This window comes from Lynx rufus, unplaced genomic scaffold, assembly GCF_022079265.1.
Source record: "Lynx rufus isolate CCGP_SWC_20201006 ecotype Redwood Valley unplaced genomic scaffold, mLynRuf1.p SCAF_7, whole genome shotgun sequence".
Lineage (NCBI taxonomy): Eukaryota > Metazoa > Chordata > Mammalia > Carnivora > Felidae > Lynx > Lynx rufus.
In genome coordinates, this window is record NW_025814889.1 from 34816736 (window position 1) to 34924841 (window position 108106).

The 108106-nt window shown below is 44.2% G+C and overlaps 2 protein-coding genes across 9 annotated transcripts; both read left to right on the top strand.

Moving 5' to 3' along the window:
* The first annotated feature begins 22042 nt into the window (after positions 1-22042).
* On the top strand, positions 22043-79238 carry ADA2 (adenosine deaminase 2). Of its 8 annotated transcripts, none has more exons than XR_006959725.1 (12): positions 22043-22118; positions 25376-25743; positions 28057-28282; positions 29672-29882; positions 39958-40085; positions 41795-41885; positions 43626-43734; positions 46603-46760; positions 47305-47507; positions 47748-47887; positions 50196-50434; positions 79186-79238. XR_006959725.1 is itself a non-coding variant. In XM_047065228.1 (11 exons), exons 2-10 carry the CDS (start codon positions 25422-25424, stop codon positions 47845-47847), a joined length of 1548 nt encoding a protein of 515 aa, XP_046921184.1. In that variant the 5' UTR covers positions 22043-22118; positions 25376-25421; the 3' UTR covers positions 47848-47887; positions 50196-50586. The 8 variants fall into 8 exon arrangements, 4 of the variants coding, with proteins under 4 accessions (XP_046921184.1, XP_046921185.1, XP_046921186.1 ...); XR_006959723.1 differs by lacking the exon at positions 79186-79238 and adding an exon at positions 56696-57649; XR_006959726.1 differs by lacking the exon at positions 79186-79238 and adding an exon at positions 55107-55123.
* Positions 72989-90948, top strand: HDHD5 (haloacid dehalogenase like hydrolase domain containing 5). The gene is made up of 8 exons (XM_047065232.1): positions 72989-73237; positions 79186-79389; positions 80449-80561; positions 82374-82467; positions 83800-83833; positions 86028-86202; positions 89676-89864; positions 90054-90948. Exons 1-8 carry the CDS (start codon positions 72989-72991, stop codon positions 90385-90387), a joined length of 1392 nt encoding a protein of 463 aa, XP_046921188.1. The 3' UTR covers positions 90388-90948.
* Positions 90949-108106: the final 17158 nt, after the last annotated feature.

The window sequence follows — 108106 nt, forward strand, 5'->3', positions numbered from 1 at the left end:
CTCCCCCACAGTCAGCTTGGAGCCTGACACAGGGCTTGATCTCATGACTACGAGACCATGACCTGAGCAAAACCAAGAGTCGATGCTTAACTTGACAGAGCCACCCAGGGACCCCAAGGCTCTTACTGTTCTGAGCAGCAAAATCTGTAGCATGAACAATGGCTCAGACTAATGAATGCTTCAGTCTGAGTAATTGAGCTGTTCTCGCTCCACTGCCCCATCAATCCTCCTTGTTCTGAAGCACTGCGTGATTGAGAACTCATATATTGCCTGGTGGTGTTCCTGTTGTATCATAGGAGTTCCTCCGGCCACCCCAGCAAGAATTACAAGCTTTTTCAAGACTGGGATCCAGCATGTGTGATACTACTTTAACCTCCACCACTCAATAAATCCTCCTTGATTTTATCAGACAATACCTGCATTGCAGTGGGGGCCTTGGCTTTCAGCTTTTATGGCTTTACCTTCACAATTCTTGGCACAGAGAGGCACTCAATTAATAGTTCCTAGATGCAGAGTGATTTTTTTTTCATTAACAAGGGACAAGAACGACCTTTCTGATATTTTGCAGGGGGTGCTTAAATCAAAACTTGTTCTGCTGATTCTAACACAGCCCTGCCTTCTCTTCATGGTTCCTTCAATTAGTAAGCTGGATTGAGATTAGGGATACCTGGGTGGCTCAATCGGTTGAGCATCCCACCTTTCCTCAGGTCATGATCTCACAGTTTATGAATTCCAGCCCCACATTGGGCTCGCTGCTGTCAGCCTGTCAGAGCAGAGCCCACTTCGGATCCTCTGTCCTCCACTCTCTGCTTGCGCTCTCCCAAAAATAAATAAATATTTTTTTTTAAAAAAAGGAAGAAAAAAGATGGGTTGATGTTATTTATTTCTTAGTAGTGTTCTGGGATGAACTGTGTCCCTTCAAAATTCATACGTTGATGAAAACAGGGTCCTTTAAAGAAGTTAAAATGAGGCTATAAGAGTGGGCCCTAGGGGCGCCTGGGTGGCGCAGTCGGTTAAGCGTCCGACTTCAGCCAGGTCACGATCTCACGGTCCGTGGGTTCGAGCCCCGCGTCGGGCTCTGGGCTGATGGCTCAGAGCCTGGAGCCTGTTTCTGATTCTGTGTCTCCCTCTCTCTGCCCCTCCCCCGTTCATGCTCTGTCTCTCTCTGTCCCAAAAATAAATAAACGTTGAAAAAAAAAATTAAAAAAAAAAAAAAAAAGAGTGGGCCCTAATCCAGTCTGACTGGTGTCCTTCTAAGAAGAGGAAATTTGGCCACACAGAGGGACACCAGGTGTGCACACACACAGAGGAAAGGCCATGTGAGGACACAGTGAGAAGGTGGCCACCTGCAAGCCAAGGAGAGAGGCCTCAGAAGGAGCCCAATTGGCTGACACTTTGATCTTGGACTTGTAGCCCCCAGAATTGTGAGTAAATAAATTTCTGTTGTTTAAGGCACACAGTCTGTGGTATTTTGTTATTTTGTCATGGCAATTATAACAAAGCAATACAGATAGAGATGTTGAGACCAACCCCCCCACCCCAGAAGGGAAGTATCTTCTGTCACAGATGAAGGGCTCAAGCTTTCTGGAAACCCCCCAAGTTATGTATCACACTTGGGGGAGTTCCCGCAGGGATACTACAGTCCAGCTGTGTGTCTCAGTGCAGCTGTGTCTAGGCTTACTCTTTCTGATGCTCCCTACAAACCAAACAAATAGGGTCCCTGTCTCCATCACCAATTCTTTTCCTGATCCTGGCCTGTCCAAGCTCTTCCCCCACTCTCACATTCTGCCCCACATCATGCAAGCACCCCTGTGACATGGGTCACCTTACATTGTAAGGAAGTAAGGGGCTCAAGCTGCCCGCAGTTGAGGTGACTCCTAAAAACATTCTTCCAGGGCTTGGTTCTCTTTGCACAGGTGACTGCACTAGGCAGTCCATCCACGACTGTGCAGTTTAAGCTGTTGCCACCAGCAGTGTAGGGGGAGGGACAGAGACAGGCTGAGCTAGGCACCAGAAGAAGCTGCATGTGGGGCTGGGCATATGGAAATGTGAGTCTGAACAATTCATTGGGAAAGACAGGCTAGACATAAATGGGCAGAAGACCAAAAGGCAACTAATGAGTGGAGTCCCAGTCAGGCCATTTGGACAATTGCCTGTTTGTTGAAGAGATCCAACAAGAGATCCACCCGTGGGCCTCAGGGGTGGTGGGTAGGCAGACTCTCCTCGCATGTTAGCCCCCAGAGTTCTTTCTTGTGCGCCTGTCAGACTACTCCGTCCCTTTCTCCTGCAGGCACCTAGAAAAGGCACTTTCTCACCTGAGTTCCTACCTCCCAGGTCTGCTGTGGAGCATCATTTGCCAACTTTTGCCCAACCACACAGGACGGGAACTAAGTGCACAAACTCCTTTCAGATTGTAAAAAAACATTTTGTAGTTAATAATTGCAAGCACTTCTTGGTTTATTTAGGCATGCCTTATTTATATTCTGGAATAGTGTTTTCTGGTATGTTTTTAACTGATATAAAACAGCACTTTTGAGAATATTACAGACTACATGGTGCCCACGGTTGCCCACCCACAGTGTGTTGTCGGGGCAGCCCCTGCTGGTATTGAGTCAGAGTTGACCCTCTGTGAAAGGGCGTCCTGCCACTTCCTGTTTGTCCCTGCCAAGTTTTCCTAACCTAGCTGTTTGTGCTTATCTAACACAGCAAACTTTCTGTTGTCAAGCCCTTGAGAATTAGTAGACACTTGGAGATGTGCTATGATGAATCTGGGAACCTCCCCACCTTCTGAAATGCCTCTAATCTCTCTCTCTATGAACTCTGCCACTCATCCCAGTCATTTACAGGAAGATGGCATTGTACAGGCTAGGACACATGACGGTTCTCAGACTTGAGCGAGCATCAGAATCACCTGGGGCACTTGTTAAAGCACAGAAACCTGGGCACCACCCCCAGGGGTTCTGGTCAGTAGATCCAGGAAAACTCTGAGGTTTTGCATTTCTAGCTAGTTTATAAGTGATGATGATGATTGTAGCCCAGGACCCAAACTTCAAGAACCCTAGGCTAGAATAATGGACTATGATATCTCTTTGTTTGTAACTAAGTATTTGATTTTCCCATGCTTTCTGGAACACTCTCTTGAGACTGTAAGGAAAGTCTGGATTAGAGTCCTGAACAGGAATTGACAAAATAGAACCAATGGTGAATCTTTGGACCTAGTGTGCCCTAAAATGTAGATGGGACTGAGCCTTTCATAAAGCTCTTTTTTTTTTTTTTTTGGTAAAAATACCTGTAAAGATACATTTATTTATTTATTTATTTATTTATTTTGAGAGAGAGAGCATAAGTGGGAGAGGGGCAGAGAGAGAGAGAGACAGAATCCCAAGCAGGCTCCAAGCTGTCATTACTGAGCCCAACGTGGGGCTTGATCTCTCGAACCATGAGATCATGACCTGAACCAAAATCAAGAGTCAGACTCTTAACCAACTGAGCCACCCAGGCACCCTTCTCAAGCCTCTTCTTGACTCATGCTCTAAATTTCATTCAAGGAGGAAAAATTACAAAGAAGGAAGAGATTTTCTGAGCACCAATGAAAAAACATTATTAAAAAAAATATTGAATAGACAATTTTTTACTGTTGTTGATGATGCAACAAATTACCACAAACATAGCAACCTAAGAAAGCACACATTATTTTCTCACAATTTCTGTGGGTCAGAAGTCCAGGTGGGCTCAGCAGAGTCCTCTGTTTAAAGTCTCCCAAGCCCCCAATCAAGGTGCTGGTGGGGCTGTGTTCCTCACTGGAGACTCAGGGGAATAGTTGGCTTCTAAACTTGTCCACACTAGGGCACCTGGCTGGGTCAGTGAGGCGAAGAGCTTACTTTAAAAAATAAATAACATTTTAAAAATTTAAAAATAAATTAATAGGGGTGCCTGCCTGGGTGGCTCAGTCGGTTAAGCGTCAACTCTTGATCTTGGCTTGGGCCATGATCTTTGGCTCATGAGTTCCAGGCTCACTTTGGGCTCTGCGCTGTGTGGAGCCTGCTTGGGATTCTGCCTCTTCCTTTCTCTGCCCCTCCCCCATGCATACGTGTGTGCTCTCTCTCTGAAAATAAATAAACTTAAAAAATAAATTAAAAATAAATACATAAATAAACAAACTCATTCACATTGTAATTTGGAGTCAGTTCCTTGAGGTTGCAGGACTGAAGTCCCTGTTTCCTTGCTGGATATCAGCCAGAGGACAGTTTCTGAGGGGTGACTGCTTTCTTTCCCAGGCTTTCCATGTAGCCCCCTGAGTCTTTCCCAAACTTCCAATCTCTCTGCCTCCTTCTGCTGAATCTCTCTGACTTCAACCAGAGAAAGCTCTCCACTTGTGAGGGCTTAGGTGATCAGATTGGGCCCACCCAGATAATCTCCCCATTTTAACATCCGTGACCTAAATGACCTAAAACGTAGCATATTCACATGACCTGAGGATTAGGGCATCTTTAGGAAGTTGTTCAGCCTACCACAAATAAGTGACATGGTTGAAAAAATCAGAATAACATAAACTGTTTACAGAAAAAAAATCTCACTCCCACATCCTGTTCTACTCCCTGATTCGTCACCCAAACTACCAGCTGGCCACACTGATCAGTTTCTTGTGTATTCTTCCAGAGTTGCTTTTTGCAAACACAGTAATGAATATATATTATTCTTTCTTCTCCTTGCTTATATTGAAGGCGGCACATTGTACACGCTTCACACTTTGGCACTGTGCTTTTTTTTTTTTTTTAACTTAAATGTAGTTTGGAGATATTTTTCTTGTAGTGCATAGTGAAAAAAGTTCTTCATCTTTTATTTATTTATTTATTTATTTATTTATTTATTTATTTATTGAGAGAGAGAGAAAGAGTGTGCTCAAGCAGAGGAGGGGCAGAGGGAAAGGGAGGAGAATCTTTTTTTTTTAAGTTTCTTTCTTTGTTTTGAGAGAGAGAGAGAGAGATTATAAGTGGGGGAGGGGCAAAGAGAGAGGGAGAGAGAGACTCCCAAGGAGGCTCCACGCTGTCAGCACAAAGTGCTACTTGGGGCTTAATCTCATGAACTGTCACATCATGACCTGAGCTGAAATCAAGAGTCAGATGCTTAACTGACTGAGTCACCCAGGTAACCCTTCATCTATCATTATAAAACATAATTCTCCATAAGTGGATACTATAATTTACTTAACCCGTCTCTTACTGATGGACTGTTGGTCTGTTTCCAAAATTCTGTTACAGTCAATAGCTGTCAGTGACTCCATATACATAAATGTCATTCTTGCATGGGACCACTGATTTCTTTTTATTTTATTTTATTTTTAAGGTTTATTATTATTTTTTAAGATTTTATTTTTTAAGTACTCGCTACACCCCACATGGGGCTTGAGCCACAATCCTGAGATCAGGAGTCATGTGCTCTAACTACCAAGCCAACCAGGTGCCCCTCTCTCCCTCTTTTTTTTTTTTTTTTTTTTTTTAGTGTTTAAACATTTCTAAGGCTAGTGACAAGTTGGTTTGGTCACAGTCTCATAGGTAGCCAGCTTGTCCGCAGGCAGTAGCCCAGGAAATGGAAGCTTTTGCTTAAATTTGTGAATCTGAATCCTTGCTAGGCCTGGAGATAGTCTCAGCTCCTCCAAAAGCATTTCCAGAATTTCTGTAGGGCCTCTGACCATACTGTCCCTCCACGGGCCTGCCATACTGCACACTGCCAAGGGGCGCCTTTAATCTCAAATTGACATTGATCTGAATGACATCCCCTGAGGTTGTGCCTCCAGAAAGTATACGGTGCCACCCTGTCCCCAACTCACTCTGTGCCAACCTGTCTAGAAAGAAATTCTGGAGCACCTGGCTGGCTCAGTCAGTGGAGCATGTGACTCTTGATCTCGGGGTCGTGAGTTCGAGCCCCACATTGGATGTAAAGATTACTTAAAAATAAAGTCATTGAAAAAAAGAAAAAAGAAGGAAATTCCATTTCAGGTTCTCAGTTATTACTCCCTTCTGACCTGGATGGTGTTCAAGCTCTGACTCAAAACAAAGCCTTTGGGAGTTCTCTGGCTTCCCTGGCAACTTCTGCTTCTTTCATGAGTTTTGTCCAGTTGTTTGGATTCATCTTCACCTGAAACAGTAAACCCAGTTCACAGCAGGGCTTGGGCACTCAGGGCACATACTATCTCTCTCCTACCTGCTCAATCCCCCATCGCCCTGAGCACAAGTCTGCTCCCTCCCATTAGGTCCTGTGGGGGCCTCAACTTCCAGCTTCAGTAAGAGATGGAAGTGACTGAAGTATCCGGAAGAGCTCCTCGGGGGGCCTGCTCTGCTCACCCCTTCACACTCACTCTGGTGACTCACCGGGCCAGGATGAATCCCCCACAACACTTTGCAAGTCACTGTCACCGCTATTACACTGCCAATCACTCCCAGGGGGAGGTTACTGCCCGTTCAGTATCTGACAGTCATCCATGCAGGAAAGGAGGGCTGCTCCCTAAGCCAGGTTCAGGTACTGTGGAAAAGCAGACCAAGAAACAAACGCAGGACCTGGACGCTGGGAAGACCAGAAAAGGACAAGCAGTGAGATGGATGCAAATCTGTTTTGAATCCATTGGAATGGATTTCCTTGTAATGGCTCAGTGCACCAGAAGGGGCAGGGCTTCTAGATGGAGGTGAATATACACTGTTTCCCCTCTGCATCACACCATTTTCTTTACTTACTTTCCTTTGCTGCCACTCAGCCTCCATCCTTCTTTCAGTCCCTTAAACTTTCTACCTCAGGACCTTTGCTCTTCTCTAGGCCTGGAACGCTTCTTCCTCTGGCTAACTTCTATCCATCCTTCAGATTTATCTGAGATGTCCTTTCCTGTGAGGAACTGTTTTGTACCCCCTGCTCTGGGTTGGGTCTCCCTTCTATGCAGTTCTTATCCTTTCATACCCTAAATGTAATTATTATCACGTGTAGAATTAGCTGATCATTTCTTCACGTTCTGTCTCTCTCAATTGCAATCTATTGCCTGCCATACGGCTGACCTCAGCAAATATTTGGTGAATGGATGAGAAGGAAAACAGAAGCAAATAATTAATCATTCCTTCGTCAGTGATCACTTAATGAATACCAGGCACTGGGAATATCAAAATAAAATTCAACGTAGTCCCACATTCAAGTAATCCACAGCTGAGCACGCTCCTGGAAAGAAGAGTTAGAGTTGAGCAGGAGGGGAGGGGGGAGAGGGGGGTGCTGCAGGAGAGGAAGTGTGGGCCACTAAGGCAGGGCGCTCTCCATTTGCTCTGAGTTCCTGCCTCTGGTTTCTGAGATAGCACCTTCCTGGCCTATTTTTTGCCCCAGATGACTACTCAGATTTCTGGTGGAAGTGAAAGTCTTGTCACCCTTAGTTACTGACCCCAGGAATCTGGTCCTCTTTCTACATGCTGGCTTGCCCCCAGAATTTCTTATCTAGTCTCCCAGGTTATTGCATCCCCTTTTTCTTCTCCGCCCTGGTGGGGTTTTTATTATGCACTGGAGCCCACCCAGGTGGCCCCTTCCCTCCAGCCTGAGTCAGCTCATCACCCTGACAAAAACTGCATTTAAACATACATTATTTCATTTGCATATAAAAGGTAATCCTTTTGGCCCCTGGGCAGTTTGTTTCTTATATTACACCTTTAAAAATATTTAAGGCCCTTGTATTTGCATTTTAACACAGACTCCCCAGGTTCCAGGTTTGGAGGTGGAGTCACCCCAAATCTCTCCATTTGCGTTGGGGGTAAGGAAATGTTGCCTAGGTGGTTGCTCTGACACACTTCTAGAATAATTCATGATGCAAATTGATATTCTTGGTTAGTTGGGGGTGGTGAGGGGAGGCACACAGGCACACACACCCTCCCACGCCCTGATCTTGAGCCCACAGGGACTGACCCTATCCTAGACATCAGCACGTCTGAAAAGTAGGTCATACTTGTGGAGGTATTCTTAGCCCTATTTGGGGAATGTTTTGAAGACAGAGGTGGCCCTGTTGTCCATGCTGACCCACCTCCTCCACCTGAACTGGTATCTGGGGTAATTTACCCTTAGCTTGGAACTTCTGGTGTATCACTGTCCACAGATTATTTCCTTCAGTGATGGGAGCACCTGAGTGGCTCAGCTGGTTAAGTGTCTGACTTCAGCTCAGGTCATGATCTCACAGTTTGTGAGTTCGAGCCCCATGTTGGGCTCTGTGCTGACATCTCAGAGCCTGGTGCCTGCTTCAGATTCTGTCTCTCCCCTCTCTGCCCCTCCCCCGCTCATGTTCTGTCTCTCTCTCTCTCTCTCTCTCAAAAATAAATAAATATATATATTTAATATTATTTCCTTCCAGTGGACCTCAGTTTCTCTCCATAAAACAGAGCTGCAAGCACATTTTCATCAGCATCTGGAGAGGGGAGTAAAGAGAGGGTGTGGCCTCAGGAGACAGATGCCCACACCTCATAGCTGGTTCCCTGGGCTCAGCCTGTGCCATCCGTGTGTCTCCTTAGGGGAAGCTGCAGACATGGAGACAGCTGGCGGCACTGCTTTGAGCTCTGGGAGCAAAGGAACCAGGCATTGCCTTCTGAGCTGCAGTGCCTCATTGGAAGCACTGTTTTGAAAGAGTCTCCATGGTTGGTGATGAGAGCACAGGAGTTCATCTCAGTGAGGAGTGGAGAGGACCTGATTCTGTCTGAGGGAGGAGGATGGAGTGATGGGGCAGAGGAGAGCAAGTATTTTTCTCCTGTTCTCTCTACTTTTCCTTTCTCTTCTCTCCAGTTCATCAACTATCAGGCACCGTTTAAATGTGCCTCAAAATAAACCTTCATACTTGGAACTCTTCTCAGCTTGCCTTTGCTGACCCCCATCCTGGGTAAAATGTCACTGAGGAGTGGAAGAGTCTGGATGGGCCCTGTGTAGCAGGAGGAGGAAAGCACAAGTTCCTGTCATTTCCTCCTCTGGTGTCTCCCTCCTCCTTCCTCTGGATGTTGCTCAAGGTCATGTCAAATCTCACCTCCTTTATGAGGCTGTCACCAACTCCCCTCCCTGACCCCCAAAGAATTTGGGTCTTTTCTGTGTGTAGATAATGCCATATATTGCAATTTAACTTTTCCATATGGACCCATCTCCTAAAATGCAGTGGTTTTTAGATCTGGTTGCACATGAGAATCACTAGGGAAGCTTTTAAAAAAAATACCAGTACCCAAGACCCAAGCCCAGGGACTATGATTTAATTGGTCTGGGGTGGGGCTTAGATGTGTGTGGCTTATAAAAGTTTCCCAGGTAATTCTAAAGTGTAGTCAAGGTTGAGAATGGAGAGCTGGGACCAACATTCTTATGTCTGCATGAATGGAAGAATTGACCATAGGATCCTATGGAAAGCAAGTGGCCTGAGAGCCAATACTGGCCCCTGGGTAGTCATGGGAAGGAAGGGCAAATAGAAGTGTCCAGTAAGAAGGTGGTGAGGGCTTGTGCAGGGGGCACTGTCAACTCATTCTCCAGAGGTGTGATGTACACATGGCCTCCTGGCCCCTCTTGGTGAAGGAGACTGAGGTACATATGGAGTCCTTACTCCAGAACCCCTCTTCCCTCTAGTGATCTTGTATGCTTTATTTTTCACACACTTTCTGTTTTCCTCCCCTAGAGGGCCTTAAGCACAAGGCAGGTGCAGTGGTCCTGGCTCAGTCCCTTACTATGTGACCTGGATGGAGTTTATTGACTTCCCTGGACTTCAGGTTCCTCACCTGCCCACTGGGGATAAACGGCTTATCTCCTGAGGTTACCATGAGCATTACATGGAACAATCCCTGTCCTGGGCTGAGCCCATGGTACAGGCTCAGTGGAGAGCTATTTTTACCTGGTCCCACCTCTTGGTAGCTGCAGAACTGATGAGACACGCTGGCTGTTGAAGCCTTGGGGCCCCAGTGGCCACACCTTGTACAATAGAAACAATAGTATGTCCTTCAGATTTGGGACGTAAAGGGCAGAGCAAAAAAGAGGCTGTCAGGAAGCATGGATTCCTCTGCTCCCTGTTCCTCTTTAATTCAGTTTCTTTCTCTCTGTGCCTCTGTCTCTATCTCCTTGCACAGACAGGTGCCTCCTGGGATCCCCCTGAATAGTCATACTGGAAGGCTCTGGATGGAGCCTTGGGGACTAAAGAAGAGGTGGAGAAATGTAGAACAGGGATAAGGAAGCGTACTTTGGGGGAAAAAGACCTGCTTAAATCAGAGTAACAGGGGTGCCTGGGTGGCGCTGTCGGTTAAGCGTCCGACTTCAGCCAGGTCACGATCTCGCGGTCCGGGAGTTCGAGCCCCGCGTCAGGCTCTGGGCTGATGGCTCAGAGCCTGGAGCCTGTTTCCGATTCTGTGTCTCCCTCTCTCTCTGCCCCTCCCCCGTTCATGCTCTGTCTCTCTCTGTCCCAAAAATAAATAAACGTTGAAAAAAAAATTAAAAAAAAAAAAAAGAAAAAAAGAAAAAAAAAATCAGAGTAACAGAGGCTGTCAGTGAACAGCTGAAAGACCCTGTTCCTGATGTTCCCTCAGTGACAAGAACTGAAGCCTGAAAGAGGTAAGGGAAACTATGTGGCTTCTTTCATTTACTTATCCACTGAACAAACATCTATGGAGTAGTTGTAAGATGCCGAGCACAGTGCTTGATGAGTGAGTCTCTGCCATCAGAGAAGGTGCATCTTCGAGGTAGAAACACACAGGTACCTGGCACATTTCAATGTGGTGTTAGTGTTAAGTTGAGGGCTGAGCATGCGAGGAACACCTGACCAGCATCTGACTTGGTTTTTGTCCTGGGAGAAGGAGCCAAGACTTCTGAGAGTAAAAACAGTACAGCTAAGATTGGAAAATAGGAGTTGGCCAAGCAAAGGGGAATGAAAAATCTTCCCATGTGACTATGTGCTGGGGCCTGAAGGCAACAGGAGCCTGGCTTGTTCAGGGAATGGTGAGGAATTCGGTATGACTAGCAGGAGATTGCGGGGTGAGCAATGAAGCTAGTGAAGTATTCTGGGAAACCTTTGGAGCATTTTTAGAAGAACGACATGCTGATTTGCTTTACTAATGTCTCTCCTTCAGAGAGGAGAAAATCGTGGAAGAGTTTGTGCTTCGCAGGCTAGATAAGCAGAATGGAATTCTTGGAGGAGGCAATACACAGCAAGTGAGGAGCGCCTGGCTGGCTCAGTTGTGCGCCTCTCGATCTTGGGTCACGAGTTCAAGCCCATGTTGGGTGTAGAGCTTACTTAAAAAAAAATACTCAGTTGGGTAGATATCTGGATTTCTGAGGTAGCTGGCCCTTTCCTACCATGCTCAAGAATCACACAGCAACCACCAGGCCAGGAGGTGCAGGTGGTCCTGCTGTTACCCTGTCCATGGATGGTGTTACCCCAAGAAAGCTAAGGTCCTCACATGTATAGCAGAGAAAATGCTGGCCAAAATGTGCACAGTCACACTAGAGGCCAATTCTTGTCTTTGGATTCAGAACCCACTTTCAAGGTGGCAAGACACATTTCTATGTGTGATTGAATCTCTGAACTTGCCAGAGCAAAGGACCAGAATACAGGCTCATCAGGTATGACAGGTGTAATAAAGAAAAAACTGCCACTCCGCTCTCCCCCCAAAATAGGAAAAGAAAAATAAGAATGGAACAATGAAAATTGTGGAGAGGGCAAAGGTAAATGTTGGTGCTTGCAAAGAGTATGTTTTGGAGACTAGCAACAAAACAATGGAAGATAAGGTTACTCCAAGACAAGGTCTGGTTCCTAGAGATACTTCAGTGTTTCACCAAAGATGGATAAAATGAAAAACAAACAAACAAGAACATCCAGCCCTTATCAATACGCCATTGGCATTTATCATCACCTCCCAGGCTGTCAGGTGTGATTGTGCAAGATGAGAACTACACAATTCTAGGGGGCACCATTTACATCACTGACATAGACTTATCTATTTATTATAATTTTCTGCAGATGGCACAGACACAGGCCATGTAGGTGAATGTCTGTGCTGACTCACCATCTTTTGCAAGACACTGATCTTATTTACTTCTTCTCCATTACACCAGGTTGAGAAAACTCAAATGTCTACTACCTGCAGCAAATACTCAGAATTTTCTTTTCCTCTATACTTTCTTTCACTCATTCATTTGTACATTCCTACCTGCCACTTGCTTGCCTGCAGCAGATGTTTGTGGGGTATCTACTCTGGGCTGGACACTGTGTGCTCCTTAAGGACACCACAGTAAACAACCGTTCAGAAAGCCCTCAAGCAATTTCCAATATGAAGAAGTATATTAAATAAACAATCATGGAAATACATAAATACAAAATTATAAATTGGACACATACTGCAGAAGAAGAAGAAAAGGGTATTATGAAGAGTGTAAGAGAGGAACTGTATTTAGATTGCAGAGTGTTCACTGAAGATTTCCCTGAGGAAAAGCATTTACACTGAGGCCTGAACAATGAACAGGAGTTGGCCTGATAGAGCAGGGGAGAGGTCATTGCAGGCAAAGGGAATCACACTTGAAAACTCTTAGAAGTGCAAGCGTTCACTACACGTGAAACGCTACAAGAAGGTTGGCCAGTGGGCAAAACGGAGCAAGTGGGGAGAGACAGTGGAGAGATAGTCCCAGGACCAGATAAAACATGGCCAAGTAGGTTGAGAAAAGGAGTTTGGATTTTACTCTTAGTGTAGTGGATTTTTAGCAGGAAGGGCCATGGGGGACATGCTGAGATTTTGTGCTTTTAGATCAGGACAATAAATAGAAAGGGACAAAAGTGGAAGCTATTAATGTAGAGCAGATCAGAGATGTTGGGGCCTCATGTTGGGTTTGCAATGGCAGAGGAAGATGTGGATGACAAGACCTATGCAGGGGGCCAGGCAGCGTCTGGTGAAGGTTGGTGTGGGAGGCATGGATTGCATCAGCCATTCCTGGTCTTCTACAGGGGGAGTCAGATTTCTGACAAAGGCAATTGAGTGGATGAAGGTGCCACTTAATGAAGAAGGGAAAATTGGAAGAGGATCAGGTGCTGTGAGGAAAGGAGGTAAAAAAGTATGAGCAAAGTTGAGTTTTAGATATTAGAGTTTCCTCAGTTACTGTGTGACATATTGAGACACATGAGCTGAAGGGCTTCTCTCTATAGGTTCCCTTTCTCTGTTTGCATCCCAACAAAAGGGACAATAAAAACAAATATTTAGGGGCGCCTGGGTGGCTCAGTCTGTTAAGCGTCCAGCTTTTGATTTTAGCTCAGGTCATCATCTCAGTTTGTGAGATTGAGCTCAGCGTCAGGCTCTGTACAGGCAGGCTTGGAGTTCTCTCTCTCTCTTCCTCTCTCTGCTGCTTCCTTGCTCACGCTGTCTCTGTCACTTTCAAAATAAAGAAATAAACTTAAAAAATTTAAAAAAAAACCAGAAATCTTTATTGAGAATAAATAAACTGTGTGCCAGCACAGTTTTTATAAATAAAATTTTATAAATTTATAAATAAATTTATTTATTTATAAATAAATAACTGTGTGCCAGCACTCTGCAAGTCATTGGGAATTCGGCAAGGAACAAGGGAACATGGAAGGAAGATGAGTAAGTCCTGGGGATCTAATGCACAGCATGGTGACTATAGTTAACAACACTGTAGCATATACTTGAAAGTTGCTAAGAGGTAAATCTTGGGTGTTGTCACCACACACACACACACAATGGTAATTATGTGAAGTGATGGATGTGTTTACTAAACTTATTATAGTGATTATTTCACAATACATATATATATCAAATCATCATGTTGTACAACTTAAACTTAAAAATATCATATGTCAGTTATAGCTCAACAGAGCTGGAAAAAAGAAGTACATTTAGAAAAAGATAACACAGAGGCAGTAGAACAGAATGGTGTTTTATGCCCTTGCCTGGCTTAAAAAACTGATTCTGGGCTGTACTTCTGAATGTGTAAAATGGGCAGATTCTCCACCTCACAGAGTTGTCCCGAAGACCACATGAGACAATGCTGGTAATGCATTTGAGCATAGTGTATGGGACACAGTAAACGCTAAATAAATATTAACGATTTTTGAACATGTATTTACTAAGTGTTGCAATCTGACGAAGCAGGTAGACCCTGAGCAAATAATTTCAAGGGTGATGAATTGTTGGATCCCTCAGTCTTACTTTTCAGAGTTTGCTTTTTAGAAACATGAAATGGCTCATCTGTAGGAATTCTCCAGTCTTTGGTTAGTGACCATCTGTTGAGCTCTGCTGGGGTGTAACGTTTGTGGTTTGTGTATGATACCACTCATCTCTCTACTCTGCAAGGTCACTTCACTGGCACACCCGGCAGCCTGAAAAACAGGAAGAAGGCAGTCTGACTGGGGCCATGCCGTGCACTCAGGCCCATTGTTTAAGAGTCAGAGGGTTCCACAAGACTGACCCCTACCCTACAGCCCCCTCACCCGCCATGCTGTTCTCCCGGAGGCTCTCCAAGCCTTTCAGCTGAAACGTGAAGCACCTCCCTCCATATCCCTAATAACTTTTTATACTGCTATTCTCAATTTATTTTGTTTTAGGCATTAGCTGCAGGCTTCCTGCTGTTGAAGATGTAGGTATCTCTCAGCTCTTCCCCCTACTTCTACCACCACACCCACGTTTTCCTATCTCTCCATCATCCCTATGTATTTATATGATTTTGTTAATTCTATATTCGGTGCTGTATTAATAATCATGTGTGGACACTGCTAAGCTATGTAGTTCACCATGATAACTTTTCCTTTTCAGCACAATCTGTATTTCATGGAATTCATAATTGTCTTTTGCTTGCTTATTTAGTTTCTATATCTTTCCCCTTTATTCATCCTCAAATTCTCTTTTCGGAAACCCTTAATGCAACCAAACATATTAGATATCCTACCAATTTCATCCTGACAAAATGCTTCCCCAGAGGCTCTTTTCCCAGCTCCAGCTGCTGGAGGACTGGCTGCCCCCAGGGATACAGCACTGCTCTGGGCTCTGGGCTCTGTCCCTTTCTTGTGTTAGCTGCTCTGTTTCCTGGATCCCCTGAATTCCTTTCTTCTGGTTCACCCTCTTGTTATAGATGGTTTGGAGTTTTTCACTTTGTCCCCAAAGTCCCCACAACTTCACTGTGATGGCCTTGGTGGGGCTCATTTTCATCTGTTTCGTGGGCTTCCCAAGGACCCTTTCTGTCTAGACTCACAGGTCTTTCTGTTCTAAGATGTTTTCTTGAATGGTTTCTTTGGTTTTTCTCCACTCTGCTTTCTCTTTCTGCAATGTGCAGTTTTCATACATTTGATTTTTTTCTTAAAAAAAAAAATCTTTTCCCTTCAATCTTCCTTTTGTTTTACCTTCTGGAAGATGTTAACTTTATCATTCAACTTTTCTCTAGTTTTTCATTTTTACTCTCCTTCATTTTTGCCAAGTTATTTTTTAAAATTTATTTTGAGAGAGAGAGAGAGGGAGAGAGCACCAGAGAGGGAGGGGCAGAGAGAGAGGGCAAAGAGGATCCCAAACAGGCTCTATGCTGACAGCAAGAGAGCCTGATGTGGGGCTCAGACTACAAACTGTGAGATCATGACCTAAGCCAAAGTCAGACACTTAACTCATTGAGCCACCTGGGCACCCCTGCTAAGTTATTTTTCACCCTTTGACTATCCCTTCTTTATAGCATCCTGTTCTTGTTTCATGGGTACAATACCTTCTTTTACCTTTCTGACACTAATAATGTTAGATGGAGTTTTCTTTGCTTTCCCCGTTCTCTTTCTTCCATGATACTTTTTGCTCTGTCATAAAATAGATTCCTCAAATGTAGTGGCTCCTGGATGTCTGCTTCTATTTAAGAATGGGGTAATGCTACAAGCCCTGTGTACATGGGGAGGGGTGATCTGGTAAATCCCTGTCAGTATCTTTAGGGCTATTCTTGGGGGCTGGTGAAAGCCCCAGGGAAGGCTTTTCCCTTTTCTTGGTTGAAGGCTTTTCCCTTTTCTTGGTATGAAGTTGGTTGCTGATGTCTGAGAGACTAGTAGGGAAGAAAGTCTTGTTTAGTATGCAATATTTCAATATTATCTTCATTTTTAGCATGATACACCATCCTTTTTTTCCTTTTTTTTAATGTTTATTTATTTTTGAAAGAGAGAGAGAGAGAGACAGTGCACGAGTGGGGAGGGGTAGAGAGAGAGGGAGACACAGAATCCAAAGCATGCTACAGGCTCTGAGCTGTCAGCACAGAGCCCAATGCGGGGCTCAAACTCACAGACTGTGAGATCATAACCTGAGCTGAAGTCAGCCGCTTAAACAACTGAGCCACCCAGGAGCCCTGTACATCATGCTTAACTAGGCCAGAAACTGTTTTAGTCTTCCCCAAAATAAATCTGCAGTGCTCTGCTGAAGAGTACAGGAAGAATGTCTCTGGCTCTAGGGGTCTGGTTTTGTCCTTGTGTTTAAATGTTCTAGTTTGGGGGCCTGGCTGGCTCAGTCAGTGGAACGCATAACTCTTGATCTTGGGGTCATGTGTTTGAGCCCCATGTTAGGTGTACACATTGCTTAAAAAAAAAAAAAAAAAAAAGCTCTAGTTTGCATGGCTTTTTTCCTAGGCATTCCTTTAAAAGGTTTCCAGGGGCCCCTGGTTGTCTCAGTTTGTTGGGCATCCAACTTTGGCTCAGTTCATGGTCTCACGGCTCATGAGTTCAAGCCCCATGTCAGGCTCTATGCTGACAGACAACTCAGAGCCTGGAGCCTGCTTCGGATTCTGTGTCTTCCTCTCTCTCGGCCCCTTCCCTGCTCACACTCTGCACTCTGTCTCTCTCTCTCTCTCAAAAATTAATAAACATTAAAAAATAAAGGTTTCCAGTCAGTCCTCTGTTCCTCCTGTTCCCAATCTGCCTTCACCCTACTTCCAGAAGTACCCAAGGTTGTTTCTTAGATGTACTCACTGCTGGTTTAAGATTCTACCTTTTTCTATTTAAAAAAAATTTTTTTTAATGTTTATTTATTTTTGAGAGAGACAGGACATGAGCAGGGGAGGGGCAGAGAGAGAGAGGGAGACACAGAATCTGAAGCAGGCTCCAGACTCTGAGCTGTCAGCACAGAGCCCCACAAGAGGCTTGAACCCATGAACTGTGACATTATGACCTGAGCTGAAGTTGGTGCTTAACCGACTGAGTCACCCAGGCTCCCATAAGATTCTACTTTTTTACATCTTCTAAGTTATTTGCACTTGTTTATCTACCTCCCAGCTTCCAAAAGTATTTTGTTATTTTCTCCATTCCTGTTTTTTTCATATTTATGGGAATATGCTTTTTGAAAAAAAATCTCTTTGGGGCACCTGTGTGGCTCAGTCAGTTAAGCAACCAACTCTTGATTTGGGTCATGATCTTAAGGTTTGCGAGATGGAGCCCCATGTTGGGCTCTGCACTGACAGTGTGGAGCCTGCCTGGGATTCTCTCTCTCCCTCTCTCTCTGTGCCCCTTTGCCACACTCTCTCTCAAAATAAATAGATAATATTTTAAATAAATATACAAACAAATAAATAATAAATCTCTTCACTGTCATTTTAGTGAGGCTTTAGAGGGGAATTAAGGTTAATTTACATGTTTGATCTCCCATCTGTAACTGAAAATCAGTCCATGCATTTATGAATATACTCTGACTCATAAGAAAGTTGGAGAAGGTCTCACTTAGGACCCACGTTCCTTGCAAGTTTAGTTATCTGGGTCTCAGTCCACAGTCAACAAGGAGTAACACATTACAGGGAAGATCGCTAGATAAGAGACCCACCAGAAGTAAATATTAACTGCATGGGGAGGAACAGAAAAATCATATAAAAAGTATATACTAGCCCTGCCATTTAGGACAGGATCAAACAGTGTCACAGTATTACTAAATATAGTGATAGTATGCAATACAAAGCATAATAATAAATGTTCATAATGATGATCTTGACTTATCAATGAAAGGTCAAATTATGTTCATCATGCTCTAAGAAGCCAGAAAAAAAAACAGTTTAAAAAGATTTGTAGGGGCGCCTGGGTGGCGCAGTCGGTTAAGCGTCCGACTTCAGCCAGGTCACGATCTCGCGGTCCGTGAGTTCGAGCCCCGCGTCAGGCTCTGGGCTGATGGCTCGGAGCCTGGAGCCTGTTTCCTATTCTGTGTCTCCCTCTCTCTCTGCCCCTCCCCCATTCATGCTCTGTCTCTCTCTGTCCCAAAAATAAATAAACGTTGAAAAAAAAAAATTAAAAAAAAAAAAAAAGATTTGTATAGGGAACATTACTTACATTGTATAGTTGCATAGTTACTTTGTAGTTTTAGAAATATTTTCATGTGCATTAATTTAACACACACCCTCACTTACTTGGTAAAAAAAACTTAGCAGGAGGAATATTGTTATTCTCCCCTTATTGCAGATAAAGGCATTAAGCTCATAGATGATAGATGTTAAGAATTTTTTTCAAAATCAATCAGCAATTCCTTGAAAGAGCTAATTTTTTTGCTTTGGCCATTAAAAGCACAAGCTCCAGGGCGCTTGGGTGGCTCAGCTGGTTGCTTGGGTGTCCAATTCTTGGTTTTGGCTCGGGTCATGGTCTCATGGTTCATGGATTTGAGCCCAAATCGGGGTAGACTCTGACAGTACAGAGCCTACTTGGGATTCTCTGTCTCCTTCTCTCTCTCAAAAATAAATGAATAAACATCATAAATAAATAAATAAATAAATAAATAAAAGCGCAAGCTCCCAGTATCTGGAAAAATCATCTTATGCCCGATAATACCTGTTCCTGTGTCCCACGTTTGCTAATTGGGCTCTCCTACCCGGATCTGCCCTTCTGTCTCAAGGGCCACTTTCCCACAGCAGTGGCTCCCTGCCACCTTGAAGACCTGTTTCCTTGCCAGCAGGTAAGGCAGTAGGTGGAAACTGCCTGAGTGCAAGTCCACACTCCACTCATTACCAGCTGTGTGACTTTGGGCAAGTGACCTACCTCTCTCCAAATACTTCAGTGTACTCTCTTGTCGAGGGGGCTAGCAATAGTCCCTACCTTATAAGACAACTAAAGGATTAAAATAGGCAATATATATAATTCTCAAGAAGTTTTAGCTGATATTATTTCCTTTTTTTTTTTTTAACTCTGGGGGTCAGAAAACCTTATTTATCTTGTATAAAAGTGGCATATCCAGGGGTGTCTGGGTGGCTCAATTGGTAAGCTTCTGACTTTGGCTCGGGTCATGTCTCAAGGTTTGTGAGTTGGAGCCCTGCATTGGCCTCTGTGCTGACAGTGCTTGCAGAGCCCACTTTGGATCCTCTGCCCCCCATCTCTTTCTGCCCCTCCCCTGCTCAAGGTCTCTCTCTCTCTCTCTCTCTCTCTCTCAAACATAAATTAAAAAAAAAAAAGTGGTGGATCCAGCACTTCACACCTTCAACCATAAGTAACTCTCCTATGCTTTGCCATATGTTACACGTCTCAATGGCATGTGATTCATGGTATTGACGGGAGAGGGAAATGTTTTAATGAAAATAGTTCTCAAATATTTATGTAGTCAAACACCATCTTCAATTCTGAAATCCTCTCCTGTCTCCAGTTTAGGGTCATAACCCACCTGTCCTTTCAGACTTCATTTCATTTAGGTTAAGCTTTGTAGTCACTAAAAGATGCTTTGGTTCCCTTTTTCTGCCCTGAAGATTTTCAGATTCTGAACACAAAGCCAGTTCTGTTTCTGATGGTTGTCTTCAATAAAACGTAAAAAGCAGAGCCCTGTTCCATATTTTATGGTCTCCTCATGTGGCAGAATATTCTTCCAGCATGTTCTCACCATTGTACACTGGGGCTTGCTGTCATCAGATGCCACACCTGCTCTGCTAAACAGTGCTTACAGCCACACCCCCAGGGTGTCTGATGGCCCCAGAAGGCAGAGAGGTGTGCAGATCCTGCTGGTCAGTCTCCCGGGTCTGACCCTGCTTGGGTTTGTTGTTTCTGATCCTGTGTCCGGGTATGCACTCGCCCCTCTCCACCCTGTTTCTGTCTCAAGATCTGGTTCCCCACTCCCCTGGCCCAACCAGCTTCAGCCTGATGCAATAACTCCAGCCTCAAGACCCACAGCCCTCCCTCCCCTGGCTTACTGCACTTCCTGGCCCAGTTGTGAGCTGGAGTCTCCAGAGCCTTTGGGATGTGAACATTAGCTCTTACTCTTAACCAAAGCTTTTGGAAAGAAAAGTTTCATCTTTTTAATTTTTTTTTTTTTTTTTTGAGAGAGAGAGAGATATCACAAGTGGGGGAAGGACAGAAAGGGGGGGGGACAGAGAATCTGAAGCAGGCTCTGTGCTGACACCTGAGAGCCCAACACAGGGCTCGAACCCATGAACTACAAGATCATGACTTGAGCTGAAGTTGGATGCTTAACGGATTGAGTTGCCCAGATGCACCAAGAAAAGCTTTATCTTTAATTCTGATCTGGTATCCTAAAAAAGATTCCAGTGATTTATGTTCACAATTTGGCAATTTGCCCTCTTACCCTTGTACTTTAGTCAATTTTGTCTGTCTTTACTACCTGTTTGTTTCTTTTGATTTCACTGACTTTTGAACAAGTTAATGTTGAACTTGTGATGAGGGAATTCTTAGTTCCTCTGTGTTTTCACTTGCGAATTTCTTGCTGTTTATGAAACAGATGACCTTTTTACTGTTTGGAGAAGATGATGTCAGGGGCCCCTGAAGTTCCAGTTGTTCAGAAGATGCAGAAGTGGAAGTGCTGGAGGATTTGTGGGTGTCTTTGGAGGCAGACGGCCCGAGACAGGGCTGGGAAGGAGAGGGGCACATGGCAGGCAAGTGCTGTAGAAGTCACTGGTACAGTCTCATATGTCTTATTTACCTTGACCTGGATGATCTATCACGATAGTTATTTCCGGTAATAGTAATGGCTACTGTTTCTTGAGAACTTACTATGCTCCAGGCACTTTGCACACATTCTTCATTTAATTCTCACAGTGCACCCATGTAGTCATTGCTTTTATGACTTCCACTTTCAGATCAGGAAACTGAAGCATAGAGAGTCTTTTTTTTTTTTGAGAGAGAGAGAGAGCGTACCAGCAGGAAGGGCAGATGGAGAATGACGGAGACAGAGGATCTGAAGAAGGTTCTGTGTTGAGTGCAGAGAGCCCTACGTGGGGCTCAAACTCACAAACCCAAGATCATGACCTGAGCCCAAGTTGGTTGCTCAGTGAGCCACCCAGGCACCCCTGAAGAGCTTAATAACAAGGAGAGCTCTTAATAACAAGGAGAGCTTAAATAACAAGGCCAAGGCCATACAGCTACGAATGGCCAGGCTCAGTTCTCTCAGCTCTCCCTCAAGAGCCATTATCCCTCTTGCCTCTGGCCGCTCCTCCTTACACCCTAGCTCCTGCCTCACCCCTCCTTATTTCCTCAACTGCTGTGGTTCCAGATCCCTGATTTTCCCCCTAAAACGTACCTTCTATTATATCTACTTTTTTACCCGCTGTTTAGTGGGTTGCCCCACAATTGACAGTCACATTTTAAGGAGGGGTATACTGCCCAAAGTTTATGAGCAGATTTTGGAGTACCTCTTTGTGGCGCTTGTTGTCTAAGCTATGTTCTGGACCCTACAATGACATCTCACGCACAAACACCCATATATCTTCCCCCAAAACATACATAAGCCCACACGTGCATATAAACTCACATAAACACATAGACACATACAAAGATGCATACAACTGCCCCCCCAAACATATACATAATCCCCACATGCATAAACCCACATGCACACACATGCACACACACAAAGATGTACACAAAAACCTGCCACAAAATGCACCTGAACACATATAAACACACACATAAATCACCCCACAAGTGCATAAATGCTCACACACGCACACAAACGTAAACCCATACACGCAGGCCTACTTGTTGCCTCAGCTCTGCCAGACTATCTTCCTTGCCTCTCTTTGGAGACCCGAGCAACATGAGGCTGAGAGGAAGTGAAACCTGCCCCAACAGGAAGTGAAAAGAGGATGGTGAGCTTTTCTGGTGCTTCTGACACAGCTGTCGGGGGACTCAGCAAACAGTCTGCAGTTTCTGGAGCTGCTCTGAGGTAACTGGGATCCCCTGGGGTGGGGGTCCAGCTCATGAGGTTCCAGTAGGTAGCTGGGAAGCTGGGTACTCGGGCTTTGTTTCCCTGGCAGCAGCCTCCCTGCCCCCTACCTTAGGTGAGTTTGTGACTTTCGGTGCGGAGGAAGTGCATAGCCTTTCTCTACAACAGGCTTTTGAAAATGGTTGTGGGCCCAAGGACATTCACTCAGAGTCACAGATGCACATGGTCCGTTTCCTCGTTCTTACTCTGGGAGCAAACTATTTTTATAGAGTTTTCATGCACTCTCTTTTAAAAGTAAAAGAAACTTTTCATGAGGAGAGAGATGAAGTAAGCATAGCAGTAATTATCACAGGGATTATTTCTCCTTATGCTTGAGCAGGCTGGTCCTGGACCAGTGTTAGATAAACTTTTATCTGTCAGGCCAGGAGAAGTTGCTAGATGTTGGGGCACACAGCTACTTCTGGTGTCCTTGGAGAGGACAGAGTTGGAGATTTAGGAACTTAGTGGCCTCTGTTATGTGTTAGTAAGGAGAGAGGGAAAGGGGCTGGGGCTGTTGATTGGAAGACACAGCATGAGATGGGTGGGATGGTGACACAAATGTCACTCTTCTCTTGTCCTAGAGGTTTCAGCTGTTGGCAAACACTGTAGCCTCAAGACAGAGTCAAAGACTTCATGAAATTGAGGGGGTTCCTCAAAAGTCCAACTCTCTGATTCGGGTAGCTACCCTACCATAGCTGTGGTACTAGAGTAAATAGTGTCCAGTTCCTTCTTAAAATCCCCTGTTGGTGTCTGATGTACCATTGAATAATTGAATGTTAGCCCTGGAAAGGACCTTGGAGACAATGTATTTCAATGATTAGCAAGCTTTCCATTTTCATCATATCCCTGCATTTCTATTTATTTCATATCTTTCTTTAAATTAACTTGTTTTTAAATTTTTTTATTCAACCTAAACAGTGATATCATGTATCACTAATGAAACATGTATCACACTTTGAGGACCACTGATCTAGTATAATTTGCCCTTTTCACAGATGAGAAAACTGAGACCCATAGACACTAAACAGTTTGTCCAAGGTCTCATGGTTAAAGACATCCTAATTTGGGACTGATCCTGAGGTCTTCCAATTTATAGTCTTGATTCTTTCCAGGATACCATATCCTACTATGAAGTATGAAGAAACAATTCCTTTTTTTAAAAAAAATATCTATTTATTTCAGTAATCTTTATACCCAACATGGGGCTCAAACTCATGACCCTGAGATCAGGAGTTTCATGCTCCTCTACCTGAGCCAGCCAGGTGCCCCACATTTCATAAATGTAATTCAAATAAATAAGCAGGTAAAGTGCTAACAGTGTCTAGAAGGAGGAGACCACTAAAGGTGAGTTTCTTTCCTTCCGCTGTTCAATCCTTGCTCACTGCCAACCTGGACTAGCAGCTTTTAGGAAGCTTTTAGAATCTTTGAATGCTAATGTTCTGAAATAGCAAGATGATATCTCATGGTGTGACTATTGAGTGATTGTTGTGCTGTGATAGGATCCCAGAGAGTCTCATCAATCCAGACATGCAGGTCTTACATTCTGGTCTAATTTCTTGTATTACTTATTTACTTTTTTCTCCAATCTATTTTTTTCTTTTTCTTTTTTTTTTTTCTTCTGATATGTCTGTTATTTGGGTGTTGGATTTCCTGAGCCAATAATCGTCTCATTTGTTTCTCTCTTATTTCATCTTAATTTCTAAAAGATGGTCTTCAATTCCATCTTATAATATTGCTAGTAAATTTTAAGATTTCAGCTCTTGTATTTTTAATTTCTAAAAGCTCTTCTCATTCTGTTTATTTAATTTATTTTATTTGAGAGAGAGAGAGAGTCAGGAAGAGGGGGAGAGGGGCAGAGGGAGAGAGAGAGAGAGAGAGAGACAGAATCTTAATGACACGGGGCTCCATCCAACAACCCTGGGATCATGACCTGAGCTGAAATCAACCAACTGAGCCACCCAGGTGCCCCTATTTTGAAATTTATTCTTATTTTTTTTTAAGTTTATTTATTTATTTTGAGAGAGAGGGGGATCAAGTGGGGGGAGGGGCAGAGAGAAAAGAGAGAGAGAGAGGGAGGGAGGGAGGGAGGGAGGGAGGTTCCCAAGCAGGCTCTGCACTGTCAGCACAAAGCCTGACTTGGGGCTCAAGTTCATGAACCGTCAGATCATGACCTGAACCAAAACCAAGAACTGGTCACTTAACCAACTGAGCCACCCAGGTGTCCCTTTTTTTTTTTTTTTCTTTTTTTTAAGGAATCTACACCTAGCATGGGGCTCAAACTCATGACTCTGAGACCAAGAGTTGCATGCTCCATCAACTGAGCCAGCCAGGTACCCCTCATGCTGCTTATTTTTTATAATTCCCTGTGGCTGGGGCACCTGGGTGTTTCTGTCTGTTGGGTCCAACTTGGGCTCAGGTCATGATCTCACAGTTCCTGAGTTCAGGCTCTGTATTGGGTTCTCTGCTGTGAGCACAGAGCCTGCCTTCTGATCCTTTGTCTCCCTCTCTCTCTGTCCCTCTCCCTCTCTCTCTGTCCCTCCCCCTTTCAAACACTCTCTCTCAAAATAAATAAATAAACATTAAAATAATAATAATAATTCTCGGTAACTGTTTTATGGGCACAATATCTTTTCATATCCTTCTTAGGATATTAAGTATGGTTCTTTTGAATTTTTCTTTTATTTCCTTCTCTTGTCTTCCTTCTCTGTACATGTGTGGTTTTGTTTGTTTATTTGTTTTGTTTGTTTTTAACTTCCTTTATCACGTTAGAGGCTTTTTTATATGTCTTGTGATCTCTTACTCTCTGGTGATATTTAAAAGTGAAACACTCAGGGTGCCTGAGTGGCTCAGTTGGTGGAAGCAACGACTCTTGATTTCAGCTCAGGCCATGATCTCACGGTTCATTCTTTGGCTCTCAAAATAAATAAATAAACATTTTTTAAAAAAGTGAAACACTAAAAATCTGATTGCAATGTCTTCCTCTACGTGTGAGCAGGGCTTGCTGACTGAAAAGGTCCACTTTTTTAAAGAAGGCCTTATGATGACTTATTATTTGGGAAACCCCTTCATGTCTGTACTTGGAAGTCTTTCCTCTGGGGTCTCAGAGAAGAACCCTTCTGTATGCTGCCTCCTGGTAATCTGAAAACAGAGTGGTAGAAGGAAAATCAGAGTTTGACGTTTAAATCTGCACATTTTTGCTGACCTACTCCCTTCTTTAGTCCTGTCAGGTTTCCATCTGAGCAATTTCCTCTTCCAGGCATCCCAATGCCTGTGGATGGCCCATCTGGGTGGCCAGCCCTGCTCTCCCTGCTTCTGGCCGTGGCGATGCCTTTTTTCTGCTCAGCCATATCCATAGATGAAGCATGGAACCAGCTGTTGATGAGAGAGAAGATGATGCAGCTGGGGGGGCAGCTGGTGCTGACCGAACAGGAGGAGCTAGCCAATGAGAGGCTCATGGCCCTCAAAAAGGCTGAGGTGACACAGGCGATGAGGACCCAGAAGTTCCCTCCCAGCATGCACTTTTTCCGGGCCAAGACTCTCATTGAGAAAAGTGAGGTGTTTAATATCCTGAAGAAGATGCCAAAAGGTAGAGGTTTGGAGATGGTGGTTTGGGGGTGCTGGGAAGGTAGGGAGAACTAAACTTGGAGCTAGTGTTGTTATTGGAGCTGTTATTGTTCTAAATGGAGCAGTGAGGGGTGCCTGGTTGGCTCAGTTGGTAGAGCATGTGACTCTTGTTCTGAGGGTCAGGAGTTCAAGCCCCACAATGGGTGTGGAGCCTACTTAAAAAAATAATAGTAGGGGCACCTAGGTGGCTCAGTTGATTAAGCGTCTGACTTTGGCTAAGGTCATGATCTCACAGCTCATGAGTTCAAGCCCCACATTGGGCTCTGTGCTGACAGAGCCTGGAGGCTGCTTTGGATTCTGTGTCTCCCTTTCTCTCCGCCCCTCCCCTCTCTGTGTCTTCCTCCCCCCCCTCACCCCCCCCCGCCTCCTGCCCCCTCTTGTGCTCTCTCTCTCAAAAATAAATAAACATTAAAAAAATTTTAATATAAATTAATAAATAAATGGAGCAGCAAGAACCCCACTTGGCTACTCTGCACCTTTGTTCTTGCTTCACAGACTAGGAAGGGGGCGGTCTGAGGGGGCTGCCATTTCACCCTGGAAACCCAGAGCCCTGCTTCCAAGGGGACTCTGCCTCAGACAGACAGCAGGGAGTGGGTGCTGGGCATCACTGTCTTTCCTGACAAAGCTGATGTGTCCACCCATAAGCGGGTATCTAGGCCCATAGGAACTACTGCTTTCTTCACAGCTTTTCCCACATCTGCTTCTTCTGCCCCGTCTCAGGCTGAGGTACCAGAGTATGATGTGAAAGTTTCTCTTGAATAAACACATTTCTAGTAGTGTATGTCTATAGTATATATACACTTCTATGAGAAGTAAAATAATTACCATCCTGCACAGGTAAATAGCAGTTTGCAGCTTACAAGGACTTTTCTATACCTCTTATTTTATAACATTTTGGGTTTTTAAAAATGTTTATTTTTGAGAGAGAGAGAAAGAGAGAGGCAGAGGATGAGCAGGGGAAGGCAGAGAGAGCGGAAGACACACCTGTCAGCACAGAGCCCGACGCGGGGCTCAAACTCAGGAGCCTTGAGATCATGACCTGAGCCGAAGTCTGACGCTGAACCGACTGAGCCACCCAGGAGCCCCTATACCTCTTTTATTTTAATGTTAAATATGGAGACTAAAAAAACAAAGAAACAACTGTGCAGTTGGTAAAGTCACATCCCCACCTGATGGAGGACATAAGGTTTAGAGAGGTGACATGCCAAAGCTCACACAGCTGTGACACCTAAGTGGCCCGTGTCAAGGCCAGGTGCTAAGACAGAGCAGGAAGAGCAGAGGGACAGTGTATACTGTGACTTGAGGAGTGCTGTAGTCTAGATTGGTGTCAGGTCTGAAAGAAGCATAGGGCATCAATGGCAAGCCTGCAGGCCAGAAGCTGCCTAGATACTGGCTGGAAGCAGGGAATGCAAAGCCAATGCGTGGGCACTGGGAGCAGGCTGAGAGGACTGAGGACAGTTGTGCAAACAGGACCAGGGTGGGAGCAAGGGCTGAAGCTCATCCCTCCCCCCCCTTTTTAAAGTTTATTTATTTACTTTGAGAGAGAGACACACACACAGCTCAAGCTCATGTGTGGGGGAGAGGCAGAAAGAGAGAGAGACAGAGTCCCAAGCAGACTCTGCGCTGACAGAATTGCTGATGCAGGGCTCAATCTCACAAACTGAGATCATGACCTGAGCCAAAATCAGACACTTAACAAACTGAGCCACACAGGTGCCCCTGGGCTGCTTCTCTCTCTCTCTCTCTCTCTTTCTCTTTTTAATGTTTATTTATTTTTGAGAGAGAGAGAGCCAGAGTGTGAGTGGGGTAGGGGCAGAGAGAGAAAGAGAGAGAGGGAGACACAGAATCCGAAGCAGACTCCAGGCTCTGAACTGTAGCACAGAACCCAACGTGGGGCTCGAACCCACAAACTGTGAGATCATGACTTGAGCCCAAGTCTGACGCTTAACCCACTGAGCCACCCAGGCTCCCCTGGGCTCCCTCTCTTGAATGAGGTCATCATGGCTTCTGACTAGTGAGGGATACTCCCTTCTTAAACCAGAGCAAAGCAGGCAGTGGCCATCCTGGGGAGATAATGGCAGACATAGGCCTGGGAAGTCTTTGCGCTGGAGTGGGAAAGGTACATGATGTGCAGTTGTGGGGAACTCTGCCAGATAGGCAACCTTGTGATTCTCACTTCTTGTCCATCTGCACTGTCCTCACAGCCCCTGAGCCCTGGAATCTGGATTTCACCTCTTTTGCTTCACTTCTACCCCTGCCCTCCTTCCCTTTCCAGGGGCTGCCTTACACGTCCATGACTTCAGCATCCTGAGTATGAACTGGCTGGTGAAAAATGTCACGTACAGGCCCCACTGCCATTTCTGTGTCACCCCAAGCGGGTACTTGAAGTTCAAATTTGCTTATCCAGCGCCCCCCACTCCTAAACCAGCAGAGTGTTCGGAGTGGGTTTTGCTGGAGAAATATCGAAAGGAGCTACAGAATGTCACTGAGTTTGACAACAGGTGAGTGTGGTTCAGAAAGAATGTGTCACATGCTCATCGTAGGTAGTGGGTGGTGTACAGGTATGTCTTAGTACAACCCCATTTATGAAAATCTGTCCTTAAAAAAAATCAGGGCACCTGGATGGCTCAGTCAGTTAAGCGTCTAGTTCGACTCTTGATCTCAGCTCAGGTGTTGATCTCAAGGTCATGAGTTCAAGCCTTGCATTGAGCTCTGTGTTGGGCAAGAAGCCTACTTAAAAAAAAAAAAAAAAAAATATATATATATATATATATATATATATATATATATATATCAGGAAGCTTTTTCTTTTAACTTTACAGGATACTTTGCTTCACAAAAGCATTCAAATAGTAATTTTCTGGTTCATTTAAAATTCAATCTGATCTGCAAAAGGTATTAAAAGTGACACTATTGTTGCATCAAATGAAATTTGTCTAGATGCTTAATTTCCAGCAAGAGGAAAAGTTCCCAGCTCCTGGAATAATGATGGTCCATTGGTGGGTGAAACAGCTTGAAAACATGATGAAGCAACTTCCTAACAAATTTGTAAAGTAATATTATAAGTAATAACTGTTTTTTAATCCTAGAACCATCTACAGAGTGCTTTTTTGAGATTATTGCCCTTTATGAGTAAGAAATGTGAAGTTCAGTATGGTTAAGGAAGTTGCCCAAGACCACACAGCTAGTAAATGGCTACTCAGGGATGTAAACCTGAGTCAGAGTTATTTCCATCAACAGAATACTACACAGTAGGTAGCTTAAACGATGGGAATTTATTTTCTCACTGGTCTGGAAGCTAGAAGTATAAGATCAAGATATTGGCAAGTTTGGTCTCTCCTGAGGCCTTTGTCCTTGGCTTCCAGACAGCCGCCTTCTCTGTGTGTCCTCACATGGCCTTTCCTCTGTGTGCACACTCCTGGCATCTCTCGTACCAGCCCTATTCTATTTGGGCCCCACTGTAATGACCTCACTTAACCTTAATTACCACCATAAAGGACCTATCTCCACATACAGTCACATTGAGGGTGAGGATTTCAACATACGGGTTTTAGGGGGACACAATTCAGTGCATAACACCCCCCGAAGAGGCTTAGTCTAGGGTGCAATGGGGTCAGACTGGCCAAACATGCACAGGGGAGCAAGACAGCCTGGTTGGTGGGAACATCCTACCTGAGCTGTGCCCTGAGGAGCATAAAGCAGGTCTCAGGGATGGGGGCCTCCATCAGAAAGCCTGGGGTGCTTTCCTTGGCCTTTTATCACTGCTCACTGTGATGCATCTGGGTTTTCTTCTGGGTGGGAGAAGTGAGGTGGGCAAGACTCCTGCAGATGCCTGAAGGTGGTGGCTTGAAACACACTTCTTCAATTTACCCTCTTTATGTCTTATGCAGACTTCTTCAGACTTTCACTCTGATGACCGAGAACCCTGAGGTGGCTTATGCAAACCAAGATGCTGTCTGGTCCAAGTTTAATAGTATCTTCTTCACAATCTCTGGCCTTGTCCACTATGCACCAGTGTTCAGAGACTATGTCTTCCAGGCACTGGAGGAGTTCTACCAGGACAATGTACTCTACCTGGAGCTCAGAGCCATGCTGTTCCCGGTGAGCCCACCTCTCCTCTCCTCTGATCTGGCTTGACTTTCAGATGTTACCTTGTAGGTCTTCACAGGCTCCCAATTCCAGTATTGGGATAGGGACTGGATGCTGCCTTCATCTCAAAGGGGACATGTGTCCTTCCAGGGATGACCATGAGCAAGGAAACCTGAACTGTACTTGGCTGGCTCCCACAAAATTATGACCTTCACCCTCACTGCCCTTTTACCCCATCTTCTCTCATGATCTCCACTTCTCCCCTTCTCCCCTTCTCCCAGATACACAGTGCCTCCCAGTTGCTCAACGTTTCCTGCCCTTGGGCTCTGAGCAGTGCCGCATGCCTGGACCTTTCTTGCCCTGTCTCCTTTCATATCAAAATTTAGCTTCCCAGAGTCCCTCAGGATCATGTTCTTGGTACTGGGACAGCTATTGGGTCTGGCAATTGGATCACCCTGGTAGCCTGGGGAGAACGGATTGCTGTGCGAGGGTCACCCAGTGAAAGAGGTGGGGATGGAGGCTGGGAGAGTAGGGAGACCACAGGTATGAGATGACAAGGCCACAGGCACAGTAGCAACGATGAGGAAGAGCTCGTGTGCTGGAGGAGGAATCTAGAGGTTTTACTGACTAACTCTGGTGGTGAGGACTCTACTGCAACTGGCTGGTATTCGACTTGGGTTGTCTGGTGGTGACATTGATGGTGACATTGGGGATATAAGAGGAGGGGCTGGATGGGAAGGGAGAAATGGTTTTAAACCTGTAGAATGGAGGTGCTATGAGACATCCCTATGAAGATGTCCAGGAAGTTGCTGAATATATGACTTTGGAACCCAGAGGAGAGAGGGTTCTAGCCTGGAAATACATGTTTGACATTTGTCTGCAGAAAGGTAATCTTTAAAACTGTGAAAGGGATGAGGTTCCCACAGAAGCTGCGAGATGAGAGGAGGAGTGGGCCTGGAAGGGGGCCCTGCACACAGACATCAGATGGAAAGTTCATGAAGTGGACTCAGAAGGAGCTGTTCTAAAAGTAGGAGACAACTAGGATGGCTTCCACAATAGGGGAGGCCTCACTCAGGAGAGCAGCCCCAGGCGATCAGATGCTCCCAGACCATTCCTCTGGGATATCTGTTAGAGAGAACTTCCCTGAGGACTATTTGTGGGAAGGATTTGGGTATTGTGGGAATGGGAAGGATTTCTGAATCCTCACAAACGTTGGAGATGGTTAAAGATTCTAAGACGCTTGGGGAAAGTAACCTTTGTATAGAGCTCTCCCCTATATTGTATCCTAACTAGTCTGCTCATTCACTGAAATATTTATTGAGCGCGTCAACACCTTGGTGACTGACCTTCAAGTTTGTGGCAAGGCCCTCAGGATGGCATTATTTTGGCTTTGTTACCATATTCCATGGTCTTTATAGGTTCAGAAATTGTATTGTTTGTACAGTCAGAAGTGATAGAGCTCCAGAGGACTGACACACATTGAGCAAGTTCATAAGAGACAGATACATAAACGAGAAAGGCAGAATGCTGTTTTTTGGAGAAAAATCAATCAGACCAGACACTTAGAGCTTCTTGATTGGTAAGTTCTCTCCTTGAAGGCAAATTGTAGCCTTTCCTAAAGCCAAATTATAGCCAGAAATGTGTTGTTGAACCAGAGCCCTCATAAGCCTGGTCACTGAGCTCTGAGAATTTACGGGAGTCCATGACAGTGTTCTTAACCTTGAGAAAAATCCAATGAATTCCCGGGGGGGGGGGGGGGGGAGGGTGGAAAGTGCTCGAATAAGTTGACTTTATTGAAGACAGTGTTTTTTTTTTCTTTTTTAATGTTTTTTTGTTTTTTTGGTTTTTTTTGAGAGAGAGCGAAAGATAGAGAACACACATGAGCAGGGGAGGTGCAGAGAGGGAGACACAGAATCCAAAGCAGGCTCTAGGCTCTGAGCTGTCAGCACAGAGCCCAACACGGGGCTCGAACCCATGAACTGTAAGACGGTTCTCACAGTCTGACTGAGAGACTGAGCCGCCCGGGCATCCTGAAGACAGTGTTTTCACATGTATCTATGAAACTTTCTAGGAAACAATATAATGTACAGATTGTGATATTTTTGCATTCTAAAAATTTTTAAAAATTCTCTGTGGGATTCTTAAACTGACTTTACTACCCCTAGTTTGATTTAAAGTGTTCAAGGACTTTCTAATGAGGGATTTACGTGTCCCAAGAACCAGTAATTCCAGTTTGTGGGTCAGGGCTCCCTTTCCCTTCTTCTGAGACAAAGCTTCCTCAAGGCTCAACTCTCCCTACTGACCCACCTTTTCTCTTAGTTATGTTAATACCCTCCTTGAGGTTAGCTCAAGGCCAGGCCCTGGAGGGTCCTGGTGAGCTGGCTCTCAAGTAAGGGTGCCTATCTCCCCCAGGATCTGACGTTTGTTTGATAATTAAAGCTTTAAGCACAGTTCTTGGGAAGTGGGAATGGGGCTGACCTTTGTCCCTCAGTAGAGCTTCCATTGGTTTTGGGAGCAGAGTACACAAATGATCCTTTTCCAGGAAGAGAGAGTGTCCAACAACCTCTTAAGAATTTCTGTAAGAGGGGCGCCTGGGTGGCGCAGTCGGTTAAGCGTCCGACTTCAGCCAGGTCACGATCTCGCGGTCCGTGAGTTCGAGCCCCGCGTCAGGCTCTGGGCTGATGGCTCGGAGCCTGGAGCCTGTTTCCGATTCTGTGTCTCCCTCTCTCTCTGCCCCTCCCCCGTTCATGCTCTGTCTCTCTCTGTCCCAAAAAAAAAAAAAAAAAAAAAAAAAAAAAAGAATTTCTGTAAGAGATGAGCTGGCCCTGGACCTGGCCTAGGTAAGGTGAAAGAAACTGCGCTTCCTGGAACAATTTATTCCCATGTTTTTTGACTAGGAAATCGTTCTGTCTGCAAGCATGAACTCCCCACCTGCCCCCCATCTAAGCCCCTCCTCCTGTCTGGGTCCCACTTAGGCTGGTTCGTAGGTTGGCCAATCCCTCCTTCACCCCCTTCCCAGGAATGTGTCAGTCCGTATGTCCCCTCTTTGTCTCCTGGTCATGTGGGTATTCAGCACTGAGCAGTTGTTGCCTCATTATTTATGTCAGATCGTGAGATATTTCAGACTGGCCCCACATCTTATATTGGCAAGAGGCACCAAGAGTGATAATCATGCTTGTTGATTGTGGTCCTCAAACTTGGCTGTTCATATGAATAATTCAGAGGTGCTCTTTAAAATTCGTGTTTGGACCCTGACCTCCCAGGGTTCTAATTCTGTGCTCTTGGGTAGGACCAGGAAGCTACAAAATTAACTAGCCTCTTCCTCTCCTCCCGGTGATTCTAATGCAGATGGTCTGACCCAGACCACACTTTGAGAAAAGGCCTTCTTTGCCTTGACCTTTACAAAGCACGTGAGGTGCATAGCAAGGTTGCATTTTACAGATGTGGAAACTGAGGCTTGGAAAAGCCAGAGTTTGACCAAGATCACGTTGGTGACTTGATTGGGTGACTGGATAGATGCCAGGGTGCTGGACTTGCGCACTAAGGCAGCCAGGCTTAATCTCAAAAGGAGCCCCAGAGAAGGCATTCTGCTGTAAGTCTCATCCTTCTGTAGGGAAAAGAGAGTCCCTAGGATTGGCTGAGCTGATGATTCACCCAGAGTGCTGCTGGCCCCTGCTGGGGGCCAGGGGCGGGGGTTGCTTCCTGTTGGGCCATTCCAACAGCTTTCTCAGCGTGGGGCATGGGGGAGGTAGCCCGTCAAATCCTGGAGGAGACCTGGGCTCCTTAGGGGGTGGAGGGAAAATGAGGGAGGGGGGAAACTGTGGAGGGTTTTGGTCTTGGTCGGTTTGAGGGCTGTGACTTTCATCTTGAGCCCGATGGAGAAGCATTTAGGGGAAGATGCTGAGCAATTGGAGGGAGCAGTTTCCTGCTCCATTGCTCCCCCTTTTCTGCGGGGGTATTTTCTCCTTACCATGCTGAGTGGGCTCCAGGACATTTAACTTGGGGACCCTGCCTCGCTCCTAACCTCTCTTCCCACTCTGCCCACCCCCCACCATCCTAGAAGGTGGAAGGCTGCTGGGATTTGGGATTCTGGAGAGGCTGAGGGGGATGGGATGTGACCATTTGTTCTGCTCTGACCCTGGAACAAAGGCCTCTTGCAATAGAGAGTCTATGCCTTAATGCCCCCCATTAGCCAGAGTAGGGGGAGCCATCAACACATTAACAACTAAAAACCGTCTGCACTGGAATTCTTTTGCTGAGCCGCACAACCTCCCCCTTCTTGCTAGTGGGGCTAATTCAGGGCCTGGGATGATGTTGATGGACTATCCTGGCTGCTCAGCCTCCTATTGTGTTACTAATGCTTGATAACAAAGGCTACTTGCCTTTAGCAACAGTTGCTAGGCGGGTCTTATCTCCTGGGCTCCAGTCCCTTCCCCCACGGCCAGAATCTGAGGCCCAGACTGGGTCCTGGCCAGTCCTCAGAGTGGAGCTCTTATAAGACCCCAGAGGATTATCAACAGGAGATTGCCCTGCTGGTACTTATTGACAGGGGGTCTTGGGAGAGAGACAGGCAGTGGCAGAGAACCCACGATGGTTGTTCCCAGATGTTTTCTTGGATGCTGTCACTTGTATAACAAACATTACTGGCACTTCTACCCATCCCACCACCACCCCCCCCCCCCCCGCCAAGGTTTTTCCTGGATTTTTGGCAGAGCCTCCACTGAAAATTCCACCTGGCTTGTTGCTGAAGTGACCCCTGTTTCGTGTTACTGGTATAACTGGTAATACTGACGATCGAGACTGGAGGGACCCTCTTAACTGCTCTCCTTTATAATAGCATTTATCCTACTATGCTGTATTCATGCTGTTTACTTCAAATCCACAAAATGGTAGATCTTAACCCCAGCTGTACATTATACATTAGAATCACCTGAGGAGGTTAAAAACAAACAAACAAACAAACAAACAAACCACCCCAGAGGTTCTACCCCAGAGATTCTGATTTAATTAGTCTGGGGTGAGACCCAAGCATTTCCCTCTCCCTAGGTGGTTCTAAAGTGCAGCCAGAGCTGAGACATTGAGCTCCCCTAACTGTCACTATCACAGAAAGGGAAAGATGGGCTCCTGTGATGACTGGAGACACTCAGGGTCAGCAAGATTCTGAAACTCAGCAGACCTCCAGCCCTCACTCCCACTGTGGAGTATGACTCAGTTTCTTAAGCTTTCTGAGCCTCAAAATCCTCATCTGTAAAATGAGAACTACCTAATGTAGTTTTGAGGATTAAATGAGATGATGACATGAAAGTGTGGGCATATGCTTGGCACCTAGTAGCTGAGTAAATGGCTGGTAAATAAATGAATGGTGCTTTAGCAACTCATCTTTCTAGGATAACTGCAGATTTAGGGTTGTTTTTCTACATCTGGTGATGATAATAAGATTGATGCTAATAATATTATTATTAATAGTTATCATTTCCGTTTTTTTTTAAGTTTTTATGTATTTATTTAAGTAGTCTCTACACCCAATGAGGGGCTCAAACTCATGATCCCAATATCAAGAGTCCCAATATCAAGAGCATGCTCTTCTAACTGAGACAGCCAGGTACACAATAGTTATAAATTCTTTTCTTTCTTCCTTTCTCTCTTTCTTTCTTTCTTTCGAGAGAGACAGCATCCCAACCAGGATCTGTGCTGTCAGTGTGGAGCCCATTGTGCCCAGTGTTCATGGGGCTCCAACCCACGAACTGTGAGATCATTGTCTGAGCCCAAATCAAGAGTTGGACGCTTAGCCAAGTGAGCCACCCAGGTGCCCTCCTCCTTTTTTATTCTTTTTATTTTTTTCTGAGTTATCATTTCTAAGTGCTTTACAAATATTAACTCATCTGATCCTTGCAACAATCCTATGAGGTATGATTGGCTGGGGCAGATTGTATCTCCACTGTGAGCCTAAACCCAGAAGGCTGCCCAGAATCCCCTAACCAGCTGTGAACTTTCCTCCAGTACCATGCTTCACAGCAATGTTCTAATCAGTCTAGCTGTGAGGCCGGGAGGAGTTGCAGGTCTCCCCCTGAAAAGGGTCTCTTGCTCCTTGAAATAGGGGTGCTCTTGAACATTCAGATCCTGTCCTAGGTGCTTCCACAAAGCCTGCAGATTCTTGGCTGGAGGCCAGAAGCCCAAGAACACAAGGCACAGGCGGCCCTGGTGGTGATTTACTGAGGCACCAAGAGACCAGGGGCTTCTGTATCTGCCGCCCCAGGAGCCAGATTCCATCTTTGTGGCTTTCCATGCTATGGGAACTAGCAGTGGGATTGGAACCCTGCAAGGCAGGGGTCCCAGATTCTCCAGCAATAAGTACTGCAATGATAGAATTGATGGCTTGGAACTGCTGCCATAGGCAAACCCCCACCAAGCCTCTGGTTGTATCATTTGCATATCTGTACATCCTTGTTTAGTATGCCAAAGATCTTCTTGTAAACAGAATTGTCACTGGTTGATTTTTCTAAAAGGTTCTTTTGTCTCCCTTCTGTTCTGCTGGCACTACCACCCCTCCAACATCCATCTATTTATCAATTCTCCAAAACATGCTGCCTGGGGCTGAGTAGTTTTGAAACTCCAAGTGGACAGTGCTCTTCCTCAGTTAATGCTTATTTATGGAGCTCCTTCTCTGGTGCTAAAGGAGGGAAGGTGGGAAGACCCAGATGACCTGGATCCTGCCCTCAGTGGCCTGCAATCCAGATGGGCTGTGTGGGCACATGACTCAGTAATGACACAGCAGTCAAGGCACAGTGGAGAATTATGTTCTTCCCTTCTGCAAATCAGCTGGGTAAGGCCAAGACAGCTTCAGGTATCAGTTCTGGGATGGGTTAATGCAATTGTTCTCAAACTTTTACACTCAAAAATTTTGGAGGATCCCAAAAAGTTTTTGTTTATGTGGATATTATCTACTATATCTTGTATAATATAGCCTTCATTAGAGATTAAAACTGAGAACTTTCCAAAACACAAGTCTACATAAGCACACAATCCATTATTTGTCAGACTAATATTGTCACACATGATGCAACCTCTGGAAAATTCTGCATATTCAGGAGAGAATGAGAATGTAAAAGACAAATCTTAAATTTAAATCTTAAAATTTTTATGAGGAGAGTTTTTGATTTTGCAGATTGCCTGTAAAAGTCTAGGAGACCCACAGGGGCTCCCTGACCACACTTTGGGAACTGCTGGGGTACAGCATATAAGCTTTTTCAGCATCAAAGATTTGAAGATTCTAACAGAGTGCCTGGAAGTCTGTTGAAGCCTTGATCAGTGACAGGAAGAATTCTCTTTTTAAAAATCTCTGGTGAAGGGGCGCCTGGGTTGCTCCATTGGTTGAGCCTTTGAGCATCTGACTTTGGCTCAGGTAATGATCTTGCAGTTCGTGAGTTTGAGCCCCACATCAGGTTCTGTGCTGACAGCTCAGAGCCTGGAGCCTGCTTTGGATTCTGTGTCTCCCTCTCTCTCTGCCTCTTCCCCACTTGTGCACTCTCTCTCTCTCAAAAAATGAATAAACATTAAAAAAAAATTTTAATAAAAAATATCTGATGAAGTAGGAAAGAACAAAAATAACTTTTTCTTTACTCTCTTAAGGTTCTGTTTTTGGGGCCTGCAAGTTAAACTGGCAAAAGCCATATTAACAGGAGAAAAGGCATACACATTTTATTTGATGTTAATATTTAATTTTTATGTGCATGGAGACCTTTGTAGAAAAAAGTGAAGACCCAAAGAAGTGGGTAGAACAGGTACTTATACACTGTTTTAACAAGTGGCGATAATTTGTGGAGAAATGACAAGGCAATAGGTTTGGGTTTCTGGGGCAGTAAATTGTGGGATAGTAAATATATGGGGGAGACTAATAGAAGATAAGAGTTATGTTAGTAAGGTTTGTTTGTGCAGACCCATCTCAGAACTGCCCTTCTGTCTCCAATGATAAGGGTCGTTTTCCTGGTGTGGGAGATGAAAGGGGGAACTTGCACCAACAGAAGTTTATGTCCTTTTAGGCAGATAGGAGGAGAGCAAAGATCTCTGTGTTTGCTGCTTAATTGCCTTCCACTCAAAATAATTCTTATGCTGGGGCGCCTGGGTGGCTCAGTCTGTTAAACATCCAAGTTCTTCTCAGGTCATGATCTCACAGTTCTTGAATTCAAGCCCCACATCAGGCTCTGTGCTGACAGCTCAGAGCCTGGAGACTGCTTTGGATTCTGTGTTTCCCTCTCTCTCTGCCCCTCCCCTGCTCACACTGTCTCTCTCTCTCAAAAATAAATAAACATTAAAAATTGTTTTAATTATTATGCAAAAGTGGCATATTTTAGGGTGGCATGGTCTGATCCCCTTCAGTAAATAATAATAATAGGTTATACTAGATACTGAGCTAGCGGTACCTAAAATTCTCTCCTCTGGAAAGTTCTGGCAGCCTTAACATTCAGTAAGCACTGTTGTCCATTCCTAGACCATGCAATCAGGGAAGATACACCTTCCAAGAGTTGAGCCCAGAGATTGTGTGAGAGGCCAGGCTTCCCTGGGGCATCAGCAGAGGAAACCAAAGAGCCAAGGCCAAAGGGGCCAAGAGAAGGAGCTGGAAACAGCTGCCTGTTTACCCCACTTCCCCCAACCCAGGCAGCAGAACAGACACCCCCCCCCCCCCCAATCCAGAGATGAAAGAACAAAAAAGCTGCTCTGTGTGTCTGGGGAGAAGAGGAGGCTGTCCTGCAACAGAAGGTGGCATCTGCAGGGTGCAGCTAAGAGGGAAAGTGGAGGTGCCCCAGGCTGGCAAGGGTGCTGTGAGGCAAGGGACCTGTGGGAAAGGAGAAAAGGGTCCTGGAGAGCATCCAGCTCCTGGGATGCCAGGATACAAGAATTGACCCCAGTGAGGAGAAAGGATTCCTCTCCATTAGGTGGTGAGATAGTTCGAGGCTCCCACTCTGCCTCTCAGCCTCTGCTCCCTGCACCCTGGTGGGCTCTCACTCTGTGTGGAACCATTGCTTCCTACACCAGGACACTAGCAATGCTTTCACCAGCGGGGCTGCTGCTTGGCTTGCTTGCAGAGCAGGCTTCTCAGTTTCTTGCATATCAAATCCCCCTTGCCTTTCCAAGTCCGACCTCACCGCCATGTCCCCTGAAAAACTTCTCTGATCCTATCCAGTTAAAAGGAGACCTTTTTCCTCTGAGATCCCATAAACCTCTATTTAGCACTTAATTCTTCCTCTTTGTATTAAAAAAAGGAATAGAGTCTGTCTGCACTAAATTAGAAACTCCTTAGGGGCAGGCATCTTGTCTCACTCACATTTGTTTACCCCTTCCAATGCCTAGCCTGGTTCCTTGTACACTGCGCGTTTTTAATTGATGTTCGTGGAAATACCTTCTGCATATTATTTCTTCCCATCCTCCTTTGCCCCACAACCTCTTTGGAAAACCCCGCATCCTGTCCTGAATCCTGACCTGCCAATTTGTGCAGGGGTGAGAGCTGACCCAGTGACAGGAGAGGGCAGAGGGAGCGGCAGGGGCCATGTCATTGCTCCAACCCCCTCCAACCTGTCACCATGGGCTTGGTGTGGCCCAACCTGCCAAGTGGGCACTTTGGAGGGGACTTCTTTATACCCCTGTCCTCTCCACTGTGTCTTTCTACTTTGTCTTACCCACGGTCCAATCCTGGCTCTTCTCACTCTGCCCCTAACCATGTCCACCTGAGGGGACATCCCACCTAAGAGTGGGAGAATGGGAAGATAAAGTAGGTCCTTGGTCTCCTCTTTTTGGCTGTCCTCTCCCCAGCTGACCTGTTCTTCATTCTTTACACAAATACCTTTTGAGCACCTACCATGTGCCAGGCACTGTTACAGATGTAAGGACCCAGCAATGAATGAGACAGGCAGACACCCCAGCTTTGTGGTATTCAAGAGCATTATTCCAGACATGACTAGGACTTCTGATAAGTGTCAGAAGCTGTTGAAGGCACTGGACAAGGAAATTGTAGAGATTTAGAGATTATTGGCAATGGGAATGAAGTTTTGCTCACCTCTGATGTCTGACCAGGACCATGCTTCCCTCTCAGGTGTATGAACTGAACGGGACTGTCCATAGCCAAGAGTGGTCAGTGAAGACTTACAGAGAAGTGGCTTGTATGTTTGCAGAAAAGCATCCTGGGTTTATTGGAATCAAAATCATTTATTCGGATCACAGGTGAGAGAGAACATGGCTGAAGCTGCAGGATTTGGGAGAACAGGATGCAGGCAGAGCTACTAGACTTGGAAGGGAAGGGGAGGAGAAAGGGAGAAAGAGGGAGGCTGGGAGGCCAGCTTCTGAGACCCACCCTCCATGCCAAAGAGCCATGGCTTTGGCATGCATGTTCCTGCATGAGAGCAAAAATCTATCTCTGAAGTCACTTCTAGTTCGAGTCTTCACAACCAGACTGAAATGAAGAAGTGTGGCAATTTTCCAAATAATTCTAGGCCTTGACCTCATGTCGGCCTGGGTGATTCAGTTATGGGTATGTTTTTGCCAGTATGTTCAGATAACTGGCCTATTTCTTTGTTTCAGTTGGCTGGTGGGGTTCTGCTTCATGTCAACCATGTGCTGTCCCTGGCTGTGTAGTTGGCCTTGATTGGTGACCCAGCCCTGAGTGACAGCTATCTCAGAGTCTGTGTGTGGATGTGTGACCTGGCAGTGAGAACAAGGACCCACTTTTTCCCCAAGCAAGCACAGAAAGCTTTAGAGCTTAGTTTCCCTTCTTAGTTCTATCCAAGGAAGGCTCTCTGTCAAAGGCAGGCCTGTGTAAGGACTGTGACCCACCTGCGGGGCTGGAGATGCAGGGGTGGCAAACAGATGGGGATCACACTGAGTCAGTGCTTGGGGAGGGGCAGCTCAGCCCTAGAGGTTGGGCTCTGGATGGCAGTCAAACCCCTCCCCGCCCCATTTCCCCTGAATCCCCTTCACCGTTTGTGAGAACAGAGGCCTGCACCTGTGTGCTAGTGGGCCAGGGTGGAGCTTGCGAGCTGGGGCCCCACTGGTTCCCCTCAGAGGCTCTCTGGGGGCCAGTGGCAGGAAGGTGTGAGGGCTGGGTTACAGGTGGTAAATCCTCCTGTGATCCCTTAGAGGATCTGCAGGAGGGGGAGGCTCTGCAGGAGAGGGAATGGGCAGGCATAGGGAGGGGGCAGGAGAAATGTAGGCCCATAGAACTGAGGAACAAGTGAGCCAGCTGCTGTGCAGAGACCTTTGTCCTGTCACAGAGTTGTGCCAGACTTTTCTTTTGGTGCTTCTGTTGTGCTGCTTGCCTCACCCCTATCCTGGGCTTGAACAGAGAGGGTACAGACAGAAGTAAGACAGTTTGCTTACATGGTTTCTGGAGTGCCTAGGGCCTTGCTGATTCAGCTGGAGGGAGAGGACATACAGTTGCCAGGTCCAGCTGACTCGACAGGGAATTGGGCATTCATACAATCGGGAATTGTAGCATTTCACAGGTGTCCAGTGAACAGAGAGCTGGCCTCTGTACTGCACCCGTTCCAGGAGCCTTCATCTCGGGGATGCAGGGCAAGTTTCGGACAAGACCTCTTTGCTTCATACAAATGTGGACAAATGAAACCTATCCCATGGGTCTCCTTTCCTCACTTGTTGTTCAGACACCAAAGTTTCCTCTAGAACCAGCTGGACTCCTCAAAAGGGTGGATTTGGGTGAAATATCTCTCAGATGTATCCCCTGGAAGGGATCACAACAGCATGGGCAGGATAGGCTCATGTGCTGAGGGTCTGAGAAGTGGTTACTGAGTAATCTGGACTAGACCAGCCCCAGGCACTGGGGGAGCTGCTCCGGGGTACGGGGTCCCCCCGGGGTACATAGGTCCGCCAATGCCAAGTCACACTGTCTCCTATGCTTTTCTCTGTCTCTCCCACAGAGTCAAAAATGTGTCCTTCATCATGAAATCCATCCAAACAGCCATGACGCTCCGAACCATGTTCCCCAGGATGGTGGCAGGGTTTGACCTGGTAACAGACACTGCACAACAAAGCTGTCTGAGAGCAGGGCCCAGCAGGCAGCTCTTTGTGAAGGCCCTGGCAGCATGCACTGAAACCTTCTGCAGAGGCTCAGGCTGTCAACCACAGGCCTGGCCAGGGTTTAGCACTGACCTTGTGTAGGGGCCTGCAGGAGGATTATAGTCACAAGAGAAAGGAGAGCAGACAGGGCCAAAAGCCTGAAAAGGGGAGTTCCAGAATAAGGAAGGAATTCAATGAGGTTGGGTAGTAATGGTGGGCTTATTTCCATTTCCCTGCCCTCCATCCTCTTTCTAGCACATGTGGCCTACCTACACCTGCCTCTTAAAACTATAGCACATAGAGGGTGGTCTGGAAGCAGAGATGGGTCTAGCCCTGGGCAAAACTGTCAAGGATGGGAAAGGTGTCCTCTGTCCCTTCATCCATTTGCTTCCTCAGCTATTTTTGAAGCTGCACGTCCATAGCGGTGTCACTGCCTTGACCACCGCCAACCCCCCGCCCCCTCCCAAATCAAAGCCATAGCTGAGTTCTGATAGCCAGGGCACACTTCCTAGGTGGCAACTCATCAGTCTCATTAAGGAAGCTAAATTAGTTTGAATAAACTGGCTAAAAGGCACTCCTGACTCCCTCTTATAGGGAGGGAGTATATCTGTACATTTTACCTGAAACTGGGCTTAAGCTTTTGCTTTCAGAACATCCAGAGCTCAAAGGAGTGGATTTCAAGGAATCATTTTGTTTGTACTGGGATGCCTTCCTGGGATCTCTGGGGGGTGCTCAAGGATCTAGCCTCTCCAGAAAGGGGCAGAAGTTCCTCCCATCTCACCTTTCCCCTCTGTGTGCAGCCCTGACAAAGGGGGCTGAGAAGAAGAGCCTCTAGTATAGAACTTCCAGAACAGTTCCTTCAAGGACTGTAATGGACAAGTTCTAGAGGGAAATTGGGGTAGGAAGGGGGGTAGATAGTTGTTCAAAGGAGTCTACTTGCAAGTTCCAACTCTCTTTCAAGCCTGCACTCCATTCCACTACATTGAATACCTGTATTTGGCTTATTATAAAAATGTTCCATTGCCCCCCAACAAATTAAAATAGGCATTCTGAAGGGGGTACCCATTTTATCCTAAGGCACCCTTACTCTTGGCATGCAGCTACAAGCCCTGGGGATATGTGTGGTTTAGTTTGAAAAGCATAGTTTTGTTGTAGTTACAGCTGAGGCACTGAGTCACAGAGGGACCCTGCCAGGAAACTGACATGTCCAAGGACCCACAGGTAATGGGTGACAGCTGAGTCTGGAGCCTTCCTGACTCCTGGTCCAGGGCTCTTGTTCTCTCGCACTCTCTCTCCATTTTCTGTGGGTCTGTCAGTATCTCAATGTCTTGTTTTCTCTGTGTCTCTCTGTTGCTCTTGCTTTCTCCCTCACTCTCTGCCCACAGCAAGGAGCTCAGGGCTGAGCACAGGGACTTGGAAAGTGGTGTCAGAACACAAGGTGGAAAGGGGTGGGAGGATACGAGATACAGCCTCTGACTGACTAAGCGGGGGGAATTATTTAGGGGTAATAATACACTTTCTTTTCTTTTCCAATTTTGCTGCTGGTCATTTTTAAAAGGCTATGTGACAATGGCCTCAAGTAGTAACGTCAGATTATAAGGAAGAGTATTCACAGGCTATTGAGGGTACCATCAGCAAATTGAGGCATGGACCAAGCAGACAGCTCCATGTCCCCTCCTCTCTGTCCTGCAGGTGGGGCATGAGGACACTGGCCACTCCTTGTATGACTACAGGGAGGCTTTGATGATTCCCACCTTGCATGGCGTTAAACTGCCTTACTTTTTCCATGCTGGAGAGACAGGTGAGCCATGTGGAGACGAGCAGGACAGAGGTGGGACGGATAGGAAAGCTCCTTATCATCACTCAAGAGAACTGATGGGATCCTGGGGCAGTATTGGTATTGTTGATAGTCATTTTATGGCACTTGTCCATTTCATATGGAGAAATATGTATTCCCCCTGGAGAAGGAATAACAATGATAATATAACAGTATCTGGCATTTTACATATATTATTTCTAATTCTCACCCCAGTCCTGCCAGGAAGGTGTTTTTATCCCAATATTATTTATTTTTTATATTTTAAACTGTACTTTATTTTATTTTTTATTTTTTAAATATTTTATTTATTTATTTTGAGAGAGAGAGAGAGAGAGAGAGCGTGGGTGAGCAGGGAAGGGACAGAGAGAGGGATAGAGAGAGAATCCCACACAGACTCCACACTGTCAGCACAGAGCCCAATGAAGGGCTCAAACCCACGAACTGTGAGATCATGACCTGAACTGAAACCAAGAGTTGGACACTTAATCAACTAACCAATCTCTATCCCCATTTTATAGATGAAGAGCCCAAGGCTCCAAACATAGAGTACTTGGCCCAAGGGTAAAGAGCTAGTCATTGGTGGAATTTGATTTTGAATTCTTTCTGATGATCTCCATTTTATAATCAAGTTGTGCTTAAGAGGTTAATTCACCTGTCCAAAGTCACACAAGGGTAAATGGCGGAAAAGGGACTACAACCAGGCAACTAGGAGGCTCTGTCCACACTCATCAGTGCTGAAGAGGAGACCCCACCCAGCCCAGACAGCTTGACTACTATTGTTTATGAAATGCCATTAGCCCAGCCATGCCTTTGCTCCCTAAAGCTCACTCCACAGGTTCATAGGTCGTCTCTCAGAGCTTCCCATATTCCAGTCCTTAAAATATGTAAGTCCTAAGCAAAAGGAGTCCCAGATCATGGCTGCAATTTCAGGTTAAAATGAAGATTTGGGGGGCTTAGATCAGGAGGAAATCTTGCTGCTACACCCCACCTGGTGTCCCTGAGTACTGTAGGCACCTGTCACCCTTAGAAGACCAAGGAGATAAGTGGAGAGCAGTGTGGGGGCTTGGATTTCACAACCAGGCTTAAACCTTGGTTTATCACACCATCTCTCAGAGGAAGGGTATGTGTGCCTTACTCTCTTATTTCCTGGGTCCTTATTTAAGACCCAATTTAGATCAAAACTGTTCTAGGAAATTTGAAGAATTGTTTGTGGGGGATGGGGCAAGGGAGTAGGGGGATGTTAACCTTGAAGAGCTTGTGGTCTAGTTGGGAAAATCATACTTACCCGTGTGAAATCATTTCAACAGTATGAAACACTGTAATAGGATCTAACCAAATTCCAAGACGAATGGCCCTAGGAGAGGATTTTGCCAGGAGCTGGGTGTTTGATACCTGAGAGTAATGTTCTTATTTTTATTTATTTTATTTTTTTAAGTTTATTTATTTATTTTGAGAGAGAGAGAGACAGAATGTACATGTGAGGAGGGAAGGGGCAGAGAGAGAGAGAGAGAGAAGGAGAGGGAGAATCCCAAGCAGGCTCTGTGCTGTCAGCACAGAACCTACCAACCATGAGATCATGACCTGAGCCAAAATCAAGAATTGGATGCTTAACTGACTGAGCCACCCAGGTGTCCCTAATGTTCTTATTTTTTAAAAGGAAGAAATCTTTGAAAAAAAAGTTCTAGATAGGAAACCAGTGAAAATCCACCTAAAACACATGCCCTAAAAAGTAATGGGAATTCTTGGACTTTATTCCTAACAGAACAGTGGAGTTTTCATATTTTATATGTGGGTCAGTTAGGATGCTTTTGGCTGCCAGGAATGGAATACACACATTCAATAGGTTTTACAACATCTGTTATTTCACATAATAAGCAACCTCTGCTGTTTTCATCAAGTTCAGGGTTTACCTTACTTGGTTGTCCATGAAGTCACATTCAGGTGAGACAAGATGTTTCCTCTAGGGTATCTTCTTTTATCAGGGAGGAAGCCCAAGATCTCCCCACCAATAACCTTCCAGGTCAGCATTAGGACTATCCTAGTTGCAAGGGAAGCTGGGAGAGTCAGGACCTGTCATTTTCACCCTCCAAAGAAAGCCCTGCTAGAAAGGAATGTACAATGGGGATGGCTGGTAAGTAGGCAGCCAACGCTATCTGCCACCACTTTGTCAGTACTGGTCATTGTGATCTGGCAATTGTCTTGCAATTGATATTGTTAAAGATATAAATTAAATAAGTACATACAAGTAACTATAGGGGCACCTGGGTGACTCTGGGTTAAGCGTCCAACTCTTGGTTTTGGCTCAGGTCATGATCTCATGGAGCCTGCTTGGGATTCTCTCTTTCCCCTTCTCTCTGCCCCTCCCCCACTCTCTCTCTCTCTCTCTCTCTCTCTCTCTCTCTCAAAATAAATAAATAAACTTAAAATTTGTTTTTAATTATATTGAAAGAGTTTGCAACACATTGTCGTAAAAAATCATGAACAAAATTCCCAGAAAATAGCTCTGGAAACAAATAAAAAATGGAAAGAAAGAATATAGGCTGTGGATTCAGATAGACCAAGGTTTAAAACTGAGTCTTGCTACTTGAGTATGCTCCTTCAATTTACAAAGCCTATGTAAGTTTCAACTTCCTCATCTGTTACATACATACATAAAATAAAGGTTTGCCATACCTCCTCTCTTTTACCTCTCTTTAGCATTGTTATACGAAACTGTGTGTGTGTGTGTGTGTGTGTGTGTGTGTGTGTGTGTGTGAATGTTCTTTTACTTGCTTGGGGATCTGAAGCCTTTATTGGAGGATAGTCTATGGCCCAGATCCATCTGACTGGAGACTTCCCCTTTATCCACAGACTGGCAGGGTACTTCCATAGATAGAAACCTTCTGGTTGCTCTAATACTGAACTCTACCAGGATTGGCCATGGATTTGCTTTGACCAAACACCCAGCAGTCTGGGCTGACTCCTGGAAGAAGGACATCCCCATAGAAGTCTGTCCCATCTCCAACCAGGTATGCATGATCCATGGCACCAACCCAATACAATCTTTCTTTCCAACCTCAACCTCTGTTCTGATTCCCAAACTTTCCTGTATGATTTCTAGCTCCTGAGCTCACTTGTTTTCTATATTCCTCTGCTGTCTCTCTCCCCTTAGTAAGTTATTTAGGAATGGCCCTTTGCCTAATCCATTCATAATGGCAGCAGTTGAGGCAACTGAGGCAGCAGTTGAGGGTCCCCAGTGGGGTGGAATTTGGGGCAAGGCTAAAAACAAAGCTAAAGGGACATTGAGGAAGGCCAGTGAAGTAGGAGGGGCCATAGAATACTTTTGCTTTCACAGCTGCTTGGGGTTCTTTGTGCACCTGCCTCTCCTGCTGTGTTCTAGAGAGCTGCTCTGAGCCAGACCAAGAGAGAGACCAACTGTTTGTGAAGGTGAAGAATCTTGGAGAAAATTGGGAAGAGTATGAGGACTGGCTCTATTCCTTGTATTGTACCCAGAAGTCATCCCAATGTTTTTGGGTCAGAGTTTGTCTTTCTCCTTTGCTTCCTGTTGGGCAGGTTCTGAAACTGGTGTCTGACTTGAGAAACCATCCTGCTGCTGTTCTGATGGCCACTGGGTACCCCATGGTGATCAGTTCTGATGACCCGGCAGTCTTTGGTGCCAAAGGCTTGTCCTATGATTTCTATGAGGCCTTCATGGGTATTGGGGGAATGGCAGCTGATCTGAGGACACTCAAACAACTGGCCATGAACTCTATCAGGTGAGGGTCCTGTGTACTTCCCAGATCCCCAACTCCCTCTTCCACCTCACAACTTGTGTTTATCTCTAGTAGAGGTTTATGGCAGAAGCTTAGAAGGTTTCTTTGGGTTTTCTCCACAACACCTCTGTTTTGTTATTGCTCTCGGACTGGGGAGAAATGTGTTCTGCAAGCATCTGAGATCCCCTCATCTGTTTCCCAACCCTTTCTCCTGGGGCTGACCTAAGTGCCTTTTCTCCGCAGATTCAGCACCTTGATGGATATTGATAAAAAAGCTGCCATGAAAACCTGGGAGGAGAGATGGAATAAGTTTGTAGCTGACCTGGCCGGGAGGCCAAAGTGAGAAGACAGTCACTTATTACCCTATTCCTCTGCTTCCCTCTGTAAGCTGTTTTCACCTTCTGTCAATCATTCTTGAACCCACACCAGTATAGTTTCTACCTCCATTCCTTTATCAAAATTGACATCATGAAGGTCATCAATGGCCTCGACACTGATTATCCTCTCAGGAACACTTAAACATTCTACCAGACTCATCGTTTTGAAATATTCTTTTCTCTCAACCCCAGTGACATCAATGCTCTTGGTTTCCTCCTTTCTCTCTGGCCATTGCTTCTAGGGTCCCTTTGCCAGTTGCTCTTCTCTATCAGATTTCTGTGTCGGATTTCCTCAGGACTTAGTTTTGCCTCTCTTCTATTCATGCCTCTGCTTCGTCTCCTCTTCCTTTTCTCTTACTCTATAGTGTTTTCCTGGTAGTCTCATTCACTCCTTTGCTTTTAAATACTATTTATTTGCCGATGATCCCCAAATTTATTTATTTACTTGGATCCTTCACAAGAATCTCAGAAACCTACTATGTGCAATTCTCAATCTCTCCCTTTTAACCTTTTCCTGGTCTTTCCCATCTTGGCAAATGTCACCTCCATCCATTCTACCCAGGTGTTGAGAGCAGAAATTTTCAGTGAAATTGTTGATACTGCTCTCTCCCCTGTTCCCTGCATCAAAATGTATCTTGAATCTTCCATGCCTCTCTACCTGTGTTGCTATTGGCTGAGTTCAAACCACTATCATTTCTTGTCTGAGTTATAACGGTCTCTTAATTGAGCTCTCTTTCTTCTCTTTGACTTCATTTCATTTTTCACAGAGCAATGGCTTTTTAAAAATTAAATTAAATCAGGTTACACTGCTTACAACTCAGTGCTCTTAGAAAAATCCAAATGTTTCAACAGGGCATGTGGCATCCTATTTAACCTGGATTCCTTTCAGCGTCATCCTACCCCAGTCTCCCCCAGTGTACCAGACGTTGGCCTCACTGGTCCTTTGTTCCTCAAATATCCCAAACCCTATGCTGCATCAGAGTCTTTTCTCATTCTTTCTGACTGGGATATTCTTTCTTTCCACTTTTGTCTGATTCCTGTTCACCCTTAAGATTTCACATTTCATGTCATTGTCTCAGAAATGTTTCCTAGACCCCTAACCTATTAATATCTCTCATGGCACCTTGCTTTTTTCCTTCATGACTCTTAGCATAATTTGTAATTGTATATTTATTTCTGTGTTGATAGTCTCCCTCCCACCAGACTGTAAGCTCCATGTGAGCAGGAGCTAATGATTGTTTCATGTACATTGTGAACACAGAGCCTATCTCCATGCCCCAAACCTAGTTAGTATTCAATAAAAGATGTGTTGAATGAATGGATATAACTGTATGCATTGAGCCAGTTGCTGAAGCAGGAGGGAACAGAGCAGAGTCTCCCCAAAAAAAGACGTCATGTGATCAAATTCTGGCTCATAGCCTAGTCTTCAGGAGAAGGAAGGCATGAAGCCATCCCTGTCTTCACTTGACTAAAGGATGTGAAGAAGGATCAAAAAATTCCTTAAAAGTCACAGATGGATTCAAATATCTTCTTATCCATCAGCCATCACCTGATCTGCGTTCATAGGCAGCAGCCAACCATCCCTCCATTAGTAGTTTATCACTCTTTGGTTCATGACACTGGGAAAAGTCTTGTTGATTAGGGGTCCTCAACCACAGACTGGTACCCAGATGGAACAAGATGACCTTTAAGATCCTGTCTAATTCTGACAGTCTTTGATTTATTGCCTTAACCAATCCCAGTAGATAGCACATAGGTCCCAGCTCAACTGACTCACATTTAATAAATGGTGAAAATGGGAACTTAGCTGAATGGGCTTTTGTAGCAAGTTGCCATGACTACAGGGGTCTCCCAGGAGCATAAGGTCTCTGGCCTAGACTTGGTGTGATCACTGATTTGGCAAATTAAACCAGCTACAAGTCTTGTCTTCATGCTTGGTTCAATAGGCTGAGTCCTAGCAAAGAACTAGAAACATCAACAGAACCAGACCCTGAGTTATGAAAATGTGGGAAATAGGTTGTAGCCCCCTTGGAACTGAGTAATATTTCTTCTAGGGGTAGTTAAATCTGATTTCACGTATTCCTCCTGTAGGACTTCCCAGAAGGTACACTGACATATGTTTTTTGGAAAAACTTGCATATTAATTGAATTTTTGTAAACGAAATCATGCTGTACCTGGGGCTTACTATTTATTTAAAGGAAATCTGAAGTAAAGCCTTCTGTTAATGAAACGTATTTTTGTAATTTGAATTCATGTAGTCTATATTTATTTATTTCTTAGAGTGAGGTTAAATCCTTTTTTCTTCTTTGCCAGGTGAATTGTCTGGACTGGAAAAACCTAATGTCCAGGGCACCAAGAGTCCCTGACTTGCCAGGCTTATTGTACAAGTCCCCATCATCTGGCTTATGATGAATGCCTTGGTCCAGCCCCCTCCTCCTGGGTCCTGGAGCTTTTCGTCAGTTGGCACAGCTCCCAGGAAGGGCAGGGAGACTTCTGGAAATTCAAACTGAGGGAATGTTGTTGGAGATGTGAATCATCTTAATTCCCAACAGGTGAGAATTTGGGATCCAGACTCAGAGAAAACCCTGGAGCATTTTTCTTATTATCTTGAAATAATGTGAAACCTTCAGAAAAGTTGTAAGAATAGTACAAAGAACTCTAACATACTCTGTCTAGGTTTCCCAATTATTGACATTTTATAACATTTGCTGTATCATTCTCTCTATGTATCTGTATCTCTTTCAATGTCTGCATGATAGATCCTATTTTTTCTAACCAATTGAGACTTAAGACGCAGACAGTATGGCCCATTACTTATAAACACTCCAGTCTACATTTGCTGAAGACAGTGTCATTCTCCTATATAACCACAGTTTAACCATCCAAAGCAGGATATTAACATTGATAAGATACTACCATCTCTCCCTGGCCCTTCCAGGCATGTTTCTTCTCTCTGCCCAGAAGCTGACCCAGGATCACATGTTACATTTAGTTATCTCTTGTCTCTTTCAGTCTGGAACAGTTCTTCAGTATTTCCTTGTCTTTTGTGATGTTGACATTTTTAAAAAAGTTTTTATTTATTTATTTTGAAAGAGAAAGAGAGAGAGAGAGAGAGAGAGAGAGAGAGAGAGAGAGAGAGCTTGTGCATGCGTGCAGGAGCAGAGGAGGGGCAGAGAGAGTGAGAATTCCAAGCAGGCTCCTTGCTGTCAACAGAGAGCCCACCTCAGAGCTTAATCCCACAAACCAGGAGATCATGACTGGAGCTGAAATTAAGAGCCAGATGCTCAACTGACTGAGCCACACACTCAGGCGCCTTGTGACCTTGATTTGAAGAGTACAGACCGGTTACTTTGTAGTGTCTCTCATTTCAGGCCTATGTAATGTTTCCTTGTGAAGAGATTCCAGTTACACATTCTTAGGAGGAATACCTCAGAAGTATCTTTGTCCTTCTCAGTGCATCATATCAGGGGACACATGGATTGTGTCCCCTGGAGGTGGTCTGCACCAGCAAGCAACAGCCAATTGTTAAAATTTCAGCCTGTTGTGAAACCAATGGTGGTCTGAAATTGGTCATCATGGGAGTTTTTGTAATATGTATAAATATATTTTAAGTAAGTTCCAGGCCCAACGTGGAGCTCAAACTCATGATACTGAGGTTAAGAGTCAGCCAGGCACCTGGGTCATTGGAGGAATTTTTACATTACAGAAATCAGCAAATACAAATCAGTGCGCATCCAGCCCCCCCAGCCAGTAGTTAAACATTTATCTGTATACCGAGGCATACAATGTCAATCTGTCCCATTATGATGATGTTCACTTTAATCACTTTGTTAAGGAAATGTCTGCCAGGATTTGACACTGTAAAACTTTCTACTTTGTGATTAATAAATATTTAATGGGGAAACACTTTAACTCTATGTAAACATCTTATTCCTCATCAAATCTTTAACCCATTAGTTTTTGCAGTCACTGAAGATTATCATCTGAATCTTCTACTACTCCAATCATCACTGTTCCACTTAATTATTGCTGTGTAACAAATTATCTCGAAACTTAATGGCTTAAGAAATAATATAAACTTGTTAGCTCCTACAGGTTTTGTGGGTCAGGGATTTGGAAAGGGACCAGCTAGGCAGTTCTAGTTTCGGGGTCTCTCATGAGGTTGCAGTCAAAATGGTAGTGGAGCTGGAGCAGCTGGGGGCTGGCCAGACATCTTGTTTTTATACAATCTCAGGGCTCAGCCATGGAGTGTCCACATCAGCCAGTGTGGGTGGCTCATGTGTGTGAGGAGGCCAAAGGCTTCAAGAGTAAGTGTTCATGTAGTAAAAGAGAAATGCTATTGTCTTTTCTTTTTTCTCTTTTTAAAAATTTTTTTAATGTTTATTCATTTTTTGAGAGAGAGAGAGAGAGAGACAGAGCACGAGTGGGGGAGGGGTAGAGGGAGAGGGAGACAGAATCTGAAGCAGGCTCCCGGCTCTGAGCTGTCAGCATACAGCCTGATGCAGGGCTTGAACCCACAAATTGCGAGATCATGACCTGAACCGAAGTCAGACACTTATCCGACTGAGCCACCCACGCACCCCTGTTATTGTCTTTTCTTTCTTTCTTTTTTTAAAAAAAAATTTTTTTAAGGTTTATTCATTTCTCAGAGACAGAGTGTGAGCGGGGGAGGGGCAGAGAGAGAGAGGGAGACACATAATCTGAAACAGGCTTCAGTCTCTGAGCTGTCATCACAGAGCCCAATGCAAGGCTTGAACTCATGGACAGTGAGATCTTGACCTGCGCCGAAGTCGGACGCTTAACCAACTGAGCCACGCAGGCACCCCTCTATTGTCTTTTCTAATATGACCTTGGAAGTTACATGGTATCACTTCTGCCATCCTTGATTGGTGATATCTCTCCAGTCTAAGCCTTCCCAGTTTCAAGAGGAGGGGACAGAGACCCCACTCTTTGACAGAAGACTATCAAAGTCACAATGTAAAAAGAACATGTAGGATTAGAGATACTGTTAGAAAATATTTTAGAAAATATAATCACCAAATATTGATTTCTTCCATATTTATTAGTTGCCATTCTACTATAAGGAAGAACTTCCTCTATCTATCTATCTATCTATCTCTATCATCTATCTATCTATCTATCTATCGCTAGGGTTCATGGATCCTTATTCTATTCAGTGGACCATAATCTAACACTATCATCATTTTTTTTAAGATGCTTACACTGTTCCAGGGTTGACCTTGGGAAGGAACTCTGTTAAGCTGGCTCCTGTGACTCTAATAAATTCTTATGATTTTTTTTTTAGAATTTCCTTACTTTTTGACACAATTAAGTATTTTAGGTTCATTTTGCACTTTCCTTGTCTCGTGCTGGATATGAGCTCTTCTCCAAAGAACTATGATTCCTTTTAGTAGAGAATACTTAGAAGCCTTGATTTGAGCATTAGATGTGCTCATTGTTACTGGTGCATGTGTGTATGCACACATAAATATGATTCATATATATGCATACATAACTATAATTTATATTATGACAAAGAAAATCACACTCTCAAAATGGTGTCACTTAGGCCAAGTCACCATATTGGGGCTTAATACCTAACTTCACTGCAGTTTCAACTTGTGCCAGAAATAGAAGTCTTAACTGGTCAGTCAGGAATTTTCTGATCAGCACCAATGAGATAATCTGCCACATGGGCCCTCTCCATCCCTCAAAGATGAGGTAATCTACCTAATAACAGCCCCTGCCCTTCACCCTAAGGGAAGGTGACCTTGCCTGGAACAGTCTTCACTTTTGTTAATAACTTCTTGCCCCACTGTCTTTCTTATAAAAACCTTCCATTTTGTACAGCTCCTCAGAGGTCCCCTCTACTGCTAGATGGGAGGCTGCCTGATCCTGTGAATTGCTTAATAAAGCCAATTAGATCTTCACATTTACTCAGTTGAATTTTTTTTCATTAACTGTATATATTAAAACTCGCATGCATAGAGGCACCTGGGTGGATCAGCAGGTAGCATCTGACTCTTGATTTCAGATTAGGTCATGATCCCAGGGTCATGGGATTGGGCCTCCCATCAGGTTCCATGCTCAGCACAGAGCCTGTTTAAGATTCTCTCTCTCTCTTTCTCTCTCTCCCTCTGCCCCTCTCCCCCACTCATGCTCTCTTCCTCTCAAATAAAACACACACACACATATTTATACATACACATTTATATCTATTTCCAAATTTATCTGTGTGCATTTAAACACCCTGAATTTGCAGGGTGCCTCGGTGGCTCAGTTGGTGGAAGCATGTGACTCAATCTCGGGGTTGTGCATTCCAGCCCTATGTTGGGTCTAGAGTTTACTTTATTTATTTTATTTATTTATTTATTTATTTATTTATTTATTTATTTTTAATGTCTATATAGCCAACTCCTTCCAGAATCTAGAGATTATCCTCTAATTCCACAAGGGTGTGGCTTTTTAAAAATTATTTATTTATTTATTTTTTATCTTTATTTATCTTTGTGAGAGAGACAGAGCACGAGCAGGGGAGGGGCAGAGAGAGAGGGAGACACAGAATCCGAAGCAGGCTCCGGGCCCTGAGCCATCAGCACAGAGCCTGACGCGGGGCTTGAACTCACGAACTGTGAGATTGTGACCTGAGCCCAAGTCGGACACTCAACCGACTGAGCCACCCAGGTGCCCCTAGAGTTTACTTTAAAAAAAAAACACAGACAAACCATGAACATGTACCTATACCTCCAATTCCATTCAATACCATGAGTTTATTCTGGCCTCAGCCCTTCCCATGTCTAACTCTGTTCCCCAACAGTGAGAAATCTGGTTCCCCCATCCTCAATGTGTCTTTATAGTTACTGATTCCCTGTCTGTGTTGTCTATCTTTACCCCCCACTGCCACCTCATCTGCAGCTGGCTCTGCTGATACCTCTGGTCCCAGATGCCTCAAGGAAAGGGAGGGGAAGCTATACACAATAGGGAAGGGAAGGAAAGAGAAAAAGATTTGGAAGGAGACAAACACAGGGACATTTTAGAGCATGAAGAGATCATTAAGTGATCATTAAATGAACAGATTCACTGTGGTGTTACTGAAGCTCTCCTTTCAGGGGCTTGCACTTCATGGATCTTTTCTAAGAGAAATTGTGTATTAGTGATTTAAAATTCTTTGTCTTGGGGGGCGTCTGGGTGGCTCAGTCAGTTAAGCATTTGATTTTGGCTCAGGTCATGATTTCATGGTTGGTGAGTTCGAGCCCCACATCAGACTCTGTGCTGACAGCTGGGACCTGGAGCCTGCTTCAGATTTTGTCTCTCTCTCTCTCTGCCCCTCCCCCACTTATGCTCTGTCTCTCTCTCTCAAAAATAAATAAGCATTTAAAAAATAATAATAAGATTCTTTTTCTTTAAGAAGGTCCTTCAAATATGTATTAGCCCCAGGGTCCCACAAAATCTGGATCTGGGGTCTTTCTCTAGGTCAGCTCTTCATTTGGAATAAGGAAAACAAGGGAAGGTATGTTGAGTTGAAAAGACTTGCAAAACTGAGAAAAACATTATAGGCTCTCAGCCTAGAAGGGATCCTGAAAGTTATCTAAACCATCACCCCTTGTGGAAGAGCTGCCCCAAATAATCAGGAATAATCAGGCCTGCTTAATTTTTAAAGCTCACCAGAATAGGATTCTGTAACCTGCCCTAGTCACCCAGTCTAGAATCCCAGAATGTCCCTTTTCCCAAGGTCAGGAGTTTGAGTGACTGATGTGATCCTTGCCTCTCACAAGAATTGATCACTAGAGGATTGGATATATATATATAACTGCATCTATAGACCAGCATTAAGTTAGCATGCTAGATTATAAATATTATTTTCACATACATAACATATGTTACTTTGCATAGCTGTTATTCAAAAAATAACTTAACCTTCTTGGTCTTTTCATCTCTGTCCAGGAAGGGTGTAAATAGAGGTGTGGGAGCTGCTGGCTGTCTGGGAGCAAGGTGGGGACCGGGAGAAATTTTGAACTGGCTTTGCCAGAGAAATATCCATAACACTCAATGCTTACAGGTATTACTGTCTCCAGGGCAGAGCTGCTGAGTCTCATTTTGTCCCAGCTTGTAGCCAAGAACCTTTTCCTCCTCCACCTTCAGGGTGACCTGGATCTAATCTTCCAAAGGGAACTTGCCTGGGGACTGTCCTGAAACCACATGTTAGGGGGATGAGATTTGTCTCGGTCCAGCCAGACCTTCCTGGGGCTAAGCCCCTTCTGGGGTAGGAAAGGGTAGGAAGACTGGAATTTTTAGATTCATAGAATATCAGAGCTGGGAGAGGCCTAAAGATCATCTTATCTAACTCTTTGTGTTACAGAGGCCTCAATTAAGGCTCAAGGAGGGTAAACAGCTCCCTCAAGGTCACAGGGTAGGTGACAGCAGGTTTCCAGAGTCTTAGGTCTGGGCTCATACAACATAGGGCTGTTCTCTTCTTGTCTGAAGCACCTCTCAGTAACAGGTTTCCATAAACTCCTGGTGAGCCTAGGTCAGTTCTCTGGTTCAGACGGTGGAGTTTGGGCAGCCTCAGCCCCTTAACCCACCCTCAGACAACCCCTCCACCCCGTACCCTTGCTTAATGAGGACAGAACCATTAGACCTACTGGGAGCAGCGATTTTCCTCCTGGGACAGGCTAACCCCTCCTGTGACCCCTGGCTCTCCTTTGGCGGAGTTCCAGTCCCGGAAACTGGCTTAGTTTCCTGTCCCCCACCAGGAGAAATGGATTGATTCTTGGAGCTCAGGGCCTCAGCCTAAGGGCCTTCTCTTTGTCTAGGGTCTCCAGGCAGAGCGCAGGTCCAGAGAATCTCCACCAGCCCCCACCTCCACCGCTCCCCAGCTTGCAGACAGCTGTGGCCCTCGGAGACCCTCGTGACTGCCATTTAGTGGGAAATGGCCCGAGACAGAAGCATGTGGAAAGCAAATGGCGATTAGTGTGAGACTGAGGATAGCAGGAAAGACCTTTCCCGGCGGGAGCCTCGTCCCGTCACCTGTGGCTGGCGGCGGGGGGACTGCGGCATGCTGCTGACCCCTGGTGGCCACTTGCGGTACCACAAATGCCTCCAAGATCTACGAGCACCGTTTGGTTCCCTTATCCTCTGCTGTCGCCTCCTGTCACTGCTGGGAGTAACACTTCATATAATAAGTTACAGTAATAATACTTTCTGATTGTAAAACATGCTTATGGTAGCAAATTTGTAAACTTTAAAAAGTATAGATGAAACAAAAATCACCCATACTTCCACTACTGTTACTATTTTGGTCCATTTCCTACCCACAGTAAATAGTCCTCAGGATCTCATTCCAGCACCATCTCCCCGCCCTACACCCCTCCCTGCTTCTGCCTTATTACCTGCCACTACCTCACTCATGTGCTTTGCTTTTGCTGCCTCAGCTCCCCTCCCAGGTAGAAAGGCCTGTTCTTGACTTTGGGACGTCCTACTCTGTTGCTCTGTACAAATTTAGAGTACATAGTACAAGATGAGGGAAGAGTGCCATAATAATTTTTAAATTTTATTATATTTAAAATAAAAAATTTTGAATACATATGCAATATCATTTCAAAATTTTTAAAAATGTGAAAAGGATAGATTGGAAAGTCTTAAGCCTGTCCCAACTTCACCCCATCCTCCTTCCCACCACACCCATTTTTCCCACCATACGTATTAGTTTCTCATGCTTCTTTATGCAAAATAAACAAATGCAAATATGAATATTCTGTTTCATCTTTTCTGATACAAAAGGCAGCATATTATGCACACTGTTCTTGGCTTTGCTCTTTGTATTTAACAATATGCCCTGGGGATTTTTCCATTTTGGGTCAGGGAATACTTCCTTTTTCTAACTCAGTGTTTCATTGTGCGAACATGCCATAGTTCAATTAACAAAGCCCCTACAAGTTGCATCTGGATTGCTTTCAAATATCTCTTTTTATAAATACTGCTGCAATAGAATAAGTACCGACTTTGTTCAGTGAATGAAGAAAAGGCCAAGTAACAAGAGCCTTGTGAGCATTTCCCTGGGTTCATAGACTTGTGTCTCCCCCCGCCCCCCCCCCTCCCGCCCCACTGCCATTCTTTCATGACAGCAGCTCAGGTGAGGCCTAGAGAAGGTGCGAAATCATCATCCCTGCACTGGTTGGTGGGAAGCAGGGTCTTGGTTTATAGGTCACAGGCCTGGGCCAGGCAGGTTAGAAGTAGAAATGGAACAAAGAAAAATATGCAAATGAGATTTTTAAGGAAAAATGAGGCATCAGTTTTCTTTTCTTTTTTTTAAGTTTATTTATTTATTTTGAGAGAGACAGAGAGAATGCAAGCGAGAGGCAGAGAGAGAAACCTAAGCAGGTTCTGTGCTGTCAGCACAGAGCCCGGCATGGGGCTAGAACCCTGAAACCATGAGATCATGACCTGAGCTGAAATCAAGAGTCAGAGATGCTCAACCGACTGAGCCACCAGGCACCCTTCAGCTTTGTTTTCTATCAGACACAATTTTCTGTAGTACATACGGGGCTCTTGCATCACTGTCTGCTCTGGAAAGGGGTGGAATGCCAAGGGATCAATGCCTTAGTTGGTGAGCTCTGGTAAAGGCTTATTTATTTATTTATTTAGAGAGAAAGCACAGGTGGGGGAGGGGCAAAGAGAAAGGAGACAATGAGAATCCCAGGCAGGTGCTACGCCTGACTCGGGTGCAAGATCATTATGTGAGCCGAAGTTGGATGCTTAACCGACTGAGCCATCCAGGTACCCGGAAAAGGCCTTTTCCCGAACCTCCTCCTTCACTTGCTTCAACCATGTCCTGATGCTTGGAACTCATCTAAGTTCCCAGACGTCTTTCAGAAAAGCCCTGCTCTTCTTTAGCCCTGAATAACTCATCTAAGGCCAAGTGCAACAAAGGAGAACAGGGGTGCCTGGGTAGCTCAGTCGGTTGAGCATCTGACTTCGGCTCAAATCATGATCTCGCAGTTTGTGGGTTCGAGCCCCACATTGGGCTCTGTGCTGACAGCTCAAAGCCTGGAGCCTGTTTCAGATTCTGTGTCTCCCTCTGTCTGCCCCTTCCCCACTCATGCTCTGTCTCTCTCTGTGTCTCAAAAGTGAATAAACGTTTAAAAAAAAAAAAAAGCAGAATAGAGTGATGGAGAACAGAACCTCTTCCCAAAGAGGGAAGTGGACTGGGCTGTGCACTCTGCTCTGGATTGATTCCCATCTAGGTGACTGCGCAGACCTGCCTGGACATAGGAGTCATTTGAAAAGACCAATACAGGAGAGAGAATAGAGTGCTGGCCCTGGAGGTCTGAGCTCTAGCTCATGTGAGTGTGTGTGTGCATTGACCCTTGTCAAACCTGCTCACAGCCTCTAAAGTCAAAGAGCTCATTTTTGTCACTACAGGTGCTGGGCTGAGTGTTTTCTTTATTTTTTTTAAAAAAAATCATTGTCAAGTTAGCTAACATACAGTGTAGTCTTCGTTTCAGGAATATATTCTCATGATTCATTACTTACATACAACACCCAGTGGTTATCCCAACAAGTGCCCTCCTCTATCCCATCACCCATTTCCCCCACCCCCATCAACCCTCAGTTTGTTCTCTGTATTTAAGAGTCTCTTATGGCTTGCCTCCCTCTCTATACCTTATTTTCCCTTACCTCTCCCCATTGTCTTTCTGTTAAGTTTCTCAAATTCCACATATGAGTGAAATCTTATGATATCTGTCTTTCTCTGACTGACTTATTTTGCTGAGGACAATACCCTTCAGTTCCATCCAGGTTGCTGCAAATGGCGAGATTTCATTCTTTTTCATCACTGACTAGTATTCCATTGTGTATATATACCACGTCTTCTTTATCCATTCATCATTCGATGGACATTTGGGCTATTTCCATTCTTTGGCTATTGTTGATAGCACTGCTATAAACACTGGGGTACATGTGTCCCTATGAATCAACACTCCTGTATTATTTGGATAAATTCGTAGTAGTGCTATTGCTGAGTTGTAGGGTAGCTTTATTTTTAGCTTTTTGAGGAATCTCCACACTGTTTTCCAGAACAGTTGCACCAGTTTGCATTTCCACCAACAGTGCAAGAGGGTTCCCATTTCTCCACATCCTTGCCAGCATCTGTTGTTTCCTGAGTTGTTAATTTTAGCCACTCTGACCAGCGTGAGGTGGTATCTCATTGTGGTTTTGATTTGTATTTCCCTGATGATGAGTGATGTTGAGCATCTTTTCATGTGTCTGTTGGCCATCTGGATGTCTTCTTTGGATAAGTGTCTATTCATGTCTTCTGCCCATTTCTTCACTTGATTGTTTGTTTTTTGGGGTGTTGAGTTTAGTAAGTTCTTTATAGATTTTTGATACTAACCCTTTATGTTATATGCCATTTGCAAATATTTTCTCCCATTCTGGAGCTGTGTGTTTCTTAGAGACCTTTCTGGCTTTGACATTCTGTTCTCCTATGCTCTTAAGGAAGAATTAACACTGTAGGAAGAAACCATGTTCTATAGGAAGGCCAATAGGAACAGTGCATGGGGGAAGGAGATATCATCCTTTTGGGAAAAAAAAAATCAAACCCTGAGTTAATCTTGGAAGGAAACCTGGTGAGGACAAGTTGGGTAACCATACAGCCTGGTGATCTGAGATGAGAACCAACTCCTTCTCTTATGCTCTGCTTCAGGAGTAATATGGCAAAGACTGATGTTGTCTCATGGTATATGTTACCCCTGTATCCTTAGAAATAGAGACTTATGATTTTCAGTTGGACACATGGCTGCCTGAAATGAAGATTACCATTCCCAGCCTCCTTTGCAGCTGTATGTGGCCATATGACTAAGTTCTGGTCAATGGTCTGTGAGTAGAAGTGTGTATATAACTTGTGGGAGGAGTCCTTAAAGGGACCAACTGTCTTCTATCTCTTCTACCTTCTCGCTAGCTGAAATGTTGGTGTGATGATTAGAGCCCAGGCAGCCATATTAAGCCATGAGATTAAAGCTGAAAAACCAATGGAAGAAGTCTGGATTCTAACACCTGTGTATGACTCTGCCAGCCTTGGATTGACTACTTCCAGCCTTTATTTACATGAGAGACAAAGAAATGTTTCTTATGTTGAAGCTATTGCCACTTCGGATTTTATGTTTCTCATAGCTAAACTCAATCCTAATTATACCAAATATAGTACCTGGAAGTTGAGTGCAGCATGTAAAATAACCTAAAATATGGGGCTTTTGTTCTGTGGAAGCAGAGAAACAGTAGAGGCGTTATAAATCACTGGCTAGTAGAAAGCTAGTAGCATGACTCAATATAGATCTATTCAACCTGTTGTCTGTTTTCCCTGGAAGACAGATCATGCACCAGTCAAGGCTATACATAACATTATACAGAGAGGAAAGAAAAATTCACAATATTGGTATTTGCTGGCTTCTTCTTGCCACTTTCAGGAAGGTCAACTCTAGACAAGGGTGGACACTTGGTAAGCAGAGACAGATGGGAATGAGAATACAGCTTTGCTCAGGAAGGTGCTTTCTTCAGGAGACCAGTATCTCAGTTGGTGATGTCAGGTCGAACAGGCCAGCTGCTTCCATATCTCAAACTGCTTCCAGCCTCAGCAGGATAAGACGAGTGCCTCCTCATTCAAAAGTAGAGAGACTGCAGCAGACATGGACAGAGAAGACTGAGATTTTCAGTCCTCTGCCCAAGCCCTTTCTGCTCAAGGCCTACATTTCCTCCAGCCTCATGGAGGCTGCCATTAACTTGACATAGAAGGGACTGTCAAAGCTCAAAATCCAACCGGTAGAAGACCAGAGTCTTCAGGCTTAAAAAGTATAACTAGGCATGATCTTTGCCATGGTGTTACTCTCAGTGGAATGAACTGGGTGCTTACTAACTTTTTGAGTTAATTGTATTTCCCCAAAACTATAAGCCACATATATTTGGAAATAAAAATAAATATACTATATATATGTATATACATACATACATACATACATATGTATGTATTTGTGTGTCCCCCAATTCTTATACAAAGTGTAGCCTAATATGTATACTTGACTTTTTTTTAACTTTATACTATATACTCAGGATTAATCCATAATCTGCATAGTGATGTCACTCATTTCTTGGTTTGACTACACAGTGCTCCATTGTGGAGATGTCCTGTGGTATAGTCAACCAATCCCCCATGGTGGATACTTAAGTTGTTTCTTTTTTCTTTTTTCTTAATTGCAAGTAATGCCACAATGAAAAAGTCACGAATAAATTAATTTGTATTTCTACAAGTTTGGGAAAGAGTCTCAAAATGGGATTGAAGGGTCAAGGAGAAAATGCATATGTAATTTTGTTAGATATTGAGAAATTTCCCTCCCTAGGGGTTGTAGAATCCAGCAGTAAATGAGAATGCCTGTTTCCACATGGTATTGCCAACAGAGTATGTTATCAAACTTCTTGATTTTTTACAATCTGATAATAAGAAATGGTATCTCAGTAAAATATTAGATTGAATTTCTCTTCTTATGAATGAAATGAACTTTTCATATGTTTAAATTTTTTTTTTCAACGTTTATTTATTTCTGGGACAGAGAGAGACAGAGCATGAACGGGGGAGGGGCAGAGAGAGAGGGAGACACAGAATCGGAAACAGGCTCCAGGCTCTGAGCCATCAGCCCAGAGCCTGACGCGGGGCTCGAACTCCCGGACCGCGAGATCGTGACCTGGCTGAAGTCGGACGCTTAACCGACTGCGCCACCCAGGCGCCCCTTTTTTCATATGTTTAAAGTCCGTTTTCATTTCTTCTTCTGTAACTTGTTTGTCTATATTTTGCCCATGTTTCTGTAGGGCTTGGTTTTTGGTATTTTCCTTTTGCTTTTCAGGAGTATTATATAGTAGGGATATTCAATCTTGAGCTGTGATATCAAGTGAAATCATTTTTTCCCCACCTTTTCATTTGTCTTTTGACTTAACAGGTAGGGTTGTTTTGTTTTGTTTGCCATGCAAAAGATTTTTAATGGTATGTAACTGAATGTATCAATCCTTTGAAAAAATTGCCTCTGAATTTTGGTTCATAGAGGTTTCCCTACTCCCAGGTTATAAAAAAATGAACAGAGGGGCACCTGGCTGGCTCAATAGGTAGAGCCTGTGATTCTTGATCTCAGGGTCATGAGTTTGAGTCTCACCTTGGGCATAAAGATTCTTAAAAAAAGAAAAAGTTTAAAGAAATGGCATAAAGATTCTTAAAAAAAAAGTTTAAAGAAACGAACACATCTTCCCTATATACAAATCAGGGTGATGCCAATTGGCAATGAGATATGATTACATAGAGAATCTAAGCATCTCCACTGCTAGGAAAGGGTGTGGGATTAAAAAGAGGGAACCAGAGGTTGAGTATGAGAAACTCAGCTTCTGCTCATGGGGCCTCTTCAGAATTGTGAAGCCCAGCATTCAGGAAATGGGAATTCTGGTACTCCTGCTACTCTGTCTAACTCAGAGGGTTAGAGGAATGTCTACCCCAATGGTTCTCAACAGGGGCAATGGTGCCCCCACATTTTGGCCATGTGTGGTAACATTTTTGGTTGTTCCAGCTTGGGAGGCAGGGTGGGATGGGGTGCTATTGACAGAAATGCTGCTAAGCATCCTACAGTGGACAACATGGCCACCCACAAGACTTATCCTGCTCAAAATGTCAGTAGTGCCGAGGTTGAGAAATCCTGACTCTACACTTCAGACCCTGGCATCAGAGCTCGCAAGCAAAGCAAAGCTAGGGGAGGGCTAGGATGGTTGTGCACATGGTTCTTTCTTTCCATTCCCGTGGGACTGCAACCCTGTCTTCCATTTATGAATGCTCCATCACTAGCTGCTCGCTGTTGCTGTCCAGGTTCTGCAGGGAGGTAGATAATGGTTCTGATTTCTAATGGTGATGACTGAAGGTCAGTTCAGCCACACCTCTGGATCTGTCTGCCTGTGATCCCTACCCCCTCCTCCCTCCTTATTTTTTTTGTTTCTTGAAATTTATTTGGAGAAAAAACTAGGTTTGACCTGTAGAACATTCCCAGTCTGGAACTTGCTCATTGCATTCCTACAGTATTCTTTTCTTTTTTTTTAATTCCAATATAATTAACACACAGTGTTATATTAGTTTCAGGTTTACAGTATAGAGATTCAATAATTCTATACATTATTCAGTGCTCATGATGATAAAGTGTGTTCCTAATCCCCTTCACTTGTTTCACCCGTTCCCCCACCTACCTCCCCTCTGGTAACCACCAGTTTGTTCTCTATAGTTAAGAGTCTAGGGGCACCTGGGTGGCTCAGATGGTTGAGCATCCAACTCTTGGTTTTGGCTCAGGTCATGATCCCAGCATCATGGGGTCAAGACCCATGACCAGCTTCACACTGAGCATGCTTGAGATTCTTTTTCTCTCCCTCTCCCCCACTTGCAAGCACTCTCTCTCTCTCTCTCTCTCTCTAAAATACATGAAAAAAAATTAAGAGTCTGTTTTTTGTCTCTTTTTTCTTTGTTCACTTGTTTTGCTCCTTAAATTCCACATATGAGTGAAATCATATGGTATTTGTCTTGGTATTATTTCACTTAATATTATACTCTCTAGCTCCATTGGTGTTGTTGAAAGTGGCAAGATTTCATTCTTTTTTCCCCAATGTTTATTTATTTATTTATTTATTTATTTATTTTTATTTATTTTTGGGACAGAGAGAGACAGAGCATGAACGGGGGAGGGACAGAGAGAGAGGGAGACACAGAATCGGAAACAGGCTCCAGGCTCTGAGCCATCAGCCCAGAGCCCGACGCGGGGCTTGAACTCACGGACCGCGAGATCGTGACCTGGCTGAAGTCGGACGCTTAACCGACTGCGCCACCCGGGCGCCCCATATTTATTTTTGAGAGAGAGAGATAGAGAGAGAGAGGGAAGGACAGAGAGAGGGAGACAGAGGATCTGAAGCAGGGTCCATGCTGTCAGCAGAGAGCTTAAGGCGGGGCTCAAACTCATGAATGGTGAGATCATGACCTGAGCCAAAGTCAGATGCTCAACTGACTGAGAAAACCAGGCACCCCTCTTTATTTATTTATTTATTTGTTTATTTGTTTATTTGTTTATTTATTTATTTATTTATTTATTTAGAGAGCGCATGTGAGCAGGGGAGGGACAGAGAGAGAGGGGAGGGACAGAGAGAATCCCAAGCAGGCTCCGCTATATCAGCTCAGAGCCTGATGTGGGGCTCAATCCCACAACCCTGGGATCATGACCTGAACTGAAATCAAGAGCTGGAAGCTCAACCTATTAAGCCACCCAGGCATCCCTGCACCACTTCTTTATCTGTTTATCTATCGATGGACACTTGGGCTGCTTCCATAACTTGGCTATTGTAAATAATGCTGCAATAAACATGGGTGCACATATCTTTTCAAATTAGTGTTTGCATATTCTTTGGGTAAATACTAAGTAGTGGAATTAATGGATCATATGGTAATTATATTTTTAATTTTTCGAGGCACCCTCATACTGGTTTCCACAGAGGTTGTACCGGTTTGCATTCCCACCGGCAGTGCACAGGGGTTCCTTTTCCTCCGCGTCCTCACCAGCACCTCTTTCTTGTGTTTCTGATGCTTTCTTCTGCTTCCTCTGGTCTACTGTTTATTCCCTCTAGTGTATTTTTAATTTCAGTTATTGAGTTCTTCATCTCTGATTGGTTATTTATGTTTTCTATCTCTTTGTTAAAGGTCTCACTGAAGTTCTTTCCTCAAGTCTAGTGAGTGTCTTTATGACCATTACTTTAAATTCTCTATCAGGCATATTACTTACCTCTGTTTCGTTTTGTTCTGTTGCTGTGATTTTGTCCTGTTCTTTCCTTTGGGGCATATTACTCTGTTTCCTCATTTTGTGTAACTCTGTCATTTCTATGTGTTAGGAAAGTCAGCTATGTCTCCTACTCTTGAAAGTAGTGGCCTTGTGAAGAAGAGGTCCTATAGTGCTCTGCAGTGCAGTGTCCCCCATTCACTAGAACCTGGTGCTTCAGGGCTGTGTTGTGGGTATGTTCTCCTATGTGTGTTGTGTGTGCCCTGCTGTTGTGGCTAAGCCACTTTTGCCGTCAGTCTAGTCAACTGCATTGCCTGTTGTGAGTAGGGTTTGGTCCCTGTGTTGTTAGTGGGCCAGTCTGGGACCACTTCGGGTTTGAGTTGAGTCACACTAGGTGTTTTCCAGAGCTTCTGGGTGTTCTCCCTGTGTTGTCCTCTGAGAAACTTTCCATGGTGGACATGGCCTGCAGTCAGACCAGATGTTTTCCCCCATTCCACTGCTGGGGCTGCAGTTAAACTGGTGTGTGTCATTTTCTTCCCCTCTCCCTGGGGTAGTAGTCATTTTGAGGGTGGTGCTGGCTCCTTTTGGGGCTGCTCACACACTGCCAGGCTTGTGGTGCAGGTTTGGATGGACTCTTCCCAAGGGCATGTTGGAGGGGACAGTTCCATAGGAGAATGCAGGGATGGGCCACATGGTGCCAGCAAGGTCCTAGCCAACCAGCTGCCAGGGGGAACCTGTAGCCACTGGGGAAAATTCCTGCCGAGGCCAGGTTGGAGGAGTGGGTCTGCAGAAGAGCACAGGGGCAGGGCATACAGTTAGCAAGTTAAGTGGAGAATGTTGCCACTGCACCAGTTCCTGTGGGTGTCTGTGCCTCTTGGCTGAGGTGGGGGAAAGAAATGGTGCCTGCCAGCTCTTTTGTTCTTGGAAAGGTCTCCCAGTGATCCCTGCTCCTCCATCACACACTCTGAGATTAGTAAATATAACTTGCCATATACTCCAGGCATTTTTCAAACTACTGATTCTATGCTGTATCTCAATGGGGCTGTTCGTTATGCTGTCTCTTAAGGGTGGAGACTCTACCCTCTTGGCTCTCCCAGAGCTGAGCCAACTCATTTTTAAAGTTCAGGTGTTAAGCCTTCCTGATTGTTGGGCCCCTCTAGTTTTGAAAGCCAAATGTTTTGGAGATTCATCTTCCTTGTGCAGGTCTCCCCATGCCTGTGGTGCCCAGTTGGGGATCTGCCACTCTCTCTTCTCTGTGCCTGTTGTGTCCCTCTCAAATGCAGACAGTCCCTGGGTCCATTTAGCTCCTGACCACATTTCCACCCTTCTTACCCTCTTCGATGTGGCTTCTTTATATTTAGCTCTGGCGTGTATATTCTGCCAGTCTTTGGTTGTTTTCTGGGCTATTTATACTGATGTGGGTGTTACCAAGTGGTGTCCATGGAAGGAAATGAGCCCAGGAGTATTCTTTAACATGTTCCTCTGGCCTGCATATTTCCTGTAAATTGACAATTGGACTTAGAATTTTTTTTAAGTTATCTCTATACCCAATGTAGGACTTGAATTCACTACCTCGAGGTCAAGAGTCATGTGCTTCACTGACTGAGCCAGCCAGGAGCCCCAGACACTTTGAGTGTTGATAAGACATAGGTGTGATTCTTCCCATAGGGCTGTTTCATAGACAGTGCCCCTAGGTCTTTGCATGTCAGTGAAGAGCAGCCAGTCTAGGCATTCTGTGACTTGTGCAGGGCTGGAGATGCAGGGGCAGCAACCAGGTGAGGATCACACCGAGTCGGGGCTTGGAGAGGGGCAGCTCCTCCATTTGCTCAGCTACTCAAGAGCCTGGGCTTTGGAGGGCAGTCAGACTCCTCCCGGCCCCATTCACCCTGAATCCCTAGCCCTCCTTGTGAGGGCTTGGAGCTCACAGGAATGGAACACCTGTGTGCTAGTCAGTCAGGATGGAGCTTGCAGGATGCGGCCCTGTGGGTTCTCCTCAGAGGCTCCCTGAGGGCCAGTGGCAGAAGAGTGTGAGGGCTGAGCTGCAGTGGGTAAATGTTCCCCTTAGGGCTCCTCAAAGGAGGGAATGAACAATGAACTAACTATATTTGGAGTGGCCTGGTGCTGCCCTGACCCAGAAGTACAGGGCAGCCTAGGGATCCAGTCCAGGGAAGGTCTGAGGAGCTGAAAATGCCTAAGAAGGGCTGGTCTGGGTACAGTGGTTTTACAATTAATTGATCACAGCCAGTTACAAATCTCTTTGTTCCTTCTCTACTTCCACTGCTTTACTTGACTAGTCTAAAAATTAAAAAAACAAAAAAAGACAAAAAGAGCTCAGGAAGGGCAGGTAGCAGGAAGTCAGAGGAAGGGCCACAGGCTTTGAGCAGGGGGTGGTAGACCCCTGGGGCTACTGAGAATCCAGCCCAAGGGCTCACTTGGAATCACATGCTTCCAAGATGTTTAGGATTCTCCGTTCTGTTGTTTTTTTCCTCTTCCTTCACTCTTCTGTGTGTAGGATTTTTAGCATTTTCGTGATCAGTCTTGTCTCTTGCTTTTCTCTCTACTCTTCCTCTCCAGTTTCCCCCTTCTTTTGTTTACCCCTCTCCTTTCCATTTAATTGCCATCCCCACCTCAGAAATCAGCTTGCATTTCACATGGGCATGTTGGACAGAGCACAGGTGTGGCAGGGGGAACAAGGTTGGCGTGCCAAGCTGAGCTGCCCGCTTATATCCTGAGTCTCTGAGGAGCCCTCTCCTCACAGCCTGCTGTTGGAGCACGACCCGGCTTGGTATTCAGGACAGCTTACACACACTCTGGGTCAACAAGCTTCTCCGGCTGGAGTGCCCTGGAGCAGGTGGTGAGTGACAGGGAGAGAACAGGAAAGGGAACAGAGCACATGGCAAAGGCATGAAACACTGGCAGTGCTGGGGACAAGGAGCATCTGAGCAGGAGCATGGGGCTGTGAGGAGAACCCATCAGTGTGGACTGATGGCTCCGTGAGTTCTTCATTTTCTTCTACAGATGGGACAAAGTGTCAGAAAGTCACCCCTCCACCCTCTCTGCAGCCAGGGGTAAGGAGGGCAAAGGTCTGGAGGAGTGCACTCAAGGATAAAGTACTTTAGCCTGGGGGGTTTCAAGTTTTTCTTTAATTTGTTTATTTATATTAATGTTTATTTATTTTTGAGAGGGAGCGCACAAGCAGGGAAGGGGCAGAGAGAGAGGGGGACAGAGGATCTGAAACAGGCTCTGCACTGACAGCAGTGAGCCCAGTGTGGGGCTTGAACTTACAAAGCATGAGATCATTACCTGAGCCGAAGTAGGATGCTTAACTGACTGAGCCACACAGGTGCCCCTAAAGTTTTTCTTTTTTCTTTTTTTAATTTTTTTTCAATGTTTATTTATTTTTGAGAGAAAGAGATAGAGTGTGAGTGGGAAAGGGGCAGAGAGAGAGGGAGACATAGAATCCAAAGCAGGCTCCAGGCTCTGAGCTGTCAGCACAGAGCCTGACACGGGGCTCGAACCCACAACCCGTGAGATCATGGCTTGAGCTGAAGTCGGGCACTCAACGGACTGAGCCACCCAGGTGCCCCGCCCCTGAAGTTTTTCTGTAAATATCACCTGGCTACAAATTAGGGTCACATAATTCATCTGAGACTGGGTCACCAGGTTGGTGACCAGCTGCAGCACTGGTGCCAGGAAAGCTCATACAGGTCCTGAGCCACTGAAGCACCTCCCTTTATTCTCTTTTTATGTGGAAAAGGGCACCCCTATTTTTAACCAGGTACAAGGCTACATTTTCCAACTTTCTTTGACACTAGGTGTGGCCATGTGATTAAGTTTTGGCCAGTGAGGTATAAGCAGATGTGGCACACCTGGGAGGTATTGTGAGTTCCATTCCAAACCACTGAAACAAAGTGAATATCACAATAAAGCAAGTCAAGTAAATTTTTTGGTTTCCAGTGCATTTAAAGTTAGGTTTACACTATACTGTAGTCTACTAAGTGTGCAGTAGCACTATGTCTAAAGAAAAACCCCTGATATACCATAATTTAAAAAATACTTTATTGCTAAAAATGCTCACTATCATCTGAGGTTTCAGCAAGTCATAATCACTTATCACAGATCACCATAACAATATAACAATATGAAAAATTTTGAAACATTGCAAGAATTACCAAAATGTGACGCAGAGACATGATGTGAGCAAACGCTGTTGTAAAAATGGCACTGATAGACTTGCTCAAAGCAGGGTGGCCACAAACCTTCAATCTGCAGAAAATGCATTATCTGGGGGCACCTGGGTGGCTCAGGTGGTTGTGTCTGACTCTTGATATTGGCTCAGGTTGTGATCTTGCAGTCGTGGGATCAAGTGTTGCGTCAGGCTCTGTGCTATCAGCACAGAGCTTGGGATCCTCTCTCTCCCTCTCTCTCTCTCTGCCCCTTCCTCGTTTATGCTCTTTCTCTCTCAAAATAAATAAATAAACATTTTATAAAATGTATTATCTGTGAAGTGCAGTAGAATGAGGTATACTTATGTAAGACTTCTGGAAATTGTACCTGTAGGGAGATGGCATACCCTTTTTTGTCTCTTTTTTCCTGATGCCTGGAATATGAACATAATATCTGGGTTTGAGCAGTTATCTTGGACCATGAAGTGGAAGCTGTGCAGCGAAGACAGTAAAGGAGCAAAACAGGAGCCTGGGTAGCTAATCAGTTGATGGAGTCACAATACCAAGCCTCACTGTTCTTTCCCAACTTAGTTTCTATGAAAGAAACAAATTTCTACTTTATTTAAGCCCTACTCTTTGGAGGTTTCTGTTACTTATAGCCAATCCTAGTCCTAACTAACACAAAGTATGTGCGTAGATATGAGCAGGCTTATGCACTCAGGTGTACATACAAATATATGTGAGCAAGTTTATAGGGACAGCAGGAGTATGGATATTCATTCATTTGCTTACTAATATTAATTGAGCACCCATCAAGTGCAAGTTACCACAATATGACCTATGAGGAAGACAAAGGTGAATCAGAGAGGCACCTTGCTCTCAAGGATTTTTCTTAATCGTTTCTGGCTTATGAACTCCTAGAGAATATAAGGAAGACTTACCAATATTTAAACACACACGCACATACACAAATACCCAGAGAGTATTAATTACAATAGCCATATCGGAACCTCCCAGATATACGTGTTCTGTCACCTTTCCTGAAACAAACCAGGCTACTTCTGATTCCTGCCAGGGATGGCTCAAGTTTCATGGAGTTCAGTGCACAGGTGGGGAAGATGGAAAGCAAAGCAGATCCAGATACAGAACACAGTGACCCAGGTTGCAAAACCTCTGGAGATGGAATAGCAGTGATTATGATATAATTGTGATCATCAAGTGTATTAGTTACCTCTTGCTGTGCAATAAATTACCCCCAAACTTACTGGCTTAAACAACAAACACTTATTATTTCCTAGTTTTTGAGGGTTAGAAATTCAAGAGTGACTTGGCTGGGTAGTTTTGTCTTACAGTTGTTCATGAGGTTTTGGCCAAGATGTCCATGAGGGTTGGAGGACCTGCCTGAAAGATGGCTTTCTTCACATGACTATTGGTGGGGGGGCTTCAGGTTTTTATCCTGTGGGCCTTTCCAGAGAGTTGGCTTGAGTGTCTTTAAGTGTATTTGAGTGTCTTTAAGTGTATTTGACTTCCTTAGAATGAATGAGCCAAACAAGAACAAGGTAGAAAAGCCACAGTATCTTTTAGGGCCTAGCCTTGGCAATCACAGTGTTACTTCACAGTGTCACTTCTACTTCATTTTTAAAATTTATTTATTTATTAATTACTTATATTTATGCATGCTTCATTTTATTTATTAAATATGCATTAAGTCCGGGGCACCTGGGTGGCTCAGTCAGCTAAGTGTCCGACTTCAGCTCAGGTCATGATCTCACACTCCGTGAGTTTGAGCCCCGAGTAGGGCTCTGTGCTGTCAGTTCAGAGCCTGGAGCCTGCTTCGGATTCTGTGTCTTCCTCTCTCTTCTCCTCCCCCACTCATGCTCTGTCTCTATCAAAAAATGAATAAACGTTAAAAAAAATTTAAAAAAATATGCATTAAGTCCAGCCCATACTCAATAGGAGGGGAATAAACACCTTTTTAGAAGAGGATTGTCAAATAAATTGTGGACATATTTTAAAATCATTACACCAAGAAATCTTGTACCTGCTAAAGCAGTTTCTAGGTAGTTTGATAGCAGGAAGAGATTAGGAACATTTCAATCTTGGAAAGCCACATACCCTGGCAGAGTTTATGAGTTGGGCTATGATAGGTTTAGTTAATGTGAATCAGTCTGCCAGATCCTGCTCAGTTGCACCTGAACTGACAAAATTAAGATCTTGGCCTTCAAAGTTGAAGATCAGAGGATATTGCTAACTAATCTCTGAGTTAGCACAGTCTCTGTCCATCCCTGACGCCCCCCTTGTTTCCTCTTACCTAATGCTAAATATATTGTGGACTCAGCCATTCTTGGTGTAACTATACCCAGGGGACAGATCAAAGGTCTAAAAGGGGGCATCTTACACATTTCAAATGGTACAAACAGCCGTGCTCAAAAGCAAAGGTGTTCGCTTAGTTATCTGACCCTCTTTTGGGACAGTTATTTTCTCCCTTGTATTCTAGTCCTGATTCAACCTCCCTACAAAGTGTAAGTTTGCAGGATTATTTATGCATATAGTCTCCCCAGGAATTAGCACACAGCCGGGCAGGAAGGAGGACCATAGAGAATATTTACTGAAAGACTACAAGAATGAATAATTGGTATCCTACAAGAATTTCTTGATTGGTGTTTAGGGAACTTGAACATCAAAAGAAAACTTTGCCTCTCCCTCCCCCTTGCAAATAAGGATTCCCTCCACACAGTTTCTTTTCTCTCATAAAGTCACCGAAGGTTGAGGGAGCTGGGACTTCAGTCTGAAACGCATGTTACAGGAAGTCCGCAGGTACATAGGTCGTGCATACTGGCCTGTCACCCCAAGTGTCCGTCTACTAAGGGCCAGACTTGGCCTGCGCCTCTTCGCTCCAACAGAACCCCCACCACGGCCCGCCGGGCAAGAACTTTCTGCACCTGGTTGAGTCCCGGCCCCTGTTCCTGCCGCTGCCCCTGGCCTGCCCCGCCCCGCTCGTGCTCAACCCCGTGCCCAGCTTTACTCAGAACTCAGTCACACCCCTAGCCCCAACTGGCTCGCGCCTCACCGGGCTTCCAGACACGGACACGAGACTACAACTCCCGAGATGTCTCGGGCACCGATCGGCCCGAGAGCTCCCCGGCCGCTGATTGGCTGCGCAGCGGGGACGTGGGCGGGGACGGCCGCGGGCCGTGGCGACTGTCTGCACGTGCGCGCGACGGGCGGCCGGATGGCTGTGCTCCGCAGCCTGGTGGCGGTCGGTGCGGTGCCGGGGCTCTGGTGGGGGGCGGCGCGCGCGGCGGCGGGGCTCCGGGGCCGCTGCCCCAGAAGAGGTTACGCCGCGGACTCCGCACAGGTGAGAAAGTCCAGGTTCCCACCGAGCAGGTCCTCAGGGCTGGGGATGGGGCCGGAGCCGCCGGGAGGGAGGGAGGGGCCGGGCCACTCCGGCATCCCCGGCCTCCTGGGAAATGGCTTTTACTAGGCCACTGACCTCGGTGCGCTTCGTTCTTTCCCAGAGCACGAGTGTCCCTGGCGCGTCCCGCCTCCCCCTCAGTCTGGGGATTTGCCGTGCCTTCGGCCTGAAAGAAAAGTTACTCCAGCTAGAGAATGAACAAAACAAACCCAAAACGCGCACCAGGATTGTTTCTTGGCCGTTCGCTGCTTTCGTCTCCAAAGTTACTCCGCAATTTCTGTTTCTGTTTTCCTGGTCAGAGTGTGATTCTTGCATTTCCTCTGTGATTTTTCAGGATGAGAATCTTTCGGTTTTGATATTTCAGCTACATTTGAAAGAGATTTGGGGACTCGCGATAGACTCCCCTCTGGGATCCGCGCCTATATAAACGGACAGCCTAGAGATAAATGTGGGTTTTGTGCGACTTTTTTACTTTGGTTCCATTCGCTTGTGGGCCGTGCTTATAATGAGCCTCTGTTACGTGCAGAATGTAGGGGAAGCTCTGAGGGGCTAGAGGAAGAGCACTGGTGCAGGGTCCCCAATTTGTCCCCGTGCTTAAGTGATAATTCCACAACTTTGGAGGCAGATATAACCCCGTAGTAAGGAAGCTGAAGCTTGGAGTCAAGTTTTTAAGTACTTTCCTTTGTAAGGTCAAACAGCTGGTAGACAACTGTGCCAGGACCCTAATAAGGCAGGTAGTCAGATCTGTCACCCTCACTTCCCCCTGGGCCTTTTTTTTTTTTTTTTTTTTTTAAAAGAGGATCACTTCGTTTTCTAAAATCACAGTTTCTGTGTGTAATGATGATAATATTATACATTTATGTAGCGCTTTCACGGTAACCCTTTGATAATTTTAAATACTTATTTTTAAAAACAGCACTTTGTGCCACACACTTCACAATTACTAATATATACAATTTTTATGACAACTCTATGAGGTAAGTACTGTTATTCCATTTTACAGATGGAGGGACTGAAGCACAGAGAGGTTAAGCAACTTTCCCAAGGGTGTACAGCTGGTAAGTGGTAGAATCCGGAATCCAGGGCAGTATGGTGCCAGAGTCCTAGCTCCTAACAGCTATGTTATCACTGTTCCATTTTTGCATATGGAGCAGCTAAGAGTCAAAGAAGTTAAGTGACTTGACTAGTGCCACAGAGCTAAAAGTGGCCATGCTGGAAGCATGGAATGAGACTATTTTGGTAAAAGGACTTTTTGTCTTATAACGATTGTATTGACTCTAGCGTCTTTGCAGGTGATATTTCCAAGTGACTTTCTGATAGAGTAGAAAAAGGGAAGAAAGGCATGTAGCGTCAGCATTTCAGAGAACTAGCTTTAGAATTGAATCCTGCCTGTACTGTTTACTAAATGACTTAAGGCAAATTACTTAGCTTCCTAAGGTTCAATTTCTCCATCTATGTATTGAGGATATTACTTACCATGCAGTGTTTTTGTAAGAATATCTGTAGGGTATTTTCTCTGATATATGTAGGGTACTTTGCACAATGACTGGCAGATAGTAAGTTCTCTTAAATGTGGAAGTGATTGGAGTAGACAGTAAAGTAGACAGTTCTAATGCTGTTGTTGAAAACATACCAAACCAATTCCAGGTTAGAAGCAAAAATACAAAGGAACATCTTAATAGTCCCTTCACTTCAAACTAATCTTAAAACCACACATTTTGGGGCACCTGGGTAGCTCAGTTGGTTAAGTGTCTTGACTTCGGCTTAGGTCATGATCTTGCGGCCGGTGAGTTTGAGTCCTGCGTCAGACTCTGACAGCTCAGATTCAGGATTCCATGCCCCTCCCCTTTCTCTGTCTGTCTGTCTGTCTGTCTGTCTCTCTCTCAAAAATAAACATTAAAAATAAAACCCAGGGGCGCCTGGGTGGCGCAGTCGGTTAAGCGTCCGACTTCAGCCAGGTCACGATCTCACGGTCCGTGAGTTCGAGCCCCGCGTCGGGCTCTGGGCTGATGGCTCGGAGCCTGGAGCCTGTTTCCGATTCTGTGTCTCCCTCTCTCTCTGCCCCTCCCCCGTTCATGCTCTGTCTCTCTGTCCCAAAAATAAATAAACGTTGAAAAAAAAAAAAATTAAAAAAAAATAAATAAATAAAACCCAAACCTAAACCATACATTTTATCAGTGCCACAGATAAGAACTTTAGGATTTGGCCTAATACCCAGGACTAGTTAAAAACAAAAGATAACAAAACAAGTGATAGCAGAAGAAAAATCAGAACACAGATACAGAAGAGAATGAAAAGAAAAATGAAAAAAAAAAAAGAAAGGAGAAGGTCTCTTTCTATATAGATAACTTGGTTTAAAGAACTTAATAAACTTTATTTTTTAGAAAAGTTTTAGGTTTACAGAAAAATTGAACAGAAACTGTACAGGAATCCTATATATATTCCCCCTTCCCCCAGTTTCCTGTGTTACTAATATCTGGGTGTTAATGTGGCACATTTGTTACAATTGTACCTTCACTTTCTTGTTACTGAGTGCTTGGTTTCTCTGTATACATTCATCTAAGGGTTGGAGGTGTATGATTACTCATTTATATAGTTAGAGATGAGGGAGCCTTAAAGACATTGCTAAATTGTCCTGAAAAAGGTTTTCGGTAGCAGGGTCTGTGGATTCTTATTTCTAAGAGAGCAACTTTTGTGGCTACTTAGGATATGGGCATTAAAACTATGTATGGTTAAATTTTGTAGCCATCAGCACAAATGAGACATTTTATTTTTTTTTAACTATGTAAGTTTTCAAAAATCCAAAACCAATAATATGAACCCATATAACCATCTCCCAGATTTAGCAGTTAATGACAGTTTGCCACACTTGCTTTGTTTGTGTTCCTCCCCTCTCTTTTTTTCCAGTGTTAAGCTTTTATTTTTTTATTTTTTGTTTTTTCCAGCTGTAAGATTTTAAAATGAATTGCTGATTTCTTATCACTTTACCCTCAGATTCTTCTGTGTGTACGTCTAAGAAAATGACATTTAAACATAACTACAATGCTGTCATACCTAACAACATTAGTAATTCCTTAATATAACTTAATATCCTATCCTTTTATTTTAATGTTTATTTTTGAGAGAGAGAGAGAGGGAGGAAGGGGCAGAGTGAGAGGGAGAGGGAGAATCCCAAGCAGGCTCCGCGCTGTCAGTGCAGAGCCCTCTGCAGGGCTTGATCCCACGACTTTGAGATCATGACCTGTGCCGAAATTGAGAGTTGGACACTTAACTGACTGAGCCACCCAGGCGCCCCCTAAACAATTTTTTTTAATTTAAGTAATCTCTTTCCTCAATGTGGGGCTTGGAGTCAGGACCCGAAGCTCAAGAGTCACATGCTCCACCAACTGAGCCAGCCAGGCGTCCAAAGAATGATTTTTTTAAAAAAAAGGACAACGTTCAGAGTGCCTGATTGGCTCAGTAGGAGGAGCATGTGACTCTTTATCTCAGGGTTGTGTGTTGTAGCCCCATGTTAGGTGTAGAGATTACTAAAAAAAAATAAACTTAAAAAGGACAATGTTCAACTTTATAAGTTCCAAGAAATACATATTGAGAGAGATACCATTATTTTTAAACTTTTAAATTAACAGGACCTTTGATAATTAACAAACTCTTTGATACATATGAAAATTATTATCGGCAAGCATAAAGTGCATTACCAGTGGCCGTGTAAGTTGACACATGTTTTTATTTTTTTACTTTAAGCTCTAAGTTTGTTTATTTATTTTGAGAGAGAGAGAGAGAGAGAGAGAGAGAATGAGCAAGGGAGGGGCAGAGAGAGGGGGACATAGAGGATCCGAAGCAAGGAGAGCCTGATGCGGGACTTGAACCCATGAACTGTGTGTGATATCATGACATGAGCTGAAGGCTGATGCTGAACCGACTGAGCCACCCAGGTGCCCCATTTTTATTTTATTTTAGTATTTATTTATTTTTGAGAGAGAATGAGAGAGCGCATGTGAGTGAGCACACAAGCAGGGGAGGGGCAGAGAGAGAGAAGGAGACAGAGAATCCAAAGCAGGCTCCAGACTCTAAGCTGTCAGTGCAGAGCCCAATGTGGGGCTCAAACTCATGAACCGTGAGAGATCATGACCTGGGTTGAAGTTGGACGCTTAACCAACTGAGCCATCCAGGTGCCCTGATACATGTTTTTAGAAAACGTTTGTCAATAGGTTACACATCATTAAAATGTTTGTACTCTTTTTTTTTTTTAAGATGATTTTATTTTATTTTTAAATGTTTATTTATTTTTTAGAGGGGGGAGGGAACAGAGATGGGGACAGAGGATCTGAAGCAAGCTCTGTACTGACAAGAAGCCTGATGTGGGGGCTTGAACTCATGAACTGTGAGATTATGACCTGAGCCAAAGTCAGTCACTCAATTGACTGAGCCACCCAGGAGTCCCAAAATGTTTGCATTCTTGACTTTTTTTTTTTAAGTGTATTTATTTATTTTGAGAGAGAGAACACAAGCAGGGGAGAGGCAGAGAGAGAGAGGATCCCAAGTAGGCTCCATGCCCCAGCGTGGGGCTTGATCCCACAGACTGCGAGATCATGACCTGAGCCGAAATCAAGAGTCAGACACTTAACTGACTGGGCCACCCAGGTGCCCCTGCACTCTTGACTTATTACTCCTACTTTTATGAATCTAGCTTAAGGAAAAACCAGTAATCATGAAGAAGTTCGTTATAACATTATTCATAGTAGCAAAAATGTAGGAAAACGTAAGTATCCAAAATAGGGGGAAATATAATGTTAGTGGAGTATTCACTGAGAATTATGTAGCTAGAAATGATGTTTAGGAGATAGAACTATGTATATTGATATGGAAAGATAAATAAGAGATACCAAAAGGTATCTAAAAAAAAAGGTCAGAAGGAAAATAAAATAAAATATAATGCCATTGTGTGTTAGTTAACAGATAAGAAGTTATTACTATAGATTTATAAAAAGTTCCTGGAAACATACAAGATAGGAAACAACACTAAGTGGAAGAAGGAGACAAGAAACTTGAGAAATTTTTTATATCATCTATAGCAATTGAATTTTTTTTTTAACTTCGTGTGTGTTGTAATAAAATAGTAAAAGATGATTATGAAGGCTGTTGTAACAGATAAAAATATTTGAATGTCAAGCAAGAAGAACAGGATGTAAAATCGAACATATAAAGTGTTGTTGTAGCTATGTGATAAGCATAAGAATAGAAAAAGAAGAGTCTATGGTCATACCACCCTGAACACACCCAATCTCATCTGAAATCAGAAGCTAAGCAGGGTCAGGCCTGGTTAGTACTTGGATGGGAGAAAACAAAGAGATGAGATTGGTTATGTTAAAGTGCTGGAATGTTTTTGAATTTCTGTATTTTCCACTTAAAAATTCTTTTATATTAATTATGTAAAGATAGTTTTAACCAAATACTTATATCCTTAAAAATACATGACAAGGGACTAATTCATTTTTATAGATGGATTTGCCTTATCAGAAATCCCATGTCCTTATTTTCTTTTTCTTTTTCTTTTTTTTTTTTAATGTTTATTTATTTTTGATAGAGACAGAGCATGAACAGGCAAGGGGCAGAGAGAGTGAGACACAGAATCTGAAGCAGCTCCAGGCTCTGAGCTGTCAGCACAGAGCCCGACGCAGGGCTCGAACTCACAAACCACAAGATTATGACCTGAGCTGAAGTCAGATGCTTAACCGATTGAGCCACCCAGGCGTCCTCCATGTCCTCATTTTCTATTCAAACCTCTAGGTGACCTGGGGATAATGAGGCACACCACTTTGTAAGGGTCTTTTCCTTCTTCCCCTTTGCCTCTTGACTCACGCTGTGGTGATTCTCTTTCCACTGTGCAGAGCGCGCCCACTTTTGGGTTCCTGTTGGACATCGATGGAGTGCTGGTGCGGGGTCACAGAGTGATCCCTGCTGCTCTGGAAGCATTCCGTAGGCTGGTGAACTCTCATGGGCAGCTGCGGGTGCCCGTGGTCTTTGTCACGAATGCTGGGAACATCTTACAACAGAGCAAAGCCCAGGAGCTGTCAGCCCTGCTGGGGTTCAAGGTGAGGCAGGTGGAGACATGGAAGCCCAAAGACGTGGTTCTGGTGGCATCCCCCTTCCAACTCTAAGCTGCCTTTCCTGGGTTCGGGCAGTGTTGCATAGCCCTCGGGCATGGCCAGTTGGGTCAGTACTAGAAAATAACTTGAAGTTCAAGCTTAGACTCATGAGTAGAGCCTCATCAGCATGGGCATTTTTTTATATATCATTATGCGTTGAGCACAAAAATCCTGCCCATGGATTAGATAGTTACAGTCTGCTGTCTTTATGTCAATTTCTTTTCTAGGCACCAGGATTGTCTGTTTTGGATTGTCAGCCCCTGGAAAGCAAGGGTCACATTTTCCTAAATCTCTGTATACCAGGTGGCACTCTTGTTTCTCATAAATAAGTTGTACACAACTGAATGAACACTGTCCCCCAAAAGCAGTCCCTTTTTGCCCATTTGGAGCTCCACTTGGTATATCAACATTGACACATCCTTCTTTGTTAAGGGTGGATTTAGTTTTTGGAAACAGCCCTTTGGAACCAAAAGAATAAATAAAGTGGCTGATTGACTGGGTTCAACATTGCTTGGGGGTGACTGCAGAGCAAAAGAGTACAACTGGTTCCCTTCTGTGCCTTCCAGAGAGGGTTCCAAAAACATTGTGAATATTGGCTGCATTGTTGGAGTTTGTATTATATAAATGTTAAAAAGTTAAGTCTTTAAGTAGAACTGAAAACAGAAAGTCAAAGTCAGAGGCATATTTCTGTGACAATGACAAAGAACATGCACATAAACCCTGTGGTCTCCAGTTGGAGGAACTGAGAACAGGTTTGGTGAGTGGTCAGAACCCACGACTAATGGCATTTCCTGCTTGTTTGTTTTTTGTGGCAAGAGCCAAAGTAGGTTCTTTTCACACCTGTTTGGGTAGTGTCTAGAAGTGTCCGGGTGCCAGAAAAGGCTGCCCCCACCTTTTTTCTGCACAGATTTTTTTCCTTTCTAAGTGAAAGAAGCCACCTATCTCCCCATTATTTTCAACTGTTGTGTCACCTCTGCTGACCTCTGTCTTTGGCTGTCTGTACAGGTGGAGCCAGACCAAGTCATTCTCTCTCACAGCCCCATGAAGCTCTTCTCCCAATATCACAACAAGCGGATGCTGGTGTCTGGGCAGGGGCCCCTGGTGGAAAATGCCCGAGTGTATCCTTTTGGTGATTCTTGCTCTGGCTGAAGAGGAGAGGACAGGACTGGAGTTTTCCTTCCATGGCTGAGGGGGGACCATAGTGAGATGTTCTGACTGCATGGTGCCAGAGCTTATGGGATATGTGGTAGGCTCTGGAGGGAGGGAGGATGGCTCCCAGGTATGGCCGGTCCTGGTTCCTGATAGTTTCCAAAAGCCAGCCCACTGAATTGGAATCTACTGGGGAGCTTAAAATACAGGTTCTTGGGGGCACTTGGGTGGCTCACTTGGTTAAGTGCCTGATTTTGGCTCAGGTCATGATCTCACAGTTTATGGGTTCAAGCCCCGCATCAGGCTGTATGCTGACAGCTCAGAGCCTGGAGCCTGCTTCTCGGATTCTGTGTCTCCCTTCCCTCTCTCTCTCTGCCCCTCCCCTGCTCATGCTTTCTATCTCTCAAAAATAAATAAACTTAAAAAAATATATATATAGATTCTTGGTTTACTAGGTCTGAGATTAAAAATCAGCAATCTGTATGTTAAAAGAGAAAACTAATTAGGTTTGGGAACGACTGCTCTAGCGTTGTTCTTTGGGGTGCTCAATCAACTTATCAACTAATATCTACAGTGAACCTTTTGGGTGTGTGTACACTCAAGAGGCAGAAGACTTGGTCCCTGTACTCAAGCAGCTTATTCATTTGCTCATTTTGTGAACCTGTGTTGAGCACTTCCTCTGTACCAGCCCTGTGCTGTGTGCTCTGCAGGGGCAGGGAGACCAAGAGAAGCACATGGGGCTGTGTCTTCCTCAAAAGGTTCATGCTTGAGGAGGTAGGAGTAGCACACCCAGAAAGGATGCAGGAGTGTTTAAGATGATACATGATTGAAGACCAAGGAGTGCAGTACAGGTTCTGAGAGTCACAGGTGTTGGGAAGGGAGGATCTGGGAGTGGGAATGACTGGTGGCTTCATGGAGGGATGTGGCTGTGCCACGGGAGATGGTTATGGTTTTCCATGCGGGGAAGGAGGTAAGGATGCTGAAGAGAGCAGGGAAGACATGGATCCCCAAAGCAGGAGATTGGATTAGGACAGGGTGGGGAATGAGAAGAGGAAGAGTGGTGTCTTGGAAAGGAAACCTCAGAAATAAGGGCAAGAGGCCAGCGAACTTACTTATGTGGGCAGGAGAGTCATTGCAGGTGTTGTTGCTGTTAGGGTGATCTAATGGAAGCATTTTTGAGATATTCATTTTGAAAGTAATCTGAAACCATGCCCAGTTAAGATTTTAAGTGGGAATTGAGGGCAAGAAAATGGAGGCAGGTCTTGGAGAGGTGAGGTTGGTTGACACTGGCATTCCACTCTTCGTGGCCTCCCCAAACTGTCTGAATCTGGCTTCTCCTGAAGAGTTAGCTCACGTCTGACTTCTCTAGACTCTGTCCAGCTACCAGCCTGCTGAGGAGTCTCCTCTTTTGAACTCAACACATGTGGCAGCACTGTTCACAGAGTGCTGGTTTAAATGGGCCCTGGGCATGTAGTGAGCTTGAGGCCAGAGATTCTTGTGTGCTTCTGTGCCCTGGTAGTGCCCAGCATAGGACCTGGCACCGGAGTGTTCCCAGTGACCACCGATGCATTCAGTGATGGTGTGCATACATGCTCTGCCTGTGCAGTCATGGCTTGTCCTCCAGGATTGCCATGGGCCTTGCGGGGCTGTGTCTGGGCTCTCACTGGTTTACTCCTATCTGGGGATTGGGTGGACTAGTTTGGTTGGGACTGTGTTGGTTCCCCTCACCTTAGAGGCATCTCCCAGAAGTGTCCAGCTTTTCTTTCCTAATCTTGCTGTAGACTGGGCTTTGAGAATGTGGTTACTGTGGATGAGCTGCGAATGGCCTTTCCTGTGCTTGACATGGTGGATCTCCAGCGGCGGCCAAAGACCACGGTAATAATGAGCATGCTCCTGGGTGTCTTGTGTTTAGTTTTGTCCTCTTATTCCCCACATGGGTTCTTCTTACCAGCCTTGCAACCCCTCCCACTAAGAACTTCATCTTATCCATCTTGGAGAGGCATATCTGGCCAAGGATTTTGTTCCCCAGATACACAAGGATGGCCCAGAAGAGCAACTGGCTCCTCAGGGCTTTCCTTTCTGCATCGTTTGTAATTAGCTGAGAATCCCTTTCAAAGCCTTAGCATTTCCAGTGAGCAGTTTTATATTTTACCAACTGGCTTTTTGAGTGTTGCTTGGGAGAATCATTAACCTTTGTGAAATTAATCATTGCTGCTACTTTATACTGAAGCTTGCTGTGGAAAGTTGTCCTTATGAGAAATAGCTTGCTTTTAAAAGTAACCAGCAATTCTGAGTATGTCCATATTCCTTGTGGGTTTGGCTCTTATTTGAACCACTGGTTTGACTTGTTATCTCTTCTGATCACTGGTTACGGAGCCTCTCGTTGATCTTTTAGAGTATGACTGCCCGCCCTTGATGGCCTTTGGCCCCCCTTCCTCATGTGAACTCTATGTCATATGGCCTACAGTTTAAGTCAAACCACTGTCAAAATATGGAAAAATGTAGTTATAAACAAACAAGCTTAACTTTTGTTTATGTAGCCTTAGTCCTTTCTCTGGAACTTTCTGATTGAATAGAGCACTTCATTGCCTTTGAAAGCTTTCTTCTAGGACCATGCAAATTATGTGGAGAACTCGAATGTCAGAGTTGGAACAGATCTTAGAGCAGCTCAGAGACTGAGCCCCGTGCAGAGGAAGGGACCTGCCCCAGGTCACATAGCTGGTTAGTAGTAGTGCCAGGACTAATAGTCTAGAAAAGGAACGGACTCCAGGAGATTGGTAAACTGAAGACTCCTGCCTCCTCATCTCATGTTGAGAGAAATGGTCCATCATGCCCTGATGGCCTCCCTTTTCTCCATAGGCTTACCTTCATTTGAGCTACCTGATTCTAGACTCTTGCTTGGCTTATAACTTACCTCCTGTCCTGAAGAAGGACAGCTGACTAGCCCTTCCTTCTGGGAGACTTTCATATGTGGGTTCCCTCAGACTGTTCTGTGGTAGCCCTGCTCTTTCTCTCTTTACTTTTCTTTGTAAATTTTCTTCCTCAGTCCTATCTGGCTTCTCCTTGGCTTGGACTAGGCCTGGGGGTGGTCTTTGATCTGTCTAAAGTGTGTCTTTCCTCCTGCTACCCCTTGAAACTGGTTGTGTGGCTGTCTGGTAGTGGACTGCGACTGTGGCATTAATGGGCCTATTCTTTGTCTCTTGGCAGCCCCTTCTAAGGAACGACTTCCCTGCCATTGAAGGTAATGAGGTCCTCTGCTGGGATGGATAGGCGTGGCTCTGGGTGCTTCTCCTTCTGGCCCTCCAGGCTGTCCTAGTGCCGCTCTGTGCCTACAGACTGGTAGGGTTGCTAAGGGCGTTGGATGTCAGGTCGTCTGGGTTCTAGTCTCAGATCTGCCACTTACTACCTCTGAGACATTTGTTTTTAATCTTTCCTTCCCCATGTCACTTGCCTTAGTATTCCAGAAAAATTGTAAGTGTAGAAAATCTTAGCATGGAAAGGCCCCCAGAGGTTATCTAAACCAGCGTTTCACAGCTCCATTAAACCCAGTTCTCCCTTGTATAACAAAAATACCATAATGTCCTCTTTACTACTCTGCAGTGAAGTTCACTGATACTGTATATTAATTGAATACATACTGAATAATACTGTATATTAAAAATTAACTAGTTCAACATAAGCCCTATTTATGTATATATGTATGTATGTATGTATGTATGTATGTATTTTGAGAGAGAGTGCGTGAGTCGGGGAGGGGCAGAGAGAGGGAGAGAGAGAGAATCCCAAGCAGGCTCCGCACCATCAGTGCAGAGCCCAGTGCGTGGCTTGAGACCACGAACCATGAGATCATGACCTGAACCAAAGTCAGACACTTAACTGACTGAACCACCTAGCTGCCCCTAAAGCCCTAATTGTAAGAGGGAGAGATAAAACAAACATTTTTTAGTAAGGTAATATGTACTTCAACATGTAAATGATTATTCAAGAAGACATAATAAAGTAGTGAAATAATAATACAAAACATGGAATCACCATGAATGTTACAGCTACACATGCAGCCTGATATAAGTGTGATAGGTGTGATATAGGTGTGTTTTATTTGTGACTCAGAAATTAGGGGCAGCATTGTCATTGGTGAAGTGATTTTCCAAAATAGGGAACAGCTATTGGTAAAGTTTTGGAAAGATAAAGTGCAGTCTTTTCTTGACTTACATGATAGTTGCATTTTTGGAAAATGAGTGTGTATGAAAACTCTACCAAAAAATACTTTATGTTTACATGTAGAATTAAATTAGGGCTTAAGCTCAATTAATTATAAATAGGTTTTTCACCTTTGTGAATGTCAGATGGAACACTCAAATGTTAATAGGGGCCAGTTTTTGATTGTTTAGTAGGAGTGTCCTGAGCATCTAGCATTCTTGGCCCCCTCCCATGATCCCTTGCCATGATCATTACAATTAAAATACATCCTCCAGGGGTGTCTGGGTGACCTAGTCAGTTAAGAAACCAACTTCTTCTGCTCAGGTCATGATGTCACAGTTCGTGGGTTTGAGCCCCGTGTTGGGCTCTGTGCTGACAGCTCAGAGCCTGGAGCCTGCTTCGGGTTCTGCGTCTCCCTCTCTCTCTGCTCTTCCCCCACTCGCTTGCTCTCTCTCTCTCTCTCTCTCAAAAATAATAAATAAACATAAAAAATAAAATACACCCTCCAGTTTCTAGAACACCTCCCTAGGGGGCAGTACTTCCCCCTTGAGACCACCGGTTTTGTTCAGTCGCTGGCCTTGTAGCTTATATTGGCAGCTACCATTTGCTAAGTGCTGTGTGTCCAGTGTGGGTTAAGTGCTTTATTACATCATTTTTATCCTAAACAATAGTAGGTATTGTTATTACATACTTGGGAAGGCCAAGGCTTAGAGAAGGTAAATAACTTGCCCACATTCACAAAGGAAAATTAACAGGGACTTGGAATGCAGGTCTGTGTCACTCTGGATCCCCCTGTCCTAGCTGTTAGGTTTACAGGCCTCTGGGGCTCAGAGAGAAGTGGCTGAGGAAGATGAGCCCTTTGCCAGGTACTTGTGAGTGAGGTGGTCAGGAGAGCATTAGTCCATCGGAGGAAGCAGGCTTGAGACTTGGCTGCTGGTTTTCTTTGTTTTCACCTCTTCTGTGAAGTACTGGCGAATACAAGTGAAAGTGGGAGCCCTTAGGAAGTGCCTTCCTGGGTCCTGGGCTTTGTTCACCTTGGTGAATGGGTGAGTGGCTCTTTGAAGGCTGGTTCTGGGAACTGTGCCCTTGCAGGGGTGTATACTGTGGAGGAAGAGCTTGTGGTTGGGTGGTGCCAGCTGGCATCAGCTGGCCTTCTAAGGGCCTTCCTCCTGCCAGTCACAGAGGGCAGGCAGAGTGCCCTGCAACCCTCACCTCCATGCCTTTACTCTTTAAAGGGGTACTCCTCCTTGGGGAGCCAATCCGCTGGGAGACCAGCCTGCAGCTGATCATGGATGTCCTTCTCAGCAATGGGAACCCTGGGACTGGTCTGGCAACAGCCCCCTATCCCCATCTTCCTGTCCTGGCCAGCAACATGGATCTCCTTTGGATGGCTGAAGCCAGGATGCCCAGGTGAGGACACAGAGTCTCTGGGTTTGACTGTGGTGGCCACTGCCATCTGTTGCCTGGGTGGTCCTGCTGACAGTTTCCTACCATCTGGGCGGTCAGACCCCTGCCTGAGCAGAACCCATACTTGTCACAGAAACTTAATCTTCTGGGAGGATTTTCAATGGGTCACTTCTAATTATTAAATGAAAAGTATAGCTTACAGAACATTGAAGATATGTTGAGATGATCTTTAACACATGATCTTTGCCCTCCAGAATCTTAACAGAACATGTTAATTTTTTTAAGATTTTTATTTTTTTTAAGTTTATATATTTTATTTTCAGAGGGAGAGAAAGAGAGGGAGAGAGAATCCCTAGCAGGCTCTGCACTGTGAGCCCAGAGCTTGATGTGGGGCTTGAACTCACGAACTGTGAAATCATGACCTGAGCCAAAATCAAGTCGGATACTGAACCGACTGAGCAACCCAAGTACCCCTTTTTTAAGATTTTTTATTTTTTAAAGTAATCGCTATCCCCAACGTGAGGCTTGAGCTCATGACCCCTAGACCAAGAGTTGTGCACTCCACCGACTGAGCCAGCTGGGCTCCTCCAGAACATGCTGTGTTTGCCTTTGGAGTCCAAATGATGGATGACTTCTGAGGCCAGCAGTACAGCTGCTCCTTGCATTGTCCCTGTAGCACGAGTTCTTTGTTGTTTCTTTCTGCCCTTAAGATGTAGGGCAGGGTATGCAATAATTATTCTGATGATTGTGTAGGCCAGAGAGCTTGAGACCCAGTGGGTAAGTGACTTTCTCAAAGGCACATTGATATTGAGCAGGCCCATGTTCTCTCCTCAGCTGTTTAAACCTCATCTGGCGTGTCCTTTTTGGAGGCTAAGAACGGTCTAGGCAGCGCTTTTCCTAGCCCTTGAGGGCCTTCCTGGAAGGGAAGCTATGGCTATTGTGTACTGTATGGCTGCTCTTAATCTGCAGGCCCAAAGTCTAGAGTTTTCTTTCTCTGCTACTTACTGATTCCCAGTGCACTCTGTGAGTGATCCATCAACAGAGGGCAGCAGGCCCAACACTTGATGCGACTGAAGTCATGTCACTCATTAACTCCAAAGAGATGAGTGTTACAAGTGTTCCCTTGTTACTTTAAAAGATACATTTCTGCAGGGGCACTTGTGTGGCTCAGTCGGTTAAGCATCCAACTCTTGATTTTGTCTCAGTTCATGATCTCACAATATGAGATCGAGCCCTGCATCGGGGCTCTGAGCTGAGCATGGAGCCTGCTTAGGATTCTCTTTCTGTCTCTCTCTGTCTGCCCCCACTTGTGCTTTCTCTTTCTCTCTCAAAATAAATAAATATTTTATAAAACGTATATTTCTGCATGCTGAGGTTAGATATTTTTTCTGAAGTATTCTTCCTATAGTTAGTGTGTGCTGACACTAGGTGAGAGGGGTTTGGTTATGTAGGCTGGAACTGAATAGCCAGGGGCAAATTTCAGTTTATAAACTAAATTTGAGATTGATTTTCTTTCTTTTTTTTTGTTAAGTGTTTTTATTTATTTATTGAAAGAGAGCGTGTGCAAGGGAGGGGCAGAGAGGGAGGGAGAGAGAGAATCCCAAGCAGGTTCTGCACTGTCAGTACAGAGCCCGACGCAGGGCTTGAACTTGTAAACTGTGAGATAATGACCTGAGCTGAAACCAAGAGTCGGACACTTAACCGACTAAGCCACCCAGGCACCCCGAGATTAATTTTCATTCAGTAATTTAAAAATTGAAAATAAAATTTGTCACATAAATAAGTGACACTGAAATACAAGTTTATTTGTTTTTTAATTATTATTTTTAAATTTTCTTTTTTTTTTAATATATAATTTATTGTCAAGTTAGCTAACATACAGAGTGTACAGTGTGCTCTTGGCTTTGGGGGTAGATTCCCATGGTTCATTGCTTACATACAACACCCAGTGCTCATCCCAACAAGTGCCTTCCTCAATGCCCATCACCCATTTTCCCAGCCCCCATCAACGCTCAGTTTGTTCTCTGTATTTAAGAGTCTCTTATGGTTTGCCTCCCTCTGTAACTTTTTTTCCCTTTCCCTTCCCCCATGGTGTTCTGTTAACTTTCTCAAGTTCCACATATGAGTGAAAATATATGATATCTGTCTTTCTCTGACTGACTTCTTTCACTTAGCATAATACCCTCTAGTTCCATCCACGTGGTTGCAAATGGCAAAATTTCATTCTTTCTCATTGCCAAGTAGTATTCCATTGTATGGATATACCACATCTTCTTTATTCATCCGTTGATGGACTTTTGGGCTGTTTCCATACTTTGGGTATTGTTGAAAGTGTTGTTGTAAACATTGGGGTAACATGTGCCCCTATGCACCAGCACTCCTGTATCCTTTGGATAAATTCCTAGTAGTGCTATTGTTAGGTCGTAGGGAATTCTATTTTTAATTTTTTGAGGAACCTTCACACTTTTCCCTAGTGGCTGCACCAGTTTGCATTCCCATCAACAGTGCAAGAGGGTTCTTGTTTCTCCACATCCTTGCCAGCATCGGTTGTTTCCTGAGTTGTTATTTTAGTCACTCTGACTGGTGTGAGGTGGTATCTCAATGTGGTTTTGATTTGTGAAATACAACTTTAATATGTTGGACAGTATCTGTTAAGATTTGGTTTAGCAGCCAGGGATGAAAACCCAAAACAAAAGTGTCTTAAACAAGATAGAAGTTTCTTTCTTTCTCATGTTAAAGAAGTATGCGGTAAGCAGTCCAGGGCTTGTGTGGAAGTCCCACCTATCTGGGACAGGCTCCCTCTGTCTTCCTGCTGTGCAATCCTTGGCTCTTCACAGCATAATCCAAAATGGCTGCCTGAACTCCAGCCGCCATATCAGCATTCCAGGCAGCAGGAAGGGGTGGGGAAGGATGGAACAATTTTATACTCCCCAATTTTACACTTGCTAATAGTTTAGCCCAGCACTTCTGATTTCATTGACTCTCTGCCTGTAGCTTATTCACATGGCTGCTCACCTCGCTGCAGTGGAGGCAAGGGAGTACTTTTTACATCGGGTCACAATATGGTAAGCTGCAAATTGACACTGAGAAAGAAGGGGAGAATGGCAACCAGTAGTCTCCACAAATTTAAAGCTGAATTTAAACTTCAGTTTGTGGAGTCTTGACTGCTTGGGTTGTAATCCTAGCTCTGCCATGTTGGGCAAGTTACTTAATCTTTATGCCTCAGTCTTCTCACTGTAAATGAGGAGAATGACTGCTCTCTCATGGGGTTATTCTGAGAGGTAAGTGTGATATGCCATCTCTAGTGCTCAACAAATGTTAGTAGATAACAGCAGGTCATAAAAATAGGTAATGTCATTCTTACTAGAAATAAGTTCACTTACCTGTCACCAACAGGGTGCTGGAGTGAAAGGTATAGGGTCCTGCTTAGGGCCTGTGAGGGGAGGCCTGAACTGCTGAGCTCTCTTCTCTGACAGGTTTGGCCATGGCACCTTTTTGCTGTGCCTGGAAACCATTTACCGAAAAATGACGGGCAAAGAGCTGCGATACGAAGGCCTGATGGGCAAACCCAGCGTCCTCACTTACCAGTATGCAGAGGACCTGATCAGGCAGCAGGCAGAGAGGCGGGGCTGGGTGGCCCCCATTCGGAAACTCTATGCTATTGGGTAAGTGCTGCTCCAGCTTCTCATCCCTTTCAAGACTCCCCCTGCTCTTCCTCCATACCTGATCACTCCCTTGTTTCCTTGTATCAAATGCACGCCAGTTCCACAGCTGTCCTTCGCTCTCTTTACCTTGTAACACTGAACTGGGTTTTTTTTTTCTCTTTCCTTTTCTGGTATGGCTACCCCTGCCAGTGATAATCCTATGTCTGATGTCTACGGTGCCAACCTGTTCCACAAGTACCTGCAGATGGTGAAGCATGATGGGGCAGAGAAGCAGGGGGCTGGTGGCTTGTGGAGGCAACGACCCTCAGCAACGCAGAGCTGCGCCTCTATCCTGGTGTGCACTGGTGTGTACAATCCCAAGGGTCCAGAGCCTACCCAGCCTGTCCAGGGTGCAGAGGAGGCTCCATTCCACGGGCACCGGGACTTCAGCTTCAGCCCGGGGCTCATGGAGGCATCCCACATCGTGAATGATGTGAACGAGGCGGTGCAGCTGGTTTTCCACAAGGAGGGTTGGATTTTATAGTGAGTGCTGTGCATTGGAGGCAAGGGGGCAGGAGGGGCCCTGGAACATTACGGGAGTCCTGTTGACTAGCTTCTGGCCCAGATCGCTGGGCATCAAGTCAGGGCTGCTTCCTGTGACACTTTCTGCCACCCCACGGGGTGTTATTAACTGATCACTTAGAAGAAGACACTGTTTTTCTTCTCCTGCTGGGCAATAGCCACAGAATTGTATCTGGGTAGCATTTTGGGTAGAACAGTCAGGATTTTCTGGGCTCAGTTCCTGTCTGATTCTCCTGGCAGTCTGACCTCAGGCTAGTTCCTTTACCTCTGTGCCTCAGTTTCATCTCTCATTTCAGTAGGGACTTCTGAAAAAAGGGGAAGTGGTAGGAAATAATATGGAAATTTCTACAGAGCCTTGCCTGCATTGAAGGCACTACTACTACTACTGCGTCACTGCATGCCAGCAAGGTATGTCGCTAACACTAAGATACTGCTTTTTATTGTATTTTAGCTTATTGCCCAAAGACTTCTGGGCTTATTTTTTTTAATTGAAATAATCATAATAAAAATTCATTATGCTGTCTATTGTGAAGTGCTTCTTGGAAGGTACTAGAAAGTCCGGTGGGGGAAGAGTAGTGGGTGAGCAATGTGGGTGATCTTGAAGCAAAGAGATTGGTGCCATTTTGCTCCCATAAGGTGCTGATGTCTCTGCTTTCCTACCTCTGTTCTCCCTCCCACCACCAACCCACCCCCGACCTGCAAAGCCTGAGTCTGTCTAGGAATTAGTTATGCCCAGGCTTTGGTATGTACTTGGCAACTTCTCTGATACGGAAAAAAAAGATCTTGCTTATGGTTTGTTCAGAAAAAACAAATCACACAGAATCCTGTGTGATTCTGGAAAGAATGTGTTTCTTATATTCCTTCCTCTACAAGCAATCCAATTTCACTTTCCATGGTCTGTGTTGCCAAATCCCTTGGTCATTTCTTGCCCTTGTGTTACTCCAGCAGTCATTTGCATGTGACACAAAGCTGATGACTCCCTCCCCTCTTCTCAAAATACTCTTTACTTCTCTGTATCTCACTGACTTCCTGACCCTTTTGTTTGGATGCCTGGTAGTCATTCAGAGGGAAAGAAACATAGGAGATTGAGAAGGAGTGGCCAGTGAAATAGAGTCACAAGAGTCTAGGAAGCTGAGTGAACATGTTTCACAAAGGAGGGAGTGATGAGCTGTGCTCACTCTAGAAGTATCAGAGCTTGGCTGTGTCCAAAGCTGAGTGCAGTCTGACCTTACTCCTAGCACCCTGAGCAGCCTGGGTCCTACTCTGGGTCCTGCTGCAGCCCCCGCCCCGTAGACACAGCACTGAAGATAGTAGGCTGAAGGCTTAGACACCCTTGTCTTCTCTCTCATCTCCTACGGCCAGTCCATCAGCACATCCTGCAACTTTGCCTTCAGAATGTACCCAGAGTGTGAGCATTTTCCAGCCTTCAATGCCTCCCTGCTCCAGACTGTTGGCTCCTCTGGCCTGCGTTGTTGCGGCACACTCCAGTCTGGCCTCCCTGCCTCATCTCCTCCTCCCTCCCCACTGCTTTCCACTCAGTAGCCCAGAAGCAAAATCCTAAGTTTGATCTCTTCTAGGATCAAAACCCTCCATGACTTTTCATCTCAGAGGAAAAGCCCACATTCTTTGCTGCAGCACAAATGCCTCTACATGCTGTTCTTTCCCCTTCATGTTGTACTAGCCCTGCTGGCTCCCTTGCCAATCCATCATACCCATTCCTGCCCCTGGGGCTTCTGCACTCATGGTTCCCTCTGCCCTACTTCCACTGTCCACATGGCTCATTCTATCTCTTTCCCCCCTCATCACTTGTTCAGTGTCTGGTGGATATGTCCTCCCAAGAAGACTCCCTCAACTTCCTATAACAAATAGCATTCTTAATTCCTTAATTTTTTCCATAGTCCTTATTACTCGTGACCTATGTCTACTTCCTTTTTTTTTTAAGTTTATTGATTTATTTTGAGAGAGACTGTGCATGCATGCACAAGCGGGGGAGGGGCAGAGAGAGAATCCCAATCAGGCTCCACACTGTCAACACAGAGCCAGTCACAGGGCTCAGACTCATGAACTGTGAGATCGTGAGCTGAGCTGAAGTCGGACACTCAACCAACCGAGCCACCCAGGTGCCCCCAAACATGATTTTCTTTTTTTCTTCTCCTTTGAGGATTATGGCAGAAGTGAAAAGACTAAGGGTCTTGGAGTCAGACAGACCTGGAATCAAATCCTAGCTGTCATTCACTAGCTATATGGCCATGGGCAATTTCCTTCATTTCTCCAAGTTTCCATTTTCTCATCTGTAAAACTGGCATTGGCAGTGTGTATGTCATAAATGAGCTATTTTAAGTGCAGTACTGTATCATTTAGGATTTTGTTCAGCTGCTTATTACAGAAATCTGACTACAGTGGCTTGAACAAATAGGTGGTTATTTTTCTAAGCGATAGGAAGTTCAGAGTAGGCATTTCAGGCTGGGGAAGAAGCTCAAGGGTGTCATCAAGGACTCAGGTGCTTGGCCTACTATCCTTAGCATGTATGTTTGTCCAATTGCAAGATGGCTCATCCACCTTCCAAGGAGGATGGAGAAAAAGGTGAAGACAAAGCAAGTGGAGCTGGATTCCTTCAAAAGAACTTTCCCAGAGGTTCTACTTTAGGACTTCAGTTCTGTCTGGTTGACTACAGGTGGATCACACAGATGCTGGTAGCTACAAGGAGGCAGGGACAGGGCACAATGTTGCTCAAATGAAATCCGGGTCTGTCTGTTTGGAAGACTAGTAGAATGCATGTTGAGTAGGCAACTAGTAGTACAACTCCAGTGCCTGGGACCCACAAGCATTTAACTGAGTATTTCTTCAAGTGCCCTGAGCAAGTGGGTAAAGCCCTGGCCTCAGAAGTACCTTGTCTAGCAGTCATCTGATGACGGCATCTGGCTGCATCTGGCTGGCAGTCTTGCTAGATTCCATTTGTACATCGCTTAAGCTTTTCCAAAGCATTGTAAGTTCAACATTGTTCATCCTGTTTTGTTAGAGCCTTCTAAAGCCCCTAATGAAGAGAGAATTTTTACCCTATTTTTCTAAAGGAAGGCACCAAGCCACTATTTTACTTTGATTTCAGAAACATTTATTGATGATCGCCTAGGTGCCAAACACCATTCTAGGTGCCGTAGCAATGACCAGTCATTGGCAACAATACCTGCTCTCATGGTGCTTTACCTTTCACTGATGATGTGTCCAGTCAGTTAGCAAATGGAGAGGCTGGGTCTGCAGTTCAGTCTCCTGACTCTGAGCCCAGTATTCTTCCTGAGACACACACCAAAGACTCTCCTACCCTTAGCCAGCCTGCTGCCCTTCTCCAAGCATTGTTTTGTATCCTGGAGCAGTTGCTGTTGTGCATACAGCCCATGTGAGCTCTCCTCGGGCCAAATAGGTCAAGCTTACCAAATGGAATGACAGGTGAGTGCAGAAATGAGTTGGAAAATAAAGGCAAGTATGGCTATATGGGGAGGAATCATGCCAGAGTCAAGACTCCCTTGCTCCACATTGAAATGACAGAATGACAGCATCTCTGTGCCTGTCTACCTCTGGCTCTGTCCCTTTGGCTGCCTGTCATTCTGACTGTGTAGTCATTTCTCTCTCTTACTTGTTTGGGTTTCCTGAAGATCTCACAAAGCCATTCCAGACTGGGTGCCAAAGAGCAAGTGTATGCAACGGTACTTACTCAAATCTGTGTCAGAGGACAGGGCCAGCCAGCCGCTCAGCTCCAGTGCCAATCTTGTCCCTTAGGGGCTTTGTCTAAACTACAGAACCAAAACTCACAACCACCTGCTTCATTTGCTCAGTCCCAAACTGAATGAAAATACTACTTTTTTGTGTTTCGATGGAGCCAAGTGAATACAAAACAAAAAAGACTTTGTAAGTCAATTTGAACATCAAGTAAGCCACGCACTGTCCGTGCTGAGCCTGATGTAGCGTCCACGCCCACAAACTGTGAGATCATGACCTGAGCTGAATCAAAAGTTGGACACTCAACCGACTAAGCCACCCAGGCACCCCAAGTATTTTTAATAAAAGTATTAAGCTGGAACAAAACTATATCATGAGGGGTTCACACTGAACAGAGAATCACCTTGGGTCTCTTCAAGTCATTACCTTGGAGCCAGAACATAGAGGCACTTCCTTGGTGTTCCGCTTGGTGGCAGCAGCTCCCGGCCTCCTGAGGACACCTCTAGGCTGCCAGAGGCAGGTGCATCGAGCAAGTTGGTAATCAGAACTCCCAGCAGAGTTAGGGTTGCCATAGCAACTGGATGCTGCCCGAGGGTGGAATTTTAAAATATCACAGCTATAATAGTGTTTATTTCCCCCAATCACTGTCACTTCCCCAGTGCTGCGTGGTGCTGCTGAGGCTGGGGCCATCTTGGGACGCCTGTTTCCCTGCCTGGGGCTTTTGGCAGCTTCGGGGGTTGGAGGTGGGAGGATTGTCTCAGGGTGTGAACTGCTGGGAAGCTGACAGCTTCAGCTTTTGCTTCCAGGCTCCTCTAGCTCTTGGTTCCAAAAGCCTTCTGTCACTTTCTATATTTTGGGAGGTTTAGAAGAGGGGTCTAGCTTTATACTCTCTCCACTTCCTCCCACTGTGATTTGAGTGCTCTGACTTACACTCCTACCAGATCAGACTTAGCATTCCTGGGACTTCTCTTTGGAGAGGGGAGGGGCATATCCCCTCTTGTCTGCTTTTTTCTTTGGACTTTCTAACTTCCTCTTTCAGCTTCATTTATTTACTTACAAAATGACCATCAAGTACCCAAGGATAAGAAGTGAGAAACTGCCCTGGTCTTGAAGAAGCTCATTGTATTGACATTGGACTTGGGCCCTATCCAATTCCAAACATTTTTACAAACTTACACCAATTAAGACAGTGTTCTGTTGGCAGAGGGATACAAATCAATGGGACAAAATAGCATGCAGAAGCATGTGATAAGTATCCATCCGTGGATGATTTGATAAATGTATGTATACACACACATACAAGATGTATACCTATACATATACACAATGGAATATTCAGCTATAAAAAGGAGATCTGGTAGGGCGCCTAGGTGGCTCAGTTGAACGTCCGACTTCGGCTCAGGTCATGGTCTCACGGTTTGTGGGTTCGTGCCCTGCGTCAGGCTCTGTGCTGACAGCTCAGAGCCTGGAGCCTGCTTTGGATTCTGTGTCTCCTCCTCTCTCAGCCCCTCCCATGCTCATGCTCTGTTTCTCTCTGTCTCTCAATAATAAATAAAGACTAAAACAAATTTTTTTAAAAGGAAATTTGGTATTTACAGTAACATGAATGGGCCTCAAGGGTCTTATGCTAAGTGAAGATAAATACCATATTATCACACTTATGTGGAATCTAAACAACAACCAAAAAAACCCCCTTGTGCTCACAGGTACAGAGAAGAGATTGGTGGTTGCCAGAGGTAAGGGGTGGGGGTGGACAAAATGGGTGAAGGGGACCAAAAGGTACAAGCTTCCAGTTATAAAATTAGTAAGTTGGGATGTAATGTACAAAATGGTGACTGTAGTTAATAATACTGTATTACGTATTTGAAAGTTGCTAAAAGTACTTAAAAGTTCTTGGGGCACCTAGGTGGCTCAGTTGGTTAAGCATCTGACTGTTGGTGTCAGCCCAGGTCATGATCTTGCAGTTTGTGAGTTTGAGCCCCACATTGGGCTCTGCACTGGTGGCATGGAGCCTGCTTGGGATTTTCTCTCTCTCTCTCTCTCTCTCTCTCTCTCTCTCTCTCTCTCTCTTTCTCTCTTTTTCTCTATCTCTGCACCACCCCCACTCACATGTGGGCTAAGTGGCTATTCTTGACTTTTCCACTCCAAGTAGTGACTTAATCCAGACACCTTCCATTTTGTGATGCTGTCATCTTCAATGCATGATTTCCAAGGTCTCTATGGAAGAGGGAGAGAGAGTGGATGACTGTGAGGGATTTATGGCAAGACCTGGGAGTGGTACACAATACTTGTGTCCACATCCATTGGCCAGGCACATGGTTCCAGTGCAACTACAAAGAGGATGGGAAACGTCTTCCTTTGTGCTGAGGAAAAGGAAATGAGATCAGTCAGCATCTACCCTGTCTTTGTTGCCATATTTCTTTTTACCAGGATGAAGAAATTCTGTTTTGCCAAATTTTTGTTTAAATTAATAAATGTTGGAAGTTGTTTCTCTATGTTTATTCAGTTGATTATAAATGCTTTTCTCCTTTAATCTGTTAATGTGGTAAATTACAGTAATAGAATTTTTTTTTCCTCTTTAACTCTTCCTTGCATTCTTGTAATAAAACCTAATTGGTTATGTTGCATGTTGCTGGCTGCTAGTAGCCAGCATTTGTTTAGGGGCTCTTTGTCTATGTTCATAAATGAGATTGGCCTGTATATTTTTAACTATTTTCTACTGTCTTTGTCTGGTTTTGACATTGATTATATTAGTCTTATAAAATAAATAGTGGTTCATTCTATATTTTCCTATTTTCTGCAACAGTTTGTTTAAAATGGGAATTATCAGTTGGTTGAATGTTGGTGGAACAAACAGATAATTATTAGGACCTGGCAAATTTTGTGGGGAATGCTTTTAGTTACTGATTCAATTTCTTTTCTTTTTTTTTTTTTTTGAATGTTTATTTTTGTGTCTGTGAGAGCGTGAGTGCATAAGTGGGGGAGGGGCAGAGAGAGAGGGAGACACAGAATCCAAAGCAGGCTCCAGGCTCTGAGCTGTCAGCACAGAGCCTGATGTGGGGCTTGAACTCACAAACTATGAGATCATGACCTGAGCCGAAGTCGGAGACTTAACCGACTGAGCCACCCAGGCACCCCCTGATTCAATTTCTTTAATAATTAAATGTATATTCAGATTTTGCTACTTCTAACAGTTTAGGAACATCATATTTTTCTAGATAATTTACCAGTTTTTTCTAAGTCTTCAAATACATTGGCATAACATTGTTCATAATCTTCTTACCATTAAAAATATCCATTGTTTCTAAATTAGATTTCCTTTTTCATACCTAATATTGTTTTATTTATACTTTCTCCCTTTTTCTTAATAAGTCATGCCAGATATTTGTGTATTTAAATGTCAATTTTAATTATTTATGTTCTTTAATAATTTCTTTATGATTTCACTGCATTTACTCTGTTCTTTCTCCCACTTATTTGGATGCTTAGCTTGCTAATTTTTAGTCTTTCTGCTTTTGTAACAAACATTTAAGGCTATCAATTTTGCTCTAAGTTGTGCTTTGGCTGTATCACATCATTTGGACAGGTAGTATTTTCAAAATCATTTAGTTCAAAATATTTTCTAATTTTTAGATGCGTTATTGGCAAGTATGTTTTAAAATATTCCAAATGTATGGGGAGTGGTTGGTTATCTTTCTGTTAACTGTGTTCTAATGTAATTGCTTTGAGGTCAAGTTGGAATGTAATATACATGGTCAAGTGGTCAAGTTGGAATGTAATATACGTGGTCAAGTTTTTGTAATATATTTCTAAACAATGTGTAATAGTCAAATTTGGGGGTTACACAGTTCTATATTCAGCCATTGTATCAAGCTTGTTAATGATGTAGTTAAAACTGTATAGGGGTGCCTGTGTGGCTCAGTCAGTTAAGCGTCTGACTCTTGATTTTGGCTCAGGTCATGATCTCATGGTTCATGAGAACAAGCCCTGTGTTGGGCTCTGCGCTGACAGTGGGGAGCCTGCTTGGGATTCTCTCTCCCACTCTGCTCCTGCCTCGCCATGTGTGCACTCTCTCTTTTAAAATAGATAAATAAACTTAAAAAAAAACCAAAAGCTGTATATATCTTTATCATTGCTTCAACTATTTGATCTATCCATTACTAAGAGATGCTTATATCCCCTACTATAATAAAATATTTGGCAGTGTCTCATAATTATCCATTTTTCGCTTTATACATTTTGAGGCTATGTGATTTGATACATACAAGTTCAGAATTATGATGTCTTTCTGGAACTTGGTCCTTTTATAGTAGCAAATTCTTATATAACACTATGTGCCAAGGATTTTCCAAGTGCTTTTTTTTTATAATTTTTTTTTTTTACATTTATTTATTTTTGAGAAACAGAGTGAGACAAAGCGTGAGCAGGGGAGGGGCAGAGAGAGAAGAGACACAGAATCTGAAGTAGGCTCTAGGCTCTGAGCAAGCGGTCAGCACAGAGCCTGATGTGGGGCTTGAACCCATGAACTGTGAGATCATGACCTGAGCCGAAGTCGGATGCTCAACCGACTGTGCCACCCAGGTGCCCCTCCAAGTGCTTTAAAAAAAATTTTTTTTAATGTTTATTTATTTTGAGAGAGAGAGAGAGAAAGAGAGAGAGAATTAGTGGGGGAGGGGCAGAGAGAGGGAGACGCAGAATCTGAAGTAGGGTCCAGGCCTGAGCTGTCAGCACAGAGCCCAACATGGAGCTCAAACTCGGGACCTGTGGGATCATGACCTGAGCCTAAGTCGGAGTCTTAACAGACTGAGCCACCCAGCGCCCCTCTAAGTGCTTTTGATACATTAATTATACATTAATTTATTTATCCCTCATAACAACTCTATGAAGTAGGTATATATTATTGTCTCCATTTTACAGATGAGACAATTCATGGCTGAGAGACTAAGTAATTTGCCAAGGGTCACCCAGGTTCTCAGTGGTGGAGCCAGGATTTGAACTCGAGCAATCTGGCTTTGGAGTGTGTGCCCTTAACTACTGTGCTATACTGTCTTTTTAAAATCATGATATGGTGAAATTCTCTTTTTTTAAAGGAAAGACAAGGCATAGACTGAGAAATACCCCTTTTTTAAAATAAATCTTTTTAAAAAAATTTTAATGTTTATATTTGAGAGAGAGAGAGACAGGACAAGTGGGGAAGGGACAGAGAGAGAGAGAGAGAGAGAGAGAGAGAGAGAGATTTCAAAGGCTCTAGGCTCCAAGCTGTCAGCTGAGAGCCCAACAGGGCTTGAACCCATAAAGCCTGAGATCATGACCTGAGCTGAAGTCAGGGGCTTAACTGATTGAGTCACCCAGGCACCCCGAGAAATACACTTTTAAAGAATTTTATTTTAGAGAGAACACAAGCAGGGGAGAGGGGCAGAGAGAGAGAGAGAATCCCAAGCGACCCATGACACTGAGATCATGACCTGAGCTGAAATCAATGCTCAACTAACTGAGCTACCCGGGTGCCCCCAAAATTTATCTATTTTTGAGAGAGAGAAAGTGTGTGCTTGAGCGAGTGGGGGAGGGGCAGAGAGAGAGGTTAGAGAGAAGATCCCAAGCAGGCTCTGAGCTGTCAGCACAGACAAACCATGAGATCATGACCTTGATCTCAATCAAGAGTCAGCCGCTTAATCCACTGAGCCACCCAGTTGCCCCTGGGTTGTTTTTTTTGTTTGTTTTTTTTGTTTTGTTTTTTAGGTAGGCTCCATGCCCAGCACGGAGCCCAATGCCAGGCTTGAACTCATGACCCTGAGATCAATACCTGAGCTGAGATTAAGGTAAGTGTCCAAGCGGACACTTAACAGACAGAGTCACCCAGGGGCATTTCTGATGAAAAGTCTACTGTCAATCTAACTTGTTCTTTATAAGTAAGTTGTTTTTACTGTTTGGTTTCTCTTAAGATCTTTTCCTTGTTTAGACATTCTGTAGCTTCACTTCAAAGCATTTAGACATTTTTATTTTTAATTCATCCTGTTTAAGATTTATTGCAACTCTTAAATCTCTGGACTGGAGAAGTTCTTTCACCAATTTTGGAAATTTTCAGCCAAAATTTCTTTTTTGTCTTTCCCCCAATTGTTTCTAGTTTCTCCTGGAAATTCTTTAGGCATATTTTGGATCTTCCCAATTCATCCACCATGTCTTTTGATCTCTCTTTTATATATTCCACTCTCTAACTCTCTGTACTTCATTCTAGAGAATGTCTTCAGATACATATATTATTAAATCTACACTGCTCAGTTGTGTTTAATTTTCTGCTTAATTCATCTATTAAATTCTTTCCGATGGCTATATATTTGAAATCTGAAGTTCTTATTTATTTATTTTTATTTTAACTTGTTTTATTTTTTATTTTTTTAAATTTACATCCAAATTTGTTAGCATATAGTGCAACAATGATTTCAGGAGTAGATTCCTTAGTGCCTCTTACCCATTTAGCCCATCCCCCCTCCTACACCCCCCCCATAACCCTCAGTTTGTTCTCCATATTTATGAGTCTCTTCTGTCTTGTCCCCCTCCCTGTTTTTATATTATTTTTGTTTCCCTTCCCTTATGTTCATCTGTTTTGTCTCTTAAAGTCCTCATATGAGTGAAGTCATACGATTTTTGTCTTTCTCTGACTGACTTAATTTCACTTAGCATAATACCCTCCAGTTCCATCCACGTAGTTGCAAATGGCAAGATTTCATTCTTTTTGATTGCTGAGTGATACTCCATTGTATATATATACCACATCTTCTCTATCTATTCATCCATCAATGGACATTTGGGCTCTTTCCATACTTTGGCTATTGTTGATAGTGCTGTTATAAACATGGGGGTGCATGTGTCCCTTTGAAACAGCACACCTGTATCTCATGGATAAATACCTAGTAGTGCAATTGCTGGGTCGTGGGGTAGTTCTATTTTAGTTTTTTGAGGAACCTCCATACTGTTTTCCAGAGTGACTGCACCAGCTTGCATTCTCATCTGAAGTTCTTATTTTTAAAAAAAAATCCTTGTATTTGTGATTTTTTTTCTTGTGTAACATTTAACTTCTTTAGTTTTAAATTAATATTTTAGTTTTTTAAAGTTTATTTTGAGAGAGAGAGCATGAGTAGGGGAGGGGCAGAGAGAGAGGGAGAGAGAGAATCCCAAGCAGGCTCTGCTGCCAGCGCAGAGCCCCATGTGGGGCTTGATTCCATGAACTGTGAGATCATGACCTGAGCCGAAACCAAGAGCCAGAGGCTTAACTGACTTAGTGTTGCTCTGGGGCTTAGAATATACCATCTTAGCTCATGAGAATCCACTTCAGATTTATACTATATTAATTCCAGTGAGATATAGAAACTACACTTTTTTTTTTTTTTTTTTTTTCAGAGCTCACATGGGGTTTAATTGTGGGGAGGCTCTGCGGGAGAGCAGCTTTTACCAGGTTGGTGTAAAAATGGAACAGGGTCCAGACATGGTTCTTTACACTGACAGTTATAGTAAATTCCAGAATTCTAGCAGCAATTTGAATCATATTAGAAACTATATTTCTATTTATTATTCCATTCCCTTTTTAGTGCTATTACTGTTACATGTATTCTATCTTAATGTTACAAACCCAACAATGCTTTGTTATAATTATTACTTTATATAATTTTATGTCTTTTATTTTTATTAAAAAAATTTTTTTTAATCTTTATTTATTTATTTTTTTTTAAATTTTTTTTCAACGTTTATTTATTTTTGGGACAGAGAGAGACAGAGCATGAACGGGGGAGGGGCAGAGAGAGGGAGACACAGAATCGGAAACAGGCTCCAGGTTCTGAGCCATCAGCCCAGAGCCCGACGCGGGGCTCGAACTCACGGACCGCGAGATCGTGACCTGGCTGAAGTCGGACGCTTAACCGACTGCGCCACCCAGGCACCCCTTTAATCTTTATTTTTGAGAGAGAGACAGAGTGCAAGCAGGGGAGGAAGAGAGGGAGACACAGAATCCAAAGCAGGCTCCTGGCTCTGAGCTGTCAACGCAAAGCCCAACGCAGGGCTCGAATCCATGAACCACAAGCTCATGACCTGAGCTGAATTCGGATGCTCAACTGACTGAGTTACCCAGGCGCCCCATAATTTTACCATCTGATATCTAATCCTTTAACACAGCTTTGCTCTCACCCACCTCCTTTATGTTGTTATTGTCAAATATATTTCTATGTGCTAAAGGCCCAACAATACGCAGTTGTGTGTGTGTGTTTTAAATTAATCTCTGTGCCCAGTGTGGTGCCTGAACTCACAACCATGAGATCAAGAGTTGCATGCTCCACTGACTGAGCCACCCCTGCAGTTGTGTTTTTTATAAGACAATTTATTTTTTAAATTTATTTATTATTATTGTTTGTTTAGAGAGAGAGCATGAGTGAGGGAGAGGGGGAGAGAATCTTAAGTAGTCTTCATGCTCATCTCAAGCCCCATGTGGGGTTCGATCCTATGACCCTGGGATCATGACCTGAGCTGAAATCAAGAGTCGAATGCTCAACTGACTGAACCACACAGGTGCCCCTAAAAGACAATTTTAATAGCAGTTTTAGGTTCTCAAAATTGAAAGAATAGTACAAAGATTTCCCAGTATACCGTGTGTCCCCACAAATGTGTAGCCTCCACCATTATCAACATCACTCACTAGAGTGGTACCAAAAATTCTACCAAAGATGAACCTATATTGACACATCATAACCACCCAAAGTACACAGCTTACCTTAGGGTTCACTCTTGGTGGTGTATATTCTGTGGGTTTGTATAATGATATACACCCATCATAGTATCATGCAGAGGATTTTCACTGCCCTAAAAATCCCTTTGTGCTCCACCTATCCCTCCCTCTCTCCTAACTGCTGGCAACCACTGATCTTTTTATATTCTCTATAGTTTTGCCTTTCCAGAGTGTCATATAGTTGGAATCATACAAGTATGTAGGTTTTTGAGATTGGCTTTTTTTTTTTTTTTTTCAACTTAGTATTAGGCTTTGAAGGTTTCTCTGTGTCTTTTCATGGCTGGATAGCTCACTTCTTTTTAGCACTGAATAATATTTCATTGTTTGTATGTACAGTTTTTTTATCTACTTACCTACTGAAAGACTTCTTGGTTCCTTCTGTTTTGGCAATTAGGAACAAAACTGCTATAAACATTCACGTGCAGGTTTTTGTGTGGATATAAGGTTTAAACTCCTTGGGGAAATACCAAGGAGTGCAATTGCTGGGTCATATGATAAAAATATGTTTAGTTAAAAATTTTTTTAACATTTATTTATTGTTGAGAGACAGAGACAGACAAAGCATGAGTGGAGGAGGGGCAGAGGGCGAGGGAGACACAGAATCCAAAGCAGGCTCCAGTCTCTGACCTATCAGCACGGAGCCCGACATGGGCTCAAATTCACAAACTGCGAGATCATGACCTGAGCCGAAGTCGGATGCTCAACTGACTGAGCCACCCAGGCACCCCAAAAAATATGTTTAGTTTTATAGAAATGCCAGAGCATGTTCCAAAGTGGCCGTGTCATTTTGCATTTCTACCAGCATTGAACAAAGGGGTTCCTGTGCTTCTCATTCTCATTAGCACCTGGTGTTGTCAGTGTTCTAGATATTGGCTATTCTACTAGATGTGTAGTCGTATCTCATTGCTGTTTTAATGTGCATTTCCCTGATGGCATATGATGTTTAGCATATTTTCATATGTTTATTTGCTCTCTGTATGTCTTCTTTGGCAAAATGTCTGTTAAGGTCTTTGGCCCATGTTTTTACAGTTGAAAAATTCTGTTTGTCTTAATGTTGAATTTTAAGAGTTCTGGGTATATTTTGGATAACAGTCTTTTATCAGATATGTCTTTTGCAAATATTTTCTTCCAGCCTGTGGCTCAACTTTTCATTCTCTCAACAGTGTCTTTTGCAGAGCAGAATTAAAAAAAATTTTTTTAATTAGAGAGAGAGAGAGAGCACGTGAGCTGGGGAGAAGGGCAGAAAGAGACACAGAGAACCTTAAGCAGGCTCTATGCTCAGCACGGAGCCCATCATGGGGCTTGATCCCATGACCCTGGGATCATGACCTGAACCCAAATCAAGAGTCAGATGCTCAACCAACTGAGCCCTCAGGTGCCACAAATTTTAAAATTTTAATGAAGTGTGACATCAATTCTTTCTTTCAAGGACTGTGACTTTGGTGTTTGTATCTAAAAAGTCATTACCAAACCCAGGGTCATCTGGAGTTTCTCCTGTGTCATCTTCTAGGAGTTTTATGGTTTTGTGTTTTACATTTGGGTTTGTGATCTATTTTTTTTTTAATTTTTTTTTTTAACGTTTATTTATTTTTGAGACAGAGAGAGACAGAGCATGAATGGGGGAGGGTCAGAGAGAGGGAGGCACAGAATCCGAAACAGGCTCCAGGCTCCAAGCTGTCAGCACAGAGCCCGATGCGGGGCTTGAACTCAAGGACCGCGAGATCATGACCTGAGCCGAAGTTGGCCGCCTAACCGACTGAGCCACCCAGGTGCCCCATGTGATCTGTTTTTTTTTAAAGTTTATTTATGTTGAGAGAAACAGAGTGTGAGTGGGGCATGGGTAAAGAGAGGGAGAATCTCAGGCAGGCTCCTCACCATCAGCTTTGAGCCCCATGTGGGGCTAAAACTCACAAAACTGTGAGAACATGACCTGAGCCAAAATCAAGAATCAGACACTTGACTGACTGAGCCACCCAGGTGCCCCGGCCTGTGATCCATTTTGAATTAATTTTTGTGAAGGGTGTAAGATCTGTGTCTAGATTCTTTGTGTGTGTGTGTGTGTGTGTGTGTGTGTGTGTGTGCATTTTTTGTCCAGTTGTTCCAGTACTATTTGATAAAAAGATGCAGTTGCTTTTTAAATGAGTTGGATGAAAGAAGAAATGTGCAATTGCATTCTTTTATAATTACCTACATAAGGACCTTTGCTGCAATTGCTTTACACATAATTTAGAAGAAAGGAATAGAAATACACAATTACATTTTTTATAATTGCATACGTAATGACCTTTACTGGCACACTGTTTTGTTGCATATGGATTTGAATTAATGTTTTCAGTCTGAAGAAGGTCCTTCAGAATAGCATTTTAAAATAAGGTAGCACTGCTAGCAACAGGTTTCTCAGATTCTGTTTGTCTACAAATGCCTTTATTTCATCTTCTTTTTTTTTTAATGTTTATTTATTTTTGAGACAGAGGGAGACAGAGCGTGAGTGGGGGAGGGCCAGAGAAAGAGGGAGGCAGAATCTGAAACAGGCTCCAGGCTCTGAGCTGTCAGCACAGAGCCCGATGCGGGGCTCAAACCCACGAACTGTGAAATCATGACCTGAGTTGAAGTCAGACACTTAACCAAATGAACCACCTGAACCCAGGTGCCCCAATTTCATCTTCATTTTTGAAAGATAGTTTGGCTGGATATAAGAATCTTGTTTCACTTTTTCTTTCATCACTTTGAATTTGTCATCCCATTGGCTTTGGCCTTTACTCTTTCTGATGAGAAGTGAACTGTTAATCTTATGGGATTCCCTTGTATATGATGTAGTTTTTTTCTTGATGTTTTCAAGATTTTCTTTTTGTCTTTTGCTTTTAACATTTTGACTATGATGTGTATGGATCTCTGTGTTTATCCTACTTGGAGTTTGTTGAGCTTCTTGGATGTGTAGATTAATATTTTTCATCAAATTGGGAAGTTTTCAAGAAATTAATTCTTTGAATATTTTTTCTGCTTTTTTCTTTCTATCCTCTCCTTCAGGTATTCTCATTATGTGTATGTTGATATGATTAATGGTGATATGATTATCTCTCTGAGGTTCTGTTTATTTTTTTCTTCATTTTTTTCTCTCTGTTCTTCAGAGTATTTAATCTCCATTGATTCTTTTTTTATGCTAGCTCAACTGTACTGTTGAGTCCCTCTGATGAATTTTTCATTTTAGTTTTTGCAATTTTCAACTCCAAAGTTTCCATTTGGTGGTATTATTATTATTATTATTATTATTATTATTATTTCTATCTCTTCATATTCTGTATTTGCTGAGACATTATCATCATACTTTCCTATAATGCTTTAAGCATGGTTTCCTTTCCTGTAATGCTTTAAGCATATGTTCTTTGAACATATTTATAATAGCTGTTTTGAAGTATTTGTCTCCTAAATCCAATGTCTAGACACCTCAATGGCAGTTTCTGTTGTCTGGCTTTCTTTCCCTCTGTGTGGATCACACTTTCCTGTTTCTTTATATGTTTCTTTTTTTTTTTAAGTGTATTTTATTTATTAAAAAAATTTTTAGTTTATTTATTTATTTTGAGAGAGAGAGCACAAGCAGGGTAGGGGCAGAGAGAGAGGGGAGTGAAAGATTCCCAAGCAGGCTCCACGCTCTCAGCCCTATGTGGGGCTAGAACTCACTAACTGTGAAGTCATGACCTGAGCTGAAGGCAGATGCTTAACCGACTAAACCACCCAGGTGCCCCTAAGTGTATTTTATTTTTGAGAGAGAAATAGAGAACAGGGTAGGAGCAGAAAGAGATCCAAAGCAGGCGCCAAGTTGACAGCAGAGAGCCCAATGCGGGGCTCAAACCCACAAACCATGAGATCATGATCTGAACCGAAACCAAGAGTCAGATGCTCAATGGACCTAGCCACTCAGGCACCCCATCTTAAAATGTTTCATAATGTTTTGTTGAAAACTGGACATTTAAGGTAATATAGCAACTCTGGGAACTGATCATGACCCCTCACCCCCACCTTAGGACTTTTTGTCATTGATGTTTGTTTTGTTGTTGTTGTTTAGTGACATGGGTGGAAAAATTCAGTGAAGTCTGTTTTGCTTGTAGTGCAAAGCCTCTGATATCACTATTTGGAAGATGTAGCAATGGACATGAACTCAGTCTCCCTTCCCTCCTGGGACGGTTCCAGTTTTAGCTGGGTTCTCATTGGCTGTCTTTTTTCCTGATCTCCCTGTTAAGCTTCTGGCTGGTCTGCCTCTGTTGGTTTCACACTCAGCTCTAATCTTCACTAATTGATAGCTGATTGTTCTGTTATTTTTCACAATGTCCTGGGGCATAAATTGCTCCACATCTGATCCAATAAATTTGGACCCCTTTGCAGGGGTAGTTCTTGAGACCAGTTTTTGAGGCTTGCTCTGTCCCCAGGTTTTAGCTCTTTCCCCGGTTTTCTCTGTTAAACTTCTAACTGGTTTACTGTTTCACTTGTTCCATCATGGAACTACCTAAGCCTCCTCTAAATTACTTACCACCAAGATTTCCATTGTCTTCAACAGTGCCTTTAGACTTGAACTTCCTCACACTCTGTTCCAAATAAAATCAGGCTCCTTAGGCTGAGCTACAGAGCTCTTTGTCTCTCTATCTAAGGCAGAAACTTTGTGCCAGTGCTCACACAGAAATAACACACTTCTCTTGGAGTGATACACCTTTCCAATGAACTGGAAGGGGATGAGAGGAGGGGGTAATAGCTCCTTGTCTTCTCAGCTTGCCTCTCCCTGCCTGGAACCTCTACCCCACAAGTGAGCTGGGACAGGGTGATTTGGTTCAATATTTTTAGCCTGCCACACCTAGGTTAGAACTTTTACTCTTCAGGAAGGGACTGGTTGGAGGTAGGGAACCTCAGATCTCTCAGCTGTGCTTTTTTGGAATAGAATTTCTACACAGGAAGCTGGGGGAAAGGGGGCTGTATTAGAAAGCCCTTCCTAGGGAGAAACCATTATCCTAGCCTAGGAGATGGGAAGCCCCTTTTTCTTGGAAGTATTCACATGAAGTAGTTTCTGTCACACTCAGCTAGGGGAGGGAGGGAGCAGGTTGTGGCTTAAATGCCACAGACTCTTGCTGTTCTTACAGAGATTTAGTGTACTTTATTGAATAAATGTTTTTCTATTTGCTGGATGCCCTAAGACTATTTTCAGAAA

Excerpts from the sequence above, each read along its gene's own strand:
- ADA2 (XM_047065228.1), top strand. The coding sequence starts at position 25,422 with ATGCCTGTGGATGGCCCATCTGGGTGGCCAGCCCTGCTCTCCCTGCTT. Across the intron at positions 28,283-29,671 it reads GTCACTGAGTTTGACAACAG|ACTTCTTCAGACTTTCACTC; the intron begins GTGAGTGTGGTT and ends TGTCTTATGCAG. Across the intron at positions 41,886-43,625 it reads TGGTGGCAGGGTTTGACCTG|GTGGGGCATGAGGACACTGG; the intron begins GTAACAGACACT and ends TCTGTCCTGCAG.
- HDHD5 (XM_047065232.1), top strand. The coding sequence starts at position 72,989 with ATGTCTCGGGCACCGATCGGCCCGAGAGCTCCCCGGCCGCTGATTGGC. Across the intron at positions 79,390-80,448 it reads CAGCCCTGCTGGGGTTCAAG|GTGGAGCCAGACCAAGTCAT; the intron begins GTGAGGCAGGTG and ends CTGTCTGTACAG. Across the intron at positions 83,834-86,027 it reads CGACTTCCCTGCCATTGAAG|GGGTACTCCTCCTTGGGGAG; the intron begins GTAATGAGGTCC and ends TACTCTTTAAAG.